This window comes from Chenopodium album, chromosome 20 (assembly GCF_948465745.1).
Source record: "Chenopodium album chromosome 20, dcCheAlbu1.1, whole genome shotgun sequence".
NCBI lineage: Eukaryota > Viridiplantae > Streptophyta > Magnoliopsida > Caryophyllales > Amaranthaceae > Chenopodium > Chenopodium album.
Window position 1 is genome coordinate 28,530,531 of NC_137853.1, and position 143,536 is coordinate 28,674,066.

General features: G+C 36.4%; 13 protein-coding genes and 1 non-coding gene across 14 annotated transcripts in view; 5 read left to right on the forward strand and 9 right to left on the reverse strand.

Annotated features, from left to right (window-relative positions):
- Positions 1-4,456: 4,456 nt before the first annotated feature.
- LOC145596975 (beta-glucosidase 13-like) lies at positions 4,457-27,881 on the forward strand. The gene is made up of 12 exons (XM_081653163.1): positions 4,457-4,465; positions 5,658-5,975; positions 18,722-18,829; positions 21,755-21,830; positions 21,968-22,045; positions 23,882-23,969; positions 24,145-24,364; positions 24,455-24,573; positions 25,937-26,148; positions 26,984-27,169; positions 27,275-27,326; positions 27,737-27,881. Exons 1-12 carry the CDS (start codon positions 4,457-4,459, stop codon positions 27,879-27,881), a joined length of 1,611 nt encoding a protein of 536 aa, XP_081509289.1.
- Positions 27,882-34,720: 6,839 nt separating this feature from the next.
- On the forward strand, positions 34,721-39,772 carry LOC145598868 (beta-glucosidase 13-like). The gene is made up of 11 exons (XM_081655266.1): positions 34,721-35,044; positions 35,381-35,485; positions 35,644-35,719; positions 35,802-35,879; positions 36,067-36,154; positions 36,267-36,486; positions 36,630-36,745; positions 37,798-38,009; positions 38,111-38,248; positions 38,902-39,046; positions 39,569-39,772. Exons 1-11 carry the CDS (start codon positions 34,721-34,723, stop codon positions 39,759-39,761), a joined length of 1,695 nt encoding a protein of 564 aa, XP_081511392.1. The 3' UTR covers positions 39,762-39,772.
- A 4,637-nt stretch (positions 39,773-44,409) lies between these two features.
- On the reverse strand, positions 44,410-48,366 carry LOC145596976 (uncharacterized). The gene is made up of 3 exons (XM_081653164.1): positions 47,800-48,366; positions 45,241-47,394; positions 44,410-44,982 (listed from the first exon to the last, which is right to left on the reverse strand). Exons 1-3 carry the CDS (start codon positions 48,364-48,366, stop codon positions 44,410-44,412), a joined length of 3,294 nt encoding a protein of 1,097 aa, XP_081509290.1.
- A 3,500-nt stretch (positions 48,367-51,866) lies between these two features.
- Positions 51,867-54,358, reverse strand: LOC145596977 (O-fucosyltransferase 37-like). Its single transcript, XM_081653165.1, has 5 exons — positions 53,709-54,358; positions 53,048-53,216; positions 52,571-52,944; positions 52,197-52,455; positions 51,867-52,100 (listed from the first exon to the last, which is right to left on the reverse strand). The coding sequence occupies exons 1-5, from the start codon at positions 54,356-54,358 to the stop codon at positions 51,867-51,869; spliced, it is 1,686 nt and encodes a 561-aa protein (XP_081509291.1).
- Positions 54,359-57,445: 3,087 nt separating this feature from the next.
- On the forward strand, positions 57,446-62,141 carry LOC145598623 (putative RNA 3'-terminal phosphate cyclase-like protein). Its single transcript, XM_081654999.1, has 6 exons — positions 57,446-57,713; positions 57,824-57,973; positions 58,715-58,896; positions 58,965-59,140; positions 60,403-60,619; positions 61,567-62,141. The coding sequence occupies exons 1-6, from the start codon at positions 57,509-57,511 to the stop codon at positions 61,774-61,776; spliced, it is 1,140 nt and encodes a 379-aa protein (XP_081511125.1). The 5' UTR covers positions 57,446-57,508; the 3' UTR covers positions 61,777-62,141.
- Positions 62,142-65,391: 3,250 nt separating this feature from the next.
- On the forward strand, positions 65,392-65,465 carry TRNAI-UAU (transfer RNA isoleucine (anticodon UAU)). Its single transcript has one exon. It is a non-coding gene; the product is annotated as a tRNA-Ile (tRNA).
- Positions 65,466-68,270: 2,805 nt separating this feature from the next.
- LOC145596978 (protein FAR1-RELATED SEQUENCE 5-like) lies at positions 68,271-69,529 on the reverse strand. The gene is made up of 2 exons (XM_081653166.1): positions 68,728-69,529; positions 68,271-68,662 (listed from the first exon to the last, which is right to left on the reverse strand). The coding sequence occupies exons 1-2, from the start codon at positions 69,527-69,529 to the stop codon at positions 68,271-68,273; spliced, it is 1,194 nt and encodes a 397-aa protein (XP_081509292.1).
- An 18,744-nt stretch (positions 69,530-88,273) lies between these two features.
- Positions 88,274-94,405, reverse strand: LOC145598136 (putative aspartyl aminopeptidase). Its single transcript, XM_081654447.1, has 11 exons — positions 94,218-94,405; positions 93,910-94,045; positions 93,185-93,263; positions 92,896-93,098; positions 92,643-92,709; positions 91,746-91,853; positions 91,464-91,619; positions 90,561-90,734; positions 90,057-90,131; positions 89,820-89,960; positions 88,274-88,768 (listed from the first exon to the last, which is right to left on the reverse strand). The coding sequence occupies exons 1-11, from the start codon at positions 94,306-94,308 to the stop codon at positions 88,541-88,543; spliced, it is 1,458 nt and encodes a 485-aa protein (XP_081510573.1). The 5' UTR covers positions 94,309-94,405; the 3' UTR covers positions 88,274-88,540.
- A 6,185-nt stretch (positions 94,406-100,590) lies between these two features.
- Positions 100,591-106,401, reverse strand: LOC145597924 (adenylate kinase 4-like). The gene is made up of 6 exons (XM_081654196.1): positions 106,175-106,401; positions 104,540-104,685; positions 104,300-104,419; positions 104,015-104,182; positions 103,598-103,687; positions 100,591-100,849 (listed from the first exon to the last, which is right to left on the reverse strand). Exons 1-6 carry the CDS (start codon positions 106,275-106,277, stop codon positions 100,748-100,750), a joined length of 729 nt encoding a protein of 242 aa, XP_081510322.1. The 5' UTR covers positions 106,278-106,401; the 3' UTR covers positions 100,591-100,747.
- Positions 106,402-109,662: 3,261 nt separating this feature from the next.
- Positions 109,663-112,949, reverse strand: LOC145598839 (nucleolar protein 56-like). The gene is made up of 8 exons (XM_081655234.1): positions 112,635-112,949; positions 111,966-112,171; positions 111,671-111,828; positions 111,391-111,578; positions 111,039-111,291; positions 110,677-110,825; positions 110,450-110,581; positions 109,663-110,284 (listed from the first exon to the last, which is right to left on the reverse strand). The coding sequence occupies exons 1-8, from the start codon at positions 112,837-112,839 to the stop codon at positions 109,911-109,913; spliced, it is 1,665 nt and encodes a 554-aa protein (XP_081511360.1). The 5' UTR covers positions 112,840-112,949; the 3' UTR covers positions 109,663-109,910.
- A 7,579-nt stretch (positions 112,950-120,528) lies between these two features.
- Positions 120,529-122,401, reverse strand: LOC145596980 (protein FAR-RED IMPAIRED RESPONSE 1-like). Its single transcript, XM_081653168.1, has 2 exons — positions 122,053-122,401; positions 120,529-121,115 (listed from the first exon to the last, which is right to left on the reverse strand). The coding sequence occupies exons 1-2, from the start codon at positions 122,399-122,401 to the stop codon at positions 120,529-120,531; spliced, it is 936 nt and encodes a 311-aa protein (XP_081509294.1).
- Positions 122,402-122,496: 95 nt separating this feature from the next.
- On the reverse strand, positions 122,497-123,105 carry LOC145596981 (protein FAR-RED IMPAIRED RESPONSE 1-like). The gene has a single exon (XM_081653169.1). The coding sequence runs from the start codon at positions 123,103-123,105 to the stop codon at positions 122,497-122,499; it is 609 nt and encodes a 202-aa protein (XP_081509295.1).
- Positions 123,106-128,363: 5,258 nt separating this feature from the next.
- Positions 128,364-129,455, reverse strand: LOC145596982 (F-box/kelch-repeat protein At3g23880-like). The gene has a single exon (XM_081653170.1). It carries the CDS (start codon positions 129,453-129,455, stop codon positions 128,364-128,366), a length of 1,092 nt encoding a protein of 363 aa, XP_081509296.1.
- An 11,067-nt stretch (positions 129,456-140,522) lies between these two features.
- Positions 140,523-143,536, forward strand: part of LOC145597412 (putative inactive leucine-rich repeat receptor-like protein kinase At3g03770) — a 4,406-nt gene continuing 1,392 nt past the window's right edge. The window contains exons 1-4 of the mRNA XM_081653571.1: positions 140,523-140,780; positions 141,000-142,413; positions 142,495-142,628; positions 143,394-143,536. The exon at positions 143,394-143,536 is cut by the window's right edge and continues 101 nt beyond it. Coding sequence (XP_081509697.1) covers positions 141,048-142,413; positions 142,495-142,628; positions 143,394-143,536 — 1,643 coding nt within the window. The 5' untranslated portion in view covers positions 140,523-140,780; positions 141,000-141,047. The remainder of the gene's footprint in view (positions 140,781-140,999; positions 142,414-142,494; positions 142,629-143,393) is intronic.

Below are 143,536 nucleotides of genomic sequence, written 5' to 3' on the forward strand. Positions count from 1 at the left end.
CCTTCAAACACTTTTCAAAATGAAGATGTGTTGGCATTTTACTCAAACATTTTGAATAAAACAACCTTAGACATGTGACATAGGTTTCTAAAACTTATCTTTTAGAATTATCTTAGAGAAATTGGAATATAGGTTTATGGATTATCTTTTAAACTTTTGAGAACTTTTCTCAACTTTATTTTCAATCAAGGAGATTATATAATAATAAAATTAGAGCGAAATATTACTTATAAATAAACGCAAAAAGCAATTATATGTTTATCTTTGAAGTACCTAAATTAAAGTTATAGGTTACTTCAACAATCTATTCATAATATATGTCCCAAATGAATTAAGTGATTCCAAGATATTTTATTCGTGTAATAGTTGACCGGACTGAGGCCCTACCATCAAGCATTACATTTTCAAGGTGAGTAAACTCATTACTGATTGCGATTCTGCAACTCTTGGTTGAATAATTAGCCATCTCATGTTTAATTATTACCCTTTGCTTCAAGGTTCTAAACTTTTTAGGTAACCTTGTTAAGCACAACCAATTAAATGTGTAGTTTGTGATCTACCCCAAATTACCCAAGATAACAAGTGACATTCTACTGAGGCTGAATCATCACTTACGATCGAAGGATTGTTGGGTATCTAATTGGAAAAGCATTCACAATATTACCGGGACCTAGATTTATTATGTTATGATTAATTTAGTGAACCCTAGCGCATCATTATCAACATAAGTAAAACTAGCATGCATAAAATACTGAATGCATAATTGAGACATAGCATGGCCCCTAATCCTAAGAAAACCAATAAAGCAAATGCTCCCACTTGAACCTTCATGGATCTTATCCACTTTGCTCTTTGGGCCTTCACTTCATGGGCTTTTTAGCTTGGATTAACTGCAACCTGTAACTCTACTTTATTCTATTTACTACTTAAATAAAATAAATAAAATTACAAAAATACTTTATTGGTACGTAGATCGTACTTAGATTACAAAAATACATCACGATGTGCAGATTGTATTTAGCAATCTACTGGGCCATACTAGTCATTATATAGCAACAAAAATATCATATATTATAAAATGCCACATAATACATCATTCATCATGCTTTTCTAAACTACAACATCGAATGTTCATAATTAAGGAAACATGACACCTAAATATCTCATTTTAATTAAATTACTGCAATAATATCATATATTATTCATGACAATCAATAGAATATCATATATTTTAATTAGGCATGAGATAGAATCAAATCTTATTTTAATCTTAAAAGATAAATCATATTTTTCTTCAAAGATTAACCTAACAAAAATAGGAGATTCTATCCTAAATACTAGCCAATCACAAAATTTAAATTAATTACCTAACTAATTATGGATAATCATATTATCAAGTCAATCTTTATCTTTTGGAATCTTGCTCAATTATCCTTTTAAATATTTTTCAAAGATTAAAACAAATTTTAAAATAACAAATTATCTTGTAATATTAAAATTAGGAAATTTTGACTTTTACCACCAAAAAAATTCATAAAATTGTTTATTACCACTATTTATTTTATAAGTTTTATTTTACCACCTAATAAAAAATTAAAAATTGTTTTTTACCACCTGTCCTCAAAAATCTAATGGAATTTTTTTAAATTCTTTGATTTTCGTGCACAAAACATGTTTTTCATAGGTATAGGGGGGTATTTTGTCGTTTAGGTCCAATTTGAGATCAGAATTGACAAAAATTGCCTCGTTTTACGTGTTTCAAAAATCTTTATTTGCGCAAACACGCAAAACGAGGGATTTCCGATCATTTTTTGGCAATTTTGACCTTAAATTGGTTCCAAAGGACCAAAATTGCCCCTAAACCTTTAAAAACATGTTTTGCGCACAAAAATCAAATAAATTTTTTAAATACTGTTAGATTTAACGGTTTTTTTAACGGTAAGTGGTAAAATACAATTTTTAGAATTTTATTTGGTGGTAAAATAAAACTTTTAAAATACATGATGGTAAAAAACAATTTCATGAATTTTTAATGGTGGTAAAAGTCAAAATTTCCTTAAAATTATCTTAGTCAAAATCAGATTTTATCCAAAATTAAAATAAAATAAATCATTTTAATAAAATTAAATTTCCTTTTTATTTATTTATTTTTTTCTTTTGAAAAATGGGGCTGAACTATGGTTGAGCTAACTGCCCAGCTAGGTGACTGCCACTACCGCAGCCAGCCTCAAAGCCCAGCCACCACAGCCAGGTCGAAACCCAGCCTCAACAACAGCAGCTTGTGCAGCCTGGCCACAAGCCCAACCACGTAGCTAGCAAGAAGCAGCTAGGACATGCAACACTTGCATCGTCTAGCCACCACCAAGCCCAAAAACACCTGAGGTGCCTCGTCGTGACTAAGCGATCCGCCCAACCACACTAGCTCTAGCCGCAGCCAAGCCGGAGCCCAACTGCAGCCTCGATCAGCCACGTAACCGGGTAGAATTCCCAGCCACGCCACCAGCCCGAACAGCAGCTTCGTGCTGCCCCTCCTCTAGATCGACCATCCCTGTTGTCCTCTGCCCCACCTGACCACCGGAGTAGCCACCGTGTCCACCAGCAGGTGGCTCTGCCACCCAGCCATGGTTGCTCCCACTCAATTGCTTGATTTTTTTTTGAGTTAAATTAATTTCACAACTTTTGTAAAATTAATTTGTTGATCTTAATTAATTAAACATAAACACTTTAATGCCTAATTCAAAATTGATCTAAAATCTTTATTTCAATTAATTTGGGGTTTTCATACAATTTAATCCATAATTCACATAAAACTCTTTTACATGAATTAATTAATCACACACAACAATTTTATGCATGAATAATTAAATTAGATCAAATTATATAAATTAAATACTTAAAATTCGAAAATCATTAGCATTCATAATACATCAAATTTTCGAAAATCATTAAGGTTTAGGGTTTAATTCGGATTTTGCTAGGAATATTGAGCAATTTAAATCACATTAAACAAATTCCAAACTTTTAAATCGCCATTTAAAATAAAGATTGAACCATAATTAGATTATTCTCCCCTTCTTAATTGATTAAAATTTGTGGACATCAAAGATTTATGATAAATATGTGTAAATGTAAGAGGCTAACTGATACCACTGTAGGACTTTATTAGGTATTATAATGCGGAATTTCATTAATCATATTCGTTTACACCTAAACGGGATCTACAAGCATAACACATAAAGAATCACATAATACATACATTTGACGCGTGATTTCCACGTTGCAATTGACTGACAATTAGGGAGATAATAAAGCCCCAAGCGTTTCTCCTCTACTTAGTCCACGGGATAGGATTGAACCTCCACTAGTGCAAGGTAGTTAGGCAGGAACACTTTGAACCACCTTCTACGGAGTGGGGAGGGGAAAACCGACCACGAACACCACCACACCACCACCGTGCACCACCTTGCACTAAGGGGGACGTACGATTGTACGGACGTGAGGGAGGGAGGGAGGGAGTGAGAAGAGAGGATGCATGAGGCTAGGGTTTGGTTGCTTGCAAGTCTATTCTCAATTGACTGCAAATTGTGTTGTATGTCAAACCCTAGGCAAGGCCTCTATTTATACATCATTTGTATAATTAGAGTCCAAACCAAGCCCACAATACTCTCCCTTTAATCCCACATGGTCGGCCACTCCATGAGGCCCAATTATGGGCTTCTTTCTTTTGTTCAACCCAGCACCTTTTTGTGTGACTTTATAGGATCCATTCTATTGGGCTTTAGATTATTTGACTAGCTCAAATATCATTGATCATGTCTAGCAACAGACAATGGCGACCCAAAAGAACGAACTTAAATATCTCCACAATTTGATCCAATACCCGCCCCCCCCCCCCCCCACCACTCCCAGCCACTCGAAAAAATACCCCCTAACCACCTTAACTACCCAACCCCCACCCCCAGCCCTAATATAATAAAACCCCCTAATAACCCCCCAAAAAATCCAACCTTCAACCTCGAAAACCCCCAATCCTAAAACCCCCTAAACAGCCATAACCACCTCTACCCCCATCAACCCAAGAATCTTTGGCAACCGCCTTCCTTGCTTGAGATTGTGAACCACCACCCCTTAAACTCCAACAATCTTTGCTGCTTCTTTCATTTTCATTCCTCAGAAAATAAGAGTGAAGTTGCAGAAAATAATTAATTGTCACTTATGTTATAATCTTGTACACAAATTTATGTTATACTACGAAAGTATTGAAAACACATATAAACTATTAAATGTCTTTTAAAAAATTAACAGTTGCATAACTTTAAAAAATAGCAACTCAAAACAACGCGCGGGATATACACTAGTTAAAATATTGTAAAAACACATAGAAGGGAGAGAAATGAAGAGAAAGTTCGGTGGGTGGACCCCACCTATTTTTTGTTAGATAGATTGTCATTACGTGATGGGAACTGTATTATAATTGTACTACTAGAAGCTCATACAATAGTACTATTCTAAATTGATGATAATATGCATTTGCCCATATATATACATGTAATCACTTATATACCCCTTGTTATATATGAAAACATACTTAACACGAGTAGATATTACTCCCTCCGTTTTTAAAAACTTGCTCCACGTTTCATTTACGGACGATTTTAAATACTTGCTCCATTTCCTTATTTGGAATGCTTTTACAATATTTAATTAATTTCTCTCACCTAATAGACCCAACATATATTTACTCTCCTCCAATTCTCCCCACTACTTTTGTTTTGTTTTTACATTTTTTATTCTTCCACCAACCCCACTTAATATTTTATTACTTTCACCAAAATCTCCTAAAACTCCGCACATGAAGAAATGGAGCAAGTATTTAAAAACGGAAGGAGTACGTACTTAATAGTTATTCTTATGGAATGACTCTTTGTCTTATGTGTTGCTCACCCTTGCCAACGCATTTTTGTTACGATTTGGATTCTATTTAATTCTTACTTACCGTTATATCACATGTTATTTTTGAGTGATTTGAATCGTTTGATAGGATAAGAGATTAAAGGTTTTTAGACATCTCCCAAATTATGCTATGTCGTTGGCCACCTCATTTGGGATATGACACATCATCGGTCCTTTGGTTATAGTCTTTAATTATCCCAATTTTTAGATATGACATTCTTTAAGATTTCCACAGGTCTATAATAGAGAATTTTACCTGCCCATGTGAACTAAACAATAATCAACTTAATTAATCCAGCGTAATAATTAATAAAATTTGAAATTAGGAATTAAAATATGTAGATCTGTTTGTTAGAATTATTTAAAGCAAGACTGAAACGAAGAGTAGGTAAAGAATTGCGGATCTGATCAACATATATTTATTCGTTAATTATTACATTTTAAAGCAATTGACTTAAATTTCATTACAGAGTAGGTGATTAGTGACTCATATGATCCTGACCTTTAATTAGTACTCCCTCCATCCTTTTATTAGAGGCCCATTTCTTTTTATTATGTGAATAATAAATGTTAGAAATAAATCACTAGACGGAGGGAGTAACGTGTATTATAAATTGGAGAGTAGGGGCATAATACGGATTTCAAACATACAATACATACTCTTGTTAATCTTGAAGTTTGACCAAAACCATGTCTATCTTTAGTTCAAACCCATTACTTCACATTGTACACCATCCATTACCACTAAGTTTATCCTAAATGACCCTAATAATAACCTGTTTTATTCTAAACCAAACAAAAGTAGTAGGAATTTGCATCTTAGAAAATCCTCCAATAATTCTTCTCTTGCTGTCAAATGCATCAAGGAAGAAGGAAAAGTTGGGTGTGTTAATGAGCATCATCAAAAGCACAATTTAGTTGTGGAAAACATTCCTCCTCCTACACCACTACCTTTTTATGATGTGGAAAGAGATGATTTCCCTCATGATTTTCTCTTTGGTACCTCCACTTCCGCCCTTCAGGTTTTTTTTTTTTTTTTAATCGCTTTCTTTAAATTCAAGTCTCCTAAAGATATTTTATCTGTCCGGAATTAATAGATATACATTTTTTTTTGGATTAACTAGGCTTTGAGTTTGGAGTCAAGAGCTAGCCTTTTCATCATTTCATTTTCATATCTAGCTACGTTACTACTACATTTTCTTTAATCATCAAATGGAACAATTCAAATTGAGCTAATGCGACCGTCTTCTTATAGGCATAGGAGTATAGGACTAATGCAACTTTGTCATGGTCAATATGTCTTTTGTACATGTAATACTACATACGTACGTGTTTCTGTCTGATCCAGACTTCCCCAAGAATTCGGACTTGAGATCCTGATACTTCTATCGGCAAGCTGAGAACCTACACAATGAGAAGAAGTTAGCTAACCCCGGGGTGATCCGGGGATAACCACTCCGATGATAAAGTCAGAAAGTGTTTTAGAAGAGAAGATAAGTAAGAGAGAGAAAGTAGAGAAAGAGAGAGTGAGAGAGTGAGAGAGTAATTAATGCCCTCATTAATGAGGTCTTACCTACTATTTATAATAGTTTACCTTGACATGTGGCTCTCATCCATGCAGAGCCTTTTGTGCCAAGTGTTGAGCTTCTGTTGCCACGTGTTGAATTTCGGCAAGCCGACATGTCTTCTTTCTGCAACATATCAGCATCTTCTTATAATTATTAAAACCTGGTCGTGTGTTTTCACAAGATATCGGTCATGCCCAGATATCATCCCATACAATTAGCCCCCAAAGTGAGGACGTATGATCATTCATCATCGTGCTCAGTTTATATGAGTAACAAGCTGATCCTAACGAAACAAACTTTGGGTTCCACATCTCATTCTCCAGACTTTTCCTTATGCTGTAAATTTTATTGTAGCAACGTTTCTTGTACTCTGTCAAGTACTGCTTACTAACAAAGGTTTATTACTGATTTTGCGATCTTGGCGTTGTCGCAATTCATTTTACTTGCTTGACTTTTATCCAGACAAATTAGCTTGTATATATATATATATTTTTAAGCCCTATATTCTTTTGCTGAGAAGTTTTATATTTGCCTGCTATATTTAGTACTATTTATTATTACCTATGTAAGAGGACAATTTTTGTGCCGTAACGCCGTGTATTGCATTATTTGTATAAACTCCGTCTTCCTCCCCAAGTGACCTTGTGTGCCGATAGCAGACAAGGTCTACTTGCTATAAAATACTTGGGAGCGAAAAACTCCGTTTTCCTCCCCAAGTGACCTTGTGTGCCGATAGCAGACAAGGTCTACTTGCTATAAAATACTTGGGAGCGAAAAACTCCGTTTTCCTCCCCAAGTGACCTTGTGTGCCGATAGCAGACAAGGTCTACTTGCTATAAAATACTTGGGAGCGAAAAACACCGTCTTCCTCCCCAACTGACCTTGTGCGCCGATAGCAGACAAGGTCTACTTGCTATAAAATACTTGGGAGCGAAAAACTCCGTTTTCCTCCCCAAGTGACCTTGTGTGCCGATAGCAGGCAAGGTCTACTTGCTATAAAATACTTGGGAGCGAAAAACTCCGTTTTCCTCCCCAAGTGACCTTTTGTGCCGATAGCAGACAAGGTCTACTTGCTATAAAATACTTGGGAGCGAAAAACTCCGTCTTCCTCCCCAACTGACCTTGTGCGCCGATAGCAGACAAGGTCTACTTGCTATAAAATACTTGGGAGCGAAAAACTCCGTTTTCCTCCCCAAGTGACCTTGTGTGCCGATAGCAGACAAGGTCTACTTGCTATAAAATACTTGGGAGCGAAAAACTCCGTTTTCCTCCCCAAGTGACCTTGTGTGCCGATAGCAGACAAGGTCTACTTGCTATAAAATACTTGGGAGCGAAAAACTCCGTTTTCCTCCCCAAGTGACCTTGTGTGCCGATAGCAGACAAGGTCTACTTGCTATAAAATACTTGGGAGCGAAAAACTCCGTCTTCCTCCCCAAGTGACCTTGTGCGCCGATAGCAGACAAGGTCTACTTGCTATAAAATACTTGGGAGCGAAAAACTCCGTCTTCCTCCCCAAGTGACCTTGTGCGCCGATAGCAGACAAGGTCTACTTGCTATAAAATACTTGGGAGCGAAAAACTCCGTTTTCCTCCCCAAGTGACCTTGTGTGCCGATAGCAGACAAGGTCTACTTGCTATAAAATACTTGGGAGCGAAAAACTCCGTTTTCCTCCTTAAGTGACCTTGTGTGCCGATAGCAGACAAGGTCTACTTGTTATAAAATTGAAGTGTAACCGTTTTTTTTTTTTTTTTTTTTTTGAAGCGGGAAAATTAACACACGTGTCACAAATCCTGCCGTTGCTTTTTGAAATTGATTGTTGATTCAGGGCCGTTGGATTTCTGAACCGCCTTTCATTTCAACTGACTCTTCAGTTTTTCTTTTTAGATCAAAAATTCCGTCGATTTTGTTTTATCTCACTTTCATTCTCTTCCAAATTTTTCTCAATTGCAATTGCTCTCCAACAAAAAGTGCATTTAACGGATTCTTCCTAATTTCGGTGTACGCTTCTCAGTGTATTCGGCGCACTTTCCTTCTTCGTCACTTCTCACTTTAAGTCCATCGTATTAGCGACTTTTGTCGAAGGTATTGCCGTTCCTTAACCCTTTGATTTTGCATGTTTTGTTTTATTTTCTCACTTTTAAATTAAATGTCGGAAGATAGTGTTGAAGAGAATTTCCCTAACCTTAGTATTTCTAGGCGTTGTTTAATTAGGCAATCCTTAGGCAAAGAAACCGGTAGTAACCAGGGTAATTCATCTTCCCTTTCTGATAATATTGATTATCCATTTGAGACGTTATCTTCTGAAGAAGAGAAACGCGCCTTTATGATACATAGGACTATTGCTCATCGTGAAAGTGCCTTTCACCCTGCTAACCCTGATATCCCTGCCGATACTGAAATTCTTGACGTTGAGCCTGTTAGTGTCCGTTATCACTTACGCAACTTTACTGGGAGACGCTATTTTAATCAATACGGCACTAACGTTGGCAATATAGGTATAAACACCATGCCAAGGGTAAAGAGTACCAGTTATCAGCCTCGAGCTGCTGCCCGTGAAGCCGCTGAGGCCGCCAAAGCAGCTAAGGCAGCTGAGGCCGCTAAGGCAGCTGAATCCAGCAAAAGACCTGGGCAAGGTCAGGTTGTAAGTTCTTCCGAAGAAGAACCTACGGACGATATCCCTGCAAACCCTATGGAAGGTCCGTCATCTCCAGTGCACGATTCAGCCGTCAACTCAGTTTTAGGAGATGACGAGACTCAAGAAGACAGTGTCAACAATGAGAGTAGGGACGACATTGTCGACTTGACGGCTGAAGTTATTCAGGAAGAGAGTCTGGATGAGGGCTATAATTCCGAGACCGACGGAGCTGAATTCCGTCAACCTATTACCCTTGCCAAAGATGGAAAAGTGGCCAAGGCAAAGATAAGCGATGACTTTAGGAAAACGGCAATTGAGAAAGATTACTGCCACCGTGCTAAGAAATTCTTCAACTTACCTGACGGGTATGAGCTGTCGGTTCCCCCATCTGGAGCCTCGGTGTTAGATTGCCCAGCAGGTTCTGTGGCCGTTTACATGAAGCATTTAGACTTCGGCCTCCGTTTTCCTCTACACCCCTTTGTGGCAAAAATCTTAAAAGCCTGGAACGTCTGTTTAGTTCAGGTTACTCCTCCTACTATCTGGGTCGTTATTGCTACCATCTGGGTCATGTTATATCGAAACTATCCCCTAACCCTTAACGCTTTTAGGCGACTGATTACTTTGAAAAGAGACGGTCAGTCGGATGGGTGGTGGTCTTTGTATACTCAACCTCGCAAATACACCGTCCACGCAAAACTGACAAGTTGTAAGGGATGGCAAGTGAGGTTCTTCTTCATGTCGGTTCCTGAGGATTATCCTCTAAGAAGAACCTTTTTCCGACCTCATCCCCGTTTTGACTCAATCCCTGAGAGGGATCTTGGGAAACATGAAGAGAGAGCCGTTAATCATTTTGACGTCTCTGAGTTTGATGAAGGTGACGGCAAGGTCCGTATTGTTCCTACGGTGTGGGTGCCGAATGTAAGTTACATTCTGGGCAACGCGCCGTTATCTCGTGTCGGTCTGTGTTGGACTGACGATTATGGTACTGCTTATTGAATTTCTCTTCCTTCCTTTTCTTTCCTCTTTGTTGTGTTTTTTTTTTTAAGATTATCTACATCTAACTAATTGAACTTACATTCCTTGTTCCCAGGTATTGACAAGTTGGACAACAAACAACTCGGCCTATCTTCTGACGGGAAAAGGGTTATCAGGCGCTGCCCCAAAGCTTCTAGCCCCTACGATACCCTTGCTTCCATTTGCGGCCGTGCTCCGGCTATCAGTGCTAAAAGAAGAGCTGAGATCATGGCTGATGATAACGCCAAGAAAAGAAAGTTAACACCTCTAGCCAATCGGCGAGGTGGAATTGTGATCTCCAGCCCTAGGCAACCTGAAGGGCGTGCCGAGAAGAAAAAAGATCAATCGGCGTCCGAGAAGACCCTGACTGCCAACAAAGCTAAAAGCCCTGAGGCTGTTGTGAAGAAGATTATTCAGGGTGTTGAGATCGAAGATCTCACTTCTGCTGAATCCCCTCGTCAACCTCAGACAACCACCATAATTGCTCCTACAACGGTTGGGTCAGATTCCAGCATCCCGGCCCTGATTTATCGGTCCAATCAATGGATTGAACGTGTCTCTGGAAGGTTTCCAGATGAAGTTTTGAAGGGGTTCGCCGTCCCTCCTGGCCATTCCGGTGACCGTTGGCAACTTGATATGGATGTCGGCCGGAATGAATCTATGATAACTGATGACCCAATGCAAGGTGGGAATCTCGGTTATCGGCTCTTGAGCAACCTGACGCTGCCGATGGACAGACCTGCTGGTCCAATCGGCTCCCTTGCTGCTGCTCATATGCATAATATGATGAAGGTATATATATATATTTTTTTTTTTTTTTTTTTATGTTGCGTTCTCGGTTTCCCTATTTTTACGATATATCTATTTTTGTAGGCCGTCATGTTTGGCACAGAGCTGGTTGAGATGTATCGTTACTATCAGAAGAAACATCATCAAGCCTCCGCCAGCGAAAGTGCCATGCAGGAAGTCATCAAAAATGCTGAAAAAGCTTTGGATGACTTGAAGAAAATAAAAGAGAAGGACGACAAAGAGATGTCGGAGTTGAAGATCAAGGCGGGGAGGGTCGCCAATCTCGAGCTAGAGGTGCAGAGTTTAAAGACTCAGATCACTGAGAAAAATAAGGCCATTGAGCGGCTTCCCTCAATTGAAAAAGATCTTCAGGATGCCAGAGTTAAAATTAAGAGCCTTGAAGAAAAGGTTCAAAAAATGGAAGCCGACAAACCTGGTATCCGCCGGAGAGCGGTTGGCCGTTATCTAGCCTCCGACGAGTTCTGCTCCAAACTCCAAGATCGTTTTGATGGAGGTTGGACTGCTGCTCAGAGATGTATTGCCCACGCCGCCGGTTGGAAAAGGGACGATTGGGCAAAAGTTGAAAAGGCTTTCGGCAAGGAAGCCTACAAGATCCCTTCCGGCTTTGAGGCGCAGCAATTTTCTGACGAGGACTTGTATAACCTGGCGCCAACTGCTGATGACGGCCCCAGCAATCCCAGCATTTTGGATTCCCCAGTGCCTGAGAATGCACAATCCTGAAGGGGCGGGCAGTCATCACCGACATCCTCTTGCGGGTCTTGTGTCATTGGGCCTTACCAGCTGTAACTCTTTTATTGTCTTTTGTATGTATGAACATGTTTTTTGACAATGCTGTCTTATCGGCATATACCCCTTTTTTGTGGTGATGCCTGTCGATTGTCAATTTTATCTGCTGTGTAAACTTATTTTTGTTTTCGTTGTCTGCCAACTATCTACAAATTTCTACACTTTTTATCATAACTGTGTTGTTCTCTGCTTATCATTTTATAATCTGCTCGTACTTGCAATGTTATGATAACTATATTGCCTTGCTATTTCAGCATATATAAAAGAACTTGCAAGAAATAAAAGTTTACCTGATAGTTTATCTGAAGCCCGACAACTTCCCATTAGAAACTTCTTAAAAAACATCAGCTTTTGAAGATATCTGATTTCAAGACCTCGGCTTTGGAAGACATAAGATCTTTACCAAACTTGCATTAAAATTTACCAAAGTATGACAGATATCATTACGTATTAAAAATTACCAACGTACTATGGATACCTATAAATACCATACCACTCCCTGCTCCCCTCAGTGTACATAGCTCGTTCTAGATCTATGTATACTGAGTCATAACCGGTTGTTGGTGGTTCAGATTATAACATCGGTCACCTACTGCTTTGTTGTTTCAGCCAGTTAGGTACCCTCTCGGCGATCACATTCTGAGCTACGCCTCATATCGGCGTATACCCGAATTGATTTGGCCGGTATTATACTTTGAACCAGCAACCTCATGAGTTAATGTATACAACTGATCAGGTTGTATAGCCGTTAACTTCATGGAAGCGGTTTTGAGCTGTCCGTCCCATTTAACGATGTTTTGTTAAATGGAGGATGCCTATTTCAATGCACATTGTCTGAATATTTCTTCATTCATCACCGATATCGTTCTTGATATCAGCTTCAAATAAGAATTGCTTATTACACGTAGTATTTCTTCAATACAGCTGAGTTCCATACATTTTTTAGAGGTGTCCCATCCGGAGTTTCTAGGTAAAACGACCCTTGGATGACGATATATCTTATTCGATAAGGACCCTCCCAACTTGCAGTCAGCTTCCCATCTTCGTTGCCTTTACCAGTTGCTGCTGTTCTTCGTAGTACCAGATCTCCCACCTTTAACGGCCGATGAGATACCCTTCTGTTGTATGCTCTGGACATTCTTTCTTTAAACGCAGCTGACTTAACTGCTGCTTTCTCTCTTAGCTCTGGCAGGAAATCTAATTGTTGTCGTAAGAGTAGATCATTTTGGTCTTCACAGTAATGCTGAACCCTAAATGTCGGCAATCCGACTTCTGCTGGTATGACTGCTTCTGTCCCAAAAACCAAGTTATAAGGTGATTCACCTGTGGCTTCCCTTATTGTTGTCCTGTTTGCCCACAATATCTCTGGTATCAAATCTGCCCATAAACCCTTTGCATCTTCGATCTTCTTCTTTATTGCTGTTATGATTTGCTTATTTGCTGCTTCTGCCTGGCCGTTAGACTGTGGATGGCATACTGCTGCATAAGCAAACTTCACCTTATACATCATTAAGAGATCTTTGACTGGCTTACAGTCGAATTGGGTTCCATGATCAAAAACCATTGCCATCGGCAACCCAAACCTCGTGAAGATATTTTTCCATATAAACTTTTTCACCTCCGATGCCGTTATCTTCGTTACTGGTTCTGCCTCTATCCACTTGGTAAAGTAATCAATTCCCACTATCAGATATTTTCTTCCACCTGTGGCCGATGGGAACGGGCCTACTATATCCATCCCCCATTGGGCAAAAGGGATTGGGTTCAATATCGGAGTTAGATCATTTGGGGGTAAGTTGATAACTGGGGCAAACTTTTGACACTTCTCACATTTTTTAACATAAGCCACTGCATCTGCGTTCATTGTCGGCCAGTAGTATCCCCTTCTCATTGCCTCCCTGGAAAAGGCTCTTGCTCCTAGGTGGTTACCACAGCTTCCCTCGCGTAATTCTTCTATCAACCTTGCTGATTCAAAATCCGTTATGCACCTTTGCAACGGCAGTGAAAACCCCCTATTGTATAATTAGCCCTGGTACATAACGAACCACGCACTATCCTTCCGTAACCTTTTCAGCTCCCCTTTACCTGTTGGCCCTACACCATGAACGATGTATGCCAGTATTTTATCATACCATTGATCCCTCACTTCAACACAACAGACATCCGCCGACATCTCATCTATGCTTCTCTGCTTTAAAATCTCAACCATAACTGTTCTTTCCAAGTCATTGAAGCTTGAACTTGCCAATCTTGCCAGTGCATCTGCTTGAGCATTTTTCAATCTCGGAACCAATTTGATCTCAAAGTACTGCAATTGAGCCGTTAACTGCTTCACCTTCTCCAAATACTTCACCATTGCCGGCTCTCGAGTCTCATACTCCCCACTAAATTGACTTGATACCAGTTGGGAATCAGTTGTCAAAACTAGCCGTTTTGCTTCTGCTGCTATTGACAACTGCATTCCGGCTATCGCAGCTTCATATTCGGCCTCATTATTTGTTGCCTTGAACTTAAATTTCATGGCTTATTCAAACATTTTTCCATCTGGAGCCGTTAACACAATTCCAGCCCCTGCCCCTGTTGCTGTGGCTGATCCATCAACTGATACCTGCCATGTTCCCAACTCCTCTTCTTCATCTGTGTATGTGGTTTCAACAATAAAATCTGATAATGCTTGAGCCTTAATTCACGTTCTAGGCTTGTAACTTATTTCATACTCCGACAACTCAACTGCCCATGCCAGTAATCTACCTGATGTATCCATTTTGCGCAATGATTTCTCTAAGGGATGATTGGTGAGAACTTCTATCGAATGCGCATCAAAATAAGGCCTTAACTTCCGGGCTGCCACTATTACTGCCAACGCCATTTTTTCTATCACTGGATATCTGCGCTCTGCCGCATTCAAAACATGACTGACAAAGTAAATCGGTTGTTGTTGTTTCCTCCTTTCCACTAACAAAACGGCTGCCACTGTTTTTGGCGACGCCGAGATGTATAACTGCAACACTTCTCCCTTCTCAGGCCTGGCAATTGTGGGAAGAGATCTAAGATGATTCCTCACTACTTCTAAGGCATCACTTTGTTCTTTTCCCCACTCAAATGCCTTATTCTTTCTTAGTACCATAAAAAACGGAAGTGCCTTATCAGCCGATTTGCTGATAAATCTGGTTAACCCTGCCATCCTACCTGTTAACCTCTGTATATCACGAATGGTTTTTGGTTGTTTCATTTGAAGAACCGCATTCACCTTATCTGGATTCGCATCTATTCCCCGTTCACTGACCATGAAGCCTAGAAACTTCCCTGATCTCACCCCAAAAACGCACTTCTCTGGATTCAACTTCATTTGGTATTTCCTCAAAGTCCCAAATGTCTCTCTCAGATCTGCTATATGGTCTCCTTTTTCCTTACTCTTTACTATTGTATCATCCACATACACCTCAACATTGCGTCCCTTCTGCTTCTCAAATATCTTGTCTACCAACTTCTGGTAGGTTGCCCCTGCATTTTTCAACCCAAACGGCATTGCCTTATAACAATATACACCTACATCTGTTATAAAAGCCGTTTTATTTCTATCAGCCTTATGCATGCTGACCTGATGATATCCTGAAAATGCATCCAGAAAACTAATCATAGCATGACCAGAGGTCGAATCTACCAGCCTATCTATCCGGGGTAATGGGTAGCAATCCTTAGGGCAAGCTTTATTCAAATCTGTAAAATCCACACACATTCGCCACTTCCCTGTCGGCTTCCTCACCATTACTACATTCTCCAACCACTCAGGGTATGTACAGGGCTCTATAAACCCTGCTGCCAAGAGCTTATTCACCTCGGCCTGGATTGCTTCTATCTTCTCAGTTGAGAAATTGCGCTTCTTCTGCCTTATCGGCCTGAACTTTCTATCAACATTTAGCTTATGCTCCATTACCTCAGGATGTATGCCTGGCATCTCACTGGCCGAGAACGCAAAGACGCCGGCGTTCTCTCGTAACAAGCTTATCAGGTTACACCTGGTCTCCACATCCATATCAGCCCCAACTTTCACTGTTCTATTGGGGTTGCCTGGCTGCAATTCAACTTGGACGGTTTCTCCGCCCGGCAACGGCCTTGGTGTTTCCTCAGGTCTTGCATCAAAGTTTTTCATTGTCAAATCTTGCACTGTCGGCTCACCTTCCCTTGTTGGGTTGCATGGAACTGTGGCATTACCAACGGGGTTCTTCAAAGCTGTAACATAACAGGCTTTTGACATAACCTGACCTCCATACACCTTTTCCACAGCTCCCAAGTTTGACACATAGGCTATTGCCAAGTGGTAGGTTGATATAACAACCTGCATGTCATGAATTATCGGTCTGCCGATAATTGCGTTATAAGCCGACTTGACATCCACCACCAGAAACTCTGCCATCACATCTCTTGCTTGTGGTCCATCACCCATCCTTACAGGCAACACGATGCTCCCCTCCGGCCTTACAGTTGATCCATTAAACCCGATCACTGGATACGACACCGGTTTCAGGTATTGCCTTCCGATATTCATCTCATTAAAAGCTTGAACAAACAAAACATTTGCTGAGCTGCCCCCATCTACCATCACTCTTTTGATGTCGGCGCCATTTATCTTGGTTATCAGGACTAACGGATCATCATGTGGGAACACTACACCTCGTGCATCTTCTTCCGTAAACACAACTTGTGGTATTGATGCCGGCCGAGGACGATTATCTACATCTAAAGCACAAACCAGATGTCGGTGCTCCGCTAAATGCTTCTTTGCCCCACTAATCGTTCCTCCATGAATCGGTCCTCCCGTTATCACATCTACTCTTCCAGTAGATAACGGTGGTATTCCTGCGTCCCCTTGTCGGACTATTCTTCCTTGAGTTCTTTCAGGCCTTGCTTCTATCTGTTGCCTCTCAACAGCTTGTGTCGGTTGCTGATTTCTGCCGGTATTTAACCGGTATTGTGTTAGGTGCCCTTTCCTGATCAACTCCTCAATGTTGTCCTTCAATTGGGTACACTCTTCTGTATAATGCCCCACATCCCTATGGAACATACAGTACTTCTTCACGTCCCTCGACCTTGCTTTCATGGGAATCGGCCTTGACCAATCTTCTCTGTTCTGATTCACTGAGTAGATTGCAGCCCTTGGTGTATTCAGGGGGGTGTAGGTGCTGTATCTCATTGGCAGCCTTGTCGGTCTGGTATCTTGCCGACTTCCTCCTCCCCTTCCTGGGGCAGGAGCTCTCGGCCTGCTTCCTCCAGACGAGGTCCCTTCATACTGACTTTGCCCCCTTCCGGCAGTGACATGTCTACTACTCGTCTTCATTAATTCTTCACTCTTTATATAATCATGAGCTTTGCTGAATGCCGCTGCCAATGTCGGCAGGTTCTTCCTTGTAAGATATCTCTTAAAATCTGAATCAATCAATCCATTCATTAAAGCCATCACAGCTATTTCCTGTTGCAATTTCGGAATGGTGTTTGCCTCATTGTTAAATCGCCTGATATAATCCCTCAAAGATTCGTCCGGTTTCTGCTCCACAGCCATCAATTCTCCAGAGGTTCTTTGCCTCACGCTGTTACTGACATACTGACCTACAAACATCTCAGTTAGTTTTTCAAAGCTATCTACTGACCCAACTTCAAGGTTGTTAAACCAATCGGCTGCAGCCCCAATCAGGGTCGTCGGAAAGACTTTACACCAGACTGCATCCGAGTTAGTGTATAGCATCATGTGTCCCTCATAGGACGTTATGAATCTTGCCGGATCCCCTCTTCCATCATACCTACAAGTCGGCATTTTCACCTTTTCCATTGGCTGATCCAAGATGTGCTGGGCAAACGGAGATACCCTTAACTGTACCACTGTGCGCACTGCTTGACCCTCTACTTGCGAACTTCTCTGCTGCTGAGTTCCAGTACTCACAACGTGACTTGAGGATTGTTCAACTCGCCGTGATGTTGTATGCGACCTTACCGGTGACTCATGTCGGAGTCTCCTTGACGAGTTCTCCAGCTGATTGTGTTGTTCCTCCTGGTGACGGTGCGATGTTCCTCTATCGGCCTGGGCAGCTTCTCTTTCAGCCCGTGCCGCCTCAGCCTCCTTTCTCTTCTTACTCATTGCACTCATCACCCTTGCGGCTGTTTCCAACTCATCTGGAGTGAATGCCGCCATAGGATCCTCTGCCTCCCCTCCTCCTGCAGGGGGAGTTATCGGCACATGAAATTGATTACCCTCTGGGATATGGGTTTCATCTATTATTTCCACCTGGGGTTGTTCTACTGGTATTCCATTGTTTCCGGCCATGGTTATCGTTGTTATATGAATGTTTTTGTGTGAGGTTCTTAGGCGATAGAAGTGATCAATTTCCCCTCCTTCTAGCGCCAAATTGTTTCTGTCTGATCCAGACTTCCCCAAGAATTCGGACTTGAGATCCTGATACTTCTATCGGCAAGCTGAGAACCTACACAATGAGAAGAAGTTAGCTAACCCCGGGGTGATCCGGGGATAACCACTCCGATGATAAAGTCAGAAAGTGTTTTAGAAGAGAAGATAAGTAAGAGAGAGAAAGTAGAGAAAGAGAGAGTGAGAGAGTAATTAATGCCCTCATTAATGAGGTCTTACCTACTATTTATAATAGTTTACCTTGACATGTGGCTCTCATCCATGCAGAGCCTTTTGTGCCAAGTGTTGAGCTTCTGTTGCCACGTGTTGAATTTCGGCAGGCCGACATGTCTTCTTTCTGCAACATATCAGCATCTTCTTATAATTATTAAAACCTGGTCGTGTGTTTTCACAAGATATCGGTCATGCCCAGATATCATCCCATAGAGTACGAGTACTAATTAAGTAGATAACTTTCAATCAATGTCATTTGTTTGAATGTTTTATGAATTGATATGATTTTGAACTTGAATTTGATATGCATGCTAAATTTCATAGATTGAAGGACAAGGGAATGAAGGTGGAAGAGGAAAAGGTACATGGGACTCCATGATGATCGAAGCCAACAAAGGGAGAAAAGCTGTTGATTCCTACAACCTTTATAAGGTAAGGGTCGTAGAGTATTCACATATATTTTACATGTAAAACTCATATGAGTCATCATACTTTTTAAAGAGGATGTCGCACTTTCTCATGGTGAGAATCAAATTTTGTTTTTCACATGGCATTTTAACTTTATTCAACTTTATTCAACTGTGAAGCTCACAATAATGAAAAAGTTGTTGATTTATTCACGAAAATGCCCCCATGAGAAATAGGGAATTTCCCCTTTATAAAATAGGGGGAGAATGTAAGTTACGGGTGTTAACAAGTCGAAGATGCTCATCAACTGCTTAAAACTTGGCTCGACCAAAGCTAGGTATAGGTTCGACTCAGGCTCAGTTGCGGCTCGAGATCTTAACGATGCAAGCTTGAGCTATCATTGGCTCATATCGAACTCTCGTGAGCAAGCACGAGTGTTTTTTGTATAATATTTTTTTTCAATAAATTAATTATTAGCATAAACTTTCTTTATTTTAAGGCATAGGGACTAAAATTAATCTTCAAAACTCTAGTATTCTCACTACATGTTGGAGTTTTTGTTGTTTATATAGAAGAACCAAAAAAAAAAAAAAAAAAAAAAAAAAAAAAAAAAAAAAAAAAATATAGTCCCACATTAAAAGATAGGAGAATGTAATTGAATATGAGAGATAAAATCAAACTCTTGATTATCTTAGAAACAAATACTATGGGCTCCATTTGGGCCTTGGTTACTTGTAGAGTCATAAACTTTACTTCACCTATATTTTGCTGGGCTTGACAAGCCTTAATTAAGATTTGAGTCAAACCAATTTGAGCCAAGTCGTGCAAGCTGAGCTTGTAGCAGTTTTGAGCTTAAGCCGAGCCTTTAGTAGTCTCGATCTAAAGCTAAAGCTCAATGTTTATAGGCTTGACGAGCTTTGAGCTTGCAGGCTTGGTCTTGGCTCGGCTTGACAAGTTAACACCCCTAATGTAAGTAATGTAACTAGTTGCATAGTCGGTCAAGACAATTTTGTGACATTATTTAAGATGTAGCTTTCTTCAATAATATTATTTTAAACAATGATTAATACGAAGTATAAAAATAGACATGTCAAAAAAATATGAAGTACCATGTCAACAATTGACATACGTATATATAATTTTGAATTACAAATTACACTCCTGATCCCAATTATCTATAATATTTTAACCACAAAACAAAATTATGTTGAAAATAAAAACATTACAATAAACAAAAATCGTTTATTTAGTTACATTTTTGTAAATAAATCAACGAAATATCTCAGCTACCCTTGCATTTATGATGTTGACTATGGTACCCGCTTTTAACAAATGTTGTTACTATTAATTAAACACTTTTTATTTATTATGAAGATAAACTTGTATTTTCTTTAATATAATTAGTATGACTTCTTATCTACATATGTAGGGGTGCTAATTGAGTTGAGCAGCTCGCGAGCAACTCTTACTCGACTCGGTCAATGCTCAGTCAAAACTCGACTCGAGTTAGCTCGACTCGAATTCGACTCGACTCGAGAGGTTAATGAGCACGAGTTGAGCAAGATCTAACTCGACTCGATAAGCTCGTGAGCAACTCGATAAAATATTATTAATATAAAATTTGCAAACAAAGTTACTATCTTTAAACAAATTTGACACTAATTAAGCCTTAATTTATATCATAAAAAAAGAAAGAGTAAATTTTTATTAATATCTATATATAATAAGGATTACAATATAAATTGAACAAAAAATAAATAAAGACATATAATAATAGAAGTACCAAAATTTTAACGAGCAGATTGTGAGCTACTCGACTCGACTCGAAACTTTAACGAGCACGAGTCGAGCATGTTTTATTTGCTCGAAACTTTAGCGAGCACGAGTTGAGCACATGTAAAAAGTTTTCGAGTTGAGTCGAGCACCCCTCAGCTCGTGATCGACTCGCTCGATAAGCACCCCTATACATATGTGTTGCATGCTTAACACCGATACCTGAGGTGATATTTCGGGCATGCACATGTTAGTAATAAAATGTACAAGAAATTAAACTTCTGTAGACATGATTTTAGTTTGTTTCTTCTCAAACGCTACCTCTGCTTCACAATAAGTGCAATATTTGACTTTTTTGGTTTGTTAAACCATAGTTTTTGCATATATCAATTAATAATCATGTAAATATTTATATTTTGAAATTATACATTGAAATCAATCTAATAATATTTATTAATTGAGTACTAAATTTTTATAATTATGTGGAAAATGTAGTTACAGTTAATTGATGAATAATGTAGAGAGTCGAAAACAATACAAATACGTGAAATATGTAATGATAATCTAAACTAGTTTCACGAATGCTCAAAGGCCTTCACGGTACAAGCTTGTAAATAAGTCTATGTAAACCAAGTATAAGCACTAATCTCTCTTAATTTATATTTCACAAGTAATATCTAAAAGTTATAATTAATATAAAACAAAGGTAGTAATTAATAATTTTTCCTTCGAAACATAGTTACATGTCTAACAGTTAACTTGAATTAAAGGCCTAAACATGTACATTTTGAACTTTGAGTTTTTCAATAGAAACTAAAAACAATTGGAATTGAAGTTAGTTTATTTCCATGATAAACATGACTTCAATCTTGCGGCTTTGAATTTTGATAGCGTTACCAATAAAATGTATCTTTGGTCTGTCTTGTGAGTGGCTGATTATACCATGTAGCTACTTATAAAAGAACAAAATAACTATCGACCGGGTAACCCCTATAAACGAAGTAATCCATTTAACACTGACCAAATAACCCCTATTAGACTAATGAAGTAACCCTTACTATGACTGGCCACACGGTGCGGCCAGCTACATATAAGAATTTGTGATAAATATTAAGTATCCAAGTCAAATTTCCTACTGTAATTTATAAAACAACATTTTACCTGTAAAAAATGCAGGAAGATGTGAAGTTGTTGAAAGAAATGGGCATGAACACGTACAGATTCTCCATTACTTGGTCAAGGATATTGCCAAGTGAGTTCCCATCTTCTTATACGTAATTTTATATAATCCCTATCCCATCTTCTTATATGTAATTAGAGCCAGTAATATTCTGATTTTCAGGACTTTATCATGCTAATTGTACTCGTTAATTCGATCATTATGTGCAGATGGTACCATCCGTTCGGGCGTAAATGAAGAGGGCATAAATTTCTACAACAACTTAATTAATGAATTAATTGAAAATGGTACTCCCTCCGTCCCTAAATTACATTCCACTTTGGAAATTTACACCGGAATTAAGGAGGGAAGAATAAGACAAATAACAATAATTAGATAATGCAATGGGAAGTACAAAAATAGATTAGTTATTACTCATGACATATCATCAATCCTTTGAAAAAAAAAGGACCAATCACATCCTCCTAATAATTGAAAATTTTTAACCAATCATATTCATTGTAATTTGGTACAAGGATTATGAGTGAGATTAGGTAAGGATGAGTGGGAAAGCATTAAATATAAAACTGAAAAAGAGAGTTGATTTACTAAAAAAACTTACCAAAAATAGAAAGGAGGAATGTAATTTAGGGACGGAGGGAGTATATAGCCCTTTATTTTCAATGCATTATTTGGTACCGTACTTCAAATTAAACAAGTATACATTTCTCTGTTTGGTTGAAATGTTTTTTCTTGCACTATCTACATAATTTGATTATTTTTGGTGACTAGTACTTGAGGAAATCATACCGTTTGAAACTACATATCAATCAATGAATATTACTCCGTATTAAGTATCAATGCTTTACAAAATTTCGAACTTATCGATAATTCAAGATATCGGTGATTACAGCTATGTATTGAGAAACGTGAAATTAAACTTACAACTTTATGAATAAAGGATACTCTATGGTTAGTACTCCGTACATGGCACAGTTAGGGCTGGCAAAAGTTGACCCGACCCGAAAACACGACCCGAACCCGACCTGAAAATATCGGGTTAGGGTTGAGATTTTCAACCCGAAAACTTAAATGGGTTGACACGAACCCGACCTGAAATTAAAATGGGTTAGGTTAAGGTTGAAATTTTCAACCCGAAAATGATCCACTTAACCCGAAAAATTTAAAATTAAAAAAAAAAAAAAAAAAAAACAAACAAACAAACAAACAAACAAAACAGACAAAGGGAGAAAACTTACTGAAGCAAGCCCAAGCCCATATTTTCAAATAAAAACTAAAACCCTAAAATCCTCTTACACCCTCACTCCTCTCAGCCTCAATTCTGTCAGCCGTAGGAAGCTCTTTCTCTCTCATATTTCATTTTTCCTCTCAAATTGTTATATCTTCAAACTCTCAAGAATTTAAACTCCAAAAATCGGACATCACAATTTAAGCCGTTCAACAACTTGCATGTAAGAGTTTAAACTTCATCAATCTTTAAGGTAGATCCCACGCTGCAATTGAATTATGGTAGAATGAGCAGTGCCGGCGACACTACTAACGATATTACAATCTAGTAAATGTGATGAATCTGATGATGTTTGTTTTTTTTCATGTTTTTGTTATTTACCTTGTAATTTATTTATTTTTATTTTTATTACTCGCTCGCTTATTAATCACACTTCTTTTAGTTAATTTTGGTTTCAATAAATTATGTTGTTTATTTTGGTTTCAACTAAAGCAATGTATCTATGAACTTGAGTGTTCGTTTGATTATATCAAGGGGTTTGATAATAACAGGTATTTGAAAAATAAATTAGGCTAGTTTCAGGTTAAATAATCTGATTAAAATTTTAAAACCCAAAAAAAAAAAAAATCAGGTCAAATAAGGTCAATTTCGGGTTGACCCGAACCCGAAAATATCAGGTTCAGGTTGGGGTTTTCAACCCGAAAAGTTAAATGGATCAGGTTAGGGTTGGGGGGTAGCTGACCCGAAATCAACTGACCCGAACACGAACCCGACCCGACCTGATCCATTTGCCAGCCCTAGGCACAGTAATTATATTTGGAAGTTTCTAATTCATTTATAGCTTGATTGGCTGATTAGTTGGTCTTTAGTTCTCTAATTAATCCAATGTTGGTAGATATTACGCCTATGGTCACGTTACTCCACTTCGATCTGCCACAAATTATACAGGACGAATTTGGAGGCTTCTTGAGTCCACACATCAGGTTCATATTCTTCCATAGACTATACTCTCTAAATAAATAGTTTCTCCTCGAAATTTAGTTGTTACATTACCGCTTAAATTACACCATCACTATTTTAATTAATTGATTTCATGAGGAAAAAGTATTTTAAATTACTACGGACTATATATGAGTAACGTTGGTTTTTTACATACAGAGAACTATTTAAGGAATATCCGGATCTATGTTATAAGAACTTTGGTGATCGAGTAAAGTATTGGGGGACAATTAATGAGCCTCTAATTTATGTTTACCTTGGAAAAAAGATGGGATTTCCTCCTCAACTTCAGATTGATTCTGAAGCTCCCTACATTGCGTACCATAATATTATCTTAGCTCATTCCGAGGCTGCAAAACTCTACAAGCACAAATATCAGGTAACAATTGTTTTGACGATTGAAATCCTATATGTTTCTTCAAAATTAGTTGGTTTCGAAATCTAATCTCGATCATACAATGTTTTTTAGAAAAAGCAAGGCGGGAAAATTGGAATTTCATTGCCAATTCAATGGTCTATGCCATTTAATCAACATGATTCTATGGATTTAGTTGCAACGGAAGCGTGTTTGGATCTCTCCGTTGGTTGGTAATGTTAAAAAAAACCTAATGTTTATCTTGTGCATTTAAATAATAATAAATCTACGATCAAAGTGTAACAGGCTTTTGTTACATACAAATCTTTATTTTCTTGTCCTATTAAACACACGTACCCACTCTAGAGAAGAGTCTAACTGTATATAAGTGTAACAAAGATCTATCGTAAAACCAATTTGTAGTATGTAGCATTGCCTAGTTACCCTACTAAATTAAACCTATACCGCTATACGGCTATACTTATGCATCCTCTCCATATCCTTGAATACAACATAAATACTCTGTATGTATCATTTGTGACCTAGGTTTTCCAAAGCAATAAAGAGGAAAAAAAAAAAAAAAAAACCTTACTCCGTTCCATAAATATTGCAACAATTACCAATTTTTGAAGTTTCACAAATATTGCAACATTTCGATGTTATTAGCACATGTTTTCTTTCTTTTTCACGGTTCATTTCTTTCTCCTCGTCACATGGGTTCATATCTTTATTCCTCATTATCTTTCTCATTTTCTTAAAATCCGTGTTCTATCCCCATCTAGTAAAGTTTGGGAGACAGAGATAATGTATATTGGTAGTCTGACTACCATATATATCATTGGTTTATAAGATACTCCACCAATTTTTTCAATATGGGTTGTCCCATGTCGAAGATGATCAATGAGAGACAGTTATGACGTACCAATATCACTTACAAATTTGAGCTATTATTTTGAATATTTTGGGATGATGAAACCTCAATTCTATTGTGCTTCACCCCACCCATACCCAATTAATTATTTGGGATGATGAAAATTCAATTCTATTGTGCTTGTTTGTTATATACTATCTCCTTTATTTTGTGTTCATTGTACATGGTCATTTACACCATTTTTTTGCAATGCTTTGTTACATTTTTTCTTGTTTCGATTGAATTTATCTTGCTTAGAAAAGTTAGAATATACCTTAATACTTTACCTTCGCAACTTATATCCTATGAAATGAATCTAAGATGGATTTATACTATGTCTTATAGGCGACTAAACTATTATCATATTACATGTTATTTACAAAAATTAAATATAAATAAGATTTTTTATCATGAAAAAAATGCAGAAAACTCAGGGTATCATCCGAGGGCCTAATAACTAGTTAATTGATATAACATGGCCAACCTATATATAACATGTAAAAAAAAATTTAAAAAAAAAAGGAAGATATAACGTGGAAATAGATTAGATTAGATTAGTTGGTACCACACCTATTAGGCTATTACAAATTAGTTTTACGATGGTTAGAGTGTTATCTAACCTAACATTATGATTTTTTTTTTTTTTCTCGTTTTGCAATAATCAAAATCTAATTTTGATAATTTAGGTTTATGAATCCACTTCTGCACGGCGATTACCCAGAATGGATGAAAAATAACATACCAGGACTCCCAAAGTTCACGAATGAGGAAAAGGAGCTTGTGAAAGACGCTTATGATTTTATCGGTATAAACTACTACTCTTCAAGATACATTCAACAATCTTTCTCTTATGATGGTATGACAAAGGAAGTCACCATTTCTTTCAAGACCCAAACTGGTATGAATGATTTCAGATTTCATTTTAATATACACGAGTCATTATAATCATCTAAAGCTTACGCTAATGATTAAGGTCCATAAGAATATGTTTTATTCTCAATGTGGATGCAGTTTGAGTCGATCTTCTGATCCCTTACCCAACACAAATTAAATTATTTCACTTGAAAGGAAGGGTGGATCATACTTGAACTCGCAATCTTTGTTCCACGTACACTTTAGCTTAGCTCCTATGCCATGTTGATGGACCACCTCAACCATTAGCTTAACTTTTTGGTTAAAATGGCCCCTCTAACAATCTCAAATATTTTAATCTATCATATTCTAGTACAAATTTTGCAATTGAATTGTGAAAGGAAAAAAGAATACTTCGTGAAATTTAAATAAAGAATTGATATTGTTCATAGCTGGGTTAAACTTATCATCACCCATCTCAAAATGTTATGATTGTTTTATGATATAGTGTCGAACATTTGCAATTCATTTACTAATGACTTCTTTATTTAATTTTGATGAATACTTAGAAATAAATTAAAGAATAGGGACGAACAAAGTATAGATTACTTAATACTCCTTGTGTGTGTAACCCATACTTTCACTTATCGTATAATTCTATCCCAATACCATATAGAAAAGAGAGAAATAGCTCATTAAGCATATGTACGTTCACTAATAGTTAAATCGTTTCTAATTTTATGATATGGTTTCCAATGCACTAACATTTATGAGTTTTTGTTACTATGCCTTGAGAGTAGATAGATTTTTTTTTTTTTGTGAAACAAGTAGATAGATCTTTCTATCATGCTAATTGATATTTGTATATGAAACTACTCAAGAGAATGTTGAGAAGAAGAATCTTGGGAAGCCAGCCGAAGGACGAAAGGATATTTATGATCATCTTAATGGACTTAAGCAATTGCTACTTCACATGAAGAAAAAGTATGGTAATCCTGAAGTATATGTGACTGAAAATGGTGAGTTACACGCATTACATGAACTACTACATTCTTTCGGTCAGGATCCTTCTCCTTTGCCAAAAATAAAATAAAATGTTTATCGTATATAGTATTTATTGTTTAGAATTTAGCAAATTTTACAATGTACTTCGTATGTTTAACATGTTTACGATAGAATCAAGTATGCAGCTGGCCATCTTATTGCTGTTCGTGATGCAATTAGGTAAATTTTTAATCCTACTTATTAGTGTATTGTGTCTAAATATAAGAGGTTTCAATGTAATTATTCCAATTTAAAGTGTTTTAACTTTTCGCGAGCTTAGCATTGGTCAAGGCAAGTCTTTGGTTTTGCCAAATCAAATTGTTCAATTTATCAGTTTCTGATTGGTCTGCAATAGGCAGTAGGGCAGATATATGTGGTTTTAGTGCGAGTGTCACACACTCACACTGTCACATACTCACATTTAATAAAAGTAGTAAAATTAGTAAAATATTATTTCAGGCTAGTGTATATGAACGTTACATCATGTAAATATTATCATTTCTAGTTTGTATAAACATTTTTGCCGAAAAAGCACCTTACAAGAAAATGTTTATAACATTATTGAACGTTATTTGTTGTACCAAAAACAGGGAAGGAGCAAACGTCAATGGCTATGTGGTGTGGTCATTGTTGGACAATATGGAAGTGGGAAGTGGTTATGATGTTCGCTTTGGTCTCAACTTCGTAGATTATTTTGATAATCACAAGAGATATCCCAAGTTATCTGCTATATAGTTCACCAAGTTTCTTAAGTCTCATATATTCAGAAACTAGTGGTTCCATAATTGTGATACGTAGTTTACAAATTAAAGTTGTATGAGTACTATGTTGTTTTGGTTATATGGTTTACCTTGTAATTTTTTGTGTAGCAAAGATTAACTTGGAGCTAGATAAATAATGATTTTGCAAATAAATGGTTCGGATGTACCAAGTTTGGGTGTTTGAATGTATTAGCCCATGTCTTAATGGCTTGAATTGGCTACAATGGGCTTCAATCCAACTGCCTATTATGTTAGTGATTAAATCTTGTTTACTCTTTTCGAGAGTGATGTATGAATAATGAATGTATGATCAAAGAAACATCAATTATCTTTGGCTCATGTATCAAATTAAGCCATTAGGATCAACCTTTCAATATTGGAAATTTTGCAATTTTGTAAGGTGTAAGAGTAGGTGGAATTGTATTTCATAAAGAATAATTACATGCTATATATATTACAATCCTAAGTAGGGGCGTCAATCGGGTTTGTGGTTCGGTTTATCGGTTTATAATTGGGTCGGATTTTAATCGGGTCGGGTTATAATTGGTTCGGGTCATAATCGGTTCTGGTTAAATTCGGTCGGTTTAAAAATGGGGTTTGTCGGTTTAAAGCGAGTTTTGGGTCAAAAGATATCGGGTCGGGTTGTAATTATTGGTTCAGGTTATACTCGATTCGAGTTGAACTCAGTCGGTTTGACAACTGATTTTGCCAATTTAAACGAGTTTCGTTAACGTATATCTTGTAGTATATCCTCAACATTCTTTAATTCGTTATTCCATTAGATCATACGGAGTATTAATTAGTTGTTTAGCTTTATGTCCCTTATTGGTATAATGATTTTCACTATCTAATAATAATAACAAATCTTTAATACAATATAGTATTCAATAAGCCATTACTCGTAAAAGGACGATAATATTTTAGCATAAAAGTTTCAATAACATCAAAATTCCTAACCTATTCAATATAAATACTTCATAATTCAAATTAAACCCTTTTGTTTTACTATCGATAAAATATACCAAAAAAAAACTCTACGGTCATAACGGGTTACGGACTTACAGATTATAAACAGTTTGGTTATAACAGTTTATGGGTTGTAAACGGTTTGCTCATAACTTATTACGGGTTATAAACGGTTTGGTGTTACATGTTGTAAATGATTTGGGTTTATTGGGTTTTTGTCGAGTTTAAACGGTTTCGGTTTACAATGGTTCGGGTTGCTATCGGGTTCGAAAGTACTAGGTTCGAGTTTTTCTCGGTTTCGGGTTGTATCAGTTCGCCTTGATAACGGGTACGGCTCATTAACGGTTCTCAAACATTCGGATTGGTTCAGCTTCAAGTTTTAAAAATCGGGTCGGATCGGTTTTTTTTAAATATCAGGTTCTTAGCGGTTTATTTCCTTTTTCGGAATAGTTCGAAACGGTTCGCATTCACCAGACCAGATCGGTTTTTGACAGCTATAAGTAGAAGGCACTAATCACGTGAGCTATACAATAAGAAAATCAATCACAAAGTCAAAGAATCAAAGGTAATACTTTACAAATATAAAAGATACTCTCAATCAAGGAAATGGAGTGATATTAGCTAGCCCGTGATTTGCTTATCAAGAATAATATCATGATGTGATATTATTCTCTACATAAGATTGATAGACAACATGATGTGTTTTTTTTTTCTTTTTTTTTTTTTTTTTGAAAAAAGACTTACCAAATTGTTAGAAATCGAAGTTGCAATGCAATTTTAATAATATGTTATCTAAAACTGTGGTAAAACATGTATTTCCTCCGTTTTCTTTTACTTGCAACATACTTTTTAGACACGTAGTTTAAGGATATGATTAGTGAGGGTAGACGAGCGATTTTATTCAGAGGCGGATCATCCAGGGGCGCCATTAGGGGCCTGGCCCCTGGTTCAAGTCCAATAAGAAACTATAAGTGTAGACCAACCCAGCAAAATAATTAATCCAATACTAGTTGGCCAAACTTAGATATTGTAATTTGTAAAGCCCAACTTTACCACACCTCCCTTAACCCCATCCTTATAATTCAACTGTACTTTTGACTTTTGATATCCAATTAAAATTCTTACAAAATTCATAGAGACCTACTAGATAAACTAGGTTCCCTTTTTTATTACTTGTATATTTAATTTTTCACAAACTTTTACAAAAAGCCGGTTTACAATAACTCATTGTAAATCAAGCCATATTAAGCAAGTGTGGGTGTGTGAGTTTGGGCCGACACGTGTAAGTAACTCAATTTTTAACATCAGCTTATGACAATTCCATTTTCCCTCTCTTTTCTTTTTCTCTCACCCCTCCCAAATTAAACCGTATGCACTTTCAAAAACTCTTTCTCCTAAATTTTTCCTATCTCCTCTCCATTAATGTGTACTTCTGTCTTCCATTTTCTTTTTCTGATTTTTTTTTTAATCTTTTTGTTCATATTTTTAATTAGTTTCGTCCTTTAAGAAACTACAAATCTGGGCTAGACTTTGACAAACCTTATTAACTTCTAGGTATGTGGGCTTAGCTTCGATGATTTTGGCTATGGTCTACAAGTATTTTTTTGTGAGTTATAGGGTAACTTTTGTCGTCACTTTGCTCGGTGAGATGGTCAGAATTGGTGGAATCGGCGATGGTTTCGGCGCTATCGGTGTCGCTAGTAGTGGTTCCGGTGGCGACTTTTGATTTGTTTGAGTGATTGTACTGTTTTTTCATGACTATTGTTTATTTTGTGTTTATTTTTGTTGATTTTGATACTCTGTTTTGCATTTGTAGCTTAATTACTTTTGTGAAGAAAAAAAGGCACTTTTGTGAAAAAAAAAAGGTCACTTTTATGAAAAAAAGGGTTATTCTTGTTAAACAAAAGGGTCACTTTTGTGAAAATATGGGTCACCTTTGTAAAAGAAAAAGGGTCACTTTTTGTACGAAAAAGGGTCATTTTTTACAAAATGTTCGATGTACAATAAAATTATTGTAAACCGGGGGCACGCAAAAGTTTTTGTTAATTTTTTCCCCTAAGTTTTTATAAGCCTTACTTAGTAAGAACTAGCATTGTATGGCGACGGAGTACAGAGTAGCAATTTTTGCAAAATTGCAAATCACTTTTTTTTTTTAAAATTTTTTTTGTCATTTTTTTTTTTCTTACAGTTAGTGGCTCAAACGGTTGTCGGTTGATGCACTACTTTCACTATCCCATAATAATTGACACAACCAAATTTATCACACATGTCAGTGCAATCATTTAACCTTAAAAATTATCAAAGTTTTAACATGTTCCATGTTGATATATTAACATTAAATTGATTGACATCTATTTAAATACATATTCCAAGACAAAATTTTGTTTTTAATACGATGCTAAAAAGTAAAAACTATGGTTAGAGCTTGTATATACTATATAGATAGTGCCAAAAAAAAAAATTAATATGTCAATTATGTTGGGATAGATGAAGTATTTGATTTTAATTTATCTATCAAGGCATAGTTAGGTAGTAGTAATCTATTTCCTATCAAAATAGTGATTCTCATATTCTAAATTTGTTTACATTACTTTGCTTGTATACTTGTATAAGTATGTTATACATTTAGTTATTATCGGCCCCCAAAAGAAATTTTTTGAAGATCCGCCACTGATTTTATCAATATATTTTTTACGCGAAGATTAGAATAGGGTTAAGTATCATTTGTAAAAATTATAATTAATAATTTATCCGTTTACATTACATAAACCCGACCTCAAAATGCGTGCCACAAGGCTGTGTTGCAAGTAAATAGAAACGGAGGATTTATGTAGCTAGCCACACGGTGTAACCACACTGATTTATTAGAGTAATCTTCATTTATATGTATGAGTAACCTCAGTTTTTCATAAGAGTAACCCTATGTTGTCCATAAAAGTAACCCAGTTTCATTATACGAGTGAAATCAAGTAATTTAGAAATAAGTAACCCTATTTGTTCATTCAAGTAACCCCTTCGTTCGTTTTAAAAAAGGAAAGAATAATTCTATTTATTTAATAGAGTAACCTCTTTTTTTTTCAATTGTTTAACCTATATACGTTAAGGTAACCCCATTTGCTCATCATCGTAATCCCCTATTACTTATTGTCTTATATGTGTTTATGTGAAGTGGATACACCATGTAACTAGCTACATATAAGACTTTGTGAATACTTTATAAAGTAGGAAAAGTAAGAAAAAATAATCTCAACATTTATCTATTTTGATAGAATAATCCCAACTTTAGATTATACTGGAATAATCCAAACTTTAAGGGTTCTTCTTTTTATAAATTTCTTATTGCAAAATTAATAGTTTTCCCTCCGTCCCTTATTTACATTCCCGCTTTCCTTTTTGGGTATTTCAAAATTACATTTCTACTTTCCTTTTTTAGTAAGTAAATTTTTACTTCCTCCGTCCCTTTTTCACATTCTTGGTTTCCTTTTTGAGTATTCCAAAATTACATTTCTCCTTTCCTTTTTTAGTAAGTATTTTTTTTCTCCAAATATCCCAAATTATCCCTCGTTTTCAGTTTTGTAATTAATGCTCATTCTTATTTTCTCACTCTTACTTTCCTATTTCCACTCTTATTTTCTCACTCCTCCTTTAGAATCCTTGTGTCTAAATTTAGATGAATATGATTGGTTCTTAATTTTCTAATAGGAGCATGTTATTAGTCCTTTTTTTTTTTTTTTTTTTTTTTTTTTTTGCAAAGAATTGATGACATGACATCATTATATATTAATCCCAACTCCCAAGCATCCTTTTTTTTTTGTACTTCCCATTGTGTTTATTTTATTGTTATTTGTTTTATTCTTAGTTCCTTAATTCCCGTGTAATTTTACAAACAGGAATGTAAAAAAGGGACGGATGGAGTACCAAATATCCCAAATTATCCCTATTTTTCTGTTATGTAATTAATGCTTTCTCTATTTTCTCACTCTTATTTCTCTTTCTCACTCTTATTATTACTCCCTCCGTATTTTTTTTTAAGTGTTACAGTTTAACCGACACATTTTTTTAGCCAATTTAATTGACTTAAATAAAATAAGATGTAAGTGGGGTAGTTGGGGTATTAAAAAATTGTAAAAGAAAGATAGTGGGGTTAATAGTTTATTGAAAAGTAATGAATGTGAGAGGAAAGATATAATTAAAAAAAAAATAGTAGTGGGTTTGAGTGGAGACCATGAGAGGAGTGAGATATGATATTTTAATGTAGCTTTTGCCAAAAAAGGAAGTGTAACACTTAAAAAAATACGGCCGGAAATGGAAAGTGTAACACGTAAAAAAACACGGAGGGAGCAATGTCTTTAAAAAATTTAGAATCCATGTACATCAATTTAGATGAATATGATTGTTCCTTTGATTTTTCACCAAAAAATGTTATTGGTCCTTTTTCTTTTCTAATGATTGATGACATATGCATCATTAAATATTATTTAATCTTTATTTTATCTAAAGACATCAACTAATGTCTTGTGATTCTCATTGTTCTTTGTTTTATTCAAAGTTCCTTAACTCCCGTATAATTATAGAAATAGAAATGTAAAAAAGGGATGGAGAAAGTAATATTAGTAGAGTCTAATGTACTTGTTTTTTTTAATATAAACTGCAGATACTTATATTAATTGGCTAATGCATGAGTCTGATGTACTTGTTAAAAACCATATAATTATACTCCCTCCGTCCCCTTTTGATAGCCCCTTATGGAAAAATTTTAGTCCCAAAATGTACACCTCATTTGCTTTTTCCAACAACCATTAATATTAATTTTTTACCAAAGATTTGCAACAATACTTGTGCAAATTTAATTTTCCCATGTATTTTTATTACTTTTTCTCTCTACTTTTTTGCATACCCAATGTCAATTTACTTTTTCAATGTAATTTTATTATTCTTATTTATGTTTATTAGTTCCCGTGAAAAATCCCCATAAGGGACTATCAAAAGGGAACAGAGATGAGTAAATTTTGAATTAGACACCATGCTCTTCTCAAAAAAAAAAAAAAAAAAAAGAATTAAATACCATGCAGTTCTTATTACTCCATATTGTACTTGATACGCGTAATTAGCGATACGGTAGTTACAAATTCTTAAATGAACCTGGTTCACACTAATTTATTGTGAACCACTAACATTAGAGAAACTATGATTGTTTTATTAATAAAAAAAAAGTCACTATAATAAAATGAAGGTTACTATGTTGAAAATACAAGTTATTTTGGTAATATATAGGATATAAGAGGTTAATTTTTTTAATGAAATATTTTATAAGGTCAATATTAATAATAAAGGTCACTATGTTAAAATTAATGTCATAACGTCGTACTTCAAGTTCACAATAGTATTAAACGTTATACAACTTTTAATAAAGGTTACTATGTTAAAAATAAGGTTACTATGTTAAAAATAAAGGTCACTATGTTCAATATCATATCAGTTGCGTGTGTATAAACCTCGGGTCCATAATAATATTATTATGAACCAAGTCCACGCAAGTATTTCGGTACCGTAGTATGATTTTCAGCAACTTCTAGACATCGTGCTCCTCGAGTGTAATATTGCTTTTCACGGGGCCTGGATCATCTTTAATTGCTTTTCAACATGATAATATTGTAATAAATTATTAGATTCGGTGAACAATTAATTCACGCAACTACTCCGTATATCTTACTGTAAATGGGACGTAATTACATAATATTATTTCTATAAATTAAACCACTTCTTCTAGTGAAGAAACGCAACTAGCACACCACAAAGTTTATTATTTGTTCACTTTTCTCTTCATTTCTTTGTCAACTAAAAACCATGGCCCTCCTTCACTCCGCTCCATCTCACACTCTACATTCTTCCATCACTAAGCTTAACCTGAAAAACCCGACCCCGTTTGTCTCGAAAACTAGCAACACTAGTAGAAAGTTGCACTTCAAACAACCAAGTTTTGGTGCAACAAAGATATCATGCAGACTTATTCCTAAAATTGTTAAGGATGGAGTGAACACTGTTGTTAACCCGGTTGTTTCCATCGTTGATGGCCTCCAACCTGCGACTTACACGCCGCCCAAAGAAGATTTGAAAAAGGAGGATTTCCCTGCTGATTTTATCTTTGGTGCCTCTACTTCCGCTCTTCAGGTTACACTCTCTCGTGTTACTCGTGTATTATTTTATGTTATGACAACCTTTTCTTTTAGGCGACTTGTTCTATTGTTTAAAAAAAATAGTGACACATTACATTTAACGAAAATGAATAATTGAACTTGAACTTACGTGTATCAATTAATTTTATTATGTAAACGATGACTACACTAACTTCTCATGAAACTAACTACTAAAGCGATCTAAGTGTTTAATTTGCTAGATCTGATGATAAATGTTGTGCTACAGTAGTATTTCTACTTTTAGTTTGCCCTGTACGTAGTAAAAGTTCGATGTATGTTATGTTTAATTGCTTAATGTTAATTGTGATAGACTGAAGGAAGAGGGGATGAAGGTGGTAGAGGAAAAAGTACCTGGGACTTCATGATTGAAGCCGAAAAGGGACGTAAAGCAGTCGATTCCTACAACCTTTTTAAGGTAAAACACCCTATCGCTGAATTTAAACTTTACATTAATAATGTGACAATTAAATTCGACAGTTCATAAGGAGAATAAGATGTACTATAACCTTTACAAACATTCTAAGGCATATCAAATGACGCGATGATCTGATAAATTGGTGGCAACAATTGCAGGAAGATGTTAAGATTTTGAAGGAAACAGGGCTAAATTCTTACAGATTTTCCATTGCTTGGCCAAGGATTTTGCCTAGTGAGTTTCTTTAATTTCCAAATTAAACTATACTGAGTTTATTTAATGAAATTTACACTAACTCTTCTTAAAAATATTGCAGATGGAACTATAGAATCAGGGATCAACCAAGAGGGCATTGATTTCTACAATAACTTCATTGATGAATTAGTCGCAAATGGTAATTAATTCTTCCATCTTATCGACGAAGTATATATCCATATTACAATCCGAATTTAATTATTACTATATCATATTACGAATTCAAATTACACTATTAACATGACAAATACCTGCTTAATAGTCAGTACGGAGTACTAGTTTATGACATGTTACATTTATCTCACAATTTGCTCCAATGCAATCAGGGATCACACCTATCGTTACTTTGTTCCATTTCGATCTACCAGTGCCACTACAAAAACAATACTACGGCTTCATGCGACCCAACGTAGTGTACGTATAAATCTCCCACATTCTTTTGCATTGTTATTCAAACATAGTGTTCGTATAAACTAATGTAACGTGTGATATTTAACATTGGCTTCCAAAAAAAATGTGACTACAGGGAACAATTCACGGAATTTGCTGATCTTTGCTTTGAGAAATTTGGTGACCGTGTTAAGTACTGGGGGACGATCAACGAGCCTTATGTTTTCGGGGCGTATGGGTACAAGATGGGATTGCCTAGCGATCTTCAAAAAGATCCAAGAGGTTCATTCATTGCCACCCACCATATCATCTTAGCTCATGCTTCTGCCGCGAAACTCTACAAAGATAAATACCAGGTAAAAATCATCCTTACGACTATACATAATACTCTATCCAATCTTTTTTTTTATGTACTCCAATCCTTAACATAATTTGATTATTATTTATTACTAACCCTTATACAATATCTTTTTTTTTTTTTTTTTTTTTTTTTTTGTAGAAAACACAAAAAGGGAAAATCGGAATTTCGCTCCCGTGTAAATGGTTTATGCCACATTCAACTGATCCTAAAGACTTTGCTGCTTCAAAAATGATGTTGGATTTCTGCTTAGGATGGTAACTAACTTCCCTTTGTGTAACTTTTTATTTTTAAAGAAATACTCCTTCCTTTTTTAAATACTTGTTTAATGTTTCTATGCGCGGAGTTTAAAATAAATTGGAGAAAGTAATAAAACATGGGTAGTGGGGTAGTTTGGGGTAACCGTAAAAAAACAAAATTAGTTGAGAGATTTGAAGGATAGAAAATATAATCAATAAAATATAATTTAGTTGGATTTACTAAGTGTGAGAAATAAATTAAACAGTGTAAAAGCTTTAATTTGCAAATAAAGAAACGGAGAAAATATTTTAAAACGATTGCAAATAAAGGGTTAAACAAATGTTTAAAAACAGAGGGAGTAGTTCAGTAGTCTATTGCAAAATGACCTCTATTTACATTTATTTAAGGATTACACGTGTGTAGTGTAATAATCTAGCTAACTCATCAATATTTCAAATAAATAAACTATATTTTAAAAATAATATTTTATCTTTAGTGGTTATTGGGTGGAATAGTTTATATGTAGGAAAATCTAGTAAAATCTTTTATTTTGTTTCTAATATATATAACTTTTTTTTCTTTTTGTAGTAATATTGTACTCCGTATGCGTATCTTTAGTGGGTAAACATAATCGATTTATTTCTTTATTTAATTTTTTAAAAAAATTATATATATTTATTAAGTAAGAGTCTGTTCACATTTACTGAATTGAGCTGAAATGAACTGAACTGAACTGAACTGATTGGAGCTGAACTGAACTGAACTGAACTGATTGGAGCTGAACTGAACTAAACTGATTGGAGCTGAACTGAACTGAAATTAAGTAAATGTGAACAGGCCTTAAATGACTAAATCTGACATAATCCTGTAAAGTCATTATTAACGTGTCCCGCCTCTTATATGATACATGTAGTTCTTACGACTTTGTTGTTTTAACCGTTATAGTGATTGTCATCTACTTTTGAATTAAATACTACTCCGTACTATATAACTCATGTATCATTGTCTTGTTATTAGTTAATTTTTAATCTATGCTTTATTTTTATTTAAATTATTATGTATTTTATAGGTACATGGACCCACTTATTCGTGGGGACTACCCAGAATCAATGAAAAAGAATGTGAAGGGGCTACCAGAATTCACAAAATCTGAGAAGGAACTAATCAAAGGAGCCTTTGATTATATCGGTATCAACTATTACACTTCCAGATTCGTCGAACACACTTGTGTTGTTGATCCAATGGCTGGCACTATCACTATCAAATTCAACGAACAAATTGGTACAGAATATCTAATAGCTACAAAAACTGCTATTAATTCAAATAATGACATATCGCAATTGATTCAAATAATGACATATCTTAAATTGATTATATTCCAGCTGATGATGAGGGAAATCCTATTGGGGTGCAAGCCAAAGGACAAGCTGACATTTATATCCGTCCTGATGGACTCAAGAATTTGCTTCTCTACATTAAGGAAGAATATGGAAACCCTGAAGTCTATGTCACTGAGAATGGTAAGTACATGTTTAAATAACATACAGCCAATTTTAAGCTGAAACGGACAAGCCTTGTTCTTTTAGACTTATTTTAATTCATTTTTAATTTAATTCAGTTCAGTTCAGTTTAAAAGCTTTAATTTTGTCTTATTCATTTTGACCATAATTTATTTTTATACTCCCTCCGTATTTTATTAAGTGTTACACTTATCAAATTCGGCAGTGTTTTAATATGTGTTACACTTCCTATTTTGGCAAAAAGCTACATTAAAATATTATATATCTCGACTCTCATGGTCCCCACCCAAACCCACTACTACTTTTTAATTATATCATTCCTCTCACATTCATTACTTTTCAATAAACTATTAATCCCACTATCTTTCTTTTATAATTTTTTAATACTTCAACTAATTCACTTACCTCTTATTTTATTTAAGTTAATTAAATTGCCTAAAACTATATGCCGGTCAAACTGTATCACTTAAAAAAACATGGAGGGAGTACGAAGTATATATATTTTTTTTTCAAATATAAGATTTGGATTCAATTTTCATCATTTTCAAATATAAGAGTCAGGATTCAATTATCATAGTCAACCTTATGATTATTACTCCTACTTAGCAAGCTGCTAACATAATATGTATGGACTGTGGTGTTCATTACAACAGGTGTTCCTGATAAACCAACTATCACAAGTTCAATTCAGGATCTAATTGCACAAGGAAAAACTGAAGAACTTGCGGCTGCTCTTGATGATGACTACAGAATTGAACATACTCAAGATCATCTTATCGCTGTTCGTGAAGCACGCAGGTAACTAAAACATATCTACGCCGTCTTGGGATAGAGTAATTGACTCCATTTTTGGTGTACACATAAATCCCAAAAGCTAGTCATATCGTAGCTTGTGAATACTGTAAAAGTCAAAATAGGTCCACTAAAAAAAACAGAGGAAGTAATAAGTAAGCAAGACTTGAGAATATATCGACTGGGGTTGAGCATTTTCGTTCCCCAATCTCCATTATCACTCAAAATTTATAATTATTACTCCCTCTCTCCCATTACAACTGAAACAGTCAACTTTGCACACCTCCAGATGCACTTGTTTGACTTTATTTTTATATAGTAATTAAATATTTATGAAAATTATTTTTAAAATTATATTATGAAACTTTATTTTAAAAATTTGCTTTTATTATATTAGAAAAAAATTGTGATCAAAGCTATTGCATATATAAATAGTGAAAAAAGTTCATTGCCTCAGATATTCTAAAACAAAGGGAGTATTTCGTTTTGTGCACATTCTTATTAGTAACTTGGGTTTATACAATGCAGAGAAGGAGCAAATGTGAAAGGTTATATAGTATGGTCATTGATGGACAATATGGAAGTAGGAGCTGGTTATGATGTTCGCTTCGGTCTTAACTTTACAGATTACCATGATAATCACAAGAGATACCCTAAGAAATCTGCTAAATGGTATGCTAACTTCCTTAATGCTGATGGCACTAAGGGTTCCTTGAACTAAACCAATTACTAATTGTGTAAGTTGATATTCATCAAGAATATACTTGTATTACGGAGTGTAATTGTACGGCTTTGTAGTGGTGCAGTGGTGCATTATAGCAAATACAAATAAAGTTCATTGTGAACTATATAGGGTTCAAGTGTTTTGTGTTCGATCATATTATGTATGTGCTTATTTTCATTTGAGTTATATAGAGTTCAAGAGTTGATGTGTATGATTTCGGTTTCAATCAATGACATAAACATTGAATTGTCTCAAATATGTGCAAGAAACTTGGGCATTTTATGGTACTCTTTCTGTCCTCAAATAAAAGTTATTTGTTTCCTCCATTCTCTTTTATTTGCAACTAACTTTAATATAGCATATTCACGCACGCTTGTCAAATCACATCTTATACCATTAATATCCTTAATTAACTTTTAGAAAATTAAAACATATAAAAAATAAATATTTTGAAAATATATATCGGAACAAATCTAATAATTAAGATCTCACTCAACTAATTTTTTCCTAATATATTTGTCATAAAAGACGGAAATAGAAGTGTGTATGAATAATAGTGTAGTTTACTAAATGTTACTCCCTCCGTCCCTAAACTACATTCTTATTTCTAGCATTTATTCCTCGCATAATAGAGGAAAGTAGGAATGTAATTTAGGGATGGGGGTAATATGATTAAAGTAAAATGGAGGAAATATTTGTTTTTGCGCACATATGTAGAAAAGTAAATGTATAAAATTTTAAAAATGCAATAAAATATGGTGATTAATTAAATTAATAATGAAAACTATTTTGGATGAAGAACTCTATTTTTTTAGGGAAATTCTCATTGGTAGCTATAAACTTTTGCACATTCTCAATGGTAGCAAATTTTTTTTCAAAATCTCTAAAATAGAATTAGTAATCTAATTGTTCTCTAATATAGCATTATTTTACTAAATATGACATAATTAAGTTAAATTGACTAACCATGGTTAAATAATTTCCCTCCAACACAATTAAAACGATTTCCCTCCCCTCAAAAACTAGGTTTTCTTATAAAACTCCTATTCTCCCAATTTTTCGAACTTCGCTTCCATCTTCTTCCTCCGAATATCGTTTCCCTTTCCTCCTCTTTCCTCTGTATTTCGTTTCCCTCATCTCCTCTGTAATTTTTTTTTTTTTTTTTCAAATTAAGTAGGTGTTGCGATGGTGGAAAAGTGGGTACAATCCATTTAAATTCGAAAAAATAGGAAATTTTGGGTTTAGATAGAATTGAATGCCTTGCAGAAGTCGAAATTCAACACCTTAGAGAGATTTGGATCAAATTTCGCAGATAAACGATTGTTGTTTTAGCGCTCCTCGAAGTTCATCAGAGTAGCAGCAGAAGTTCGAGCGTCTTCAATCAAGTGAATGCGCTTTTAATGAATGATCAGTGGGGGGTGCATTTACAAAATTAAAGGGGTAGTTTAGTCATTTCCTAATTATTTAACCATAGTTAGTCAATTTAACTTAATTATGTCAGATTAGAAAAATAATGCTATATTAGAGAACAATTAGATTACTAATGCTATTTAAGAGATTTTGAAAAAAAAAATTGCTACCATTGAGAATGTGCAAGAGTTTATAGCTACCAATGAGAATTTCCCTTTATTTTAAAACAAATAGTACACAAAGTATTAAATAAGTTAGTTTCACTTTCCGTCTAGTCACTCAATACACAAAATTCCAAAACTTGATATGTTTAAGCATCTATATGATTTTTTTTTTTTTTAAAAAACTTATATAAAATGTGCAAAAATTTATATATTAAAATCAAAATTAAGTCAGGATGTTCATCAAAAACTTATAATCAATGTCTAATAACTTATATCCATTTCCCCAATAAATAAAGGGGATGAGTAATTAGTTCGAAAAGCTAACCCGACACGAACTGGACGCGATACAAATCGGGTCATATGAAGGGTTTTCGACACTTTTAATCAAAACGGTCAACACAATATGACAATTTTAATTAAATAAGTTAGGTTAGCGTTGAGATTTTTAACACGAAATTATTAACATGACTTAACCCGCTTAGAAAAACCAATAATTTATGGAAATAGTCATAAATGTTGTGAATGGTGTCAATACTTTTCATATAACACGACACTAAACGCGGATCCAAAAAAAGCAGGTTAGTATCAAGTGTTTCCGGCAAGTTTGATCAACATGATACATCACGTTTATTAAAATGGGACAGGTTAGTGTTGAGATACTCCAACCCATTTAATTGAACACCAACACAACATGACACGACACAATTGTCAATTTTAACACATGATTAGCTTCTCAACTCTTTTTAATTCCAACCTTTTTATTTTCTATTTGTTATCCCAAATTGAATCCTACTATTATGATGATGAACACAAATTATTATACATGGATGACCACACTATTTGGCTAGTTATTATATGGGGGTTGTTTCACTAGTGTTACAAAAAAAAGGAATTTGAGTAGAGCAGGAATTTGAGTAGGAGTTACTCGGTCAGTATTACAAGGGTAACTTCATCAATATCATAGGAATTACTTGGTTAATGTTACAAGGGTTAAATTACTCGGTTAGTGTTAAAAGGGTTACTTTGTTTTTTTTTTTTACAAGCGGTTACATGATGTGACCAATCGCACACAAAACTCCTTGCATGATGAAAATACGGAAAAATATAGAAATAAAATAAACTCTTAACAATATTTTGCTACCTAAATTGGGCCAATTTTCTTAAAAAAAGCACTAATTTTTAGAAGGTTCCGTTAAACATGATTCACGTTACATTACAAACGTGATCCTTTCCGAAACATTAAAGAAATATTGCGGATAAAATCTGTCAATTCAAGAACCACACTTTTAATTTTTATTTAAAAATACATTATCTCAAAAATAAAAATATTATCCTCTTATAAGTAATTTGGTAGTTGAAACAATGATACGCCTACGCCACGAGTACCTCGAGCTCACTCTTATTAACAAATATTTTAAGTATTACTCATTATTTGTTGCCATTAATGACCACATTTCACGCAGATCCAATCCTAATCAATATTAAAAAAAACTTACCATACTCCAGAAGTCCAGAATCCTAGAAAAGTTCTAATGATTTCCTCCGTTAGAGCAGATTAATTATTAGATGAGGCGATAGTAATTAAAGTATGGATCCATGTGATTTGTAGAGATAATAAAAGTTCTAATGATTGGGTAATGCTATATGTAGCCCTAAGGGCTATATATAAACATTAAATATACTCTTGGAAATTGTAAAAAAAAGAAATTCATGACAAAAACACGCGTAAATCAGTGTAATTAATTTTATAGTAATTAAATATATTTTGATGATTTTTAACTTTTTACGATTTTTAGGTGTAAATTTAATTCTTATATGTAGCCCTAAGGGCTATGTATAACATATACAAATTAGTAAACGGGTACTTTGTACTTGTTAAAATCACCTCGTTTACGAAAATTCTACAGCAAATGACGCGTACCGCTATGTACCACTAAAGCAACGTACCGCAATGTACTACTAATAAATTTAATAAAATGTTTTATTTATTTTTTGCATTTTTTAAACACAAGTTGACTTTAGCTAAGATGGTGATGAATTGCATTATCGCTTTGATTAACGGTTTAAGGATCAAATCTTTGTGCTCACCATATCTTTTTTTTTTCCTTTCTCATACTTTAAAATTTTTTTTTTATTTATTTCACATCATACAACCTCTATAGATTACTCGTAGGACTACTTTATATATAAAAAACACTTATCAATTTTGGGTCCTTCTCAATTTATTAGTTCTATTTTTTTCCCTCTAGACTACATTCAAAAAGAAATAACAAATACTTGTTTGATTTATTTGACATCATACACTCTATTTAGATTATGGGCCTGTTTATATTTACTGAACTGAGCTGAACTGAACTGAACTGAACTGATTGGAGCTGAACTGAACTGAACTGATTGGAGCTGAATTGAACTGAACTGAAGTTAATTGCGCTGAAATGAATATTTTATGTGAGAGGGAAATTAAGAGCTGAACTGAAGTGAATTGAACTGAACTGATTGGAGCTGAACTGAACTGAACTGAACTGAACTGAAATTAAGTAAATGTGAACAGGCCCTATTTGTAGGACTACTTTATATACAAAAATACTTATCAATTTTGAATCCTTATCAATTTATTAGATCCATCAAAGTTATAATTACTCATTCTTGTAAACTCAATTTTATTAATTCTACTAGATTAGGTCCCGTGCCCAGTGCCGGGGCTAAAATTGCAAATAAAATTTGGGGGCCCTGTTCAACTTTTTAAAATGGGGCAAAATTATTTTGGAAGATAAAATATTTTTGGGCTAATTGAATAATTGAAGATACTAATAAAAAGTAAATTAAACTTGTTGAAAACAAGATGTTAAAATAGTTAAGTGTGAAATTAATTTTGGAAATATAGAGTGTTTTTGGGAAATAGAATGATAGATTGAAAGTTTTTTTGGAGAAAAATATAGGAGAAGAGGAAAGGTTTGGGCGGAGGATTCTAGAGAAAGTGACTTAGTTCATTGAATTTGACTGACACTCACAACCTTCGTACACTACTACACTTTTTTTTTTTTACAAAGGCTTACACGAAAAGAAAGAAACTAATACACAAAATGGAGTAAATGCCGCATCCTAGCAGAACCCGCCAGTTGGTGAGCTGGGAGAACCAAATGCCTAGGAACCTTCTGGAGAAGACAAACTTGAAAAGCGGGAAGGAGATCGATGATCTGCTGCCGAACCCAAATTGTAGAGACGTCTAAAGGAGAATCATTCTTTAGGGCATAAAGAGAGTTCATACAATCTGTGTGGATTCGAATTTTAGAAAAGCCACGCTGACTTGTCATCCTAAGGGCAAAAAGACAAGCCAGTAATTCCGCATGAGACGCCGAAATAGCGAAACAAGCCTGAGCGCCACCACCAAGATCCGAATTTGTGGCCATAGAATAAAAACACCAACCAGTACCTACTCTGCAATCCTTAGAGTCCCAAGCTCCATCAATAAGCAGAACAACGGTCGGTGAAGCATTACCCTCCCGACGAAGATAAACTGACTGAATCTGACACCCAAAACCCGGGGGCAAAGGAGAGGGCTGAGTAAAGTGAAGACGAGCATCAGAACTTCTGGAACACCAGTTCTGAGCAATGCGGAAGACAGAGATAGGGGAGTACTCCTCCTACCGAAAACGGATATTGTTACGGAGAACCCAAATTGCCCAGGCAAAGGCAAGAATGGAGTCCAACCCATTCCAATCTCCAAGTTTAACAACCGATACAAGCAGTGGGAAGAACCAATGCAGCAACGGAGTATCCGGGGATGGAGGCCAAATACCCAAAGGACCACAAGCCTAGAGACGAATGGAGTAGGGGCAGTGGAGTAGTAAATTATCCAGGGACTCCGGAATCTGATGACAAAAGGAGCATAACGGATCCACAGGGAGGCCTTTATCCCGGAGTTTTGCTGCCACTGGAAGGGCGTCGTGAACAATCTTCCAAAGGAAAATTTTCCATTTAGGAAGAATAGGAAGGGCCCAAAGCCTAGCCCAGGTCAAGGGCAGGATAAAATTGGTAGGGTGCGAGACCTGATGTAAAGATTGAATGACATGAGCATAGGCTGATTTAGTCGAGAAGTTGCCATCTCTAGTAAATTTCCAGTAAACAAAATCATCCATGGGTTGAGGAGGACGCTCAAGACTGAGAATCTTAACGGCTGTGGAGGGCGGAAAAAGAGAATGCACTAAAGTAGCATCCCAAGCGTTAGTGCCGGGAAATAGAAGAGAAGACACAAGTGTCGGCTGAACCGAACCAGCAGAAGAACTCTTGAAGTGAACCGGAACACCAGGCACCCAAGAATCCTGAAGAATCCGAATCTGAGAACCATTACCCACCTTCCAGCTAAGACCAGTCCGTAAGATGTTAAAACCTTCCAAAATACTTTTACAACCCCAGGATGAATGGGGAAGACGTTCCGAAGAACGAATACTAAAAAGGGAAGGATACTTCGCTTTGAGAACCCGAGAAAGAAGAAGCTGAGGGTTCTGCAAAATACGCCAAGATTGCCTTGCAAGCAGAGAAGAATTAAAAACTCCTAAATGACGAATACCCAAACCGCCCATACCTTTAGGAGTGAACAAGAGGGAAGGCGGAGCTAAGGCCAAACCCTTAGAGTGCAGAGATGTCCTCCACCAGAACCGAACCAAAAGATTATTAATCTTATCCGTAATGGAGGCTGGAAATTTAAACACCAAAAGAACATGATTAAGGGACGCCACCAAAACAGAGTTGATGATTACTAGCTTTACCGAGGGTGAAAGATGAAGAGGAGCAAATGCTGTGAGACGGGAAGAAATCTTATCAAGGAGAGGTTGAAAGGCCTGACATTTGCTCCTACCCAAATCAACAGGGAGACCTAGGTAGGGACCCAGATTTAGAACAACCTTGAGATGTAAGGTGGAGGCCAGGTAATCTCGGAAGTCTGAAGGAACGTTAGCACTGAACCGGACAAAAGACTTCTGCAAATTAACCATCTCACCAGAAAGATCACAAAATTGATTAACCACCTGAAGTACATTATCGCAAGACTCAGGGGACGGTTGAAACAGCAGGAGAGAATCATCTACGAATAACAGATGTGTGATCGATGGAGTGTGGCGAGAAATCTTAACCCCCCGGAACAGATTGTCACGTTCTGCCTTTCGAATCATAACTGAAAAAATTTCCATACAAAGGACAAAAAGATAAGAAGAAAGGGGATCACCCTGGCGAAGACCGCGGATCGGTCTAAAAACCTTTGTAGGATTGCCGTTGACGAGGATCTGATACGAAACTGTGGAAACACATTGCTTGATAATGTGAATCCAGTAAGGAGGGAAACCAAACACTTGTAGAACTTTCCAAAGGAACTCCCAGTCAATTCTGTCATATGCTTTATTCATATCAAGTTTTAAAGCTGCCGACATAGTCCGTCCCCGCGACGAATTCATATAAGAAAGAACTTCATGAGCAAGAAGACCATTATCTGCCATGAGTCTTCCAGGAACAAAAGCGTTCTGGAATTCTGATACTAAGGAGGGGAGAACTTTTCGCATACGAAAAGAAATACATTTGGCTATACATTTGTAAAGAACATTACATAAGCCAATAGGACGAAACTGGGAGGGCTGCTGGGGCTGCTCGACCTTCGGAAGGAGAATAATAAAGGTACGATTCCACTCACGGAGCATATGACCATGAAGAAAAAAGTATTGCACCGCCGAAATAGTTGAGGGGCCAACCACTGCCCAGTAGGATTTGAAAAAAGCAGAAATGAAACCGTCCGGACCAGGAGATTTGGAATCGTCAATGCTAAACATTGCCTGCTTGATCTCATCAGCGGAAATAGGGGACATAAGCTCGCTTTTATCTGAATCCGACAGAGATGGGAGGTCAAGATCCGACCAGTCAAAATCAGGAGGTGAAGGACGAGTATTCTTACACTTGAACAGGCCAGAGAAATAATCCAAAATCACTCTTTGGATACCCTGTTGGTCATGAATCCAGCTACCTGATGTGTCTTGAAGCCCCTGAATTTTGTTTTGACGCTTGCGAGCCTGAACATAGGAGAATAAAAGATGAGAATGCATCTCCCCTAAAGCATCCCACTTAACCTTTGCTCGCTGTTTCCAGTAAATATGGGCCGTTTGAGCCTGAGCCACCTGTTCGTCCCGGCGCGGATAAAAATATAATTCTATGAAGCTTAGAATCCAACTGCTCAGCTAGAGGAGAGATAGAGGAATGCAATTCCTTCCAATTAATACCCCACAGTTTCTTATGAGAGATGCACCATCTAAGTAATTTAGAGCGTAATACCTCAAGTTTTCGAGAGATAGAAAACATAGGCGTTCCAAAGCCCATGAAAGTGAAATAATAGTGGCCACTTCTTTTGATAGCAGACACCAATTATCAATCCTGTATGGTTTGCGGTGTACTGCTATAGCATTTTCCTATAGAATAACAGCCGCATGATCCGAGAAAAGAATGGGCTGATGAAGAAGGGAGGCGTCTGGATGATCAAGAAGCCAATTGTGAGTAGCATATGCTTTATCAAGGCGTTCAAAAGTAGGATCGCCATTATTATGGCCATTAGTCCAAGTGAACGCCGGGCCTGAAAAAGGAATGTCTAAAAGACCAGTGTCAAGTTTCCAATCCCTGAATTCATTTTGACCAGCAATAAATTTAGACCCTCCCACTTTGTCCGAGCTATACTCAACTTGATTAAAATCCCCCATAAGAATCACATTCTGATATTTCTGTAAAAGATTTGAAATTTCTGCCCAAACAGATAAACGATCCGAAATATGAGGCGATCCGTACACAAACATAATATATTTTATTTCATTTTGAGTACAAACTTCACAAAAGATTACATTAGAGGTGATTACAATAGGTACTACCTTAAGCGGGGAAAACCAAAACACTACTAACCCGCCGCTAAGACCACGTGAGTCCAAACCGCAAAAACCATCAAACTTAAGAGAACTAAGCTTATGTACATCATCATTAAGCCCAACAAAAGTCTCCATTATAAACATAATATCTAAAGAGGAGGAGCGGACAAGTGAAGCTAGGTATGGAACTTTAGGGGAGTCCGCCGTTCCGAGGCCCCTACAGTTCCAAGCGCCAATGTTCATGGCTGAGGTGGTGGTTCTTGAAGGTGAACCACCGAAACCTCATCAGAAGCAGAAGTCGACTGTGAAGCAGAGTCAGAAACCGGCGAACCTGCAGAACCCTTACGCCGTTTTATCTGTTTGAGGCAGGCGAAATACCCCGGAGAATGTATTGCTGGTGGAGTGTCTGGCTCTGAGATCGATGCTAGCCGTTTTGCAGGACAAGAAGTGCGAACCCAATTCCATATTTTTTCTTTTCCCTTAACCATTTTCAGCTTTAAGGGTGCCGCCTGTTTACCGGAGTTCGCTGCGGGAGATGATGTGTCGTTGATGCAGATACCCGGGTTTGGAGGAGCATGTTGCGGCGACCAATCCATGGGGGTGGCTTCATCCAAATCCACCTCTAAATCCGCCGGTGAATCAACTGTTGTTTCCTCAGGAGAGTAATTGACTGATGGTGGAGATTGGGAAAATTCGAAACCCCCAGAAGAAGAGTCGGGTTGATACCCTGACTCACCAGAAACATGAGTGGGGAATGACGAACCCAGAGAAGGAGATGGCGAGCCCAGTTGGAGTGGTGACGCAGATTGGGCTCAGTATGCTCATCAAACCAATTGCTTGGGCCAGCCCCAAACGAATCTGGGAAAACTGGTCCCCTTGGGCCTAGAGGGGGTGGCGAGAAAATTGGAGTTGGCTCCAAGTTGGGTCGGCCCAAGTCTCTAAATAAAATTCCACGATAGCTTGGTTCTTGCTGAGGCCTAGATTGAGTGTGACCAAACATCGAAGCAGCTTGATATGGATCCGGCCCATTAAGCATATGGTGTGAAATTCTATCTGGAGGTGGATCCGAAGTTGGAGTAGCATTATAATTTTGGTGGGTATGTGGACCATGGAAGATTTGATGAGGTAGCATGTAAGGGACACGTGGAGGGAGATTAACTTGATTAATGTTGGTCACTGAAGCATCATCAACACCACGTGCTCCTTGTTCCCAGTTACTCAGAAAATGCCACCCTTGACAGGGGTTATGTGCATGATTGCCATGTGTATTAATAGAAGCAGGAGGTGGCTGAACATCATCAATCTCGAATTCTTCCCTAATGCACCGATTGATCCCTAAGTCACGCCGCCAAACCTCGTCACTGGTGTTTCGGAAACCGGTACCTGGAGGGCCGGGAAATAAACCCGGTATGTTAGAATTTGGAGGAGGCGGCGGTGGAGAATCGACTGAGGCCGTGGAGAAATTATCAATAATGTCACTCAACTGATCCCAATCCAAAGGGTGTGAATCTGCAGGATATTCAAAGGGATCATCCTCGTCATTATTACCAAACCATAACTCCGTAGTCCAATTATCCAGGTTAGGAGCAATACCCCGAATTGCATTAGTGTACATCGAAGTGTCCATTGGACCAAATAGAACACGTGCGCCGCTTTCGTGTAGCCTACGCAAGCAGCGCTCCAGGTGGAACTTGCTTAACTCATATGATTTAGGACAGGTTTGACGACCGTGTCCGACAAATCCGCACTTTACAAAAGCGGAATATTCCTTCATATTTAAAGCGTACCCAAGTAACATGATTGCCATAGGTCGGGAAGTAGCAACCCGCAATCAAAGGTAAAGACAAATCAACAAGAATTTTAACACGAGGTCTAGGGATAGGAAACTGACCGTTGTGTTCCTCCTCCATGAGCAAATCCCCTACGCGATTAAGAACTGATGAAGCGACCTGTGGGACTGAATAACGAATCGGTAGCCCCTGGACTTGGACCCACTTCGGAGCCAAATTGAGATTCATATTTTCAGGAATCTCATGACCTCTTAGACGCTGTAACACCATTAAACTTCCCTTGAAATGAACCCACTTTATTTCCCAAAAAAATTAAAAAAATGCTGGCCCCAAGGCTTGAAACTGGGTCTCGTACACAAAGCATAAGTGTTCTAACCAATACTCCAACTATAATCTTGTGATATTATGTACAATTTAATTACATATATCTGAATTTCGGGGCCCCCCGCCCCTGCCCGTGCCATACACGGTTATCTTAATTACTTCATATATTAATTCTATGAAACAAACCGAGCTAGATACAAATAAGATGTTTATGGACAGCACTAGAAGCTAGGCTATTCTACGAATACAGTAGCAATTTCTTGACAAATAAATTGATTCCGAAACATATAATACAAAATTAGACAAAGTTTATATCTTTGTTTTCAAATTATATAAATCTATCTCAAATTTCATTATAATTATCAATTTATCATAGAACTAGAAATAAACCCTAAAACATAAAATTATAAACTTTGATGTCAGGCCAATCATCATAAACTAAAATTAATAAAAAAAAAATACGAAGTACTGTGCAAAAAGTAGTCGATCATTTAGCTAGATTTCTACCTCTTGCTACACAGAATATATGATGCTAAGCTATGTATAATAAAGTGGCTATAGTTCACCTGTGTTGTGTTTTTAACATCATCTCCTTCACCATTAATTATGATAGATTTTATATACACTACTGTAATTTATTAAATCAGGGTTTGCAGAAACTTAATTAACATTAACAATTAATAATATCAAAAAAAAAAAAAAAGGAGAATCACGAGGGAGAAGAAGAAGATAACCTAACAAATGCGTGTTGATCAAGAATTCGAGATTAAGGTTGCGTTTTTTTTTTTTAAAACCAAAATTAGGGTTACATTTCAGGTTAATAAAAAGACAGATTGATATTGAAAAAAACTAATAAATTACATCAATTGAATCTTTAAATTATAGACGTGGAATAAAGTTGTCCCCAAATTACAATTTACTTCAAGCTTTAATTGTGATGAATGAAAATAAGCGATGGAGAAAAAATTGAAGAAAGTGAAAATAAAATAATCGGAGTTAAGTGTTTTTTTAATTATAATTTTCCTTATATATATAATTTAGCAATACATAGCAGTACATAACATTTATAGTACATAGCGGTATTTGTCATGTACTGTAGACTCTATAATGTTATATTTTTATAATTTATGATTCTTAATAATTTTAAATATCATTATTCAAAATTATGTATTGACATATATATCCGTCAAATTGGGACACTTTTTTAAAAATAATCTTACAAAAAAAAGAAATTTGAGTAGAGCAGTTGTCTATATGAGTTGATAATCAAACAATATAATACTCTCAAATGTGGATTATGTCAACTTTTGGGCCACATATATGTACAGGTTTTTGGGCCTGATATGAAAAGCCCAACAGAAATCACATCAGCAAACTATACCACAGCCCTAAGCAAACTATACCTCTGTCTCTTTACATCATGCCATAATGATATATACTGTTATCCTTTACATTTTCTACAACTAGCTAGAGAACTAAACAAAGCTAAATCAAAACTGGACAGTACACTATTTTGCTAGGTTAGGAAGAAGCAGAATGGTGTTTACACATACATTCGGGCACAGGATAAGCGATCACGTCTCTGTCCCTTTTGCCGGTCCTAGACTCTGGCTGCCCTTGAGACTTCTCATGCAACTTCCTTATGATAGCCCCAAATTCAGCATCTGACATCGACTGATAGGTCTCAAAGAATGGAAGCATCATTCTTTTGTTAGGCTTTATGTATTTCCGGTGTCCTGAGTAGGCCCTGTGACCCTTCATACATGTTACAATAGCTTAAAGTCAGCCTCATACGCGTCTGTTTCATTATGTTACTACAGAGAAAAAGGTAACAGAGTTGCTGATTTTTACCTGCATTGCTCGGCCCATGTTACCTCCGTGGGATGGCAAGAAGACATCGCTGCTGAGGGATACAATGTAGTCTATTGCTGCTAAAGCTGATGATCTGTTGGCAAATGGTAACAGCTCCCCTTCCCTAGCTAAACTCTCTTTGGTTACCACATTTGGAAACTCTTGAACAAGTGGTTTTACAGCCTCTGAACCACCATATGGCTTACCTCCAGCTACATACACTCTTGCATCTTTCGGCGCCCCTAGCCCCTTCAGAAGCCTGCCTCAGCACCGCGCCAGACAGGACAACAATCAGTTCTTGTACATGATGTATCACTAAGTAGTCTAGCTTATCATGAGTACAATTAAATCTATCATGCAGTATGCTTATATACCTGGCTACTTCAAAGGCCCTTAGGGGGCACAGGCCAGCAAGGCGACGTTGAGGATAGCTCATGTTTAGTCTTCCAGTCAGGTACTCAGGCCTCATGCTCCTCTCTTCACTGATCTGTGCATCATAATCAGCGCCAAGTCCGGTTTGGCAACCAGTCCTAACCCAAACATCCTTCTCAAGCCTGAGATGGATGGCAATGTAAGGGCCTTCAATCCACATTCGTCTAGCTAATCTATTGCCTAGCTCCCTAATTGGAGCTGCAAAGCGCAAGGCATGGAACGCAACCTTGCACCTCAACTTCTGAAGATCCGAGGGCAGATTCTTGGAGAGCTTAGAATCCAACCCTTTTAGAACTAGTATACCCTCTTCATTTAGCTGCAAGGCAAAGACACATCCAAGAATATGTGGTCATTTTCTGTTTTCTAAGCCCGAAAATGATTAGAAAACTTGAGAGCTTTTCATGGTTTTTCGGATAAACCTGTTTCGAAAAGCGAGTACGGATCCAAAGTGGGGATACATCAAATGGTATTTGGGTCTCAACTGACTGCCTTGTGACCAAGTGTCTGAAGGGAAGTGTAGACACAACGCGCACATCAGCTTGTAATGTATTCTTGAAGTGTTCTACATCAAAAATGTCTGAAAACTCACTGCAATAAAGAACCATATATCAAAAATTAAAAGAATAAAAGATTAATTTACAATTTGGACTCATATTATACAGATTTTTATTGAAAAAATTCAGCAATCCATACCAAATTAACATGTACAAAATACTCAATAATTTTACCAAACAAAAAGCTAACTATTTGATTGAAGAAACCCAAAATACTCGGAATTTTGAGACTAATTTGAATCAAATTTGAGACTTTCACAAACCCATTTCGTAATCTTAAAACATAAACTCACTAATCAAGAAACAATTCTTAAATCACCCAAAAAACAGAGAAGTAATTGGATCTACAATAACGGTACATTTCATTGAAAACCCCAAAGAACTCAAATTTTGGGACATTTTTCGAATCGAAATTGAGAATTTCACAAACCCATTTCATAATTTTTAATAAACTCCCAAATCAAGAAACAATTATTAAATTACCCAAAAAAAAAAAACAAAGTAATTGAATCTAAAATAATGATACCTTTCATCGCCCCAAATGAAATTAACCTTCAAAAAAGGGACAACAAGAGCAGCTTTAAGAATCCGAGCAATAACAACAGCATCAACAATCTGATTCCTCTGTTGATTCAACCCACCAGAAGCAACCACAACCAGAAACCTCCTCTTCTCACTAGCAACCCCCGGTGATTCTTTTCGATACTCGAGGCCGAAATCCAAGCAAGGCTTATACCCTTCACCATCAGGCTGCTTCCAAAACTGATTCTCTTCGACACTCGAATTCGACGAAACCCCATGTGCAGGAAGAGGGACCATTTCACTTACAGACAGTCTCGGCTTTTTTACTTCATTGTAGTCTGTAAATAGAGAAGCAAGAAGAACACGAGACGAAACCGAAGGCGAAGAGAAGGGGTTAACAGGGGAGCAAACAGAACAGAGGTTGGAACTTTGAGAAAGATTAATGGTGGAACTGAGGATTAAGATGAGAGAGAAAGCGAATAGAGAGAAGATTGAGATGAAGAGGAGAGAAAAAGAGGTTGAAGGTAAGATGATTTTCTTGGATTTCTGGGATTTTTTGGGAGATGAAAGAAGAGATGAAAATGGTGTGAGAGAAAGTAGGTGTAAAAATGGAGATGGGTTTGGATTTGAATTCAAGATTCTTGCTCTCGCCATTGAAATTGAGTTGAAGCTTTTCTGGGTTTTTTCTGGATTTTCTGGGTTTTCACTAAGAAAGTGGTTAAGTTTGTTAGTAACAACTTTATTGGCGGGAAAAATGAAAGTGTTGGTTTTTTTTGGTCTAAAAGAAACGACAAGGTAGATTTATTTGAGTTTTTATAATGGAAGAAATGATCAATGAGTATCGATGCAAAGATTGCCGACTCATAAAATTAGTGTGTAGGATTTATGCTAGTAACTTTTTTATCAGGAGAAATAAATAATGGTATTAGGAGAATTTCTTCAATAAAAAAGTAATGGTATTGGCAATTAGCATGATACTTGATTTGGGAAACTACTCTGTCTAAGACTCTAAGCTAAGGTCATGTTAATTTTACTTAATTTATATGTTATTCAGTTTGAAATTACTCGTAGTAGATATTCAATTACATTACTCCGTCCAACAATTATGTTCAATATACAAAAGAGAATGATAAAACATAAAAGGATCAGATACGCGAGATTATCTATTGAATTATTATGATTGAAAAGAGGTGATTAGATACAAACAATAGAGAATTGCTAGCTACTTTTAGCTTATTGATCGATTGAAAGGTGATTTAAAAGTTTTTTTGTGTTTTGGTGCAAGTTTTAATAGTTCTAAGTAAAAGAAGTGAATGTGGATATTTTTATACATAATTAGGTTAGATCCGTGCCATGCACGATGATCTATAGGTATATATAGTTATAGATTATTGATTGAGAAGTACGAAGTATTATAATTATCGGAAAAAAATAATAAAAAAATGATCAAAAATGCCTCGTTTTGCGTGTTTTAAATACCTCGATTTGCGCGAAACACGCAAAACGAGGCATTTTCGATCATTTTTTGACATTTTTTTTACCTCAAATTGGATTAGAGGGTCAAAATGCCCCCTAAACCTTTGAAGAACATGTTTTGTACGCGAAAATCGAAGAATTTTTTTAACACCATTAGATTTAATGGTTTTCTTAACGATTGGTGGTAAAAATAATTTTTAGAATTTTATTTGGTGGTAAAGTAAAACTTTTAAAAGTTTTGGTAATAAAAAACAATTTCTTGATTTTTTTTTTTTTGTGGTAAAAGTCAAAAAATCCTAAAATATATTTTGGTATTGAAAATAAACTCTTTAATTATTATAGAATAGCGGAAATGGGCGGGATTGGGGAGTACCAAATTCTAACTATTCTAACTTTGATCTTCCAATTTTCTTTGAGAGAGGTAAAATCATGGGTGAATGATGCACCCGATGTATATAACCACCTCTTCGTTAATCAATGTAAGTTTTTGTAAATCTTTGACCGCACGTATCTTTAATCTCACACTAGCAAAAAATATAAAAATTTAATTCTACCTCCGTTACATATTATTTGCAATGATTAGACATTTTCTCTCTTTACTTTATCAAATCGTTGCAAATAATATATAACGGAAGTAGTATTAATAATGTACTCATTAAGACAAATCAGACTACACCCCATATGACTATTATATACTTCCTCCGTTTCTTTTTAGTTGACATGTTTCTTTAGTCACGTTTGCCAATACACAAATTTAACGTTAATATTTTTAATTACCGATAAACAAAAATTATAAAAAATTGATATTTTGAAAATATAAACCATGACGAATCTAACAAGACCCCACATGACTATATTTTTCATTACGTATAAAGCACAAAACACGGTCAAAAGGAGAGTGTGTGAATAGTGCTAAAGTCAAAATGTGTCAACTAAAAACAACGGAGGTAGTATGTTCCTATAGATTGAGAGAAATTTAGAAAATTTCTTTCATTTTTAAGATTCAAAAGATTCCAAATGAGAAAATCATTATGAAACCGAGGGAGTAATACATAACAATATGAGTAAATGATACCGAGTATAATAATTTGATATATCGTAAACCATTTTTATCCATAAGCACATTACAATTGAAAGTCTCGTAACCTAAAGTGCACAGCTACTACAAAATTAATTTGCTTTCAATTGGTAGTCGTCTTTCATATCATATTCGATTTCATCATACATCTTACAAAATCAAGATTTTTTTTTTTTTTTTTTTTTTTTTTTGATGTTGAAACTTTTTAATAAGTTCATATATTGTTCAGGTCTATGTACGGATTTGTGTAGGGTATATGGGTCTTAAAGGTCTACGGATAGAATCTAAAAACATAATAATATCCGAACCCTTATTAATTATACCCGATACCACCTACATCCATTATCTATCTAGATTCCAGGTCCTTAAGGTCTACAAATTTACGAATTAAGTCCCATACTTATATTTTAGAGTAGGGTTCAACATGATAGACTGATAGAGTGATTCGAGTCTTCGACCCATTGCCATCCCTACGTCAACGTCAGGTATACATTAGTGTAAATAATGTGAATATCAGAATATGTGATACTGTACGAGTTTTTTCACTTTTTTTTTTTCATTCATTTTTGGAAATTTTGACTTTTATCACCAAAAAAAATCAAAAAATTGTTTTTTACCACCAAAACTTCTAAAACTTTTATTTTACCACTAAAAAAATTTCTAAAAATTATTTTTTACCACCAAACGTCAAGAAAACCGTTAACTCTAACGGCTTAAAAAAATTTCATTCGAATTTAGTGCACAAAATATGTTTTTCATAGGTTTAGGGGGGGCACTTTGGTCCTTTGATTCCAATTTGAGGTCAAAATTGACAAAAAATGATCGGAAATGCCTCATTTTGTGTGTTCACGCAAATCGAAGTTTATTTAAACACGCAAAACGAGGCATTTTCGATCATTTTTTGTCAATTCTGACCTCAAATTGAGGTCAAAGGGCCAAAGTGCCCTCAAAACCCCTAAAGAACATGTGTTTGACACGAAAATCGAAAAATTTAAAAAATTGCATTAGGTTTTTGACGACAGGTGGTAAAAAACAACTTTTAATTTTTTATTTGGTGGTAAAATAAAAATTTTAGAAGTTTGGTAAATAACATTTTTTTATTTATTTTGGTGATAAAAGTCAAAAAATCCTTCATTTTTAGCTCCTTATACAGCGTAGCAAATAGCCAAATACAGTGTTAAGGGTAATCAATAAGCATTACCCCCGCAGACCTATATTTGCCGGCCGTCAGACCTTCGAACACTCCAACAATGGCGAAAACAAACTACAAGAGATTTCAAGGCAGCCAAAATCTCAGATTTCGTCTTCTTCTCTCTACTCTTTCTTCAACACCTATTCTAATTGACGACATTCGATCTAATGAAACCATTCCCGGCCTTCGTCCCCACGAAATCTCTCTTCTTCGACTCATCGAAAAAGTCTGCGATGATTGTCATGTTGAAATCAACGAAACTGGTATCAATTACAGCATTTTCCTTCAATTGGGGTTTAGGGTTTTTCTGGGGTTTGGGGTTTATCTGGGGTTTTACAATGATTGATATTTGATTAATTCATGGTTGTTGCAGGTACGAAATTGAAGTACAAGCCTGGGATTATAATGGGTGGTAAATTCTTAACTCATAATTGTGGGTTGAGTCGTTCAATTGGTTATTTCTTGGAACCACTTTTGGTTTTGGGTTTATTTGGGAAAAAGCCCCTTTCAATTAGGCTCAAAGGTATTGCCTTTATTTTGTTTTAGCTTTCTTTGATTTGAGTTCTTTCGTGTTGTGTTATTCGCATTTGATTTTGTTTGATTTATGAATTGTAAGAGTTTGTATGCTATTTTTTCGGATTGTGTTCTTCATTACTGAATTGTTGATGCAATTTAAAAATTTTGTTGTGCAGTTACAAGGGAATTTGTGGTTTAATTTGTTTGACGTTCATGCCTTGAGTTTATTGATCACCTTTCAGCATGTTATTTTGGTATTGATGTCCCTTGTTAATTTGTTATGTACTCGATTTCCTTGGCCTCTGTACAGGAATGTATGAGTACTGCCGTCATGAATTAACTCATACGAAGTATTAGTTGGCTTGTATAGAAATGAGTAGGAAAATAGGTAAAATTAGCTAATGGTATGTTAGAAAATTGGAACCTGTCAAATGAGATCATTAGCTTTTTAGGATCATTAAAACTTACCCAAATAGACTACAGAAGAGACAAAGAGTTCAATAGGAATGAGAGACATTAAAGGGAAGTACTGAATAATCTATCTACTATTGGTGAGGAAGATTGTTTGTGTGCGCTTTTTTATTTGAAATGGTTGTTAATATCTGTCCCTTTCTGGTACTTTCTCTTGGCTGTGAAATTAACCGAGAACTGTACTTGTTAATCTTTCGAAATTGCTGCTCTGGTTTTATAATGCAAGTGACATACATTATGTTTTCATCAGGTTTTACATATGATTTGTTTTCATCAGGTATTACAAATGATTCTAAGGATCCATCCATTGATACTTTCCGGTCAACTACCTTGAACATTCTGAAACGCTTTGGAGTTCCTTCCGAAGGTCTGGAACTGAAAATTGAGAACCGTGGCGTACCTCCTCTAGGTGGTGGAGAAGTAGTTCTGTCGGTACCAATTGTGCATAGTAGTTTAACGGTAGGTCTTACTGTCTTGGCCTTTTCCATGATTCATTAAAAGTATATCTAATATATTCTCTTCTTCAGGCAGTAAACTGGGTTGATGAGGGAATGGTAAAGCGCATCAGAGGAGTGTCATTTTCCACTCGAGTATCATCTCAGTTTGAAAATACAATTATACATGCTGCTCGTGGTATTTTCAATCGCTTGATTCCTGATGTCCACATCTTCACTGATCACAAGAGTGGTGCACAAGCTGGAAAGTAAGATTCTGCTTCCATAAGATTCTGCTTCCATTTGTCTGTAATTTTTCACTCCATTCAAAAGTACATGGTAGTATGGTACATGCATGTCTAAGGCCAATACTCTAGACATTATTGTGGTTATAGTATGATGAGAATGTATACATCACTTTCTATTTAGGGTTTTTCTATATAGTAGCCCCAAGGTATTGCATTTTCTATGATGTGCCCTCCTAAATCCAACTTTCTACATGGTGTCCATAAGCTCTATGTATTGTTTAATCTATACCCTTTATAAGCTGTTTTGTTAACGGTAATTAACGTGTGGTTAGTTTAATCACCCACGTTAGTTAATTACTAATTGAATTTAAAGAAAATAATTAAAATTAAAATAGAAATTAAAATCCCTTCTTATCATACCCGTCACATTCCATTTTTCGCCCCTGTTATTTGAGAATGCTTATCTCATTAAATTCCCAATTGTTTCAAACCCTAAAATTTTTGCTCAGATTTTTGAAGCTAATAAGGATTGATTAATACAATAACATCTCCAGAATACTTCTTTGCTTTTTTTTCGATCACAATTTTGGTGTTCTTCGTTCAGGCAAAGGCATGATTTAGTGACTTTTTTCATCGTAAATTGATGATTGATTTCTTGTTATTATGTGTACAATAATTAAAAACGATTACATTTTTTCCTAAAAGAATGGGTAAATTTCATACAAGTAACTGTTGGTTGATAGTCCAATTAAAAAGGATCATTAACTAAAACCATAATAATATTGTTGATGCTATGCCCTGTTATCTAATGATTTTAGTTTTTATTTTTAGCTTTGATATTCGTTCAATTTTCAATGTTGAAGGTCTGGGAAATGAATTGGTTGAGGTTTTAGGTTGTTGCAGAAGAATAAGAAAGAAATAAGAATGGGGAGGGTTGTGACTCGTGAGTTTGGGGGAGGGTTGCAGAAGAATCACATAATGCTAACTACTTTTTTTTTTTTGTTAAGAAAAGGAAAAAAATAATATATTGCTAACCATAGTTAGTAGTTGATTAAGAGTGTTTAGCATTAACTTAAAAAGGGATTAAATCTGATTAAGTTAATTAAATTTATGGGCACCATATAGAAGTTTGGATTTAGAAGGGCACAACATAGAAAACGACGCAATAACTAGGGGTACTATGTAGAAAAACCCTTTTGTTTATTTATTTTTTTATTTTCATGTTTTTTGCGTCTTTTGAGTTATGATAACTTATTTTGTATGGATATCTGATTCTGGTTTAGCTCCCCTGGGTTTGGGATTTCACTGGTTGCTGAAACTACTTCTGGATGCTACATTTCTGTTGATACTGCTGTTTCTTACCCACGAAGAGATGAGACGGATGAGATTGAAGATGAAGAAAAGAGAGAACTGAAAAAGCCCGAGGATGTTGGCATAGAAATTGCTTCTGCTTTACTAAATGAAATTGAGCAGGGGGGAGTGGTAGACTCTACACATCAGGTTTGTGCTATCAACAATCATTAGATACTCGTATGTTTTGTGGTTTTGCTTCAATAAATTACATGTGATGTTTATATTGATTTTAAGTTTTTAACCATTGCTTCATGTTACATATTCTCATTGAAAGATACTCTGTATAATTTTAAAGAAAAAAAAGGTTTGAACATGATAAATATAAGTTGAGTCATTGCATTTTGAAATGCTTGTTTTAGTATGGACAGGTAGATGGTTAGACTTTGTTTTGACAACCAAGTGAAAAATGTTCTCTTACTTTATAACATGAGAAAAATGCTACATAGTTCTCCATATTTACTTTTAATGCTATAGGACTTGTTTTCAAGTAGTATTGTATTGAGATCAAATGAGCTAAAAGCTAACTGGCCTTGAAGTGACAGTGATAGTAGGTTTTTACCATCCTTTGGAATCATAGTGGTGGTTTTGTTATCGTTTAGAATGAGACATGGCTGTGATTGGTGTATACACTTTGACTCCTAAATTGGAAAGATATCAAATTACCTATTTATAGCGCAACTTATCCTAAAGTTTTTTGCTTGTGATATATACTTGTATCTGCTAAAGAAAACCTCAATTAATTTGAACATGTTTTGAAAGCTGAAATATATGAAATATTTTGGCTGAGCAGTAACTGCTGATATGATATGCGAAAAACTATGCTAAGAAACGAGTATTGATCTGGTGAATTGTTATTTGCTGCGCAATAAAGGAGACTGAAAATTTCAGAATTTAGTTACATTGGCATTAATGTCTCTAATATCTTATCTAGTAGTCTTCGACTCTGGATCAGTCCACACTACACAGAGTAGACTTAAGGTCTGAAAAGAGTGGTGAACAGGGCTCATGTTGCTTGTCATCTGTGTTAATAGTGGTGTTTTCTCTGAGATCCTATTTTATTAACTACCATTCCTTTCTATTTGCTGCTTTTGTAGGGCTTGTTATTTCTACTTTGTGCTTTGTGTCCTCAAGATGTATCAAAAGTCCGTGTGGGAAAGCTTTCTCCTTATGGAATGGAAGCGTTGAGGCTCATAAAAGACTTTCTAAATGTGCAATTTGCCATCAAGCCTGATCCTTCAACAGGCACTGTTATACTTAAATGTGTGGGATTTGGTTTAAAAAATCTCTCAAGAAAGCTTTCATGATGCGTATCATCTCTATTTTACTTTCATCTCTGGTGGAATATCCATTTCTAAAGGCTTGGATTTCATCTACTTAGGAAGGATGATGAGTATATGCAGCTGTTTAGTCTTTAGTTTTGTTAGGCCCAAATTGAGAATGTGTAAAATCTTGTTTTCAGCTATGAATTTGACAAATTTTGCAGCTGGTTGGATGTAATGAGTAATCTATAGAGCTAATTTTTGTTTTGCGAATTTTGATATTAGTATAATTATGGTCCCTCTTAAGGCTGGTTGTTGATAGCTTCCACCAGCAACAGCAAATTCAGAAACACATTCAGGTTTGTAGTCTGCATTTTTATAATAGAAGAAACACCAAAGTTATTCATGTATGATGTATACTGCATAATTGAAATGCTATTATATTTAGACAGATTTCTTTTTATTGTATTATAAATACAGCCCTACAACTCACCCCTCCCCAAAGACAAGCAAGATTCATAAAAGATATTTGTGAGTTAGTCTGGATGTTTAGTTTGTGCTATTGAAATATCCTGTATTACCCTTTGCGAAATTCCTAATGAAATAGAGGGAAAATGTGTAAACAGGGATGATAAATATGGTATTGTAGCTTAATTTCTGTAAGCATGACCTTTGGTAAATTGTGGTCTAGTATTTTGGTCCGAGAGGGAGTAGTAAAATTTAGAGCCACAAATTTTTTCCTATATTTAATTTTTATTGCAATTTTTGACAATCTATAATTATGAAAATACAATGTTGACTTTGTTTCTGTGAAATCTTATTAGAATTATTTTGATGTATAATTTCAAAGTATTTTTTTTGAAATATATAATTTTTTCAAAGCTATTAACATTTTAGCTTTTCAAGGGTCCACATTAGATTCGGTGAGGTGAGGTTAGGTCGGTTTGGGTCTAATTCATACTTGAGTTATACTAAATTCTTGTGTCCATATAAGTTGAAATTTGAATTGGATATGTTTCAGATCGGTTTTGGATTGGATCGGTCGCGTCAGGTTTTGATACCTTTAGTTGTGCATTTGCAAAAGTTAAATTGTTACGAAGTATAATATAAATTGAAAATTTAAAAACTGTTATGAAATATATAGAAATTAGAGGATTAAGAGAAGAAGGTAATAAGAGAAGTATTACTACTTTTACGTATTACTCTTGGTAATATTTTGTGCCTCATACAAGTGAAATTGCATGGCTATTTATAGTAGTAAGAACCACTATTACATTGTGGGCTATAACATTAGAGGGTGGCAATTAGGGTTGGCTACTACATTAAATGCAATGAAGAAATTGGAGTGTGGACATTCACACCTTGACTAAATTAATTAACTCTTAACAAAAACAACTTTAAAAAAGTGGAGAAAAGACCAAGTCTTTGTACTATGTTTTTTCTAGGGAAGAGAGGGTACATTTCAAAGAAAGTTCCTAGTAAATTCCTGTCACTTTCGTTGCCATAACCAAATGATTTTTCGTGTAGTTTGGGTGCAATTTCCTAATTCCATAAAGTCTTTGCCTATATATTTCTTAACATAGTTTAATCATATCCCAATTCAACTCTTCTACCTGATAAGTTTACTGCAGTTTATGTAACAAAATACCCAAATACCATACCAGTAACTTCCCCTTGAAAACAGAAGATTTTACCTCTTTCTTCTCCAGTGCATCCTCACTGCGCTCGCGGCATACACCAAAGAGGACTTTCCCATGGTAGCTTTCGTGTTTTTCATCGCTTACGTTGCTTTGGAAGAACTCCGAGAAGCTTACTATCAACTATCATACATGAAAAAGTGCTACTCTAAGACAAAGTACTTGTTGAAACTTTCTATTTTGGCTCTTTACATGCTCATAGTACTTGGTTTCACTTACAAAATGGCAATCGTGTTTCCTTTATGGGTCTCTTTTTTCGTGTTTGTTGTTATGAGCACGGTATGTGGCCTTGAGTGCTACGAGATTTTCGTGATCGAAGGTGAAGTTAGCAACACTAGGAAGTCTAGCAAGGTGATAAACACAGTGTTTGCTCACTCCTATAATACTACTGATACTGCGTTCTTAGAGGATAACATTGTTTAGGCATGTTTAGTTAACTTTAGCTTAGTTTTTTTTTTTTTTCCAAAATTGTAGAATAAAATTTCCTCAGTTAAGTAGAGTTGTATCTCAAGAGAGTAATGTAGTTTGTGACGCTAGTATTGAGTGTAAATAATGTGTAATACTTGGGGTTTCTCAAAGGACAATATCCTACAAATAACTCGAACGCAATATCATTTCGATACGATTAATCGTCCAAGAACATTGCAGGTTGGGATGTTGTATGATTAATGTTTCAAAAAGCCATTCCTCTTGTACTTCTCGCATGCTAAGCGAGCGCTCTACCATCTGAGTTACATCCCCAATGATGTATACACAAGTACAACAATAATAAATTAAATTCATTAGGTCTCTGTTTATAATTAAACCTATAACCTTTTTTTTTTTTTTTTTTTTTTTGAAAGAATTAAATCTATAATTTTGTAATATGTCAAGTCTTTATATAACTAATTAGCATTCCCCTATTTGTACTTACTTGCAACACTTCTTATTTCACGCATGATAATGCATGATATATTTTAGTCATTTAAATATCATGAGAGTTTAAAATTTAATTAGGTAACTCTAACAATATCCTTCAAGACTATTTCATGCAACGGACATAGAGTGCATAAATCAAACTATCATACATGAAAAAGTGCTACTCTAAGTCATGCAACGGACATAGTGTGCAGATAGACAAATCATAGCTTCAAGTTATAAATGAAGTACAAGAAAAGCATGATGGTTTAGTGTCATTGATTCAAGATAATTAAAAAGGGGATATCAGATACCTTTGGTACTTCACAAGATTAAACTACTAGGTTCCAAATTCCAGTATTGCAACATGCACGAGTAAGATAAGGTTGATCGTCAAAGATACGAGTGCACAATATAGCTACAATAGTTGAGAAAACTATTGGTTTACTAGCAATTTGTAATTTTTTTAAAGCATGTGTCAAAATAAAACCACCAATTCTTACACTAAAATATGCAATTAATTTACTCCTTTCTCCGACATTGACCACCTCTGACTTTTACTAGCCATTTTCCCACCCAAATTTTCCAAATTTTCCCTAATTTATTTATGTCTAATTTAAAAAATCACACTGATCTTTCGCTTATTTACTCTCTCTCTCTCCTTCATGAACACACTCTCTCAACCACTCATTAGACATTATCTCCAAAATGAAGATCATTAATGGCGAATTATAGATTATTCTTCACCAACAAATATCCTACAAGTAGTTTGTTAATTTTCATATTGTAAAATCGTCCTAAAGATAATTAGTATTCATCGCTTTTATTGATCAAGGAGGTGTTTGGTACGTGGGATTATAAAATGGGAATACGATTAATATATTGTGGGACTACAATATCTCATTATTAATTACTCTCACTCATTATATATAACACGGTCAAACTAACAATAAAATGTAGTATTATTTTAATTCATAATACTATAAATATTATATGAGTGTATACACACGATTTAAATCACTATATCCATATATAAAATATTAAATTTTGAATATTATAATCATAAGGTCCTGTAGCTCAGTTGGTTAGAGCGTTGGTCTTATGAGCCGAAGGTCGCGAGTTCGAGCCTCGCCAGGACCATGTTTTTTTTTTGGCTTCTTTTTTGGCAAATTTATTTACAATACAATCATAAGCTTACATGTTCTTTTTTGGCAACTTAATTTACAAAATTACAATAATAAGCTTATATGTTACCGTAATTGTCTCACGTTATATGTACTTGTACATCATGATATTTGTCTCTCGTTCATATTTGAAGTTTTCAAAAAATTTAAATGTTTTATTTTTCTACCTTTATGTATATTACTAAAAGTAACAATTTTATCAAAAATAAGATCATTACCTCAGTTAATAAAATAGCGAGATGAGTTAGCATCTCAACTTTATTTGACAAAAAATGGTATTTCCTAACCAAAGAGTTTTTTATTTTTATTTATTTATTATTATTATTATTTTTTTTTTTTTTTTTTTTTTTTTGTGATGTGTCTGATTTCAAACTCATCTGATCCACCAATGTTTACAATCTTACTTGGCTCCTATTTTAAAGAGGCCAGATTCATATAAAAAATAAGAAGATCAAAATTAAACATGTTTTATGGGTATGTGTAAATGTGTATTGATAATTGGAAAATCCTGATGGTTTTAAAGAAGGAGAAGGTAAGGGATGGGCACAAGTGTGCAAGATATTACTTGTACTAGTGATGTTTAGTTTGATATTTTTTTGTAAAAAAAAAAAATATTTTTTAGCTTGATAATTAAATATGTTTAGCGTTTCTTGTTAATTTCTCGATAATTACCTTGAAAGTGTTTTTTCGAGAAAAGATTTTAATTGACTTATTTGATGTATTCTTATGAGTAATTTTGTTTTCAAATTGATTTTTTTTAAAAAAGTATGATTATAATTCAATAATTGATCCAAATTCAAATAACTTTATGTTTCGGTCTTCTTATGATATTATCCTTGCCTCTTTAAAATAGGAGTCAAGTAAGATTGTAGACATTGGTGGATCACGAGGGAAGCTTAAACCACCTAAGATATCCTTACTCTCACCTTGTTTAGTCAATTTTCAATATTAAGCAATTAAGTTTATGCTCAAATACATCTCGCAAACTTGAAAAAATATAGAGAGATTAAGAATTATTTTAAAATAATTGTATTTCTTGTAAGCAATAATTAAGCTTTTTCTTAAAAAAAAAATATCAAATAAAATATATTCAGATGTATGCATAAAAATTAGACCTAATCAAACCTAGTCCATCCCAAAAAAAAACCTAGTTTGGGCCGAATTTCAAGCCTGATATGATTTTCCAAAAAAATTAAAACAAGTTTAGGCAGCCCAAAACATCTATTTTTAGTTAAAAACTAGTTTAAGTTTTGTGCAATGCACGGTTTTTACTTAACCTATTTATGAATTACAATGTTAATTTAACAATAATTTAAAATTAAAATCAAAATTTTTAATTGAAACAAATACTTGATTTTCTTTTCCAAAAAAATTAACTTGAATTTTATATTATATTGATATCAAAAGCTATTGATCATTATATATATATATATATATATATATATATATATATATATATATATATATATATATATATATATATATATATATATATATATATATATATATATATATATATATATATATATATATATATATATATATAGGGATTTGCTAGAATGAGAAATAAGAAATGAGTAAAGAAATCTCCACCCTTAGATTTTAGTAACCACCAACGGCTCAGATTAGAACATTAAAAATTCACCCTTCTCTTTCATCCCCCTCCCACGTTTCTATTTCATATGTATGGCTGGTTTCCTTTCTTTCTCTCTCCTCTCTTTTCTCTTACCCTTATTTCCGTTTCCTTTAAACTTATCTTTTTTTTCATTTGCATTGGCTCTTAATTTATGCAAGCAACAACTCCCACCGACTGAAGACCAATTCAAGGTAAATTTTTCCCTTTTTTTCACAATTTTACTTTTAGGGGTTCCCAATTAAAGTTATTGGGGTTTCCAATTAAACGTTTCTTATTGCTTTTGATCAATCATAATTTTAGTTTCAGGGATCTACAATTAAATAAAGTTTTTGATTTTTATTTTACAAATTCTACAATATTAGTTAATTATGGTTTTTAAAAATTGTTCTTTTTTACTCAAAATTTGTGTTTTTTGATTCATTTGTTACGAAACCTATGATACTCTTGGAAATGGTTAGTGGCCTAGTGCCTTGATATATTGGCTGTTGTGCTTACTGATTAGTGGAATAAGAAACATATTAGCTCCTTTTTTTGAGATCTAAAATATATAATAGGCAGAGTTACTCTTGGTTGTATCAATTTTTTTTCTTTTGCATTCATAAGTTGAATTTTCGGATATTATTAGATAACAAAAAATGATTTTGTGAAACCTATTAGCTCAAACGGTAGAGCATTGTGCATTTGCACAAGGTTGTGGGTTCGATTCCCTCATGGGTTATCAGTTAGTCGTAATTTGTTGTTTCCTGAGTTATAGTTTTGGCATTATTGCATTAATCGTATACTGAAATCAATATAGCAATGGAGCATGTAAAAATGGAGCTGAACCAAATAGAAATGCAGATAATAATTATTCAAGATATATCTGTCATTCAATCCCAATTACAAAATCAATTACATGTCCATGTGAGACAAAAAATGGAATAGCTCTACAAACATTCAATAGCCAAATTAAACCCAACACCGTCTAAAGTGCCTATATCTTGATAAGCATCACAAGCACCAACCTGTAAGGGCAAAAGGTGAAATTATAAAATAGTTTTACATAAAAAAAAATAAAAAAATAATTCTAACATCATAAATAAGAAATTATATTGTTAATAAGGAATAACTAACCAAAGAAGAGAATCAAGCCTCTTTCATAGGGCAATTGCGACTATCATGTTGTGCATATTTCCCACATGATTTACAGAGTCTCTGTCGCTTTTGCTTATCTTCAATAGCCTTCTCTTTCCCACTTGGAATTCTCTTGCCACTTCCTTTAGTTATTGAATGCTTTGGTGGATGAATTTCAATTTTCACTGGAATGGTAGACTCCACATATGCTTCCAAATCATTTGTCTTGTTATCTACACAAACATTGGTACTCTCGAGCAAAGATTTTTTTAAATCTATGATCCCATTCCTTAAAACACGAATTTTATCAATATCATAACCGACCAATTCTGCACAACCATGAAAATCTTTCCATAACTCAGATATTTCTATATTAGCAAGTTGAATTTGAGAACAACCTTCATCTACAACAGTATCCATATCAAATACTTCTCAAACAACCAAGTAAAGGATTCAGTTTTCTCATCACATAAAAATGCAGCACCAAATGTAATGCATTGTCGATGATGATTTCTTCCGGTAAATGGAGCAAATATCATTGAGTATTTATTTGTTCCATATGTCGTATCAAAAGAGATAATATCACCGAAAGTGGCATAATTTTTTCTCCCAATGCCATCAGCCCAGAAAAAATACTTTAACCGATGTTCATCATCTACCTCATATGCAAAATAATAAGAAGGATCAAGTTCTTTTTTTCTTTCAAAATTCTCTTTAAACATCTGTGCATCATAATCATTGATCATAATTTTAAGTCCTGTTTGATAATTTTGAAGGTATTTTTGTGTACATCCAACTTTATCATATCCTCCAACTTGATGTTTAATCAACTGATATGCTTTGGCAGGTCCTATATTGGCTCGACTACATGTGAATAAAACAGCCTTATGCATAGAATTAACCTTTCTTGTCGATCTCAAAAGGTGTCTCTTTGTAGGAGTTGCAAGTGCATGGGTATGGTGCTCAACAAACTCCTTAATCTCATATTTACCCTCTTCCGTTCGCTTGATTTTGATTTTGGCACCACACCCTTCTCTTGTTTCTTTCAACCTTTTAGATTTACCCCCATTCATAGATTGATTTGTAGGTTGATTATAACCTTCTTTAGAACACAAAAAATATTTCCATATAACAAAACCAGTCTTCTTATCTTTCACCTCCGTCGAAGACCTAACGCTAAAACCAATATCATGTGCATACCGTTTGTAAAATTCTGCTCCTTCATCGAAGTTATTAAATATCATTCCTAGTGATGGCTTGACATTATCCATTGCCTTGATTGCCTTCATAAGGGGTAACAATAAACATGTATCGAATAAGTAAAAGATATTATAATTGATGATGTAATTAAAAAATACATTATTATAATTGATGATGTAATTAAAAAATACATTAATGGTGTGCTATTGTTAGATACTACAGAGTATGAAATTTTAAGCATTTTTTATTAATGAAATAAAAATTGAATGTATGTACCTATTCCATATAAACACACAAAGACAATAATCAATCAAAGAAAACCCCAAAATCATGTACAATCTAGTTAACCACTTGATTTGATATTAATAAAAAAAAAAATGCAAACAAACGAACAAGAATCATTCAAGCCAACAATTATCAAGTCTAGGTATTATTAAAAAAAAACAAAAAAAAAAAAAAAACCAAATAGCAGTCCATACCTCAATTGTGATTGAAATTGTTGGTCAAAGCAGCAAGATAATACTATTGTAAAGGTGCAATTTTTGTCGTTTTTGCCGATCACATAATTTTTTGGTCAATTGATCAATTAAAGGAGAATGAAGAGCTTATTGAAAAAAAGGAACTGAAATGGAAACGTGGGAGGGGGATGAAAGAGAAGGGTGAATTTTTAATGTTTTAATCTGAGCCGTTGGTGGTTACTAAAATCTAAGGGTGGAGATTTCTTTTCTCATTTCTTATTTCTCATTCTAGCAAATCCCTATATATATATATATATATATATATATATATATATATATATATATATATATATATATATATATATATATATATATATATAAAGCAATATTAATGATTATAGGTTGTTATATAAGATTAAAATTTTATGTTACTTATAACCTGTGCATGGTACTTATGTACCCCATATGTCTCTATTTTGTTGGCATGTTTTGACTGGCAAAATGTTTTATAGCATACTTTGACTGGTAAAATGTTTTATACAAATATAATTGAATATTTTTTTTGTGACAATTAATAATCAAGGTTTTTAATTTTTATTGTATAGTTAATGAATTGTAGTGTTAATACTATAAATAAATCAATAGTTCTCAACAAAAAATTATAAATAAATAAACAAATATATAATAAAAGCTAAGGTAAAGTGATGACAATCTTAATTGGAGCAAAAAAAAAAACCTTTCAAATAAAAAAATACGATATAGAATGATATAGTATTCGATGGGGGAGCCCCAGTTTATCTCTATGATAAACATGGGATGTTTATCTTGTCTTGAAAATTGTATAAATTGATTAAAATAATAATTAATTTCTTTGACTGAGTTGCTTCCAGCTGTCAATTTCTTCAACTTGTAATTAACAACGTTACCGAACTTCATCCTTCACTCTCCTTCTTCTTCCTTCATCCTCTTGCTTCCTCCATTGAAACTGACTTCTCCTTCTTCCTTCTGCGATCTCCATCCCTTCCACCAACACCACCATCTTCGACGGCTTGGGCATGGTGAACCCCTAAGGGTAAGGGTATTATCCTCCTTCATTGAAGCTAATTTTGAGTTCCACTTTTTCCATTGAAGCTTCCGAAATTTCTATTGAAGGTTTTCCACCAATAACGATGTTTTTCATGAAGTTAACACTGTTAACTTTCTTTAATGTTGAATTACAAGGCTACCCAGATTTAAGTGTATAAATTGACAATTATTGTATCAGGGTTTTTTGTGATCTCCTCGGATACTGGTCACGCTCTACTGACAATGAGACTCGGACACCTGCAAAACAACGAATATTCCGGTGATCGGAATATTCGCCTCCGACGATCAAGTTAGTGATCGGAAATCGGAAAAGCTAGAGAGAGAAAGTAGAGAGAAGTTGGAGATTTTTAATGCTCTATATTTATGTTATGTCGTAATCCACCCCTCCCATCATAAATGATTGGGGTATTTATAGGGGTGGGAACATGTGCCCCTCTAGGGTTTGTACCCTAGAATGTCGTGACGTGATTGTCTGCGCAATCAGGGGTCGCCACGTGTCATGGGGGGCGCCGTTTTACGGCTTTCAAGGGTTTCTCGGGATTTGGGCCTGATGTAATCAGGGCCTTTTTCTCTTTCTGATGTTGTATTGTGTATTTAAAGATAGCTGACATGTGTCACCCTGTCAGGTGGACACGTGTCACACTCTCATAGGGCCACGTGTCGCCTTCTTATTGGGCCATGTGTCACTATGAGACTGGGCCACGTACCTAGGGTATTTTTACCCTAAACATTTGCCCCTTAGAGGGGGTGGCTCGTACACTTACTGGCCGCCTCCTCTGATCTTACATTCTGGACGTCCTGGTACTCTAGGTTTGGTTTACCTCCCATCTGCCCTGGACGTCCATATACTTTGGACTCAAAGCTCTTTTTGCTACCTGGACGTCCGAATATTTTTTTCTGGACGTCCTCGTAGTCTGGAGTGAGCTTGTCTTCTTGCTCATTTGGACGTCCATACTTTGTACTGGACGTTCTCGTACTCTGAGAGAGGCTTAACCCCTGGTTCATTTGGACGTCCACATACTTTGGACTGGACGTCCTCATACTCTGGGAGGAGCTTATCTCCTAGCTCATCGGGACGTCCGCATTTTTTGGACTGGACATCCTCATACTCTGGGAGGAGCTTATCTCCTAACTACCCAGGGCGTCCACAGCATTTAAAATGAACATCCTTGCTTTTTAGTCTGTGCGCTCTCGTACTCTGGGAGGAGCTTATCACCTAGCCACCCAGAGCGGCCTCAGCAATGGGACTAGACGTCCTCCTATTTTGGTCTGGACGTTCTGATACTCTGGGAGGAGCTTATCTCCTAACTACCCAGAGCGTCCACATATTTTTGAAATGGATTGGGCTTCCTTGATTTCAGGCGTACTCTATGGTTCTTTCATCATGCTGCGTACGTCTGAACTTTCCCCTTTGGACTAAACGTCTGGGAACTGGGCGGACGCATTTTCCTCTTAGATATTTTTAAGTTCTGGAGACTAAGTGTTGAAGGTGTAAATCTCTTGAATTTGTGACTTAACTCACTTCAACTCACTTTGACGTGCCGTCAATTGTCCGTCTGATTTTTTCACAAGTTAACAGAACCCTAACGTTATTCTGTCTCTTTCTTCGAGTAATTTCTTCAAAAAATTACCGTTTGAATGTTTAGGCGGGAAAGGTGGTTTTACCATTTTGCCCCCATGAGTTCATTCTATAAATATGGGAAGTGAATCCTCATTTTCACACTTTACCCAATTGTGAATTCTAGAGAGAAGTCAAAGCAGTCTAGTGAGAGAAAGTGATTTTCCTTCTAATCTTCAAGAGCGCCGCCGTGAGTTTGAGTTGTCCGGGCATTTTTTGAGTTTTCCGGTCAATCTCCAACAACACCAAGAACACTTTCGAAGTTTTCAGAACGTACAAAGGTAGGCCGTCTACACTTCTTTCTTTTCTTGTATTTTTTCTTTTATTTCAATTCTGGATCCATACTCGGCTTCGTCCGACTCTCCTCATGAGGCCGGCCGTTCGCCTGGGACTGAGGAGTCTAGAGTGGACGGAGAAGAGTTGTCTCCTCCTTGGAGTGAGTCTATGTCTGGTGCGTACATACTCACCCCCACTTATTCTTCTCTGTCCCCTCAGGCAATGGCAAGAACAATGCGTACGCGATCTTCATGCGGCCAGGAATCCAGACAGTAGTCTGGTTCACCCTAGGGTCCCTTATGACCCTAACAACCCAAGTACCATGGAGGTGGAGACTACCTCCACCACCCAAACAACGACCGCCTCCACTGGCTCTCATCACTTGGACATTTTTTGGACTGGACATCCTCATACTCTGGGAGGAGCTTATCTCCTAACTACCCAGGGCGTCCACAGCATTTAAAATGAACATCCTTGCTTTTTAGTCTGTGCGCTCTCGTACTCTGGGAGGAGCTTATCACCTAGCCACCCAGAGCGGCCTCAGCAATGGGACTAGACGTCCTCCTATTTTGGTCTGGACGTTCTGATACTCTGGGAGGAGCTTATCTCCTAACTACCCAGAGCGTCCACATATTTTTGAAATGGATTGGGCTTCCTTGATTTCAGGCGTACTCTATGGTTCTTTCATCATGCTGCGTACGTCTGAACTTTCCCCTTTGGACTAAACGTCTGGGAACTGGGCGGACGCATTTTCCTCTTAGATATTTTTAAGTTCTGGAGACTAAGTGTTGAAGGTGTAAATCTCTTGAATTTGTGACTTAACTCACTTCAACTCACTTTGACGTGCCGTCAATTGTCCGTCTGATTTTTTCACAAGTTAACAGAACCCTAACGTTATTCTGTCTCTTTCTTCGAGTAATTTCTTCAAAAAATTACCGTTTGAATGTTTAGGCGGGAAAGGTGGTTTTACCATTTTGCCCCCATGAGTTCATTCTATAAATATGGGAAGTGAATCCTCATTTTCACACTTTACCCAATTGTGAATTCTAGAGAGAAGTCAAAGCAGTCTAGTGAGAGAAAGTGATTTTCCTTCTAATCTTCAAGAGCGCCGCCGTGAGTTTGAGTTGTCCGGGCATTTTTTGAGTTTTCCGGTCAATCTCCAACAACACCAAGAACACTTTCGAAGTTTTCAGAACGTACAAAGGTAGGCCGTCTACACTTCTTTCTTTTCTTGTATTTTTTCTTTTATTTCAATTCTGGATCCATACTCGGCTTCGTCCGACTCTCCTCATGAGGCCGGCCGTTCGCCTGGGACTGAGGAGTCTAGAGTGGACGGAGAAGAGTTGTCTCCTCCTTGGAGTGAGTCTATGTCTGGTGCGTACATACTCACCCCCACTTATTCTTCTCTGTCCCCTCAGGCAATGGCAAGAACAATGCGTACGCGATCTTCATGCGGCCAGGAATCCAGACAGTAGTCTGGTTCACCCTAGGGTCCCTTATGACCCTAACAACCCAAGTACCATGGAGGTGGAGACTACCTCCACCACCCAAACAACGACCGCCTCCACTGGCTCTCATCACTTGGCCGTGGAGGTCACTTCTTCTTTCGAGGAACGCCAACAAGCTCAAGGCGCCTCGTCCACTCTTGCTCCGGGACTTAGGTTCCCTCAATTTGCCAGTTCAGTCATGGATGGGGCCGAACTAGTAGCCTGCAAAGACCATCCTACCGATCTTGGGGCGGACGCTGCTGGTTCGTCCGTCCCCTCTTCCTCTCAACCTCTTCTTCAACTGGGCGGGGCGGACAGACCCATGACGGGAATCTCAATTAGGGAACCGTCCGACCTGCCTATTCGCAACGCCCCTCCTTCGGGAAATCAGGCGGACGCTGCCAAAGACAAAGGCAAGCGTCCATTAGTTGAGGAGGGCGTTCCTTCTTCCATGGGCGTACATAGCTCAAGAGGCCGAAGCTCGGTCGAGGCAGCAGACTTGGACAGGGTGCTGTCTTCAGAGTTTGGGAGTGCCCCTTCTCACCAAGTGGAAGAAGAAGAGGTTGAGAAAGAGGTCGTGGGTGAGACGGCCGAAGGTGAGGCGGCGGCCGAAGAAAACGTCGCCAATATTGACAACTTCAGGGACCCGTACGCCTGTACGGTTGGAGAGACGGCCCTGAAGTTCTTGAAAAAGGACTTTGAGGAGTACAAGGAGTCCCTCCATTTGGGGGAGGGATTCGAAATACAAGTTCCCAGGAAAGCCATTGCTGGCTACCTGGGATGATGAGAAGCCGCGCAAACGGGCGTTTTGCGTTTACAGGGCCGCTTTGGATGTAGGCCTTCGCTTCCCTCTTCATCCATTCGTCCGGACAGTTCTGAACGAATATGACATTGGCCTTTTCCAACTGACGCCAAACAGTTGGTTAAATATTTTTGGGTATTTGGTGACGTGCATCTGCAAGGGTTTCACGCCAGACTTTGCAGTCTTCTGTGAGATGCACTCACTTACTCGATTGGAGAAGGATACGGATGGTTGGCTCGTCTTGAGCGCGACCAGGGATTACATGGTTGTGGTCGACCGTGTCAGCAAATGGAGGGACTGGAAGCACCGATTCTACCGCATCAAAACCCAAGATGCGGAGTTCAACCTCCGCATGAACAAATGCCGTCCGGATCCCATTCAGCTCGGACGCGGGGACCATAAACCTGACAACCCGCCCATCCATCCAAGCCACGAGCACCAACTTGAATATTTCATGGTCAACCGAGTCAAGCGGGGTAACAAAACCGAATGTGTCCCTCGCCATTGGGTTCCTCTTGCCAATTGGCTTAGGGACACTACCTTCATGTCTGCGTACGGCCTGTACCAGAACATGCCCCAAGGTGGACACTTAGATATATAAACTTTATGAACGCACGTAGAGTTTTTAGAAAAATATTCTAACACTTTGCTTTTTTCTCTTTGCAGCGGAGGCGTACGCTATGCTTGACCCGGCTTAGAAGGGAGAGGTGGAGATGTCCGAGGTGGACCTTGCTCGATACAAGGCTCGTTTCAAGATGTACGAGCAACTCAAGGAGGTAAACACTTAGTTTATTTTTTGAGTTTTTCTTTCCTCATTGTCCGTTCTGCTATATTGGGAGGAGCCTGCTTCCCGAGTTTGCATGGACGCATTTCGTCCGTTCATACATGTTGGAAGGGAGCTCCTTCCCCAATTCACACGGACACTGACATGCTTTCTGCCTTGTGTAATTTTTCTAACTTTGCTTGTGTTTTTACAGTCTTCTTCTACTCCGAGGGCAAGGAGGAAGCAGCCGGCTTCGTCCACTCCTGATGCGAACGCATCTAAAAGGAGGAAGACGGTTGCAACCAGGTTGCCTACAACCGCGGCCAAGGCAAAGTCGCAAACTGCTACAACGCAGTCTCAAGGAGAACAGCCCCGGCTGACACAAAGCGGGGTCTCCAAGCCCGTGGAACCTATTGCTGATCAGGTCCACGATTCGTCCGTCCCACTGGACGATGGGGGTAAGTCATCCCCGGAAAAAATGACCGGCTCCTTCTTGACTCCGCCTGTCGAGTTAGTTAAAAAATCTGATTGGCTAAATGCCAGTCAGTCGGCCAGTGACACTGCTGGCCGTTTAGACAACGAGGGGGACGCCTCTTTGCCGCCCCCTCCCATCAATCTCTCTCCTCCAAGCTTCTCCACTGGTTAGCCTTTCTTCCTTGTTCTTGTACCATTTGATTTACTTGTAAATTTTAGCTAACTCTTCTTATTCGGTCGTCCGCAGACATCTCAGAGGAGTTGCAAATGAGGCTGCCCGGCCAGTCACTGACTAGCGTGGACAGGAAGGCCATGCGCGAGGCCATGGTTCGCGCGGTTCCCCAAGCGCAGCGTGATAAGCTGCAGGGAATCAATGAGGGCTTTCTCGGCCCTATGCTCAACTGTACTGCTGAGGTACGTCTCCTTTTCTCTATACTTTTTCTTTCTAACACTTAGCAAATTTTTCTATATTTGACTAAGTTTCCTTCTTCTGTCCGCAGCTCTTCCTCCGCCTGAACGCCTTCCTTGAATGGAAGGATAAAGAGAACGAGCGGCTGAAGCAGGCTTGGCTCGAGATCAGGAAGGCCGAGGATGCTGTGACGGGGACGGCCGCCGTCCAAAGGGTGCATTTTGAGACCCAAATAACCGCGCTGGCCGACAAGGCGGCGCGGCAAACTGAAGACCTGGTCAAAATGGGCAAGGCACTCGAAGAGGAGTCCTTGGCCATGGAGGCCATGCGGGTTGAGAGGGACGAGGCCGTCCTGGAGAAAGAGAAATGGAGGCTGGGCTTCGAGGCGTCTGAGGCCTTGAAGAGTGAGCTGAAGTTGGCCCAAGCCAACTTTAAGACTGCTTTGGACGAAGCGGACGCGCTGAGGGCCGAGGTTGAGGCCTTGAGGAAGTCTGTTTCGGACTATGCTGAGCAGCTAAAAGCTCCTCAGCCGCCCAGCGCGGAGGAAATCGTCCGCATTGAGCAGAATGCCGAAGACAGGCTTAGGGCATACTTCTTCGATGCCTTCAAGCTGATGGTGGATGATGGTGAGGCCGCATACTATGAAGAACGCTTTAAGAAGCGGCTGAACTATGTCTGCCTCAGGGAAGAGGCGAAGAAGGCCGACCAGCCTCCTCCAGAGCTGGTAGTTACTTCTTCCGAGTCCGGAGAGGACGAGGGGGAGGGAGAGGATGAGGAGGAGGGGGCGGACGGTGATGCCGCTCCGGCCGAAGACGCCAAAGTTGCGGAGGAGCCTGCCAAGGATGATACGGCTAAGTAGAGCTCAGGTCCTCCAGCAACCGTCTGCTCAGCTACCCAGCTTTTTCTTCTTCTTTTTTTTTATTTTGAGGCAGCCTATTTGAGCGGTTTTGTAAACATTTCGGCCGCCTTTTGCGCGGTCAGTTTAATGGAAATTTTATCCGCCCGTTGAGCGGTTCTTTTAATTCTGTTTCATACTTAGCAATTTTTTGCAATGTTGTGCTTTTTGAATGTTCTTCGTACGTCTCAATATTATGCTTTTTCGTACACTCCTAGGGGTATGCCCCTTTATTCGGTGTTCGCCTAGTCCATACTCTAAGATGTTTGATTAACTTGGTAGTTTTTATGCCTTAAAGGGTATGACGACTAGCAAGTTAATCAAATCATAGTAATGATTTCCTTTGGACTAGGTGAAGCACCTAATCAATTTAATTGGCCGTTCAGCTATCTTTGTACGAGTAGTCCGTTGAATCTATCGCTCGGACGTACCCTAGAAATCCCAAGTATTATCTCAACTTAGAGATTCCTGACTCGGCCGGGCTAAACGCCTAGGTATACCCTTGCCCTATTTGTAAAGGACACTTGCTTTTTAAACAAGTTCAAAATACCTTGCCTCAACCGTCCGCCTTGAATTGGTGCGGACGCATTGTTCTCTGAATTGAATCAGTTTTTTTTTTTTTTTTTTTTGTGTGGCCGAATTGCTATATTGGGAGCAATCTTGCTCCCTTTTTACTTCGGCCACTCAGTAAGACCGATAAGCCGTGTTGCTATATCGGAAGCAACTTAGTAAATCATTTCATTCGGCCTTTAATCACAAATCATAATATGTAAATAAATATAAGTAAAACAGCAAATAGTTCAACAATGCCTGACTTTTCATTAATTTTGTCAAAAGTACATTGTTGTGGCCGTATGGCTTTAATTGCAAGGCTCGGTCAGTAGACCTAGCTGTATACACAGCTTTTTGGCTAAGTACTTAGAGAAATAAAAACTTAAACATGATATTTCTTCAGATTGTCAGTGTTCCATGTCCGTGGGATCCGACGGCCATCAATTGCCTCAAGGTGATATGTGCCGTCTCGGACTTCTTCCCTGATTCGGTACGGCCCCTCCCAGTTAGGGGTCAACTTGCCGTCCTCATTGGCACGGCCAACAACTTCCATTTTTCTCAACACTAGATCCCCCATTTTGAGCGGCCGCTTAGACACTCGGCGGTTATATGCCCTTGTCATCCTTAAGCGATAAATTTCATGTCTAAGCGTCGCATTGCCCCTAGCTTCTGGAAGAAAGTCTAGAGCGGTCTTCATGGCCTCCCAATTGGCCGATTCATCATAGAGCATTACCCGCAAAGTGGGCTTGTACATTTCAATTGGGAGTACAGCCTCAGCTCCATAGACCAAAAAGAATGGAGTCTCCCCTGTAGAACTCTTTGTTGTTGTCCGTATGGACCATAGCACATTAACCAATTCATCTGCCCATAGGCCGCCCGCCTTTTCAAGCTTGCGCTTGATCCCATTTGAAATCAGCTTCTTATAGGCCTCAACTTGGCCATTGGCTTGTAGTCGGCCGACTGAGGCAAAACAATGAGTTATGCCCTGGTCCCCCAACCATTCCTTGAGTTGGCGCGTCTCAAACTGAGGTCCATTGTCGAACACTATTGACTGAGGTACCCCATACCGAGTGATTATGCTCTTCCAAATGAAGGCTGACACATCCGTCCATTTGATGCCCCGGACGGCCTCAGCTTCAACCCATTTAGTAAAGTAGTCTACTGCCACTAGTACATATCGTCTCTGGCCGGATGCAGGAGTATACGGCCCCAAAATGTCCATGCCCCATTTAGCAAAAGGAAGCGGACTACTGATGGCTGATAGACTATTTGCTGGACGATGAATAAGGGTTGAAAACCTCTAGCACTTGTCACATTTTTTCACCATTTGCATGGCGTCCGCATTCAAGCTCGACCAGTAATAACCCAAATGTGTCGCTTTTTCAGCTAAGGCTCGTCCTCCAATATGTGAGCCACAATGTCCCTGATGAAGGTCGTCCAACACATCATGCCCTCTTTCAGGGGTTATACACTTAAGGTAAGGCTTCACAAAGGCTTTTTTGAATAGCTCCCCATCCTTCATCTCGAACCAGGCCGCCCTCCTCTTCATTAGCCAACTCTCTTTTGGATCGTCCGGAAGTATCCCATCCCTAAGGTAGGAGATAATTCCGTCCATCCAAGTTGAACTTCTATCTATCATCTGAACGGGCTCGGCATCAATACTCCTTTTCTCCTTTACCTCCCAAAACACTGATCTTGGAGTATCACATGATGCCGAGGAAGCCAATTTGGAGAGCGCGTCCGCTTGATGATTTTCTGAACGAGGAACTTGTTTGAGAGAGAAATGTTCTAGGCCCTCGGCCTCATCCTTTACTAGCTGCATGTACTTCATCATGGCCGGCTCCCTGGCTTCGAAGCCACCATTGACTTGGTGAACTATTAGCCGGGAGTCCGAACATACTTCAACTTTGGTTGCCCCGGCCGCTTTACACATCCTTAGGCCGGCCAACAATGCTTCGTACTCAGCTTCATTGTTTGACGCTTGGAACTGAAATCTCAATGCGTACTCATACTTGTCTCCTTCAGGAGATTCACATATAACACCAGCACCACACCCGGTCGCTATTGCACTACCATCCACAAACACCTTCCAGACTTGGTCTCCGGCCGGCTGAAGATCAGGCCGTGTCATTTCAACCAAAAAGTCCGCAAAAGCTTGCCCCTTGATTTCCTTCCTTGGCTCAAACACAAGGTCAAAGCCCCTGAGTTTCAAGGCCCACTTGAGCATGCGGCCACTTGCTTCTAATGTTGAGAACGACTTCTTCAAGGGTTGGTCTGTATAGACCACAATTGAATGTGCCAAAAAGTACGGCCGCAGCTTCTTTGATGCCATGTACAAGGCCAGGCCAAATTTTTCAATTGGGGGGTACTTAAGCTCAGCATTGTGAAGTACATGGCTAATAAAATACACCGGGACCTGATGGCCGTCCCTCTCAGCAAGAAGGACGGCACTTAGAGAATGTTCAGAGATGGCAAGATAGATATATAGCTTCTCATTCTTGAGCGGACTGACGAGGTGAGGCAATGTATGCAAGTGACTTTTCAACTGTACGAATGCTTCCTCGGCCTCCTCTGTCCACTCGAACATGGCTTTCTTCTTAATGGTTTGAAAAAAGTAACGGCACTTATCCCCTGACCTTGACAAAAATCTTCCAAGGGCTGCTAAACAGCCGGTCAGTCTTTGCACCTCCTTAATTGTTCTTGGGGACTTCATGTCAAGGACGGCTTGAATTTTTTCAAGGTTGGCCTCAATTCCACGTTGATCAACCAAAAATCCGAGAAATTTGCCGGACTCAACACCAAATACACACTTCTTTGGATTCAACATCATCTTATGCCGCCTGAGTTCGGCGAACGTTTCTCGTAGATCCTTGAGATGGTCGACCGGCTCTTTTGACTTGACCATCATGTCATCAATGTACGCCTCCATGTTCCGGCCGATCTGGTCTCTAAAGACTGTGTTAACAAGCCTCTGAAAGGTAGCAGGGGCGTTCTTGAGGCCGAATGGCATGACTTTGTAACAGTACAACCCCTGCTCGGTCACAAACGCTGTCTTTTCTTGATCTTCTTCCCACAAAGGAATTTGGTGGAATCCGGAGTATGCGTCCATAAAACTCATTAGGGCGTGTCCGACCGTAGAGTCAACCAAACGGTCAATCTTAGGCAAAGGGAAGCTATCCTTAGGACACGCCTTGTTCAAGTCCGTGTAGTCCACGCACATTCTCCAAGTCCCATTCGGCTTTTTCACAAGAACTACATTGGCCACCCAATCTGGGTAGAAGCATTGCCGAATGAAACCGGCGTCCAGCAGCTTTTTCACCTCTGCTGCGGCCGCCTGATTCCTCTCTTCTCCGTGATTCCTCTTCTTCTGGCGGACAGGTTTTATCAAAGGATTCACGGCCAACTTGTGCACGGCCAGGTCAGGACTTATCCCTGACATTTCACCAACTTCAAACGCAAACACATCTTTGAATTCTCTTAACAGCTGAACTAACTCATCCCCAAGCAATCCCAAAGCTATAGTGCCAACACTAACTGTCCGCTCTGGGTGGTTGGAGTCAAGCACTATAGCCTGGTGGCTGCCGGCCGGCTGGGGCCTCAACTCATCTGGCCGGCCGACAGTCATTAATTGCTAGGCTTCTTCTGTCCTGGCCGCCTTACACTTCTGGCCGACCTGGTATGCTGGGAGTGAGGTTCCTTCTTCCTTTGGCTCGGACAGTTTTGGGCCGCGCGTTGTTGGCTTCACGGCCAGCTGATTACATTCCTTAGCCATTCTCTGACTTCCTTGAATTGTTCCAATTTTTCCGTCCGACCTTTCAAACTTCAACAACATTAAGTGAGGCACTATAACCGCCTTGGCTGCATTCAGAGTGGGGCGGCCAAGGATGACGTTGTAGCCGGTCAACTCTTTAACAACAAGGAAGCGGACGACCATGTCTCTCCCCTCTCCCTTCTGCCCGAAACGGATTGGAAGATCAATCCGTCCGACCGGATGAATGACATTCCCCCCAAATCCTACCAAGGGGTGAGTGATATCCTGGAGAGCATCTTCTGGGAAGCTTAAATTCCTTAGGGCAGACAGGCTGATGATATCGGCCGAACTGCCCGTACCAATCAATATTCGTCCCACCTTCAAATTTGCTATCTTCATGACAAAGACCATCGGATCATTGTGCAAAGCCCTGACCTCTCCACGGTCAGCCTCACTTATGATCACTTCAGGAAATGGCTCGGCCTTAACGGCGTCCGTTTGCATCACATTTGACAAATTTCGAGCATCCCGCTTGATTCCTTTCATGGTAGGGCCGCCTGAAGCAAAGCCTCCTGATATCACGGCCACAAAACCTGAATCAGTGCTATTCCCATCATCTTCCTTGTCATTTTTCTCATCGCTTTGTTTCTTTTTCTCGGACGTGTTGTCTGTCCGTTTGAAAGTGAATTTGGACTTGGTCACATAGGGTTTCAGCAGACCCTTGTCGGCCAACTTATCCAACAGCCTCTTCAGATTGATACAATCGTTCGTGTCATGACCTACATCCTTGTGGTAATGACAATACTTGGTCTTGTTTCTATACTGGGTCGAGCCTCTCAAAGGCTGAGGCTTCTCAAACTCAAACTTGTCTTTTATCTCCATCAAAATGGAGTAGCCATCCTTGTTGAACTCATACCGAGGCTCGTACGTCTTGCTTTTCTTTGACTTGGATTGCTTGTCCTCAGCCACCCAGATTTCTTTTCTTTTGTTTCCTTCTCTCGTTCGGCCGGCCGAGTCTTGCTGAGAAGATTGCTTCTTCTCAGCCCCCTTGGCCGGCTGTTCTGATTTGGTGAGCGAACAAAAGTCCGCGGCCTCAATATAGGCTTCGGCTTCCCGCAATACACCTGCGTATGACCGAATCTTTTTCCTTACCAAATCAAACTTAAAACCATTATGCCTTAATCCCCGGAGAAATTCTGAGTATGCCATTTCGTCCGGAAGATTATGAATTTGGGCTTTTTCTTGGTTAAATCTTTGGACATACGAGCGTAGTCCTTCATTCTTTCCTTGAACAATTGTTGCCAAGTTGAGACTTGTCTTTCTTGGTGGGATGTTGTATGAGAAATTTCCCACAAACAACAAACTGAGGGTAGTAAAACAATTTATGCATCCGGCCGGAAGGCTGTTAAACCAATCCTGGGCCACCCCCTTAAGAGTGGCCGGGAAGCATCTGCACCATGTAGCATCATCTACACTTTGCAAGTACATCAAATTCCTGTACGAGGTAATATGTTCCTCTGGGTTACCCGTACCATCATAGGCACCAACTAATACACTCTTCACTTTTGCTGGTTGAGGGGACGTTAGTATGTCTTGCGAAAACGGAGGCGGCTTATCTCCCAAATTCAACAAACGCATCTGCCAATCAATGGGCTGAGGCTGCGCGGACGTTCCAGCCAGGTAGGGAGCCTGGCCGAACACCTGGCCATACGGCCCATATTGCCCAAAGACTTGGGGAGTTGGCTGTATCAACCCATTGAGTACTTGAGGGGGCTGATATTGTGATGGCTGAATTGGTCTGGGAGTAATGGTATAAGCCGCTTGACTTCTGCTGGAGACGGTCGTGTTGGTGTATTGAGAGAAAGATTGGTTGGAGGCTTCATCCGGCATGGTTGGGGTAGAGGCCGTGTCAGAATATGCGGCCCTCTCCCTTTGCCTGTGCCGAATGTAATCCCTTGCGTCTTTGAAACGCTGTGACGGCTCAGTCTCAACTCTTTTCGGCTGTCTGCCCCTCCCCCCAGCCGACTGTGTTTTCGTCAATAGGCTAGAGAGGTTGGTCCCTGGGACTCGGGGAGACCTTCCATGCGGACGACGGAATGGGGTATTACCAGCATCAGTTGCATTGGTCTTGTTGTGTGTTTTCTTGGAAGTACCTCTTCCCCCCTTTTGCTGGTTAGCGGCCAACTCTTTGCGGAGCTTAGTCAGCTCGGCCATTAGGGTAGTTGGGGTAACAGGAGGTTGTTCGGCCTCTTCAAATGAGGCAGTCAAAGGATTGCTTGAATGTATGGTGGTACGTATGTCTTCTACATATCCGTCCTCGCCTGGACGAGGACCAGAATTAGGTGTCTGACCATCTATTGCCATAACGGACGAGTATCCCCACAGACGGCGCCAAATGTTTCAGGGTTTTTTGTGATCTCCTCGGATACTGGTCACGCTCTACTGACAATGAGACTCGGACACCTGCAAAACAACGAATATTCCGGTGATCGGAATATTCGCCTCCGACGATCAAGTTAGTGATCGGAAATCGGAAAAGCTAGAGAGAGAAAGTAGAGAGAAGTTGGAGCTTTTTAATGCTCTATATTTATGTTATGTCGTAATCCACCCTCCCATCATAAATGATTGGGGTATTTATAGGGGTGGGAACATGTGCCCCTCTAGGGTTTGTACCCTAGAATGTCGTGACGTGATTGGCTGCGCAATCAGGGGTCGCCACGTGTCATGGGGGGCGCCGTTTTACGGCTTTCAAGGGTTTCTCGGGATTTGGGCCTGATGTAATCAGGGCCTTTTTCTCTTTCTGATGTTGTATTGTGTATTTAAAGATAGCTGACATGTGTCACCCTGTCAGGTGGACACGTGTCACACTCTCATAGGGCCACGTGTCGCCTTCTTATTGGGCCACGTGTCACTATGAGACTGGGCCACGTACCTGGGGTATTTTTACCCTAAACAATTATACCCTCATGATAAATACAATTTGTTTATCATGAAGATAAACTTGTATTTTCCCTGGAGTTTTACATTATTCCAATATTGCATATTTTACCTTATACGTAGTTTATGTTTGTTTATTATAGAAAAATATCTTATTATAAAATGTAAAAAAAAGTATGTTAAAATATTTTCATTGAATGCATATAAAATATACTTTGTATGATTGTATTTAATCAGAACATGACAAGTGTCATGTCATATTCGCCTTTAGTATTATGTTATTGATTGAACCCGGTTCGATTTTGGTCTGTAAAGCTTGCTCTTTTTGGCTTGAAATAGCAAAAATAGCAAGTTTGGACGCTACTTTATTGTCCCGAAGTCTGGTTAGAAAATGACATACACAAAGTTTTTATTTACGAAATGACATACACAAAGTTTTTATTTACGAAATGACATACACAAAGTGGCAATGGCAATAGTATATGTCCCTAAATTTGGTTGTATATGTCCCGAAGTTTGGTTAGAAAATGACATACACAAAGTAATTAATTAAGAGAGTGAAAAATACTTCCGTGGTTAGAAATGAGATACACGGTAATCATTTAAGAGAGTGATGAATAACTCAAGTGGCAATAGACATAAACAAAGTTATTAATTGAGTGAGAGATAACTCAAGTGGTGAGAGTCTCCCTCCTAATTTTAAGAGATCTTGGGATCAATTTAGATATTGATAGGGCTCTTGAGTTAGGGTGTAAGAGCTAATATATTTATATTTTATTGAATAAGTGTTAGAGCTAAATTTGTAGTGTTTGTTCACTTTTAAATTCTTGTTTAACCTTGCCGTGGAGCAATGGCCGCGCCTGGATCTGATCTATCTACCCGACTGACAAAGAAAAAAGGGTTTTGTTGTCTTATTCCCGTCCCGTTCATTCCTCCTGAAACAATCCAATTAGTTCTCCAGGTAAAAAAACATTAGACATTCCATCTTCTGAAACCAAGACTTTTGATGTTATTTGACGTACAATAATTTCTGTATGCCTATTATGGATCTGCACTTTTGTGATCAATAAACCTTTTGGATCTTGTTAACCAATGAAATACGACTTTGCGCCAAAATTGGGGTTATCCGCTAATTAAGCAATTGACTTCTTCATGCTTATCTTGCAATTAGTTCATTTGCATTTTGAATTGGAGCTTTTGCTATGAAATATTTTGTGGATATCCATTATCCTCCTTTTATCATTTCGGAACGTTCTAGACCTAGGATTTATAGTTATCTAAGCAAACCCTAATTATATTGTATATTTGTATGTATATATATTCTCTACTATGTGGAATAATATAGACCGACCTATTCTCTCCCTAATTCTCTCCTATCCTCTTAATTTTATAACACGTTATCAGCACCATTCTTAAACAATCGAAAAATTACGTGATTAATTGCGACTGCACTTTGAAAATATTTGTGGAGCACTAATCTCTAGCAGAAAAAGAAAACGAAATTTATCATCCGGATTATATATCAATCATCAGCGAGCAAGATTTGCCTCTATAATGTATTATCAAAGGGAATATGCAACTTTTACATACTTTCTATCTTTCCTACGGATTAACACTGTGTAAGTATGTTTTGTTGTCCTATAATCCTATGTACAAAATATAATCGAGAGGCCATGAAATTTCTTAATGATGATAATCATATTGGATAAGTTTCTAGGAGCATTATTGTTTTGCTTGGGGATTATTGTTTAAGTGCTATAATTGTAGAATACCTATTATAATTATAGACTTATAGCACTTAACCACTCCACATATCTTTAAACTAATGGTTCAATTCTATTCAAAAAAAAAAAAAAAAAAAAAAAAAAAAAAAAAAAAAAAAAAAAAAAAAAAAATTATTGGTTCAATTTTGCAAAGTTAATTACGAAAACAATAAGTTTTGTTATTCTAAACAGATAAATTAAGGAATTCTTATAATAGTAATTTGTTCTCTCTATTTTCCCTATTAGCTTAAACTTAAAGTATTTTGCAAGTGTTTAACAATCTCCCCATTAGAAAAAAAGTATTTCGTCTAAAAAAAAAAAAAAAAAACTACGGCTACACAAAATAATTTTATCCCTCCTTTTTCCCTTCTCTTCTTGCACATTAAACATTTAAATACTTTAATACTTTTTACTTTTTGGAAAACCCTTTAAGCCAACAACCATACAAAAATGACCTTTTAAATGCACACTTTTGCGAGAAAAAACCTTTTAAAAGTTTTATTGAATAAAAAAACCGGAAGTTAAGATTTTTTTGTTCAAAGAAACCTAGTGTCACTAATTCACTTGATTAACCTCTAATATCTTCTAATTATTTCTAACTCTCACTTAACTATTTTATAATTAAATTAATTTATAAATTTAAAAAAAAAAAAACCACCACCACCACTCTAACCACCAACCCAGCCACCCTCCTCTCTTTCCCCTCCCCTGGCAGCAGCTCCCACCACCGCAAACCTCCTCCCCCCCTTCATAAACCCCGACAACTCCCTACTCACCTCACCAGAGTTCCAATTTAGTCCTCTTCCTCTGCCATTACCACCGAAGGATCCCACGCACGCTGCCGTTTCCGCCATTGGAGGCGACGCAGAGGTAAGGGAGATATCGGAGGAAGAGGGATAATCGAAGATAAGGGGATTGATTGAGAGGGTAAGAAAAGGAATTGGGATAAGAAAGGCAATTGGAGAGAAAGGGGATAATTGACTAGGGGAATAATGGAGTTGTGATGCTAATGAAGATGACGACATTGATGGAGCTTCGAGATCTATCAATGGCGGAGCGGAGGAGGAGGTGGGTAGGTGAGTTGTCGGGATTTAGGAAGGGGGAGGGTTGTTGCGGTGGAGTTGGGTCGCCTGTGGTGGGAGCTGCCTCCAGGGGAAGGGGAAAGAGAGGAGGGTGGCTGTGTTGGTGGGGGTGGTGTTTTTTTTGTTTAATTTATATATTAATTTAATTATTAAATTATTAAGTGAGAATTAGAGTGTAATTAGAAGAGATTAAAGGTTAATTAAGTGAATTAGTACTACTAGGTTTCCTTGAACAAAATTTTCTGAACTTCTGGTTTTTTTTTTTACTAAAAAGCTTTTAAAAGGTTTTTTTCCGCAAAATGGTGCATTTAAAAGGTTTTTTTTTTGACAAATTTGCCTTTGATTAATAGTAATTCCTTAATTCTTATAATAGTAATTAAAATTAAGGAATTGCTTATAATAGGAATTCTTATAAATGTGGATCAAAGCAATAAATGACAAAGACATCCCAAGAGAATGCAATTGGAATAAAAATCTAATGCTTTAATTTTAATTAGAGCAGCATAGACCAGGAAAAGCACATAATTTCAGATAGTTTTGCAACATTAACTTCAAGTGTTCTCGTCGACAATGAGATGGAAAGGGAGCATTAAAATGCTCCTGTAAATCCTAATACTTGGAAGCACATTATGGTGATGGGGCAGCGCCTGTGTGTGATGTGTGCTCCATATCCTCATGTGGTCAAAATACCATGTTCAAGGGTTATAGTATTGCAATTTCCGAGGGGCTTTAGACTTCAGCGTCAACGATGAGCTTTGAATCAAGCTTGGAGAACTCCATAAAGAAGGCTTTTAAATGCATATATGAATGCAATACGTCATCAACTGCACACATTTCCCTTATGCTATGCATTGATAGCTGCGGAGCACCAATATCTACTGTGCGAATTCCCACACCACTAGCCAGGATGGGACCAATTGTGGAACCACAAGGCATGTCATTTCGCACCACAAATTCCTACAGATAAATAAATTCATCATGTTAATTTTGCACATCACAACTCACAAGAAAGTAGCTAATACCCCATTAAGGAAGAAACATATGGCTCTATCTTTTTCTAAAAAAAAAAATTGATCACATGGACCGTTGGAATTGGTAAACTAGTAATTAATGGCATTCAAAACGAAATTCCAATCACTTTTCATTAGAACCAAGACATATGGCAACTAGCACTATGCTATTCTATAGGGAAATCAAGACTTGATTAGTACGAAGTAGTAACTAGTTCTACCAAGATAATTTTAATGATAAATAGATAAAACTAGAGCTGGAGTACCTTTGCAAGCATATTAGAAATGATTGGAAATATGAATCAAGATAAGTGATAATTTTACCAGCTATTTTCCAATAAAAATTTGCTTCTTTTTTGGCTGACAGATTTGCTTTTTCAACTTTCAAGACAACAATAAAATTTACTTAAACTACAACTGCAATCCTACTTTCATAAGGTGTTTTAATCTAATCATAATCAGCTGAACATAAAGAGCTATTACCTTTTTCCATTTTAAAATTGAGGCACAAAAACATGGAGAATTAGTGAAATAAACCTTTGAAAACAGAAAAAAATTACTATAGTCAAGCCAAGATATCAAAAAACATTTAGAATAGAAGATAAGAAGGATTAAACCTTGAACTATTTTTCTTTCTATTTCGTTAATAGTCAGAAAGTGCTTTAATTTAGCATAACAAGTATTTGATACATGAGTAGATAAATGAAGTTAAATATAATATAAATTTGCAATATGAATGTAATTGAGTTGCTTTTTTATGTTACCAAGGAGTCAATGATTTAGGCCAAGTCACTCACTTGGAAATGATCAAAACACAATGTATTGTAATGCATCTCAACTTATGAATACCATAAATATAGTGCGATATGCGTTGCTTTTAATTACGATAACATGATAAAGTAAAATTGAACTTGGACCTGAACAGCGTATATACCAAACACACATATGAATCATGCAACATCATCACAATTATCATGAATATTAATATGAGCCCAGACCTGAATAGGAAGTTGGTGTATTTGCCCTATCTCCTTGAATATAAAGGAGGTTATAGCATTAGTGGCATAACGCTGATTTGCATTGTGTTTAATAACTAATCCCCCATGCATCTTTGGTTGATGATTCTCTTCATGTTTGTCCTGGAGAAGAATTTCAAATCAATCAAAATCCAAGTGAAGCTTGATCAGTAGATGTAAAATTCTGAATTCCAAATTAAAAGAGTCATGTCAGCCTACCATGTAGTTAGGGTGTAGAGCATGAGCCATGTCAGCTGATACAAGAAAACTTTTCTGCACAATTTTTTCTAGCATCTGAACAATTAAAGGAAAAGGGAATGAGTTGCATATAAGAGAAGAAAAAATAAAGCATAGAAGCATCAACAATCTTTCTCCAGACGAGACCTATGTCTGTACAACTCTACTATTTAATTTCCAAAAACACGATCTTTAACTCCCTCTGTTAATTATCATTCTTATATACGTAGTATATGGCCTTCAACTCATATATATACGGATAAACCACTTATATCATTGATTACATTGAAATTTGAATATAATAAGCTCATATCTAATAGGTCTGAAACTACACATAGAAATAAATCCAACAAGAACCGACATGAAAATTTTCTACATATTTTGGGAAAATTCTACATGGTGGAGTAAGTGAGGGCTTGTAGGAACTATTCCATTCAAAACAATAGCAATTGAAGTACACATTAATTTTCAAAATCTCATTACCACCTTAACATTGGAGCAGAAGGCATTAGTAACTCTGGAAATGGTGTCCAATGTGACAGGAGATCCAGCTCCTTGAGCTGAATTAGATCCGACTTCTTCATGATCATAAAGTGCCACCATTCTAACACCAACTTCATCATCAAGACTACCCTCAGGGGATGTAGCATCTATCAATGCCTGAAACACCATAGCAATTGGTAAATCACGGAAGTGAAAGAGTAATTATCACATGTTTGCTTCACACCACAACCCCCCTTCCCTCTTCCCCCAAAATAAATGTGAAAAATAAAATAAAATCAATTACGTTAAGATAGAAAGTCTCACTCATTTTGAATAACATATCAGTAACACAAGTTTATTTGTTTGGTAACAATTCTACTTCACTTTGGGAAAAAGTAATAACCACTAGCACATAGTGTCAAGAGAAAAGTGTCATGTCAAAATTTGAGAACATAGAAAAGTATGAAAGTAAAAAAAAAAAAAAAAACAAAACAAAACATAGGGTTGGCCATTGATTTGCTGCGCTTACTCATCTTGTTCCATAGCTTAATTCATTGTGCTTTATCTTTGGCTGATCTTCTATATTCTTATTGCTTTGAAACTTTGATACCTTCACATAAATTTTGTTTTGTTTTGGTTATAGAAGAAGGCAAAAAACAAATCCTATCTCATTCTCTAGTCTCCGGCTCCCCCACCCACAACACACACACACACACACACACCTCCCTGCTTCCTGTTTGGCCAAATGCTAGTTTCTATTCTTAAAACAAATAATGGATAACTGTTTCCATAAAAAGTGACTTATGGTAATCAAAATTAAGCAAAACAGTATAAATAAATAATCAAAGATATACAGCCATGATTAGTGTTTTAAAATTTGGCAGGACAGGAATCCAAAAGCCAAACCTTCAAGGAACAATATGACATGCAAAGATTATCAAGCCTTCCTGAGAAAACAAACTCCTTTAGTGCACCAGCTATCAGACTTGGCTGAGTATCGCATGCTTGCAGCTCAAAATCACATATATCATCAGGTTCACATCCAATTTCCTTCGCTAGCAGCTGGTGAAACAAAATAAAGAATGCAAAGGTATGCGTAAGTCTCTCTCATTCAATCATTAATATTCTTCATATAATTGTTGGAGAAGGATATGAATACTAGAATTGAAAAGAATGAAATGTCCAAACCTTAAGCAAGAGGGAATGATGTTTCTGGTTCTCAGTTGATTTTTTTCCATCAGTCTGAGCTCCATTATCAGCTGAATCGTTTTCATTAACATTTCTATTGAGTTCATCCTGGAAATTTTGTACAAGGAATAAAAGATAGAGGCTCAGTGAAAGCACAGCTGTGTACCTTGTCAAAGAAGGAACACATGTAAAAAAAGGCAAATAAACAAAAGATTTGAAAAAAAAATAAATAAATAAAAATTAGAGCTTCTCTTTCCAGGTGGTGTATAATGCTATCCGAGAGCTCCTCTTAGAGTCTTAGATCTTGTTAAAAAAATTTTAAAAATAGAAAAAATAAGAATAAAAAATAGTACAAAAGGAAACAGCCACTAATAACCCCCTAGAAAAAGTAGAAATGAAAAGTTATTCTGTAACATGTGAAGAAAGTTGTTACTAACAGTTCCCATGGCTTTGGCCATAATATTCCCACTATCAGAAATCAACATAGGAATCAGGTTGTCCCCACTAAATCAGATATGTAAGGAATGAGAATCTTTGAATCTGTTAGAAGTTTTCAAACCTTGAAGAAAGAACAAAGGCCAAAATCAGGTATCCTCTTAATACAACAACAAAGACAAAATGGCAATTGCCAGATAAAGGGTTTAAGAAATACTCTCTTAGAAATAAAGACAGTATGTGAAAGAAGCGTAGAAGTAATCTACTTGCTTACAAGGTATCACAAATTGCATACAAATTATCATTTTATCAATCTCATAAGCTTATACTAACAACAATTGAAAATGTCAAATTCTTTTCCACTTGTGTCCAAGTATTTTGTCATTCAGATATACCTTCATACACCATAAAAAGAATATACACAATATGCTAACTAGATTAGAGAACAGTTTGTCAAAAAACCTTAATTGACGTCGCCAAGATAGGAGCAAGATGACTTTGTGTATTTGGCTTAAAACCATCGCTACCCCTAATAAAATGACAAGGCATTGAAATTAGGAAAGAAGAAATTACAAACCCTCATGACAATAATTATGTAAAAAAAATCATAACAATAAGAAAGGAAAACTAAAAACAGCATGGTCATAATACATGGAAAAAAAAAACATGGATTACAATTGACAAATGGAATGCAAAGCGTTCATCAAAACTTTACCTGTCTAAGTGAATTGCCAATGTAGGAATCCGCATTATAGGATCATGAATCCTGACAAGCCGGTGAGAGTATGAAAGAGAACCATCTTTCACTTTTTTGATGACCACACGTCCGGCAACTGCCAAATCTCGATCAAACCATGTGTGCCACAAGCCACCACCATATGTCTGGACACCGACCTCTAGATATCCTCCTTTAGTTACCTATCAAATAATGAAATGTTTATTGCGAAAATAATTCTCACATCAACCCTACTCCTTTATTATACCCCGTATAAAAGTGTGTTTACCTTCGATGTTGGCTTCAATTTCAAGCAAGGGCTATCCGTATGAGCACCGACTATGTGAAAACCATTGCCAGCAACATATCTAAACCATAATAGAGGACATCAGACATCCTTTCACCCAAGCACAAATGGATGAATCTTTAATTTTACATCATCTTCCATCCTATGGGAAGGGTGGCTAATTGAATAACAAAATTTCCCGTTCACCCACAAAATTTAACAAAATTACCCGTTCACCCACAAGAAGATTAAAAAAATAATAATAAACAAATAAATAAAATAAAAATAAACTAATTCCATTGCTCATCATATGGTCAAGCTTTTAACATCATCAATCATTCAATAATTAGTCAACACTTAATAGCATTAGACAATTCCTTATCTACTCATTGATACCCACTTAATGACCATTTCTATAACGGTTTTGATATATGCAACCTTATCGGCTAACTTCAAGCATCGTTAAGTATAAACACTAACCATAACTAAACATTAATCAAGAAAACTTCGAAAAACATAAACACCCACATTTCAAATTCAATAAATTCTTCTTAGAAATTTGAAATTAGAAAAAGATTGAAAAGTATACTTTTTACCAATGGCAAAAGCAACAATGGTGGAGTCTAACAATCAACTTAACATTAATCAAGATAATTTCGAAAAAAATTAAACACCCACATTCCAAATTCTTATTAGAAATTTGAAATTAGAAAAATTAAAAAGCATACTTTTTACCAATGGCAAAAGCAACAATGGTGGAGTAATTTCTAGTGAAGAAATACTTCTTCCCAGCTTGTAAACTCCAATCTTCTCGCTCTGAAAGCTGCTCAAACCCAGCTTCCTTCAATTGTCTCTTGGATTCATCTGAGATTATGCTTCAATTAGTTAAAGGGTAATCAAACATATCATAATCTAATATCAAACCAATCAAACAAAAATTCCCAGATGTTTCCGCCCAATTAATTGAAGAAAAAAAAAAGTATCAAAATTGATTGGAGTAATTTGATATTGATCTAAATATGAAAGAAAAAGTTACCAACGGCATGAAAAGCAGTTGGAGAAGCATTCAAAAAATTGATGAGATCGGATGCTACTGAATTTGCATTGTTATCTTGTTGCTTCGCCATTTTTTTCTCCCTCAAATTCTTTGAATATCAAAAATCACTGTCGAAGAATTTACGATAGTAGCAAATTAGCAATGCTTGGCTGCTTGCTTGATTTCCTTAATAGTTTAATACCCTTTATGCGGGCCCCATATATTGTGTCACGTTACACGTATTCCACTTTGTTTATACTTCCTGCCTTTTTTTGAATGGGTTTATACTTCCTTCCTTTTTAATATCATCACTTTTTTTTTGAAAATTTATCAAAAATAATAGGAAAATTCTTATTGGTATACCCGTGGTTTTGACTTTTTACATTGATATACTCTTAAATTTTTGCCTTTTCAACGGTACACCCAAAAAAAAGGGGTATTATAGTTTTTTCTTTAATTATTTTTACTTAATGAAATACTTTATAACGGTGTTAGGCCCTGTTCTTTTGAGCTTCTAGGTAAAGCAGAGCAGGAGTCAGCAGAGCAGAGCAGATTAAATTTCAGCACAGCAAAGCAAAGCAGAGCAGAGCTGAGTAGAGTAGAGCCGAGCCGAGCAGAGCAGAGCAGAGCAGATTTTAATGTTATTGTTGTTGTTGTTGTTGTTGTTGTTATTATTATTATTATCATCATCATCATCATCATAAAATAAACCTACAAAGTCAATAAATTTACAAGAAATTGGTGGGGAGCCGAGATACAATTTATAATTATTATTATAATATTATCATAAAAGACAACGGTTTACTTATATTTATTTCACAAAAATTTTAAAATATAATGATTTAACGAGTAATAATGACTTTACTTATAAATTTGTCCTAATCGTATATTTTGAACCCTAAAATAATAATAATATACAAAGTACTACTTGAAAACAACCTTTTTTTTAATTCTTAAATTGTATGGAAAGATTTGAAAATTAATTCAACTCTATGAACTAACAATCAATACCCACATAAAATGTTTCTACATATTGTGATTTCAATATCAAAAGGTCCACAGAAGGTTGGGAAGTAGTACGCCTAAAGAAATTGTTATTAATTGTCATTATTATTATTATTATTATTATTATTATTATTATTATTATTAATTTGAAAGAATTGTTATAACCATTAAAAATTATTAATTAATAATAAAATTAAATATTAATCCTTAATAGTTTGAATTATTAAATATTATTATTGATAATTATTTTTATTAATTATTATTATGATTAATAAATATTAATAATTATTAATATTAATAATTATTAAAATTATTTTTAATATTAATAATTATTATAATTATTCAAAATAATAAATTATTATCATCAATAAAATATTAATTATTATTATTGAATATTAATTATTATTATTGTTATTATTAATTATTATTTGAAAATAGAGCCGAGCAAAGCAGAGCAGAGCCGAGCAGAGCTGATTTAATTTAAGCAGAGCAGAGCAGAGCAGCTCTAACAAACGGGGCCTTAGTCACGGTTGGGAAAAAGACCAAACCATGGGTGTTAGTCAAAATAATACTTCCTCCGTTTTTTAATATTTGCAACAAAGGAATATTTTATATCTCACAAATAATACCTCTTAGTTGCAAATTATAAGAAACGAAGGTAAAAACAGGTCGAGCTTTCAATTTTTTCTAAATAAAACAAACTTTGGAAGGTATCCGCTTTAAACAAAACTGGTTATTGACTTGATAAATATGTACTCCCTCCGTGTTTAAATAATTGTTGCACTTCCTTTTTTGGCAAAAAGATACATTAAAATATTATATCTCTCTCTTCTCATGGTCCCCACCCAAATCCACTACTACTTTTTTTATTATAGCGTTCCTCTCATATTCATTACTTTTCAATAAACTATTAAGCCACAATGTTTATTTTACAATTTTTTTTAAACTCCAACTACCCTACTATCTTTCTTTTATAATTTTTTCAAACTCCAACTACCCCACTCACCTCTTATTTTATTTAAGTCAATTAAATTGCCTAAAACTATGTGCCGGTCAAACTGTAACAAAAAAAAAAACACGGAGGGAGTACATAAGACACGTGTTATTGTTTTATTGGTCTGACAATCTAATTTGAATTTTTTTTAAAATTAACATTTTTAAGTTTTTTAAAATTTAAATTCTATTATTATTATTATTATTATTATTATTATTATTATTATTATTATCATTATCATTATCATTATCATTATCATTAAATCTCAAAAACAGACAAAGACAACCTACAAAAAATTAGTGGGAAGCCGAGATATAATCTATGCCCCCACTCCTCTAGCGATCCTAGTAAAAATAAGAGCAGCAGCACGAGCCCCGATGTCCTGAGTCGTCGAGAACTTTTGAACCCGCTTCAGCAACGCAACAGACTCCTTATCTAATTCCCCAAGCGTAGAAAATGAGAAGGGAAGGAATCCATATCCAATTGCTCGACAACTAGATTCATACTTGACTCGCTTCCGATGAGCTGCATCAACCACAACTCGTCCAGGAACAAAGTTGGATAGCCTCGACTTTGTCAAAGGAGAAGACCTTGTCAAATCAACACATACATCACGACCACGATCCCAGGAAAAAAGTAACACATCTGCAGGTCTAAGGGCCCCGTCGTTCCCTCCTGACAACCTAATGTCAACCTCCTTTCTAACTAAAATCCCAGATCGATAACAAACATCAACAAGAGTATTCGAACAACATTATGCCAATGTTTAATACCAACCATACAAGCACACGATACCGCGTGATCACCGAAAATATCCCCAGTGAAAACCCTTGAACAAGAAACTCACGGCGTCGAAACAGAGAATAAAGGAACACCCCAACCCTGTAATAGGAATCGCCCGTAGCCAAGTAGAGGAGTGATCTTCCTGCTGCGATTTCCACAATGTTGATTGACGAGGAGATAAAGAGAAGGTGGTTCCTGCAGATGCGGTAACCTTTGAGAAATATATATCTGCCAATTTCTTCATGATTTTAGGGGCAGCGACCTCACTAGGATTACTCAAAATGTCAGACCCAACCGTTCCATTAAACAGAAACAACGCATCCGCGAAGGCTCGACCAAGGCCAGCATGTCGGAGAAGCTTTGTTTGCAACCCAGCAGAATGTAACCGAGAGGCTAGGAAACCAAAATGTTTTCATTTGTTCATGACACTATTCATCATTTCCTTATTTTTTTTAAAACATTATTTTATCCAAATAATACCACAAATAATTTTAATTGTTCATTAATAAGGATGCTCTAATTATGGACTAAGGAGATAGCACACTTTGGAAAATGAGGAAAAGGATAAGGGAATCTCCAGTTCCCTACCCCAAAGTGTCTTTAGTGGGTAAGAGACTAAGGGGTAGATTGTGAGATGCAAACTTCCCACTAGACCAGCCTATCTATGAGTCATAGAGTATTTGATGACTACACCAATACATTACATGTTTTTTTTTTTTTTTTTTTTTTTTTTTTTTTTTTTTTTTTGTAATTCAAGAGTCGTACAAAGCTAAAATGACATATTGTACATTGATACAATTCAAATGACCACACCCATATAATAGTGTGTGTGAATAGCATAACATTTTAATTAGGACATTTATATTTAATTGTTGAAATGGATGTAGTATAATCATTTTGCATAATTTTGTTACACAAACTATTGGGTGCGGCAGTTCGCATCCTATAGTTCATGCGCCAACTCACATCCTTCCACCTACTACTAAATCCAATTCAATCAAATTCAACTCAATCCAATTCAATTCCACATTACTGAAAACTAAACCAATTATAAAAACGAAAAATAGAGAGAATTAATACTAGCTTGTAAGAGACGATGGTGACGACGAAGGAGAATAATGAATTCTCCGGCAACGACGAGCGTGCGAGTAGAGAAAATCATTGTCATCGCTGCCATCGGCGTCATCATCGGTGGTGGTGGTATCGTCGACAGCGAGAAGCTCTTCGGGATCGAAGACGTCATCCATGGCAGAAGAGTTTAAGAGAATTAAAAGAGGAGAGAGAAAATAAAGATTATTGATTATTTTTGATCTTGTATGCATCCACAGTTTGTATGATTTAACAATTTAATTTTTAAATTTTTAAAAATATATTTATAAAATAAAATAGATTTTATTGTTTAGATAAATATCATCTATAAGTAGGATGATATTATTTATAAGTTAAATGATATCCTCTATAACTGGATGTGATATCATGTATGTCATCCAACAAATAGAATATATTAGCTAACTGATGGCTGCAACCATTAGCCCAACGTTAGGAACATATCAAGCATTAATAAAATCTTATCAGCCAACAAAAGGAACATATCAGCTAACAGAAGGAACATATCAGCCAACAAATGAAGCATATCAGCCAACAAAAAGATTAAATCTGCAAACAAAAACGTGTAAGCCAACAAAATAAACATATCAGCCAACAAAGTGAAACATATAAGTCAACAAAATATATATAATAGTACATATTGGCAAACTAATGAAACATATCAAACACACGAATACCGAGTGATGCTACACATATAATGGTTATATGTGGTAGCCCATTTACAATGTCATTGTATGTATGCCACGTTAAAAGGGGAGGAAAAAAATAAGAAGGAAAAAAGAGGGGGAAACAAGAAGGGGAAAGAGGACCCCAAATGCAAACCAATCAAATGTTGCAAACAATGGTTGTAATGTTTAATTAGTGTGAATGTTAAATGTTAAAATGTGTTAAGTAGTATTAATTTTTTTTGGAAAATTCCCTATGTTACTTTTCATGTTACTTTATGTTTTGGATACCGTTTTTTTTTTTTTTTTTTTTGAAACATTGGATACCGTGAATTGATGAGCTCTTTGTATGGCAATTCATAAAATGACCCTAATTACAAATAGCATTAACGAGTAATAACGAGTCCCTCTCAATCTCTCATCATCAAATCTTTAGCTCCTCACCACTTCACCTATGAGATCCCATCGACGTTTGGGTTCGTCAGTAGCATTAATGAGTCCCTGGGCTCTCATCATCAAATCTCTAGCTCCTCACCACTTTACGACTCCTATGAGATCCCATCAGCGTTTGGGTTCATCGGAGTATAACCCATGCTCATTGGAAAAACTCTATGAAAAGCAACGTGGGAGAACCCGATATAACTTTCTCGATCATCCTATTTCAATTCCCCTGCTTTTGTCCCTCTTATGACATGCAGCAACATTGGTCACAACCACCACCAGTAGCGTCCATCTGCTGCTGCCAATCCTTACCACTTGACACCTCTTCCCTTAGCCATTGTTGCTCCAACCAACCCCCACCGCCATTAGCGCACCACCACCATCAACCTCCCTTGGCTGTCAAACACTGCCCCACCCATTGCCCAAAACCCAAATAACCTCCCTTTACCTTGTACTTTTCAAATCCAATGCTAATATAACTCAATTTAAAAGGAGAACCCCTTCCCTCTTTAAGGAAGGCTATATAAGAAATTACTTCTTCAAACCAATTTCTCAAGCAATCTGAACATCACTGTCATCATCTTTCAAATAATCTAAATGATTTGATAAATGGAAGGTAAACTCGATTCATCCCCCAATCCCCCATAACCTCTAAGTGAACCATACTAAACATTAGGAACTAAAGACTAGCAAACTGGCTTGCTATCAGCATAAATAGCACTACAATACTTAGGGCCTATTCTGATTCACAGAATTGAACTGGATTAAACTAAACTGAACTGTTTATGAGATAAGGAAATTAAGAACTGAACTGAATTGAGCTACCCTTAGAATACTACTACATAGAATTGGGAGCCAGATTTAAGATGGCTGATATAAATGGCAAATCAAACCTTACAATTTGTCCGCCTTGTAGGCTGATGATATGCTTCAGGATGCTGGTAAGTGGTAAGATAGGCCTGCAAGCAACCAGAGGGGCTGAAACAGCCATCAATGAGCTACTTTCCCTTAGGGGCTTAGATCGCAAAAGTAGATTGGGGGCGGGCATCTCAAGAGCTTTCAAGGCTGGCATTTTTTTGAATAAGTGGTTTTAGATTCAATTAGCCGTTAATGCTCTTCTTGTGTTATCTTCCTTGTGAACAAAGTAGTTATTTCAGAGCCATTTACTTTCGTTCAAGTTTTGCAATCAGATCACAAAATGAGTACACAACAAAGACTCAAAACTCTTCACAGGAGAGGATCCATTCATTTGAGTTAACCCATTATTAATCCCCAGCTGAAATTGATGATTCTGACAGCTGTTCAGTGTTCACAAAATTCATTAGCAAATAATCTCTATAATAAGCATTATTTTCCGCAACAGAAAAACTTGACCTCATAGCAAACAGCAAAAGGCGGTGCTTTCAGCATCAAAATGTATGCAAGGTACTGATGGGGAATAGAGTAGCCCAAACCCCATAAATGTGATAGAGTACACATCAAAATCTCAGAGATATTTAAAAAATTTCTAATCTGATATAGTGGAGTTCGGTTCATTATGATGACAATGCCTGCTGCACTGCTTCACTAACTTCCTTTGGTGGTTTGTCAGCATGGATGTTTGTCACAACATTTTTCCGGGAATAGTAATCAATAACCTGTAATGAAGCACAATTTAAATCAAAAACAAGTGAAGTAACCTTCTCATTAGACAAGCACAAATCCACCTACAAAAAGCACCCACAAGCAAATATTGGAAATCTTCAATACACAACCAGCTATAATCACAAGGTTTATACTAGCAGCCTGAAACAGTATGCCATTAGTGAAGTTGAGTAGCAAGGAGCTATACGGCAATGTAATGGTGAAATGACCCAATCATCCAAAATGATGGTCACTATGTCTATAATGAACAGTCTACAAATCTGTCAGAATCCTTTTAAACTAATGATTTTTTTTTTTTTTTTTTTTGAAACCTTTAAACTAGCAACAATTGTATCAGTGGGGTTAGCAACCTTGTTCTTGTGGAGAGAAGTAGAACAGGGAATTTATTAAACATGGTAAATTAAGACTCATTTATCTTAAGTTTCAGCTCATGCACCCCACATGGATTGATAACACATGTTTTCCATACAGAAGATAGAGGAAAGAACAAAAACTGATACTTCTGCACACATTAAGCTACATCTTTAAATGATATTGATCAAATTCAATTAAATTAGAAAATAGACTCCAACAACTTTCCAACAATATATTCAGAATTTTGGATATAAAGTTATGGGCAAAAAAACTCACTAAGGCACCAACTAGAACAAATGTTGACCACAAATCCTAATATCTAAGTGAAAAAACTCCCAGACACATACATGTTCTTTTCCATATTCCAATAAAAAGACTATATGAGGTGAACATTCCTTTCATCAACATACCAAACATGTCTATGACCCCATACCACAATCATACTTAACACATAAGAACTCTTCACGTTCTTCAAATAATGGTTTGTGAGTTCTCTTGAATACTCAAAGGTGCCACCTATTAGCATTGATCCTGTTCAATTTCAGCCCAAAAATTTTCACTCAAACAAAGTCTAAGACCATTTTTTATAGCCCATAACTTTTATCTTCAATCAGACATATTTCATTGGAAAGCTATGGAAATCTACTTTCCAATTCAATGGAATTTACATCAATATCATATTTATATTAAAAGACACACTTAAAGTGTAGAGGGCATCAATTATCAATCCTTGCACAATTTTAGTACATAATTTCAATGTCATTCATCTTAAAACATACTTCCTCCTTTTACATATCAATTACCTTGAAACATACTTCTTCTATCAATACTTGCAACATTTTGACTATTTCACTATTTTTGAATAACTTTGACATGTTGGATAATTCTTAATATCTTCATAAAACCAATTTCATATTATTGTTACTAGTACACTTTAGATATAAATGGTCAACATAGTGCATTGGCAAAGGTAAAATCAAACAATTGCAAGTCAATCAACCAATCAAAGCCTTAATCCCATAAGTAGGGTCGGCTACAATTAGACTAGCTAGATCTTTTGGATAGTAGATCCAAGAGTTAACAATTAGACTAGCACAATGTGTTTGAATATTTGAGAAGACTTCCTAGCCTTCTACAAAAAAAAAAAAAAAAAAAAAAAAAAAAAAAAAAAAAAACTATTCCCACTAGTTTTTTTATTGTCCTTGAAATGGAGGTTTGTTAATTATATCAATGTAAACATTTAAGGGAGAGCAAATGTTCACAAATACACTTGTCTAGCTATCGCATCTGCACCCTCTCATGTTATTACATCATATAAATAAGATACAAAAACTTAACGGCAGAGGAATTAATATTATACAAGCCTGTATTCAAAAAATATTTTATGGAACGATTCCTAACAAAAACGATAGTAAAGTCAATAAAAAGCCATGAATCACATCAACTCAAACTTTTGGAAAGGATGTATATTAGTGAAGTCGTGGTTGGCTGCCAACAATGCAACATCCAAGCCTACCATGTACCCCCTTGCTACTTACTAAGTTACGTGTATGCCCAATGCATGTAGTTGTGTTTAGCTACCAGTAATGAAACAGCAAAGCCCACCATGCACCCCCTAGCAGCTTTAAAAGTCAATAAATGGCATGTAATACAACTCCTTATTGTCACTCATATATACCATTGACCAAAAGGATTTACTCTGGGCCCCAGTATTCTATCTCCTTTAAACCATGGTCATTCGTAATCTTGCACCCAACTCTAACCTTGTAGCTCCTACCTCTCAAAATCTATAGGCTCAGTTCCTCTAATAATTTTCTCCATTCTTCACCACTCCTTAATCAGCACAATAAGGCAAGGTTTATGCAGTTCATACAATAATCATGCCATAACCATTGCTTATTTTCACTGAAAGGAAGTTAATTCTCTCTCTTCTTTCACCCTCTTCATTCTTGCTAATTCTCTTGTTGTCCCTTGTTTTTGTTCAATTTGTCAAAAGTAATATAGGTAACTTATATATCTTTAGTCAATTAGGTTCAGTTGGTTTCACAATATTAATAATCTACACTGCTTATACATTTTCTCTCTTCGAAATGCTTATAGCAATATCAATATGGAATCTAGATGCTTTGGTCCAAAAGTTGTACAAATTTGTTACGAAATATTGATTTATTTTTCAAGCAAAATAAACTACATGAACATGTAAAGGCCTCTAACACCTCATCAGAAGATCAGAAGATGTAGCCGCAAACAGAAATATCAGAAACCTCAGATTCATCCACCAGAAAACATGTATATGAGCCTTCTAGGCTCCCACTTTATATCTTATTTAATTAAATATTTGCTTTGGGGTAGTGGGAAGGGGATTGATAAAAAGAAGATAGGCTTACTGGTTCAGTTTGTCGGTGGAAAGACTCTAGCCTAGACTTCAGAACTGCAGCAGTGTCATCTTTGCGCTGAATCAAAGGCTCCCCAGTCACCTAAAGCAAACACAAAGAAAATGTCATACAAAGAACAGTAATTCTTAGTGGAATTGCTGAAAAATTATAACACACAGATATCATTCACAGAAGGCTTTGTTTGAATATGATACGCTTGAGCTAGTTCACAAAATCAGGAAACAAACATTCAGATAACAAGTTTAGATTTTTAAAAAAGATGATGTACATCAATAATTCCATATAGTATGCACAAGGAGGAATAATCTGTTTTGCATCATCAAACATCAAAAGTCCAAAACCATTAAGCATAGGCAATGCATGGGATCATCAATCAAAAAGTGAAAAATATTTAATCCAATGTCTCACATCATCCACTCCTTGTACTTTTGGAGGAGCAAATTTGGTGTGGTAGGTACGACCACTTGACGGATGGATCCAACGTCCAGTGATTCTTTCCTCCAAAATGGTATCATCGATAGCAAAGTTCAACACTTTGTCAATCTTAGTTCCTCGCTTTTCAAGCATCTCATCAAGCTGCATCAGTAAAGAAAGGAGAATAATTTAATTTCCCTTATGTTGAGCCAAGAAAGTCAATGACAAGAACGGGAAGATTTGATTCAAGCCACTACACTAAAGAATAATTGGGCCTACCTTTTCTGCTTGGACCACTGTCCTTGGAAATCCATCAAGAATAAATCCTTTTTGACATGAAGGCTTCTTTATTGCTTCATCAATGATCCCAACAACCAAGTCATCAGAAACGAGTTCACCCTGCGTATTGTAAACCATGATATAAGTTTCTTTATTTGGCTTCTCCCAATCAGCAGCACATATCAGTTACATGACAAAGCATGAAAACGACAACACGGCAAACATTATCTAATATACTACCTTGTCCATGGCTTCTTTAGCCTTTACCCCAAGAGGAGTTTTGGCGGCCACTGCAGCTCTCAGCATATCGCCAGTAGCCAGATGACACAAGCAGTATTCATCCTTAATGATTGGTGACTGAGTACCCTTACCCGATCCAGGGGGTCCTGAAAAAAGTACAACATGATTCAGAAAAGAATGTTTCAAACTCCAGCCATTCAAAAAAACAGCTATATTTTGAAAAATTATAATAATGATATTCTCAATATTATAACAGACTAGGAAAGATTGGAACTTTGGCAAATTTTTGGGCTCAGTCAAACCAGCTCAAATCAAAAACCAGATGATTTCCAGTTTTCCACACACTGGGGGCAGCCCATAAAGATTTGTAAAGCAACTAACATCTGTCAGCAGAAAATTGTAGTGCAGAATTTCTTTAGCGAGGAATTTTACGAGGAGAGACCAACCAGTGGCAATCCACTTTCATATACCAAAATTCAGCAAGGCAAAATCAAAATTCAAAAGTATCAAGAAAAAATACTATCAAATTGCAGGGAACGACAATGTATTTGTTGTTCTTATCTGCTTTATCAGGAAAAACATATTAAACATATTATCGTATTTAAAAAATCAACAAAGCACGAAAGCAGAACTGAAGGGGACAGTTCTTCCATTTGTTCTATACTTCTATTCATCAAACATAATTGGCTTGTTAAGTACACACTATAATCACTTTCATCTTCTATCGTTTTTTTTTTTATATTTATAATTACTTTATCAAACTTTCCTGGCGAAAAACAGGGAAGGCCTTAGAGTGTGATCAAGAACATAGACATAGTACAGAAAATTTTGATTTTTTTTTTCTATTGAGCATCATATATGATGACAAACAAACCCCAATGAAGTTCTCAATTGACATTATGTCCAATGCTTTCCAAACCATACATAAATCTAAGGGTAACAGAAATGTCCCATTCCAGCAAAACTCACCCCTTTACCTAACCGAACGAACTTGATGCAATCTAAGTACAATTACAACAACGCACAACAGCTTTAATCCTCGTATAATCGAAAGGACTCTGATCATCTTAATATATATATTTCCTTTTAGGTTGAATTAGAGGAAATTCACATCCAAGAGATGAATCTAAATTGAAGGAAAAATTCATTAAAAAAACAAAAGGCGACCGCCTACATTCCAAAGGGATAAATACGAGTCGTAATGTTGAATAATCCAATGCATCTACTTTTAGCCAGCAACATTATATATACATTATCTCAAACAGAAACCCATCTCCCTAAGAAACAAATCTATTTGTTAAATTGCTATGTCTAATAATCAAGTGAGTAATTTTGGTGACATAATTGCAAAAACAAATTGAATTCAAAAGCCCTAAAATACCACACTAATTAAAAATGCAGTGTAAACTTTAATCATACAAAGAAAGCTCTAAACTTTGACCAAATCTCACCCAAAAATATAAAATTAAGCAAAACCCAAATCACCAAACAAGCGAAATTCAACTCAAAATCAAAATTACACCCAAACATAAAAACCCAAAAACAGATCTTTAAGCAATGAATTAAAAACCAAGCAAAAAGATAATTCATAGAATTAATTAGATCTGAGAATATAGAAAGAGAAAAAAGGAGTACCAACGAGAATGAGGCGTTTGTCAGGCTTAGAAGAACATTTCATACGGCGAAGAAGCTCAGACATGAGATCAAGAGAAGGGACATCTTCCAAATTAGCCGCCATTTTTGTGGGTGTAGTTTTTCTTCAAAAACTCAACAACAAAGAAGAAGAAGAAGAAGAAGAAGAAGAAGAAGAAGAAGAAGAAGGTGAGGAAGAGAAGAAGTTGTCTGGTGGAGAAGAAGTTGGAATAAGGGGGTTTGGTAAAATACAAGTAGAAAAATTGGGGAGTTGAGTTAGTGATTTTTCGGACCTACCAAAGGTTTTTGAGATTGCGGCCTCTTTGGGGGTTTTTCAGGTCAAATTACGATTTTGCCCTTCTTACACTTTGTTCAGTTGTTCTACAGTTCTACTAGTTCTTTTCTTTATATTTAAGCAATCTGCCAACTTTGATCTTATGCTAATATAATTGTATTATTCAAGTATTAACTTTTATGGATTTTACCTTGTGAAAATCTCATGTGTTTTGTTTAGTTGACCAAATTCACATGAGATTCATCTATAATAATAATACTACTAATTCACTTATTCACATGCATGAGATTCATCTATAATGATATTACTACTAATTCACATGAGATACATCTTGTTTGGTTAGGTATACTTTTAAATGAAAATGGGTTTGACTCGATTTGATTCAATTCATATTGGTTGATTTTTTTCAAAGCTATTTCATGTTAAGTGTAAGGGCGTAACTGAGAGCTTGTTGAGTCTTGTTCTCTTCACCTTATAAAAATAAGTTTAAGGTCTAATAAGTTCAAATAAATTAAGATAGATAAGTTACAATATGGTCTAATAAGTTCAATAAGTTACAATAAGGTCTAATAAGTTGAACAAGTTCCAATGAATTTAAAAAGATTTAATAAATTTCAATAAGTCCCCTTCAAAAAAAATAAAATAAAAAAAAAAAATAAATCAATAGTTCTAAGTCTAATAATAATAAGACCTAATAAGGTCCAATAAGTTCTAATAAGTTGCTATTCAAAAAAAAAAAAAAAAAATTATTCTAATAAGTTCAATCGGGTCTACTAAAAGTTCTAATAAGTTTAATAAGGTCCAATAAGTTATACTGTAATAAGTTCAATCACGTATACTAAAACTCTAAAAGTTCCAATAAGTTTAATAAGGTATAATAAGTTCAGGTCTAATAAGGTGAAGAGAACACACCTTGAATTGGAAAATTTTCAAAGTTCTGTTCATTCCTACAAAAAAATTGTTGAATTAGACTACTTGAAAAGGTTTTGATCAGATAAAACTCTAACGTCTCTCCTCTCTTCTACACCTTAGCCTCCATTATTAATTTTTGAAAGACAAGGTGGAAAGTCCCAATCTTTGGGCTTATTTGACGTTGTTTTTTTTTTTTTTTTTTAGTTTTTAGTTTTCAGTTTGTTTTTTTAAAAAAAAAAATGTTCCCACTTTTCTGTTGTCAGTTTTCAAAATTATCATAATTTTAATAAGTTTGACTAATTTTTGATTCATTATATGACATACAAAGTTAGTTAATTAAGTATATTTGTTTGGGAAGCGTTACAATGTAGGTGGTGGATGTTTTTTTTGTTTTTGTATCACTAAGATACGGATTTTTACGAACTTAAGGCTTGTTTGGCATCATTTTTTGCTTTCAGTTTTCTGTTTTTTTAAAAACTAAAAACCAAAAACAGGAAACAAGAAAAAGGTGTTTCCACTTTTTTGTTGTCAGTTTTCAAAATTATCATGATTTTAATCAGTTAAAATAATTTTCCATTCATTATGTGACATATATAATATACTTTTAAAAACCAAAAAACCAAAAAACAGAAAACCACAGTGATGCCAAACGAACCCTTAGTTTTTTTGTTTTGTTTTTGTTTTTGTTTGTTTTTGTGTTTTTTTTTTTTTTGGTTCCTCAACTTTAGAGGAACTTGCCTCCGTCAGGAAAAAAAAAGATGGAATCACTCTCTCTCCGTTTTTAAATACTAGCTGCATTTCTCCATGCGCCGAGTCGTAGGAGAAATTGGAGAAAATAATAAAATATGGAGGTAGTGGGGTTGGTGGAAAAATAAAAAAATTGTAAAAAACAAAAGTAGTGGGGAAATTGGAGGAGAGAGAATATGAAATCAATAAAATATGATTTAGGTTGGGTCCACTTGGTGAGATAAATGAATTAAATATTGTAAAATTTTTCTAAATAAGAAAGTAGAACACGTATTAAAAAACGGCCAGAAAAGGAAAGTGGAGCAAGTATTTAAAACCGGAGGGAGTATGAGACAACGAAACAAGAATGTATCAAATTATTATATCTTTTTATTTGAATTCATAGTCTTACCTCGATCTAACTTTAAATAATGAAAATTAGTGTCATTTGAGATTTCTTTTTTTTTTTTTAAAAAAAAAAAAAAAAAAAAAATTAGTCAAAAACTTCTTAAATTAGATTTAGACCTAACCTCTTGAGTTTAAGGGCTTGTTCTGATTGACTGAACTGAACTGAACTTATTGGAGCTGAGCTGAATCGAACAAAATTGAATATTTTATGAGAGAAGAAAATTATGATAATAACTGAACTGAACTAAAAATAAGCTGAAGAGAACAGAACCTAAGTTGAGAAAATACACAATATTTAAAAGGACTGATAGTTATACAAATCGAGGTGCTTCAAAAGTCAAATCCAAACTAGATCTAAGAGAATAGGTCCAATTTTCGAGTTGAAAATTAAAATTTTGGTTCTTTGTTCAAGTCCTAAACCTTTACCCAATTTTGAACTAGAGCAATTTCTAATTTAGAATTATGCATAAAAAAAACATACAAAATTACTTCCTCTGCTCTAAATTATTCATAAGCCCTATTTTTTAGGATGTTGAGTCTATATTAATATACACTAGATGTAAGCCCGACTGCCCGATCATTCATTAGATATATGGATAAAATTCCTAATATCATAAGATAATTTTTTTAATTTTAACACTAATGTTATCTTTTGTTGTTTTATTTATTTTATGTGATGCTTGGATTTAAAACCCCAAACCTTCTTCACTAATTTTGCTTATGTGACAGTTTAACTTTTTAACACAAAAAAGAAATGACAATTCTCGTTTTTGTAGACCAAAGTAAGTCTTTACCTATGCGTTTATTTAATATAAATTCTTAAATCATATTCGTCACTTTTACTTAAGTGGTGAGTAAATTTTTTAATTCTAAAATAAATTATTTTTCATTCGACAAAATAAGACCTTTTCCTATGTGGCGCGTTAAATACTCCCGAAAAATGCTTACTTTACTTTATTTATATATATTAGATTTTCTAAATATTGGTTTCTTTTTTGCAGAATTTAATAAAAAAAAGGTATTAATTTTCAGTTTAGACAGGTTTGAAGTGGAGGTAGTATATTCCTTTCTTTCACCTTTTTTTTTTTTTTTTTTGAAAGAACTTTCTTTCACCTTTTACTTGCTTGTTACTTTAGTTACACATTACGAGTAATATCAAACATCGCATTTAACAATAATCCCCACAAGACCAGTAAACTAACTGACAATAACCCGTTACAATTATCAAAACTTGTAATAATAATAATCTCATCAGTTCCTACCTTACGATCAAAACAAAGAGGGACTAACCACTACATCCTTAAATGGATCAACCATAGATATAAGCAATTTCCGATGCAACCGAATCAGAATCCGGTAAACCCAGGAAACAAAACATACTGTAACTGTTTATCCTATTCATTCTTTTGACTTCTTCTTTTTCTTCTTGCTCTCGCTTACAGCTAATACATCCTCACCATCATCTTTACTCTTTTTCTTCTTCTTCTTGATAGTTCCATCTTCCTTCTCTTCTGCAACAGCTTGTTCTTGTTCTAATCTGCGCTTTTCTTTCTTCTTTTTCTTCTCAGACTTGCCCTCTCCATGATCTTCTTCAATGTCTTGCTCCTCCTGTTGCTCTCCTTTCTTCTTTTCTTTCTTTTTCTTCTTCTCCGACTTTGTTTCTTCCAATCCACTACCATTTGTGGCAGCAACATCGTCATCCTTGAATTTCTTTTTCTTACTCTTTTTTACAGCAGAGTCAGGTTGATCATCCAAGTCCATTTCGTCATCATCTGTGCACATAAACATACCATTGACAGGTTAGTAGCCTTAACATAAAACCACTACTCTAAAGTGAATCAAGTCCTCAACTATGATAAATAGATTACAGGACAATATCCTCTAACCTCAGGAATCTCAAAATTCAGAATCATACAAGAAAACCATCTGATACTCACCATCCTTTTGGGTTTCAATTGCTGATTTCATGACATCAATATTTTTCCGAGGTGCAACTCCCTTGTCATAGAAGTCAAGTCGCTCCTCTACTTGTTCACGTAGCTTTTCACCAAAAACAGTAGAGCCCTTCTCTGTATTGATACAAACATATATCAAATTCAAGAATTAATTTGCACCCTCCATGGCTTCCTCCAAATGTAAATAACAATTTGCAACCAAAACTAACCTGAGAAACAGTCAATACGAGAGGCAATGGAACACTTGTTTGCAAGATAACGTGCCATCCGGCCCTTGTTCCGAGAAGATGCCCGACCAATGAAAGAAGAATGGAATATCAGACCATACTTGGGTGTGTTTCCTCGCGTCTTCAGGGCCCTAAACAAAACGTAATCAATCAGATACATTTCTGATGCACAATAATTCTTATTACTAGCAAACAACAAGAATATCACACAAACTGTCAAACTTCATATTTTCCCAAAGGAATTATACATCAAACTAGTGTAAAACCAACCAAACTAGTAGCTTCCTACAAAAAATATGCAAAGATACCAGGAGTACCAAACATCACCAAGGATAAGTATTTACCTGAAGAGTGCTTTCTCAGCACCAAGAATTTGCAGGGTGGAAGAAGGGCACTTTGCCAGATTTGTAAGACTTCCAGCATGGGAGATCAATCTAGCTCCGACCATCTCACCAATCAAAGAAGTCAAGTTTGGTGCTATGTCGTTCATTTTTGTTACCAAGTAATCATAAAGCTTCCTCCTATACTCAGAAAGATCCATTACTCTTTGAGCAAATTGCTGGACATTAATCAAGTCAATGGGAGATAATTCTTGTCCTGCAGGAAAACCAGTGCTATTAGGATGAATTTTCTGCATCTCGTCATTTTCAAATGCACAAGTGAAACAAAAATTGACAAACAATTGAGTGTATTTACCCATAGATGCTTTAGCAGCTTCAATAATCTCTTTTGCTTTATCTTCATCACCAACAACTTCAGTCAGCTCAGACAGCTTCTCCTCAGACAACTCTGACTTGTTCTCAATATATTTGGCCAATTTAGCATAAAGATAGTTGTCATTGACTATCTTAACTAGTTCAGGGAAATGCCATGAATACCACTCTCTGCATTAAAGAGGGTAAAGAAGTTTTTATGAAGCCCTGAAACTATTTAAAAGAAAAAAGGCACAACGCAGTGTAAGTAGCATATGGCTAACCTGACTCTCATTGAAAATGAGTTAACATCTTTGTCAAGGGTGTCAAGAAGAAAGATAGCTTGTATAACCATGTTGTCGACACGATTAACATTGAACTTGACCTTTGCTCTGCTGTAGCTGTGTCCTAAACCCAATTGAGATTTCACTAAATCCCCAGGCTACAAAAAATGGGAAGTGCAAAAAATTTAAGACAACTATATCCATAACCAGCAAATAAAAACAAGCTTATCAGAAACTGGGTGCAACTGTACAACACAAAGCCCCAAAAGAAATTAGGAAAGGAAAAATTCACAACCTTAAGATTCTTGATGTAATGTTCAAAGTGTAGACGAACACCACGAAGAAGCTCCAACATAAACTCATTACTTCTGCACGAAATGTTAGTCCCTTCAGAAATACTGGCTCCAAGTTTAGAGTCTGCTACTCCAACAATAAATTCCTTGGCCTTGGAATTTTGAAAACTCAGCTCCAAGAAATTTCTCAACTCATCAGTCATAATACCTGTTTAAGCACAATGTATGAATTATATTACCTCCAGACTCCTAAAACAATAAAGCTAACAAGCCGATTACAGCGCAAACAAGGTAATTGATGAACAATAAGCTGAAGATTCAGCCATTACCCAAAATTACAGAATCACATCTTCCTAAGCATAAAATTTTCAAAAGCCAAACTGACAATCACAGCTATATGTTCCATTATAAATTCAAGCACTCTATACTTGACAGTAAATGGGCACTTTCATATTACATTTTACACCAAATTCATGGGAAAATTTCACAAAATAGCAGTCGGATACCAATAAACACATACAATACTTCACCTTAAAATCATAATACATCAAAACCCAGAAACAAATTCTACAACAAAACCCAGAAACAAATTCTACAACAAAAACCCAGAAACATTTCAACAACAAAACTGTCAAAATAAAGTAAAATTTACAGAAAGAAAGAAAACCCACCTTCAGAAACAGCATTGCATTGATTAAGAGCATCAAGAGCAGATTCAAAGGGCTGAAAAGCAGTAAGCTTGACAACTTGACCAAAGCGATTAAGGTCAGAAACAGAGTTACGCACGGCTTCGGTGTTCTGCCCAATTTCATCTAAACCTTCAGCGTTAAACAACCCATACCCAGATGAGGATTCGAATAGCAAATACGTCTTCATTGATACTTTCTCTCTCCTCTGCTCTTTCACTTTCTCTCTCTTCGCCTCCTATGTTGAAGAAGGAAGAAGAAATAGAGAGAATGAAGGTGGGGTGTTTTTTAGGGTTTAGGGTTTTCGTTTGATGGCTGAAGTGGGGTATTGACGTATTGTGTGTATTTTTATTATTAAGTAATAAGTTTATTTTCGGAAAAATGAAAATAAATAATCTCACCCGCTCAATCTTTTCAAAACAATCCCGTTCTTTCAATTATTCTAAAATAATCACATCTTTTAACTTTTGACATAAATCTTCTTTAAATGATCCTTGATCGTTACTAGTTTTCTTAAGTTCGTTGCCTCGTGTCAACTATTAAGAGGTCTATTTCATTTTTAATTTGAATGGCCAAACGACCACCCCACCCCGACCCCTGCACCAGCAGGCTTAACGACCACCCCTGAAACCCCATCCTCGTCTCCCCTTTCTTCGAGGTGGTGCATAAATGGTGTTGCTTTGGGGATGAGGTTTTTTGCAATGTAGGTCCTAACACTAAAAAAAGCCATATTATCAGTTCAATAGTAATTTTGTTCGGGACTGCAATGGTTGTCAAGTTTTCAAATACGCCTACAACAAATCATTAGACCGTTTCTCTGAAAATATTGTATATTTCGGCAATATAGAAGGGAAATGTACCACATTGCAAGATCTATACAACGATTGTAGCTGTGATGAAAAACACTTTTATTTGATTCAATTTTATGTATTTTTAATTAAGATTTCATTTATAGATGTACGAGTATGACTTGCTAACGAATTGATTTGTATATATAAAAAAAAGTGTTTTTAAGTTTGTTAATATTGATTATAGGATAGTATGAGCTAAGTGATGTTTTGCCATGGTAGCGATTTAGTGATCACATTCGAGGTACATACACGTATAGAGAATATTTCAATACATACGTATAGCATCATGTTAGGAATGATTTATTTGGTATCGAGAATAATTTATTTAGTATCAAGTATGTAGTTTCATATGGTAGGATTGGTTTGTATGTTTGGGATTGGTTGAATTGTGAATGGAGATATTGTATGATGATTTAATTATGTTATTCCAAGCATATTGGCCGAGTAAGAATATGTTATATATGAGCCTTGACACTCGTTGAGCATGGGCCATGATTTTATTTTAAGGTATGAAAATGAGCATGTTTAATTAAACTAAGGGGTCGTTTGGTTCGCATAGGGTAAATAGAATGGGATAAACAAAGGGATTCGATCAAAGAGAATGGAATGAAACTCATTCCATATAGGCATATAGCATGTTGTTCACGAACACCACCACACAACGTTAACCCCCTTTTCCTTCACTTTCCCACTTCTCCAGCTACCCCACCGCCCAACCACCACCTTGTCGGCATCCCCAGAGTCGCACCTCCACCACCCCTCCCCTCCCCGAAAAACCTCCACCCGCTCACAAACCCTAATTATCCATCATCTCAAACCCCACAAAAACCCTAATTATCCGAATTCGCTCATTGGTTTTCCGGGAAAGGAGATGTTTTCGAGGGGAAGGGAGGGATGAGGGTGGTGCGACAACCTCAGGCTAGGGGTAGGGGAGGTGTGGTGGCAAGGTGGTGGATGTGCAGTGAGGGTAGGGTAGAAGGGTGGTGGCTAATGTAGGCATGGTGGTGCAATGGTGGCTAAGGAAAGGGAATGGAAAAGTCTAGGGGGGAGGGGGTGGGAATCAATGTAGAGGGATTTTGAGTGAACTCAAAAATAAATGGATAAAGAGAATGATTAAAAGTGACAAATAAATAACAACAAAGGGAATGGGGCCTGTTCATTCCCTTTCCCTTGATTATTAACCACAACCAAACGGCCTCTAATAGTTAATTTCGTTGAAATATTAAGAAAGAATTTTGGCATGGTTCATATAATTTTTATTGATGTCTTTATGCATGCGAAATTGAGTTAAATTAAAGAGGGTGCTAATGCACAATTAATGAACTAATTTATTTAGCATCTTTGGACACGAAGTAGAGGATTTTAGGTGCATTTTGTAAGGTCGATTGCCTTTCTTACCAATTCTTAGATTTCTCTTAACCAAAGTGTATGGTTCGGGTATAGTCATTTCGGGTTTCAGGTCAGGTTGGGTCATTGCGGGTCAGTTAACATTCGGGTCAAGTATTGGTTAGGTTGGGTCATTTCGGGCATGATTCGGGTAGGTATCGGGTTGGGTCAATTTTGGGTCGGGTCATTTCAAGTCACACTATTTTCTAGTCATATTCAGGTCGGGTCAAAATCAGGTCAGGTCATGCTTGGTTTGTTTCATTTGTGGATTAAGCTTAAATCAATAATTTTATATTTTATTGTTATAATAAGAACTATCAATTCGATTTATAAGCTTAGCTTCAGTTGAAGATGAACAATTTGAATTATTTTTGGCACCAAACATTTTTAGTTCAATTATGAAGTAATTTTAGTTCAGGACATTTCGAATTTGGGTCTGTTCGAATTAATTTCGAGTACCGGGTTTGCTCGGGTTAATTTCAGGTCGGGTATGAGTAGGGTCAAGTCATTTTCAGGTCGATGATTTTGGGTCAATTTCGGGTCATGGATCGAGTCATCAGGTCAGGTCAGAATTGTCAGGTTTAGGTAGTTTGTTATCTTAAAAAAAAGGAAGGCTAGAGAATTTCTATTGGAAACTTCGGCAATTAAGCCCATATTGGAATTTCCGTAACATCAGACTCTGAAGCTATGAAGGCGATGAAGCCCGGGGACCAAGGTTGGATTGAATTTTATCAATGTTGAATCCTAATTAATACCCCAAATGATTTTATTGGTGATAAGGGAAGGAGTGTAATTCATCAATGTTGAGTTGAATATATGTCTGAAGTCTCTGAACATCAAAAATCTTTAAGCTCTCCTGTGTGTTGACGTGCTTTGCAGCTTGAGGGCGTCCCTAACTTCAAGCCATAACACTAAAAAACTGTTGCACCCAGCACCCAAACAAGGGAGATAAGAAGCTGGGGTTGATCATCTAAAGTTTCTGAACATTAATAATCTTCATCATTCAATTAGTAAACTGCCTTTTAGTGTAACTAGTAAATTCTAGTTGGTATCTACCTTTGCCTCACTTTTCTTTTCAATGTTACGAGCATTTCTTGGTCTCAACTAAGTTGAGTCCACTTTGGACTCAACTAAGGGTAAATTAGTAAATTTCCCTTACCTTTGTTGTTTTATCTGAGTAAACCTAAAGGACTGGTGGGGCCCAAGCAAGCAGAGGAAGCAGCAGGTAAATGAATTAAAAAAAAGGGAGTAAAAGGGAAGAGAGAGAGTTAACAAAAGAAAGTTGAAACAAAAAGGGAAGAGAGAGAACTTCTTTTAGAAAAGAGGAAACACGAGAAGAGTGATAAAAAAGAAGTGTGAGAAAGAAGGGAAATGCAGCACGTTGATTGAGAAAGAGAGCGAAGAAGACGACGGTTTCCGGTGAAGGGTGAATGTTGTGTCGATGGAGAAGGACGACCAACACTTAATTCCGGTGAATCTCCTCCGTAATTGTAAGTTTTTGTACATGTAATTTCGAAGTTAGGGTTTATGGGATTTGGGTAATTTGGGGGAATTTGAGTAATTTTGTCTTCTATTATGCGTGTTTATGCTATATTATGCGTGTTTATGCTAGTTTTTTTAAGGAATTTGATAGTATATAGTTGTTTATGCTAGTTTTTTTAGGAATTTGAGTATATAGTTGTTTCTGCTAGTTTTTTTTAGGAATTTGATAGTATGTAGTTTATAGTTGTTTATAGTTGTTTATGCTATTTTTTTTAGGAATTTGATAGTATCTCCTCCGTATAGTATATAGTTGTTTTTTATGCTAGTTTTTTTAGGAATTTGAGTAATTTTGTCTCCTATTATGCGTGTTTATGCTATATTGTTGTTTCAAATGGAGTGGTGTCTTGAAATTTGAGGGAAAATTGTTGTTGTCGTAAAATGGTGGACAGTGGTATTAAAATAGACTATTTTAGAAGGCTTGATCTGAGTATAACCCAAATTCATGTTGAAGTAAGTGATATGCAATTTGATTAGTAATTTTTTTGGGGTTTCTCGGACTCTTGGTTCTGATTGTTATAATAATAATAGTACCCTTTATTCCCATTACCAAATTCAATTTTTTGTTATACTACATGGATTTTTTTTTTTGGTTGGTAGTGCCTTTTTTTTTTGTTGAATATGTAATTAAAGTTACTCATGTGTTTTTGCACCATTAATAATGTGGTTGGTACATATAATTATGTGGTTGGTACATATAATTATGTTGTTGGTATGGTACATGTAATTATGTTGTGTTGGTATGGTAATGCGGTTGGTACATATAATTATGTTGTTGGTATGGTACATGTTATGTTGTTGGTATGGTAAAGTGTACCATCAACAACGCTTGTAATCATAGCTTGTATATGTTCTGAATTATATTTCGAAAAATAGTAAAGAAAAGTTTATATGAGATTATGTATGTTGGAATCATAACTAGTTTGTTGAGTTTTTCTTATGTTGTTTTTTATTAGGCGGGGTGAATCAAAAACTTAGATATTCTATTAGATGCCAGTGTTTGTCTTATTTGTGTATTTGTGTTTTGTCGTCCTAAAACATCTAAATGGCTTGTGTGTGTGTGTGTCAAACAACCGCAGCCATGGTGTTTAAGAAAGGCGACTCTTCAATTGGACCACGAAGTAGCATTGGGGTGAGTAAATTGGATAGTGATATATTTTATTGGTATTATGTGTAATTTTAACCTGTTAGTTAGTCTCTTAGGGTGCAACTTTATTGATTTGTTTGTGTATTCGCAGGCTAGCGTCCGTGAGATAATGAGGGATCAACCTGCTTCTTCGAGCAATCCCGCTAATCGCAAAAGGAAGTAGAAGGAAATAACTTTGGAGCCGGAAGCAGATGTTCTTTATGATGATGATGATGATAGTGAGTCCGGCAGTGAGGATGATTTTTCTCAAGATGAGGATTATGTCACTACTAGTGAGGATGTTATATTCGATGATGATGAAGCTATTCCGGTCCGGCGAAGACGCATTCCAGATGTCCAGGAAACGCGGAGTGGTGTTGCTCGGAAAAAATCTGTTGTACTACCACCTAGGGCACCAAAGGCAACATCTAAGCCACGACCAAGGGCACCACCTACGGCATCTGCCGCCCCACTGTTGTCTAGTAGCAGGAAGCGGGTCGAAGTTCCTGTACACCCACACCAGTTGATAAGCGAGGTGTGTGTGAACTACCTTTACATTATTGTTTGTTTGTTTCTGCGCTAATTGCTGATTTTTGTTAGAAAGTAAATGTGTGGACGCATTTATTTGCTACTTTTGTTATTGAATTGCTTGTAAATGTCAGAGCTTATTTGTGTTAGGCAAGAGCCAGCTTATCAAATGAGTAGTTTTTTTTTTTATTTTTTTATTTGAGGGAATATCAAATGAGTAGTTAGCTCAAAGCAATGATACCAAAAAAGGTGGAGAAAAGGAAGATTAAACAAAGAAAAATAAAAGAAATAAAAGAAACATACTTGAACTTTATCATGCTTTGATTTGCCAATAATACACCAGAACAAGATAATTTTACAGCATAATAATTCATCTTGTGAGGGGACATGTGGAGAGGGTGCCAAATGTGGACAGCATAATAATTCATCTTAATAAGACCTACCAATGAAAGACAGCTTGCATAATTCATCTTAACAAGACCTCTGGAAGGTTAGGATGTGGACCTATAGTTTTTCTGTCAACCTTCCAAAACCCTTTAACCTTTTTTTACTTGCACCACCCTGCCAGATTCTTGGACTTAAGTTAATGAGATTTTTCTATGTAAGAAAAACCGGAAAATGCTACTTGGACATCCAATTCTGATAGATCAAATCCAATATATTGAGAATCTGCTAACTAGTTCAAAACAGTGTCTCATTTGTTTGTTATTCTTCTAGTCAGTTGGCCCTGTTTTTTTTTTTTTTAAGACCATTATAACTTCCTTTCTCTCCTTAGCTATTATCCCTAGCCATCTATCATTATAGTACATATATTCTGGCTCTCACTTAAAAATGATCGACAACGTTTATGTATTAGTTATTCTATGCGCACAATGCTTGAAAAGAGTGAATTTTTTAAAGAGATGAAGTTGGCGGTCACAATTCACAAACAGTTGCTAATGCAAATAGAGGAACTCACATCTAAAAAAAAAAGTTATGAGAAACAGAAACACCCCACTGAATTTAAAATGCCCTTATTTTACCATTATTATGGTATCAGTAAAATTTAATGATCATCATTCATAGAGGAATTATGAAAGGCGTGTATATACAGATTATCAGGAGACTTTCACCTGATCTTGCACATTAAGCTACAAGATAAGCCATCTCTGAACCAGATCAGACTCCCCTCCCCTGCTCATCCTTTGTAGTGCTATCAACCAGATCAGACTCCCCTGCTCATCCTTTATGTGATAGCTTAATCTCTTTATTAATATCCACATTTTACTGAACTTTTAGTTCTGCTAATAGAGTATTGAGCCTAGTGTAATTGAATTAGCTCATATAACTGTTGCAGGAAGAAGGAATTTATCCACAAGGTTTGCAACCACATGATTTTCAACCACAAGGGTTTCAACAACAAGGGTTTCAACCTCAAGGCTTTCCACCGCAAGGATTTCAACCACAAGCACAAGCTTTTCAGCAACATGGTTTCCAGTTTCCAAGTTTTCAGTCCCAAGATTTTCGGCCACAAGTGTTTCAGCCACAAGGCCAAGGTGTTCAGTCTCAAGGTCAAATGGTGAAAGAAAAAGGCATAGTTGTTGTTACACAAAAAACTTACTGTTCTGGGAAGGTATAAAGTTAATTTTGTTTTTCTTCAACAATCTTATGATCTTTTTAGGGGGCTTTGTGTTATTAATGACGCATTTGTAATTTTTTTGTTCTAGTCCGCAAACTTCATGTGCAGAGTTGACGCAATGGGTGGATTGTTGGAAAAGTTGAAAGAGGATAAGAATAGGTGTGCGATAATCGAAAGATGTGGCTTCGGTGACCTTTTCCATGTCATTAAGTTGAAGAATGGAAAGTTTTGTCGGGGGTTTGCTTATTGGCTGATGAGTAGGGTTGATGGTCACACTGAACTTTTTGAAATGGGCGACGGAAGGCAGGTGCCGCTCTGCCCTACACAATGGCGTTGCATCTTTAATCTTCCTGCCGGAAGTAAGGACCTTCCAAGGAAAGTAAGTGATGGTGGTTTGGCATTTGAAGAAAAATATGCTTACGTACTTAAAAAATTATATGGTGTTAAAGATAAGAATGGTAGGTGTGGAATGTCTGTGGACCTGGCTGTTGAGAAAATTCTGACAATGCCCGTTATTACGAGGAAGGACCAAGATGATTTCATGATTGGTTTTTTGGTAGCGATGATGGGGGGGCTGATATGCCCGACTACTGGAGGAAAACATTTGGCAGCTTCCCTAGGTCCTCCAGTTTGTGTTGGAGTGGAAGCACGGGATTATGATTGGTGCACTTTGGCGCATGAGTGGCTCATGACATGTGCTAGGGACTTTGCTGTTAGGTTTGAACCTTCTGGTTATGCTGCAGGGGCGGGTGGATGTTCTCTTTTTCTCATGGTAAGTTATCATATCTTTAACGAGAGTGTGTTTCCGACTAATATCCTTTCTCCACCTGTCTAGTATGACATGGGAGGGACATTAGTTACTCCACTCATGTCTAAAACCTTGATTATGTGCCTACAAATTATCCCATGACATTCAAAGTAGCGACAATCACAGTACGCTTCATGTCTCTCTGTGTTGTACAAAACAGTGTAGTCCTTCAACCGACCTTTAAGAGGAGTCTCCTTCTTTTTTTTCTTGCAATATATCCATACACGGTCTGAGAACACATACTCCTCCTCTTTATGTGACACCGACTTCTTTGATACAAGAGTAACATATGCGACTCGGTTGCATTGGTTTTGCACTTCTACAAGCTTTGCATCCGTGTACAACTTCTGAAATTTACGTTCCAGCCCAAATTCTGATATCAATGGCCTCACAAAACGTGTACAGTTTGCATCCGCTTCCTTCTCATAGTTTGCTCGGCTTTCCATCGCCTTACAATAACTAGGAGCAAACTCACATAGTCGGGTGTGCCTTTTAATATAACCATCAAAAAAGCTATTTATGCTCTCAACCCTCTGAGTTGTCTGCATTCCTGCCCAAAACACACCTTTCACATATGCGGGAATCCACATCTCTCGTTCCTCGTATAGGCCTATCCAAATAAATATGGCATTTTAACAATTAACATACCCTTTAACCATCAAATGAAGTCCTATAACTCAACATTTAACAGGAGATTGGAGATATGCAAAGTTTTGGGACGGAACATAACTAGGGAACTTGTATCTATGAATCACATCTAAGATACCTGTCTAGTCCAATGGGTAGAGACTCTCATATGCACAAAGAAAACACCATCTTTTAGCTTAATGTGATAAAAATCAGTCTAAAATGAGATATCTATCTTTCTTTTCAAAGTTTGTAACATGTTTGAAAATGGAATTGCACAAATGTGTTGGTAAATTACGATGTTTAATACGTGAGATGGTAAAAGACGATGAAGAAGAGAGAATTCCGTTTTTTACTAATAAAACTAAGATTGATGCTACGGTTATAGATGATGATCTTCTAAGAAAGAAAGGAAAAACTAGAAAGAGGAAAAAAATTCTTAGTTATCTATGTTGATATTTATAATACAGTATAAGGAAAAAACTAGAAAGAGGAAAAAACATAACCTATGTTGGTATTTATCATACAGTATAAGGTAATTAACAATTATCTTAGTTATAATGTAGAATAGGAGTATGTTATGATCGGGTCGGCCTCATAAACAAACTATCAAAAGTATCAATTTCATGTGACTTTTTTGTACCAGCAAGCTATCTAACAACTCGGTAAAAACACAAATCCTATAAACAAATCAGGGAGTAAGAACCCGAAGAAACAATTTTCAGACTAAAATATTTTCAGACTTTATTTCATCATCCAAAACAATTTCATCAACCAAACAATTTCATCACACTAAAATGCGTGATGACTGAATTTCATCATGCATAATAAATGCTGAATGAATTTCTTAACAAAGCATACAGAAAATAAAATACCATGCAAACAATCTGAATTTCTTAATCATACAAAAAATAAAATACCATCAGCATTAAGCAAAAACATGAATACTAACAAAGCTATTATTACAGTAGGCAAACGCACCTTCCAGCACTCGTAGCACTCATACTCTTCTAGCTTGAATTTTTTGACAACTTCCCACCAAGAATCAACAAACTCCTCTGGAGTAATGCTATTGTAGATGACACGTTGCAATTCCTCTTTAACATCTTCGTAATTAGCAATAGCACCAAGTTTGGTACCAAACTTCTTCATGATGTGCCACAAACACCACCGATGGCGTGTTTGCGGCATTGGGAACACCGATCTTATTGCCTTCCTCATTGCAGGGTCCTGATCTGTCATGATTGCAGCAGGGGGCTTTCCACCCATACAAGAAACCCACGTCTTGAATAGCCACTCAAACGTCTCGGCATTCTCATGGGAAACCAAAGCACATCCAAGTAGGATTGTCTGACCATGGTGATTCACCCAACAAAGTTTGAAAAAGGGAGCTTATACTGGTTTGTCAAGTATGTTGAATCGAAGCAGACAACATCTCCAAAATACTGAAACGCCTCCCTACTCCGGGCATCAACCCACATGATGTCTTTCAATCTCCCCTTTTCATCAAGGCGATGCATGTGAAAAATTTTTTGATTATCTGCAGTCATTTTATCAAAATACTCCAACATAGCCGCAGCATCACCATTTTTTAACTTCAACCTCCTCTTTCTATTCACCAAATTATGAATATCTTTTTTCGCGAATCCCACATTCTCCACACCATGTCTTTGTCCCGCCAAGTTGTTAAATATTTGACCTACCGGGGCGCCAGATGCATGGTCAGTTTCAATCCTTTGCTCCAAATGTTTAGTGATTTTTTCCTTCCTATACATTGCAATGTGTCTTGACAGCTCGGGACTAACTGTGTGATTGTGATTATTCAATACTTTCTTGATCTGCCACCCACTTTCATCGTTGCCTTGCCCATACATCATAACTAGGCAGTTGCATTTTTTACTCTTCTTCTTCATAGATGGCTCATTATAAACCACAACCCTCTTCCCATTAACCCTCTTCCTGTATGCTGTCATACCGTAACACTCACACTTTCAAACATAAGTGCTATAAGATCTTGTCTTCCCACCACCTATATGCACAACACCAAATCCCTCTTGCTTCCCATAACTACGATAATAATTATTCAAGTCATCCCAAGTACTAAACTCCATTCCTACTTCTGGGGGTACTACTCCTCCCACTACACATCTACCTAAACTTTCTAAGCTTGCATTATATAAATCCACACTACATTCGTTCTCGGTAGTGGTACATTCAGCAGGGGGGTCTTTATTCAAGTCAAACCCCCCCCCCCTACATCATTATTCAAATCGTCAATATTCAAATCATCATTCAAATCAAAATGATCACTTTCATCACTATCAGAACTACTATATGAGCTGCAGCTAAGGTATGTGCCCCCTTGTGTATCATGGTTTTGGAGCACAACATTACACTCCTAACCAAACCAAAGAACAAAATTCATGAACACATATTCTTCAATCATAATAAACCAAGAAAAGAACACCACAACAAGATCAACACAACTCATGAAACAGCAAATATTAGACAATTCCTCCTGATATTTCATGCATGGTTGTTGGTATTACCAGTACGTACCATTAACCATGTAGATGGTATACAAACGTTAACGTGTACTTTGATTACACCATATACATTGATACCAACCTAATATACATTGATACCAACCTCATATACACTTTGATTGTTCCTACATAATGGTATGGTCTGAATTGTTCCTACATGTAGATAATATGGTTGCATAAAAACATGATAACTAACTAAAAATGAAATACAAATTAATCAATTACTGAAAATTATACTTGTTCACGCATGTTGATCAATTTCACTATATTGTTCAATTCCTCATTTCTCAACAACATACAAATATCACAATTCTCAGCATTACAATTTATCAAAACATTCTCTATATCTAATAGTTCAGCAAACCAAATTACCATAATCAAAATCAATTACAATATTTGGAAAACAAAAAAAAACCAAATCAAAATAATAACTTACCTCAATCATCTCAGTGTCTTTGTTTCCCGAATTACAAAAATCCACTCCCCTACAAACCCGCACCTAATCCTCTTCTATTTCAGATCCAAAGTTGCAGCTCACTCAATTTTTACAAATTAATTACTCCAATAATAAGAGCTTCTCTCAAAATTTAGGCCTAATCTTCTACTATTTCAGATCCACAGTTGCAGCTGGCTCAATTTTCAGAAATTAATTACTCACAAAATATAAGAGCTTCTCTTCTCTGAAATTTTGGGACAGTACAACCCTTTGGAGCTTCAATTTATTGTTTTGTGTTTTTCTATTTGCTTTGGGTGGGGGGATAGGGGAGGGAACCCCATTAATTATTTCACAAAAATTTGGGAGGGAAAAAATTGGGGAAAATTTTGGGCATTTTTTTGCCCGCCATTGATTCAGGCTTGTGGCTGGTGAAATTTTGGGGAGGACAACATAAGAGTACCAAGTGGTCCCTTTCTCTTTTTTCAGCTATTTTGTTTCATTATGCCTTTTTCATTTTCTTTCTTTTTTTTTTCTTCTAGTTGAGTCCACTTGGACTCAACTTAGTTGAGACCAAGCATTTCCCGTTATGAGCATTTCTGCACAGTTTGTGCCAAAATCTATTATCAGAGTTTGTAGAGGTACTTTTTTATAGACAATTTGCTCATAAAATTCTGTTATCTTAGTCCATCTTATTATTTCTTATAGTGTGACCAGACCCCTTTTCTGGCCTCCACAAATGCAAGCATTATACCGCATAAATCAAGGTTACATAAGGAACACTTGGGAGTTCATCAACCAGCTTTTGCTAAGAGTATTTTGCGGAGTACCACACAAGCACATTAATACAGTTCGCTTGGGGAGGGGGAGGGGGAGAGAGGGGCAGGGTGACTGAGGGGTAAGGGGAGGAAAAACAAAGTGTTGTTCAGTTTGACATTATGGATTCACAGAGAATTTTAAACATAATGCTGGTTAAAAACAGAACAGGAAGGCCATCCCAGAAATTCAGAAAAAATATCAGCAAAGTCTAGATTCAAGATGCTGGCATAATCTGTATTCTCTGGTAAAACTTTCAGAAAATTTGTGGTGAAAGTCAGTACGTCACTTTAGACACCTAAAAATGTCTCCCCAAAACCAAACCCGATGATGAGCACCTTTTCACCGCCACTATTGGTCGGGTTCAGTATTTAATCCCGAGAGTGCTTAAAAATCATATTTAATTAAATTCATATTTTTGAACAGTCCATGGATTAGTCTTGATGTTTGGTAAAAGCATAGTTTTAATTTCAGCCCAAAACCTCTTTCTTATTATATTGTTTTATTTATTTTTGGCCCAAACCTTTTATTTATTTCTTTTTACTTATTTTCTTATTTTAGCCCAATATTAATAAATCAGAAAATGGCCCGAAATTATCAATCGACACTTAAATTGCTGAATGAAATTAGGGTTAAAATGTATTTAGACGGAAAAGTGGGCTGGAAATTCTCGCGCCACGGCAGGAATCTACCGCGTCACGGGAAACTCTCCCGTCTGACGGTGAGAATTCCCGTAACACGGGAAGTTTGCTGTGACACGAGAATTTCTGTGTCCTTTCCGCGTAAACCCTAATGCGTTTTCTTCCCCCGTTTGCTAAAAACATCCCGCGTCACACAAAAGTTGCACCGTGTCACGGGAATCATTCCCGTCTGACGGTGGAACTTCCCGTGTCATGGTACAGTTTGCCGTGTCGCGGGATACTTTTTTAGGGTTTTTATCTTTTTAGGGTTCCGTGTGTTCCCTCAGCACATTTTTTCTATAAATACCCCCTCATTTCTGATGTACGGGGCATCAATTAACTCTCTCATTTCTCTTCTGTGCTTTAGCCTAAACACTAGCCTACCTTTCTCTCTTTCAAAATACCTTCCTTAAGCACTCCAAGGAGTCCGTACTTTACCCGAGGTTCTATCCTTAAACCACGGTGTGAAAGGTAGAATTGTTTGAGGGTTTGGCCCCAAATCAACTCTATTTAATTTAATTTAATTCCATTTTAATTATTGTTTAATTAATTTTCCTTGAAGTTACTAACGCGTTTATTGTTTTTATAGTAGCAATCAAACAAAATCAAAGTAAAGAATCATGTTCCTTTTATTTCTATTATTTTTCTAACGATTTTATATTGTTGGATTTATTGCTATATTGCTTCCAATATTAATGTTTATTTATTCTTTATTTATGATCACCATATTGCATGTTAAAGGGAATATGTAATTGAATATCACGACTAATAGGATAATTTGGACAACCGGTTTAGGTTCCTTTAATCTTGTTGTTTAATCAAGTGATCACCAATATTTTAGAATAATGTGTGCATTAATATTCAACCAATTTAGCATAATAATAGTTTGGAGCGAATTGAATCTTTGTTTGCATGCCTTTGAGTTCGTAGGAATACTTTTCATAATAAGAATCGAGTAGAGGCCAATACGGGCGAATGTGACTCCATGACTCACTTCGTACCATCATCCCCGATCCTCCTTTCGTGGTTCCGAACTATATGGAGTTAGTAATCTCATGGATTATGAATGGGGTGTAACCTTCACGGGTCAATAGTTGTTGCCTTTCGTTGTCCCTTTTCGTGGTTGCCTTTTATGATCCGTGAACGGTTTACAATTTCCTTAAAAACTTGTTGGCGGCTCCCTACTTTCCTTGTCCCTAATCGTGTCCCTAATCGTATATGTCAATTCCCACTTCCTATGAGTGCCAAGCATATTCACCACATGCTTTTACTTAGGCGCACTTCGAACGACGCCTACAGTCACTTGAGAGTTACCTCGCTTCACCAACGTCAACTATGAGGGGTTCATATCATCTATAATTGGTCCTTGCAAGTAATTGTCTAACAGCAGCAAAACGGACCAATTGCTTATTCTCAAATAAGTCATTCTGATAAAAACGGAAGAAATTGTATCAAATGGTCTACAAACAAGTTCAAATTAATGAGCTGATGGATGACTGAAACATTGTTTGTAGACAAGTAGACAACTTGACTAAAAATCTGCAGCTAAATATGCATAGGACTTCTAGAATCATTCACTAAGTTTAGCGTAGAGGCTAGAAATCTGACTGAAGTTTCACCAGGAAACGTGGGAAAATATTGCTGCTAGACTGCCAAAAGGGATGGCATTGGAAGTTCAAACATGTGTTAGTCACAAAGTGCTTCACTTGTAGTTAGCCTTATACAAGCAAAGGTTACCTATATGGATGAATGATGCAGACCTAATTAATTTGTTACGTACGACGGAGGAGTGGCAAATGTAATTTTTCACAAAAGATCTAAAACAAAGAGCTTGTTTAACAATGAGAAAACAGGCAGTCAGGTCATATTCTGAAGGAAAACTACAAAACTAACACTGGCGGTCTCTTTTAGGATTCTAATAAAAAATTCCACCAGAATACTTAGCTTCAATGATTCAAGCTGTTCAACCATGGTAAATATGAGTGCCTATTACCATTTAAAAATGTATATCCTTGCAGGTGGTTGTTCATCATATAGTATTATGCTAGTATTATGCTATAAATTTTTACAACGTTGTCACATTGACTGTCCTCATGCATCAATTGAAGCTAGAAGATATCAAAGAAAACCGTCAGTGTAAATGAGCAAATAAATGAACTGATGGAGAACTTAAACAATCAATTTTAGAGAGCTCGGCTAAAAATTTCAGCACAGGACGCCCAAGAGTTCTAATATTAACTAGAGATTAGGGAGGCAAATGAATGTTCACAAAAGCTTATCACATGAGAACATCTATTGTCAACTACATAACTTCTCATGTCAAGATCTGACAAGTTTTTGCCTATTACTGACCTAAATCATGTAAAGAGCAAGTCATAAGCAACTTTACTAGCTCCGAGACAAAGTAATTTAGTAGCTTCTAGCTTGATAATTTTCATAGGAGTAAAAAAACACAGAATGTTTCCAAACATTCTACATATGCCAAAGACTTGCCAGAGTGAATGCATACAGCCATTAGCATACTGTAATACCGACTTACAAATACAAATATTACCAAACCTAGGAACAAAATATAAATAGATGAACATCAACCAGTGAAGGTGCATTACAAAAGTTATCAAGTATAAGCTAAAAGCTCAAGACTAATATTAAATAGGTTGAGTAAATACCAGAGTGAATGCATACAGCCATTAGCATACTCAGATCCCTCACTCTCTTATTTTCTTTATCCTCATCGAGCTTGACTGAGTTGACTCTTAGAAAGGCGAAACCAGACTCTCAATATAATCCTTTGATTGAATTATGCAGTCATCATTAAGATGAATACCTTCTCGAGAAAACTGTAGAGTTTCATAACTTGGATCGATAACCTTGAGCTGTCCCCCATGGTGTACCAAACACTTACCCGTCTCAGAAAAACCATGGTACATAACATTTACACAATTGAAGGAAAACAATTTCTGCCAAGACTTCCAATCACTAGGATTGTTCAATATCCAAACATCAAGAAGATCATCTGCGGTGTAACAAAGCAACGACAAGCAACCCCTCAAGCGCAATAAACGCACCCTGTAATACCGACTTAGCCAATTCATCGATGGCAATTCCTTTATTTCCTCATTAACCAAATTAAACCCAACAATATGATTGTTTATAAAAGAACAGAAGTATATAGTATCATTGACTAAAAGTGTGTTCCCAAGCACAATCAATTGGAAATGCTTATCTAAATTACTGATTCTTCTCCAAGTCCCAGAACTCAAAGATAACACATGAAAATGAACATAGAAATCTCCAGGAGACGAAAACGAGCCGAAAATCATGTAATCATCATGTAATGGATCATAATAAAACTCACACCCATAATGCATAGCCTTATCGTGACCTACAGGAATCATGATTTTACGAGAACTACGAGTAGCAGGATTCCAAACAAACAAGAATTTAGGGTCTTTCCTCACATAAAAACACACCAAACCATGACAAGAACCCACTAATTCCATAAATGTAAACGGTTCATCTTCATAACACCCATTATCAAATACCAATTGAACGAATTCATTCACATTGCAAGTATTCTCATTATAATCTAATAAGAAGAATTCGTTCTTCCATTCACGATTGTTTTCAGTAAGTACGAGGAATTTCGAATGAGAAGAGGAGAATTTGAGGCGGGATTTTGCAAATTTAGGGGAAGAGATTGAGGAAAACCAGGATTTTGAAACAGATTTGAAGCGAATTAGGGATTTTACCGGAAGTCTTGGAAGAATTTCTTCTAATATGAGGAAGTCTGGGAGATTTGGGATTATTGGCGGAAGACCGTTGGTGAGGTCGTTCATTTTCTCCATCTTCTGATGAAGATTGAGGCGTCGGTGCGGCGGTAAGCGTCGATGATGAGCAGTCGTTTCCGACGGTGTTTATGCCGGATAGAGATGGCAATTTGGATCAATGGGTTGAGGTAACAGCCTAACAGGTGTGGTTTGTAGACGAATCTCTACTTTTCAAAAATTTCGTTTTTATACAAAATTAGGGCAGCTAACGCGCGCGTAGCTAGTCATATCTAGTTTTTCTTCCGGCTTGTCTTAAAATCACAAATTTAGTTACCGGCAAAATTAATGACTAAAAAATATGTACACAACTATATTTATGAGTATAAATATCCAACACAACTAACATTAATGCATGAAAGCAAATAAGTACATAATTAAATATTTCAGAGCGTACAATTGTCCAAACACTATTTATTAAAAAAATTTGTACATATTAATGAGGGTATATTTGTAAATGCACATTTTAAAGGGTATAATTGGCATTACACTATTCATAAGAGTAATTTTCGGGTATAGTTGACATTACACTATTCATAAGAGTAATTTTCTACTTTTTATAAGGTAGGGATACTGTACCTTTATCATTTACGTAGTACCAAGTATTTTTTAATTCATACGAGTAGTATATCTATCAAAATTTTCAAATTCGCCATATAATTTTACAAAAGGAAAAATTGCCCGCAATAATCCGATCTTTTGCCCGCCCGCTGAAAATAATCCCACCTTTGGATTATTTTTTAAAAATCCCACATTTACCCCAAATCCGCTTCCAATGGTCCCAGGTGACCAGTCACCTGTTGAAAAGGTTTTTTTTTTTTTTGGTTTGAAATACACGTGTCACTACATAATTTGTCCAACAATTTTAATAAAAAATGAAAAAAAACCCCTCCACCCCCGCCACACTAGCCCCAGCCATACCCGTCCCAGCTACCCTAAGCCACCACCATCCCCACCTGACCGTAACCCACCACCAAGCCCACCTGAACGCAACCCACCAAACCGAAAAGCCACTCCCAACCGACGCCGACCGGAACCCTAGCCTAACCAACCCCAAAACTCCTTCGAAACCCACCAACCCCATGCCCATTCGAAACCCCACAAACCCAGGTCGGAATCAGGTCGGGGGACAGGTAAGGGGCCGGAATCAGGTCGGGGGACAAGTAAGGGGCCGGAATCGAGACAACAGAAAATGGTTTTCAAGGGTGGAGGAAGGTTGTTGGTGGTTCGGCAATTCGTGGATAAGGGTAAGGGAGGCACCGTGATGGGGGAGGGGGGTAGGGGCAAGGACGCTCGACGCGGCTGAAATTTGGGAAAGGGGAAGGTCGACGCGGCCAGAGGGGGCAGGGGATGTCGGAAAATCCGATATTGGGGGTGGTTGCGAGGCCGGAATAGGGTGATAGAGTGGGCAGGGGAAGTCGAAAAAGTTGGGATTGGTGGCTGGGAATGTCGGCGCGTCGGGAACGGTGGCTGGGAAGGTCGCCGTGTCGGGAATGGTGGCTGGGAAGGTCGCCGCACTGAGAACGGTGGCTGAGAAGGTGGTTTGGCTGGTGGGTGGTTTTAATATTAATTAATTTTTTTAACTTTTTTTTTAAAATTTTTTTTAATTTTATTATTTGGACTCGGGTGTCGACACGTGTCAAGTAACTTGCTAAAGCAAGTTAAGTGACCGGTTGGGATCAATAAAAAAGATCGGGGGGTAAAGGTGGGATTATTTTCAGTGGACGGGCAAAAGGTCGGATTATTGCGAGCAATTTTTCCTTTACAAAAAATGTCACCAAATATCCTTATTAAATTAATTGCGTCATGTGACAGCCTCTAATTGATTCTTATTTAGATAATTACTTATTTCTTTGTTTCAAAAAAAAAAAGATAATTACTTATTGCTAAATACCGCAACGATTTTTATCAAACCGCCAACAAAAATGATGAAGGGACAAAATTACCCTTACTCATCCCCCACTTTGCTTTCTCTCCTAGGTCCATCAAGCCTCAAATTCAACAATAAAGTCATCAACCACCACAACATAAAGCAACAGCTAACACCACCACAACCACGACCACCACCACCACCACCCACTGCACCATCACCGCCCACAACCACCACCACTCACTGCACCATCACCGTCCACAACAACCAAGAGGTTAAGAGGCACCAGATTTTATTTTTGTGTTTCCAAACCACCAACAGCAAGTCAATATGTCAACCGCCATCGGAACAACAACGACCCACCACCTTCCTCGTCGCGCGCGAAGGTGGTTTTTTTTACATTTTCGGCGACCAGAATAACCGGCGCGCTTAATCGGTCACCTAGGATGGTAATCGGTTTCCAGCGTCGGTTGACCACGGTAACCGACACCCAAAATCGGTTTTGCAAGCGCCGATTGACCACGGTTGACGACGTCCAAAACTGGTTACCGTGATGCTGGAGATTTTTTTTTTAAAAAAAAGGATCGGAGGTGATGTGGTTTATTACTTTATTACCTCCGATCATCGCCACCGCTGCCTATACACCATCGACTGTCGCCGCTGCCTTTCCACCTCCGACACACTGCCGCCTCTTGTACATCCACTGTTGTGTTGATGGTGGTTAAGAAGTGGTGGTTGTGGCCCTTATGGGTGATGAGAGAGAAAAAAAATTAAAGAGGAAGATGGGTGGGGGTAAAGTAAGGGGTATTAATGTCCATTCACCTCAAATGTTGGCGGTTTTGATAAAAATTGTTGGCGGTGTTTAACACCCTCCTAAAAAATTGTATGAAAATTATTAAAAAATAAATATCAGCTCGGTCACCCTCCCTGTTCCCAACCTGACCCCACCCTCGTTAGCGCCTCCACCCCGCCCCGCGTCGGTGCAACCCCCTAACCAAGATTCAGGGTGGTTTATGGAGAAGGGGGTTGGGCGCTAGCGGCAGTGTGGGACACGCCACCCCGCTCAAGCAATAAGTCCCTTCTTGGGGTGATGCCACAAGCAAATTAGGAAACCATAAGTTTTCTCCGCTTAAGATATAAGTGATTTATATGGTGTCTTAAGACTGGTTGCTTAGGCTTTTATTATAATAGTTAACTAGAATAGTGCCCGTGCAATGCACGGTTTATAAATTAACTTATTAATTATTAATCTTGTAGGAAAAAAAAACAATGATAAATCAATTAGTAATAAAGGGCTCATTTACTAATGGTCGATGAAAAACAAAGGAATGTAGTTTTTTGAATATCATTTTAAGTTATTAGTATTTTTTTAATGTAATTTGAAATTTTTAATTTTTTTTTCTTTTATATAATTTCATTTTATTAATTTATTTTCTATCTCCCGTAGAAAAATGAAAAAAAAACTATAAAATATTCTTGTCATACCTTCTGCTTCAGTAGCTACAATCTAATACAAAGTATATATTTTACGCATCGTATTCACTAAAATCTTTATTATTATTATTATAAATTTAGCATAAATTTTACTTTAGGTTTGTATATCAAAAGTTTGAAAACTCTATATCTATTAAAAAGTACATTACATAGTATTCTAAGATTAAATAGCTAGAATGGGAAATATTAATTACAGAAATGGAAAGTATATGAATAAACTAAATAATCACAATTATATTATATGAGTTGGTGAATAATTTTTGTATAACTTATAGTAGGTAATTAATAGCATTGGCCGGAAAAAAGGGGTGAAAAAAAAGAAAAGAAAAAAGGATGGAATTTTGGAAGGAAAAAACAGCACCAGAAAATGACACGTGTCATTCCTAGTGTCTTTTTTAGTATTATGTTATTATTGATTTTGCAAGTAGTGGTCAACCTTGCTTTCACCAGGGCTAATGGCAGTCTGATTTGCTGGTGAAAGTCATTCTACCTAGAATGAAGTTAATGTCAGTTATTTTTACCTTGATTTTTCTAGGGATGAGCATGCTTGCTACTTTTACTAGGGAAGAGGGGATTGGAACCTGAATCTTTGTACTTAGCTCCGCTAGGGAGGATGTTTGACCTTGAACACAAATTCTATGGACGGGTGTTAGTTAGCCCCCAATTTTGGTGAGCTCTTCAATTACAATGGAGTTTTAGCTTTTCTCTAGGGATAGAACAATTTGAGCTTGATTTTGGCCTAAAAAAGGTTATGAGACTTTAGCCTTGCATGGGGTTGAGGCCTAAGGTATTAGAAAGCTAGATCCAATAATGGCTTGATGCTCAAACTTGTGTGCGCACTCTAATACATGAATGGTTGTGCTTTGACATGGACAATGCATTAACTTAGCATGGTTCGATTCACTATATGACTTATTGGGACAACTTTGAAAAGACTCTGATAAGTTTTTATCCCGATTGATTTGCTAATTTGATGTGGGAAAAAAAATCAAATCTTGAAATAAATAGTGCTAACTAACTTGAAACTATTTTCCAAATTGGTGTCCATGTAGGATTGAATATTGCAAAAATAAAATAAATTTTAGCTTTAATTTAAGTGTAAAAAAAAATATATAAGAAAACTAAATTAATAATATATCAAAAGGGGTTGTTAATGCTAGCTAGCCACACCATAAGGACATCCCATTGATCCAACAAAAATTCATGGATTTGGATATTTTGAAAAAGTGGTTTTTAGTACTCCCTTCATCCCCAAATGATTTTCCCATTTGTGATAAAACATGGGAATTAAAAAAGTAAAGGAAAAAGTAGTATAAATACATGGAAAAGCTTAATTGATTATAATCCCCTCAAAAAAAGCTTAATTGATCATAAAGTAGATAGATAAATACATGGGAAAGCAAAATTGACCATAAAGTTGAAGGAAAAAGGATTTCTTATTATTTCCAAAGGCCAATAATAAGATTAAAATGTAAAGGGATTGAGGAAGTAATCCATGTGTTTTATTGGCAACCAATAAAATCGGAAAATATACTTACCCATAGATGGTAAAAATAAGAAATGGAAAGTTCATTTTTGGGTGACCAAAATAAAAAATGAAAAAATAATTTGGGGACAAAGGGTATTTATTACATAATTAACGTTAGTATTTTGTTAATTCAACAATTGTAAAATGTGTTTGAAAAGTATAATCACTTATGTGAAAACAATAACTTATAAATCATACCTGATACACTAATTATCATTCATTAATAGTTCATTGAACACAATACATGAACTGCAGAGAAAAGTAATGCACCATTATTTCCTAAACATAGATTGGTTTCAAAAAAAAATAAAAAAAAAATAAAAAAATAAAAATCCTAAACATAGATGATCCCTTAAAAAAAAAAAATCAATGGGATTAAAACTTTTGAGCATCCTATTACCCCTAATTAAATCTAGAATTGATCAAGAAAAAATTTTGTACAATACTTCAGAATTGTAACGTAACAAAAATGATAACCATTTGTATTAAGATAGGAAAAGAACTCTTACAAAAAACGAAAAAATAAAAAATTTGACAAATCTAATGGAATTTGAAGTTAAACACCCACCCAATTAAAAAACCAAGATCAATATTTCTTAAGTGTTCAAATTGTCAGCAACATTCTACAAGGTTACTATATCACATGTACAATATATTAGTAAACGATAATATTAGACAAATTAAATCATTATAGTATTCGAAAATGATGAATAATTTGACAATAGAAACATACATAATAGAGAGTGAGTGCAAATGCAATTCCTTCTAAAACACTAAGAATAGAACTAAAAAATGAGAATGCTATATATACAAACATAGTAGTTCCTACATATTATTAGATGTAAACACATTGCATACTAAAAAAATGAGAATGTTATATATACAAACATATTATTATTGTAGTCCAATAATTTATAATGTAAACATATTGCATATCAAAATTGACAATTAATATAAAATTTGATTTTTCTTAAAAATAATATGATTAATAATTAATAATTAATAATTATTTTTTTTATTTTTTTGAATGAATATGGAGGGGTGATTTCATTAAATAATAATAGTCATTCGGCACTTACAATCATCCCTTAAAAGATCTAAATTCTCAATATAAGAATTAAATACCCCTAAACTAATGGCATCACTTCTGAACTGCTTCTGGATAATTTTAGATGTCTTTGCATCGTTTTTGACGGAGCTCCATTGATGTATAGTCACAAAAGAGATATAACTTGATTAATCATCAAGATCTGCAAATTTGCAAGACGAATCTTCTAAATCTGCATCCCTGCAACACTAAAACCAAATAAACAAACAATACTAAACCCTACATGGAGGGACTGACTAAACCCTACATGGAAGGACTGACTATAACCACCATACTGATGGTGATCTTTATTGGCCAAAAACATTAAATTAAAGAAGAATTTGGGGCTTATCATCGATAAAAATCGATGGCAGCCCCTATGTTTTAATATGGTGGCTATGTAACACCCCAATAATTCTCCCTTTTTCAAACCACTTACTTTAAATAAAATAGTGGAGAAATATTGACATGTTACCGCCACGTGTTAAAAAGTTAAGGCTTTATCAAAGTATCGCAGCGGAAAATCAAACTTAAGTCTTAAAATAACATAGTTTAGAAAACAAATAAGTCAAGCTTACAAATTGGAACCATATAAGGCCCTTATTTAAAACCAAACCAATATTCAAAACCCCAAAACATAATTAAAATAGTAAAACATAAATAAGCTCAACACAAAGAACGAATACTCTCAATCACACCAATCCCTTGACAATATGTGTGTCAAATCCCTGAACTTTACATCATCAAGCTAACCTGTGTAATACTGCTCCCCAATAATACAAGTGTAATAATTGGATCATCACAGGGTCATTGAAAGGCGAAGGCCATGACCAAAGAAAGACACACACAAAAGCACGCAATCAACAAAGCTGAGTACATACAAGCTACAACGTACCAAACCTAGCATGCTCAATTAATTAAAGTAAATAAACATACAACACGAATTCCTTAATCAAGACTCCACACTTAGACAATTTAATTGACTCAACATACTTACTAATTAATTCCAAACACTTGACTCTATATTTAGTTTAATTAATTTAGTTTGGAGTAAGCAATAGACGAGGTTGTCCAATCCACCAAATCATTTTGGTCCCAAATGACCATTTGAAATAAAAGTTTAGCGCGATGCAAGAATGGGCGCGACTCCATTCTCACAAAGTTAGTCTAGGATCCCATCTAAATTTCATTATAAAATAAAATTGTAAATACCAAAAGAGAAGAGGACATGTTGATCAAACAACCCTCGAAAAGCCACGGGCTACCACCGTGTACCCCAACCCATAATTGTCAATACTCTAGAAGTGCACGCTTTCCAGAGTTTTATTGCTCATCCATGTTTCACTTTACGTGATTACAATTTTAATTAATAGCCGACTCATTCAAGAAAACCATACATAACATTCATACATCAATTCACTTTTAATCTTATTTAGGACAATGGTGATCACAACACAAATTGACCCTTTAATTCCATTAAACTTCCAAATTATCCAAAATTGTTGAACATAGTCAACCCACCTAGCCTTTTCGGCTTAATCCACCTTTACTCAACATACTAATAAGTCATGATTGAGTAATAAATAAAATAAATAACAACCTTGTGGAATAATTAATAAATTCATTCCACTTAAACCATTAAATTCCAATCCTTTAATAATCCAAATGTGGTTAACAAACCAATCCAATAAAATATGTTTGTATCAACATTCCATATAAACAATTAATCCAATATAATTCAACATACTTGCACCCATAATTCCATGCAAGCATAATTAATTCACCAAAACATGCCTCATAAACATAAATACATAAATTAATTAAATATATAACTAAACAATTTCCATCCAAGTGTTCTCTAATCATGAAACTAAGTTCTTTCCTTTTGGTACCTAAACATGATACTACTTGCAACGAAGTAGACATGTACGTACCTCGTGTAAACAATCCTTTGCGCCACTTTTAATCACTTAAAAGTCTCATAAGGAAAAATCACCTCCTAGAAAACAACCCATAATCACAAATTAATACTTACAAAAATTTTCAGCAATATAATTTACATCAAAAGTCCTTAAAACTTCATTAAAAACATGTTTTTATGGTTAATTAATCATTATAATATAATAGGAACAAAAGCCCCAAATTAATTGCTCATTAGAACCCTAAAATCCCAATTTGATTAAATTAAAACCCTAGGTTTATAAAATTATAAAATCTGAAAATTTATAACATAATTAAAATCTGAAATTAATAAGTTTAAGTTATCAAAAACATGAATTTGATACTAAAAATATAATCTTTATACTACAAAAACAAAACCCAAAACAAGTACATATAAAATTATACAAAATAATAAAAATAAAAAGGAGGAAGAAGAAGAAGTAGAGGCCACGTGGGCCAGCTGCTGGGCTGGTGGGCCAGCAGGGTCGCCGACGGCGGCGGCAAGGGGGCGGCAGCAGCCAGCAGGTGGCGGAAGCAGGGGTAAGTTATGAGCATGGCTCACGTAGGAAGGAGGAGAAAAAAAAAGAAAAGAAAGGAAAAAAAAAAAGGAAAAAAAAGGAAAAAAAAAAAGAAAAAGGAAAAAAAAAAAAGAAAATAAAGGAAAAATAAAATAAAGAAAATAAAGAGGAGGAAAAATAAGACTAACCTTTTGTGTGGGGAAAAATTTGGGGATGTATGGGGTATTTATAGGAGAGAGAGTGGTGTAGGGTTAGTTTTAAGATTGGGCCTCATAAAATTAATGGGCCAATTAGATAAATGAAATGGCTAGCTTTGTTTAATATGTATGGCATAAATTGTTGAATGGACAATTAAAAATCCTTTTACAACAAAATCAATCATCAACCCAAAAATAATTTGAAACTTTAAAACTTAAATTCCGGAAAAACACATATAAATATTATAAATAAAATAAAAATTCATTTATAATATATTTATAAATATGGGGGATTACAGGCTAAGTTTGTAAGGAGAGAATAGAGAAAATTTTAGGGTTTATCTAATAATTAATTATTAACTCTCTTAGCCATAGGGTTAGTCTCTTCACCTGACTCCTTCTCAGGCTTCTTGGGATTACGATCTTCTCCTTCAGATTCATCGGATGAGATCAGGGAGAATTGAGGGATATCTTAGGTTCTGACCCGTCTCTTCTTACTGCTCTTGACAGATTCGAGCTCCTTGCTCAGTTTTTCCAAGGTTGCTTGATGAGATTGGGATTCAACCTGGAGCAGCTTCAGGTTCTGCTCATGGGTAGCTCTCAACTCTTCCCACAACTGCTCAACAATTTCAGCTATGGTAGGATCTTGATTGGGAGTCTCAACCATGATGAATGAGGAATCAAATAAAATGACTAGGATGATCTAAGTGTGTCCCCACAGACGACGCCAAACTGTTTTAAGCCAAAATATGACCGCTAGATTCGACCATGTTCTAGTAGACAACAACTAGATTAATAAATATGCAAATGATATGACAGTGTAGGTGCAAAGAATAAGGATGAATAACCTACGAAAAAGGAATAAATGGGAAAGGGAAGAAGAGACACAAGATTATGACGTAGAAAACCCCATGAGTGAGGGTTAAAACTGCGGGTGGCGTTGAGTCCACCAATCTATTAGTTTAAGAATTAAGTACAAGTACAACACATGTTTTTTTTTTTTTTTTTTTTTTTTTTTTTTTTTTTTTTTTTATCAAGAATGAATCTGTAATTTAGTGCTAATTGCTAATGGCTATGGAATATAATGCCTAGGGCTCATATCTAGTGTATTTACAATGATTTTCATCTTATTTATAATAGGAGGGCCTTTTGAAGTCTTGTAACAGTTTCTTTGATGATTCCTTAAAAGTAGGACTTAGCTACCAGGTTCAGCTCCGAGATTCATGCCACATTCGTCATGCTCTTACCCATTATCCTTTGACTTGATCTTTGCAAATGGTTAGTTGGAGAGTAGTGGGTAGGGATGACAATCCTCCGACCCTACTCCGCCCCAATCCGAAGTAAAAAATCCGCTCTGAGTCCGAGAAAAAAGTAATCCGATTTCGACTCCGTTAAAATAATCCGACTTCGAGTCGGAGGAGGGTCGGAGTCAGTTCTTGCAAAAACCCCGAGAAAAAAATCTGACTCCGACAAATGTCCGACTCCGAAAGATCGTGGATTTTGATGTGGGTCATGGTGTATTGGGTGTGAGTTTAAAGGCCCAAATAACCCAATTTCTCAAAGTATATTGAATAACGAATAAAAAACCCGGAATCGGGTCGAGGTCGGATTTAGCCTTCGACTTCCTGTAGGGTCCGAGTCGGATTTAGCATAATCCGCTCCGAGTCCGACTCGTTGTCATCCCTAGTAGTGGGAGTGTCCTCCGTGAAAATAGGAGAAGTAGTTTGGCTCCTTGATTTGGTCTTCAACGAATGTGGACTGATTTGTGGTGCAGATATAATTAACATTTCCAATTGACTTATTCTTGGTGAAAAATATCTCCTCCTTGATCGTAGGAAAGCTTATAACAACTTTGACTTGTTCAAACTTGGATTCTCTTAGAATATTCCTTGGAAGTATCTTTATTTCACTTTGTTTAATACCCGAAATCAGATAGCTGATCACGTAGCAATCTATAACTTGCAATCTAACAACCTGCAGACATCCGAATCTGTACTGAAAATTTAGGCACAATAAATTTCCTATTAAAAACCCAATAATTTCGAATTGGTTTTAAATCAGGTCAAATTATGCGAGTTCCGTCACATCTTACAAACCTCGCATACATTTCAAAACAAACAAAAGTAAAAGTTGGAGCACAAACGCATGGGCAAAAAAACGTCACTAATTTAAGTGTTAGTCATTTCCTTACCTATTTTTAACAGCAAGAGGGCTAATTTTCTTATTTTGTGAATTCAAGACAGCCTGGAAGAGTATCTGATTCTCTTCATTATTTCCAAGTTCCAAGAGAATTAAACATGTAAACCCCACAAACAATTAAAGAAATGCAATCTATCTTTTGGAATCACACAATTAGCAAACTTCATTAAAGCCAAATTAAACTTTATATTCTTTTAATAACTCAAAATCCCTTAAATAAAACCCAAAAAAATCCCAGAAAACAAAACAATGGAAAATGACAAGAACAGATTCCCTGTGAAAAATTTCATCTTTTCACCACCATGCTTGGTTTACTGTTTACAGTAAACTGTACTGTCACTCTCTTTCAAACTGTTGTTTCTATCTACTGCCCTGCCACTTCTTCAACTTGCTCAATCAGAAAGATAAAGAGAAAAATACCCCACTCAATCAATTCTGCTTGACTTTTCAAGTTTTGCAGTCTCTTAAACTGGTAAAGAAACTTCCATGCTCAAGCACTACAATGATTTGAGGTAACCCCATAAATTCCAAGATTTTTATCTCTTTTGCTTCTGTTTTCCCTTTTGCTTGATATTACAAAAATCGGCTGTTGGTCATTGGCTGTTTCACTTTGCTTGTTTGACGGACTGATGGTATTGTTTGTTTAGCAAAAGGGTGTTTATGGTTGGAATTAATTTAGCATTATCTTGTCAAATTTTTTACTTGGATTTTTCTGTTTGGTTTATGGGCAGGTTTTTTTGATGATTGCATCTTAAACCAACAAGAAATTGGTTAGTTTTATGGGTTTATTTAATGAAATGAGAATGGGTTATTGGAGCTTGTATTTGATTATCTCAGTCTCGTTGAGTTTTTGCATAGTGGGTTTTTCTCAATTGCAATCCTCACAAATTCAGGTGCTTATGCAATTAAGAAAGCATTTAGAGTACCCAGATGAATTGTCAGTGTGGAATGATAATAATGCTAATGTATGTTTCATGTCTCCATCAACAAAAATTAATGTCACTTGTGAAGTAGATGTTGTTACTGAGCTTAGGATTATGGGTAGTAAGCCTTTCAAAGTAGGCAAATTTGTTGGGCATGCAATTCCAAATCTGACCTTATCAGATAGATTTTCAATGGATTCCTTTGTTGCAACTTTGGCAAGGCTTACTAGCTTGAGAGCTCTTAGTTTAGTGTCTTTAGGCATTTGGGGGCCGCTTCCAGATAAAATTAACAGGCTATCTAATTTGGAGTTTCTTGATCTTAGTTCAAATTTTTTGTATGGTTCTGTTCCACCAAGGATTGCCACATTGGTGAAGCTTCAAACATTAAGACTTGATGGTAATTTCTTTAATGAGAGTGTTCCGGATTGGTTGCATTCGCTATCCAATCTTTCGGTCCTAAGCTTGTCAGATAATCACTTGAAGGGTCCATTTCCTGCTTCAATTGGGAAAATCGGGACTCTCAATACTCTTGCATTGTCAAATAACAAGATTTCTGGGGTATTGCCTGATTTGAGTGGTTTAAGTGGCTTAAAAATGTTGGATTTGAGTTGGAATGAACTGGACTCAGAACTACCCAAATTACCTGGAGCTTTATTTATGGCGTTGCTGAATAACAACTCCTTTACTGGTGAGATACCGCAGGAATTCAAAAAACTGAAACACTTGCAGCACCTTGATTTGTCACTGAACCATCTTCAAGGAAGACTACCCACCATTCTTTTCTCCTTGCCTAATATTAGTTACCTGAATTTAGCATCAAATGAGTTGAGTGGATCACTCCCCATTCATTTGGCATGTGGCAAGAAACTCGAGTTTGCTGACTTGTCGAATAACAGATTAATCGGCGAGATTCCCAGGTGTTTAAACAAAATTACCGCTCAATTTTATGGAAATTGTTTGACAGCCGGTGGAGTAAACCAGCATCCGGAGTCATATTGTGCCAAGATGCAGCAAAAGAAGAACAATTACTCAGCCAAAAGTGTATTAGCTTTAGTTGGTGTGATTGGAGGAATTGTTGCAGTGGTGGGACTTCTGGCCTTTGGAATTCTGGTGATTTATAGAAAATACTGCCCAAGAGGCTGTCAGGAACAGAGTTTGTTGCAGAAGCAAGTTCAGGAAAACAGTGTAACTGGGGTGACCTCTGAGATACTAGCAAATGCAAGTATGTTCCTTTTTGAGCCTCGTGTTCCTTTTAGAATATTCAAATGTTTCTAGTGTTTATTTTTGCCTCCTCATTGTTCAGGATATATATCTGAAGTTTCTAAATCTGGCACACAAGGAATCCCAGCTTGTAGAACATTTTCCATGGAAGAGCTGAAAGAAGCTACCATGAACTTTGATAAATCTGCCCTGATGGGGGAAGGTGCTAGGGGCAAGGTATAAATTACCGTCACAACTTCATGCATTTTTTATTCACTCAAATCCCATGCTCACATCAGAAGTATATGGAACCAAATTTTTCGTTGAATGTAGCTAAAAAAAAACACTCTCTTGTCAATCTGTATTTTGGTCGGTGTTTGGTTGAAACTTGAAAGAACAAAAAACATTCCCCTTCAAGGAAAATTAGATTTCCTATTTTCTCCAGATAATTAGTTTAGGGGTGAAAATAGTTTTCTTGGGTTGAAATATTTTATCAGAAAGATGGAAAAGATACTTCTCCAAGGGAGGACCAAAAACACATTTTTTTTTACGACACACAAAGAAAATATTTTGTTGTCACCCTTTTCTTCCTCCTTTACTCCTCTCCTCCATCTTTCTTCTTCATTTCCTAACATACTACATTAGGATCCACACAAAACAAAATGAAGTTTTAAAAATGAATCCCTTAGAAATAGCATTTCTGTAGAAGACAATTTAATTCATATACTTGTATTTTTTACTTTCTTTGGGTCAAACACGGCCATAGAGTCTTTTTTTGTTGTTGTAACTGCAGTAACACAGATGTAGGGTACTTAAGATTAAAAGCAGGTGATGATCATGTAGGTAAAGTTGTGACTCGATTTACTTTTCCTTGCTATTTTTTGTTATTTTCTTTGAAATAGATAAAGGTTGGCATTTCCTGAACACTGATGAACATGTTCTTCCATTTGGATAACATCACAATTTTTGAATCTGCCTAACCTGCCCAGCCTTATTTCTCAGATGTATCAAGGAACATTACAGAATAAAACCTTAGTGGCTGTAAGGTGCCTGTCGCTGTCAAACAAATACACCACTCGTAATCTTAAGCTTCGGCTGGACCTTTTGGCAAAGCTTCGCCACCCACATTTGGTATGCCTTCTGGG

What these genes read in the sequence shown, in the direction of transcription:
- LOC145596976 (XM_081653164.1), bottom strand. Translation starts at nt 48,366, where the DNA reads ATGGAGACTTTTGTTGGGCTTAATGATGATGTACATAAGCTTAGTTCT. An exon ending in TTTTCTCGGATCATGCGGCT is followed by an intron (nt 47,395 to 47,799) that starts GTTATTCTATAG and finishes TCCTATGTTCAG; the next exon opens with GCTCGCAAGCGTCAAAACAA. An exon ending in TCCGGGATAAAGGCCTCCCT is followed by an intron (nt 44,983 to 45,240) that starts GTGGATCCGTTA and finishes CGTTTTCGGTAG; the next exon opens with GAGGAGTACTCCCCTATCTC.
- LOC145596978 (XM_081653166.1), bottom strand. Translation starts at nt 69,529, where the DNA reads ATGGATAATGTCAAGCCATCACTAGGAATGATATTTAATAACTTCGAT. An exon ending in ATTTGGTGCTGCATTTTTAT is followed by an intron (nt 68,663 to 68,727) that starts GTGATGAGAAAA and finishes ATACTGTTGTAG; the next exon opens with ATGAAGGTTGTTCTCAAATT.
- LOC145596982 (XM_081653170.1), bottom strand. Translation starts at nt 129,455, where the DNA reads ATGGAGAAAATGAACGACCTCACCAACGGTCTTCCGCCAATAATCCCA.
- LOC145596980 (XM_081653168.1), bottom strand. Translation starts at nt 122,401, where the DNA reads ATGGGTGGAAAGCCCCCTGCTGCAATCATGACAGATCAGGACCCTGCA. An exon ending in GTTTTTGCTTAATGCTGATG is followed by an intron (nt 121,116 to 122,052) that starts GTATTTTATTTT and finishes TTATTTGGATAG; the next exon opens with GCCTATACGAGGAACGAGAG.
- LOC145596981 (XM_081653169.1), bottom strand. Translation starts at nt 123,105, where the DNA reads ATGACAGCATACAGGAAGAGGGTTAATGGGAAGAGGGTTGTGGTTTAT.
- LOC145598136 (XM_081654447.1), bottom strand. Translation starts at nt 94,308, where the DNA reads ATGGCGAAGCAACAAGATAACAATGCAAATTCAGTAGCATCCGATCTC. An exon ending in CTCTACACCCTAACTACATG is followed by an intron (nt 89,961 to 90,056) that starts GTAGGCTGACAT and finishes ATTCTTCTCCAG; the next exon opens with GACAAACATGAAGAGAATCA. An exon ending in TACACCAACTTCCTATTCAG is followed by an intron (nt 88,769 to 89,819) that starts GTCTGGGCTCAT and finishes ATTTATCTGTAG; the next exon opens with GAATTTGTGGTGCGAAATGA.
- LOC145598623 (XM_081654999.1), top strand. Translation starts at nt 57,509, where the DNA reads ATGGCGAAAACAAACTACAAGAGATTTCAAGGCAGCCAAAATCTCAGA. An exon ending in CCTTTCAATTAGGCTCAAAG is followed by an intron (nt 57,974 to 58,714) that starts GTATTGCCTTTA and finishes TGTTTTCATCAG; the next exon opens with GTATTACAAATGATTCTAAG. An exon ending in TTGTGCATAGTAGTTTAACG is followed by an intron (nt 58,897 to 58,964) that starts GTAGGTCTTACT and finishes TCTCTTCTTCAG; the next exon opens with GCAGTAAACTGGGTTGATGA.
- LOC145596977 (XM_081653165.1), bottom strand. Translation starts at nt 54,358, where the DNA reads ATGGCGAGAGCAAGAATCTTGAATTCAAATCCAAACCCATCTCCATTT. An exon ending in TTCATTTGGGGCGATGAAAG is followed by an intron (nt 53,217 to 53,708) that starts GTATCATTATTT and finishes TCTTTATTGCAG; the next exon opens with TGAGTTTTCAGACATTTTTG. An exon ending in AGGGCCTTTGAAGTAGCCAG is followed by an intron (nt 52,456 to 52,570) that starts GTATATAAGCAT and finishes GTGCTGAGGCAG; the next exon opens with GCTTCTGAAGGGGCTAGGGG.
- LOC145598868 (XM_081655266.1), top strand. Translation starts at nt 34,721, where the DNA reads ATGGCCCTCCTTCACTCCGCTCCATCTCACACTCTACATTCTTCCATC. An exon ending in TTCATGCGACCCAACGTAGT is followed by an intron (nt 36,155 to 36,266) that starts GTACGTATAAAT and finishes ATGTGACTACAG; the next exon opens with GGAACAATTCACGGAATTTG. An exon ending in AGTCTATGTCACTGAGAATG is followed by an intron (nt 38,249 to 38,901) that starts GTAAGTACATGT and finishes TCATTACAACAG; the next exon opens with GTGTTCCTGATAAACCAACT.
- LOC145597924 (XM_081654196.1), bottom strand. Translation starts at nt 106,277, where the DNA reads ATGGCGGCTAATTTGGAAGATGTCCCTTCTCTTGATCTCATGTCTGAG. An exon ending in CAAACGCCTCATTCTCGTTG is followed by an intron (nt 104,686 to 106,174) that starts GTACTCCTTTTT and finishes TACTTTTTTCAG; the next exon opens with GACCCCCTGGATCGGGTAAG. An exon ending in AAGTACAAGGAGTGGATGAT is followed by an intron (nt 103,688 to 104,014) that starts GTGAGACATTGG and finishes TGTTTGCTTTAG; the next exon opens with GTGACTGGGGAGCCTTTGAT.
- LOC145598839 (XM_081655234.1), bottom strand. Translation starts at nt 112,839, where the DNA reads ATGAAGACGTATTTGCTATTCGAATCCTCATCTGGGTATGGGTTGTTT. An exon ending in ATGCAATGCTGTTTCTGAAG is followed by an intron (nt 112,172 to 112,634) that starts GTGGGTTTTCTT and finishes GTGCTTAAACAG; the next exon opens with GTATTATGACTGATGAGTTG. An exon ending in GCTGAGAAAGCACTCTTCAG is followed by an intron (nt 110,826 to 111,038) that starts GTAAATACTTAT and finishes CGTTTTGTTTAG; the next exon opens with GGCCCTGAAGACGCGAGGAA.
- LOC145596975 (XM_081653163.1), top strand. An exon ending in TTGGATCTCTCCGTTGGTTG is followed by an intron (nt 24,574 to 25,936) that starts GTAATGTTAAAA and finishes TTGATAATTTAG; the next exon opens with GTTTATGAATCCACTTCTGC. An exon ending in ACATTCTTTCGGTCAGGATC is followed by an intron (nt 27,170 to 27,274) that starts CTTCTCCTTTGC and finishes AACATGTTTACG; the next exon opens with ATAGAATCAAGTATGCAGCT.